General features: G+C 46.8%; 1 protein-coding gene, 1 non-coding gene and 1 pseudogene across 2 annotated transcripts; 2 read left to right on the top strand and 1 right to left on the bottom strand.

Annotated features, from left to right (window-relative positions):
- Nucleotides 1–62,348: 62,348 nt before the first annotated feature.
- On the top strand, nucleotides 62,349–109,104 carry LOC128473731 (CAP-Gly domain-containing linker protein 2-like). The gene is made up of 6 exons (XM_053455973.1): nucleotides 62,349–62,460; nucleotides 67,471–68,009; nucleotides 71,081–71,205; nucleotides 75,193–75,241; nucleotides 108,798–108,917; nucleotides 108,988–109,104. The coding sequence occupies exons 1-6, from the start codon at nucleotides 62,349–62,351 to the stop codon at nucleotides 109,102–109,104; spliced, it is 1,062 nt and encodes a 353-aa protein (XP_053311948.1).
- Nucleotides 109,105–118,064: 8,960 nt separating this feature from the next.
- On the top strand, nucleotides 118,065–135,226 carry LOC128473730 (CAP-Gly domain-containing linker protein 2-like; annotated as a pseudogene).
- Nucleotides 130,396–130,525, bottom strand: LOC128476072 (small nucleolar RNA SNORA35). Its single transcript, XR_008347098.1, has one exon. It is a non-coding gene; the product is annotated as a small nucleolar RNA SNORA35 (small nucleolar RNA).
- Nucleotides 135,227–144,179: the final 8,953 nt, after the last annotated feature.

The following is a 144,179-nucleotide window of genomic DNA, read 5'->3' as shown; positions in this document are numbered from 1 at the left end:
AACATCAGATTTTAATGATTAGTCCTATGCACTGTAGTATAAGAAATTTAGGTTAAATATGTGTAATATTAGGAAATAAAATCTAAACAATGGTTAATTAATCTGATTTATTATATTGGTCAGAACAGTCTTTGATATTGTATAGATAATGAACTGCTATTATGATTTGTGGCTGTGGATATGTAGAATGCTACCTATAGATATAGAAAACAATAGAAATATTTTGTGTTTGAATAGTTTATTCTAGATATTAAATTACGAATCTACAATTTGGTTTGAGGTTTTGCCTATGTTCTACAACAAAATATTGAAAACCCCCCAAAATCCAACAACTGAAGCAGGGCCATAACTTCCATGGGGCAAGAAGGTCAGTTGCCCTACGTGCTGAAAAGTGAGGGATGTCGGCAGCAATTCCCAGCATGCCCCTCCGCTTCCAGAAGTTCATGTAATGTCAGCATGGGATGGGGCCTCCGATTCTGCTCCAGGTGCCATAGGCTCTGAACTGAAGGAACGCATATATTTTTATAATTCTGCACATCACTCCTCATCACATATCATCATGTGATAATTCAGATCCCAAACCCTTTAACGATATCACCAATGAGCGGTTAATAGTTAACAGGAGAAGTACATCCAAAGAAGATCTATTTCAAGATTTCTGTGATTCCATATTAAACTTAGAAGTAACTAAACAAAGCAGCACATAATTAAAACATTCCTTACTACACGGTTTCGTTTATAGATGTAACCGTTAAAATAATATGTTGCACAAAAGTTGTCAATACAGATATATAAAGGATTGGCAGTGTGATATATGTTTATCATATATATATATATATATATCTATATCTATAATATATTATATATATATATTATACATATACTCACAAAGTCCATTGCACACCATTCCAAATTTCCCAAGCCTGATGCTAGTAACCAGCAGTTTCCATATAAAGCACTTTCAAAAGATGGTCAGCACTCCAGGTCTTTAAATTAACAATTTCTCTTTATTCAAAGTCAAGTCGACGTTTCAGTCATTGCTTGTCCTGAGGAAAGTCAGCAATGACTGAAACGTCGACTTGACTTTGAATAAAGAGAAATTGTTAATTTAAAGACCTGGAGTGCTGACCATCTTTTGAAAGTGCTTCATATATATATATATATATATATATATATATATATATATATATATATATATATATATATATATATATATATATATATATATATATATATATATATAATGAAAATATTTTTTGCGGGATACGGATACTAATTTATTGCAGTAACCAAACTTTTGAGCCAACATCCTTTTGCACATTCTTACACCAGTCTTCATTTACATGGCAGTCCAGTCCTTACGTGCTACAAATTAGTTTCCCTGTGGGTACTGGATCCTCTAAGGAAAGGGTCGGTCTCAGGTCAAGAGTTAGATGTTGGGTAGTTTCCTTTCTCTCTAAAAGGATCCATACTTGTCACAGCCCTGCTACATGCAGGAAAGCTTCTATAGTTTTATTTTTTCACTTGATGGTTAAAATGCCACCAAAACGGGGATTTGTGGATTTCATCCCGGGTCCACTTGGCCAACCATATATTTAATACATGTTGATATTTAAATAGTTAAATTATACCCTGTAGCAATGGCTTATCCAGGCTTAGGCATAAGGCAGCAGGCCTATTAAGGGTGGCAACAAAACCAGGGCAGATCTCTCTCTGACGATCAAGCCCTCCGATGTTTTACTTGGGAGGTGCAATTGGGCACCATATACTGGGGATATTCCTGGTTTGCCTGATGGCCTGCAAATATTTCCCTAAGTGGCGTCACATACAACAACAACTTTAATAACCATTGCAACAGATACTTCTGTGCTTGTATGGACACATTGCCTATCTCTGGGCTTCTCTTAGCCATACTGATGTAAATCTATATTATTTTGCTGCACACATTTTCACATTTAAATACGATGCTTATAGCTAGTTAGATATAATGAAGGTGTTGCTAGAATCCTGTACCTAGTTTTATTAAATAAGCCAAATTACAAGGCAGAAGCATCATGCTTTTGATGTTAAGCTCCGTGGTAAGTAACTAGGTAGAAGGACTCTTATATGGCAATAACGCTAACACTTTCATTACCATGCTGCTCTCGGATAAACCCAAATGCCTTCAGTTACTACCACGAATGTCCTCAATGAATCAGAAAAATATATAATAATTACTTTTGGACTATTAATATAGTTTCAATATATATTTGCCATTGAGAAAAAGAGGTCTTTTATCCCTCAGCACTTTTTGATGTATTTTGGATATGCGGTGACAACCACTAGATGGCACCAGTTCTATCCTGTTTCACAAATTATAGTCTATACCATACTGTGGTATAAAGAAATAACATATTTAAAGTGAAGGCATTGTGTACCAGCGTAAATTGCGGAAGAGTGGCCCACTGAATTTTGACATCACAGCTGTAACCTAATCCAAGGAGGTAATTTAATTTGCAATTTGGCCTAGGTGCTAGTCTGCAGTCCATTTATGATCATATGCGTACAGTAGTGACCAAGGTCTAGTATTGCACACGCCGACAAGTAAGTGAATTAAGCAAATATTAATGGGAATACCTCTTAAAATATTGGATTCTTGAGTTCTTAAACTTTCTTGATCCGTTGTTTGACGCTTAATCAGCATTAGTACATGTAAACAAAACATATCCCATGGTGCAGATCTCAAGAATACATAAATATTAATTAGATTAATAATATTATTATATGTGGCAATTGACTAATTAAATGCTTGCCTGGTATAGGAGCAACCCACTGCTCCTATGTTTGAGGAGCTGTGATGACTTGTCTCCATTTGTACATAGGTTCCCAACTGTGTTGCTTTGTGCAGGTTTCCCAAAAGCACCAACAAGGAGAAGAGAGAAGTTCCAGTAAAATATTATGTAATGAAAATACAATCAAAACAAGTATCCGCTTCCCCTACAGTTGAGTCAATTCCCAATACTTCACTTCCGGGTGACGTTGCAAGGTTTCACGGATGCGCACTGACATGTTGCACCAAGATCTGGCTTCTTCAAAGTGCTGTGATCGTAGATGGTTCTTGGCCAGGGGAGCATTCTCGGGTTATCTCCATGTATTCCTCGGAGTATTCCTAAGGAAACTTATCCAGGCCCTAAGGACTGCAGTGGGCCACTTCACCAGAAATGTATGTGTCCATGGGCTGCACTCATTTTGCATTGAGATAAAATATACAACATGACTCCTATTGTTATATAGTGAGCCAGACCCAGACGGTCGTACAGCATGGCTCCTATTCTATAGCAAGCATGACTCCTATGATTACATAGCAAGTCAGACACAGATGGTGGTACATCCAATGACTCCAATTTCATAAACCTCAGAAAAATGTAGATAGATTCGTGGAGAGAGAGGTGCAGAAATGCTTCTCTTTCTCAGCAAATCTTTCTTCATTATGCTGCTCTCTCGGAGTACTTTCGCAAATGGGCAGAGCCACAGGTACAGTCTCTCCCCCGTTCCCCCAATCAGGGGAGACATTGTGCTCCTCCCTTTTGTAGAAGTGCTCTATGAGGCCTGGTTCTCGGTGGAGGTGACAAAGAAAGAAGCCACGGAGGAGCTGACAAAGAAATAAGAAACAATGCAAGAGAATAAGGTGCTACAGGAAATGAGACAGGGAAGGGAGAAAGGCCATCAGAGAAGGTAGGGAGACTCACCCCATGCACCCACCTAGGCATTGCTCCAGTACTTGCATTTGGCCCATGGGCCACATGTTGGATGCAGTTGACCTAGCTGATAACCATCAGATCACCAACGATTAGAGAGGCCTTTAACTGGCTGTTTAAGGAGATGATCATGGAGGCATCCCTGAGGGATCCTATGGGCTCAACCAGGCCTGGTTCCATCAATTGGTCATGGAGCTGCCCTGATGGCTCAATGCAGCAGAGGACACACTTTGTGTTCACTTCCTCAACAGTGAAGCATAGGCAATACTGTATGGACCCTGCTATTTCTCTAATCATGGAGCCCTGTGACTCGAGGCTAACCTTGGGCATAGGATTAAACACTGTACAAATTAAACACTGTACTGTTGCAGTGTGTATGAGATTGTGGAAGAACTGAAATTATTTATTTCATTTGTAGCACATTAGTTCTTGGACAAGAATTCTGTTTCCTGACTTTGGACAAAATGTCAAAACAAAATTGGTGCAATATTTTCAATGGCTGAGGTCCCTGTCACCTTCTGGCCTCACATTTCAACAAGATTTACTTCAAGCAGCATCCTAGGGATTAGGAAGAGCCAGACTAGATTTGTTATTGTAGAATCACCAGCATTATACCAATGGATAGGCAGATCCAGCAGCATGCTACAGCATTGAATTTCAACAGAAATGACACCACTTATTCAAATTGATCCCTTAAAATATGGAAATGATAGAACAGAAACAACAGCAGTAAAGGAGCAATGAGCAGGCCATGGCAGAAAGACATACCCAAGCACATGATATGGGACTGAATTTCCCCCAAAAAATGCTCTACAGCAAGGCTGACACTGAGTTTAGTCTCTACACTGTCTATATTGCAAGAAACTTTGGTGATCTAACCCTAACCTGTTTCTGGTTGCTACTCACAAGTTAAAATTGTGTCAGCAAACATATATGACTATGGTTCTGCCTTTGCCTTGCAAATGCAGATTAGCCAGACTAATAAAGTAAAAGAAAAGCTGCTGGAAACAATTATAGCCATAACCAATAAGACTGCCCCAGGATTGTGTTGGCTACTTCTACCTTGTTCTGTACCCTCCTATACACAGTTCCTTCCCACTTTCCGCTGAACAATATTCTGAGGTTTCTTGTTCATTTAGTTTGTTTGTTTGGGGTCCCTCCTCATTTTCAGAGATTTGTACGGATGCAAGAACTATGCAAAATGTGTTAGAAAAGAAGTCCATCTGAATCTGAACACAAAAGTCTAGTGCATTTTTTTTTTTTTTTTCTTTGGAAGCCCGAGGTGCGTGCTCCTTTGGTGCCGCATTCTGTGCACAAGGCAGCAGAAGCCAGACTACGATACCGAGTTCCCTTACGGAGAACTCGGACAAATTCCAACCCCCCCCATGGGAGGGTCGGATCTTGAGTCTCACCCCGAAGAGTGAGACTCCTTGCTGGCCTTCTTGAAGAGAGGAAAGGGCCAGAAGGCTCCAATCCTCCTCCAGCAAAGTCCAGACATCACTGCCTCCTAAAAAGAAAAACAGTGTCCAAAACGTGGTTACAAATACGTGTGCCGTAGAATAGTGGGGGCCAAGCCGTGAATTTCAAGCCGTGAATCAAAAGGGAAATAAATTAATAGGCACTCGTGAAAAAACGAAGTGAATTAAATAAATTAAAGAAAAAATTAAAGAAAAAAAGTCTAGTGCATGTTGTATGTAATTGAGCTGAAAGGGCTGCTACTCAACTGTAGCTCATGGTGAAAGTACAACAAGGTAAAGCTTCACAACTTCTTTTGGTTGCAGAGTCAGTAAGAAGGACCTTAGAAGGCTGCAGTGCAAGTTACAGTCACTATTGGACCTTCAACATTGTGGGTAGGGGATGAGCTAGAGAAAACCAAAAGGATCTGAATAAGCGCTATGAGGAGAAAACCGGTCAAATCACCTTTTGTGCCAAAATGGAGAATCTTGAGAAGGGAGAGACATGCAGCACCTTCTTTAGAAAACTCCACTTCAAACAAAAGCCACTGACTCAGCTGCCAAATAGCTTAGATGTAGTAAGGCAGAGAAAAGAAGGGGTTCAAAATGTAGTCACCAACACTAACATAAACTGTACGCTGCCGCTAAATCCATCAGGAAGGGTAGTTATGGCAACCACATATATTTACCGCATTTGCTCGATTATAAGACGATCCCACAAAATCTGAATATCAATTTAGGAAAAAAAAAAAGAAAAAGCCTGAATATAAGACGACCCTATAGGAAAAAAGTTTTACTAGGCAATATTAACTCATGTAAACTATTTTTTCATATTTAAGAAAAGATATGAGAAGATAACCTGCCCCCCCAGTTATGCACACCTGCCCCCAGGCTTGCCACTCTGCCTCCTTGATATGCCACTCTGCTTACAGGAATGCCTTTTAACCCCCTATATGCCACTCTGCCTCCAGAAATACCTTACACCCCCTATATGCCACTCTGCCCTCAGAAATGCCTTATATCCCTATATGCCACTCTGGCAGCCAGGAAGATCCAGGTCTCCTGCAGCGCTGCTGGGGATCTGGATATTAGTCTCATAGTCAGACCTCTATTCAATTATAAGACGAGGCTTGTCTTATAATCGAGCAAATACAATATATTTAACTCTGTGGAACCTCCTTGGCCTGAACCTGCTGTACAATTTTTCAAGGATATTTCAAGGATATCGGGAAAGCTTTAAGTGTAAAGGTCAACTTTACCAGGATTTTCCCATGTTTATGAGGAAACACTGCTTGAGGAAGTGAAACCCGACTTGTGGTCAACTAGCTCACCTAGCCCAATAAGCGCATTACACATACTACAGACACCTGCCATAAACACACACATATACTGCCTAAATGCTGCATTTACAAATACCTGCCATAAACACACATATCCACATACACTCACCAGCTTACACACAAATACCTACACTGCTCTTACACACACCTGCCCGTACACATACACTCCACCTTCCACCCCTTTCTCCCCATCGCTTACCTTTCTCATCCTTCATCCGGTTGTGGGAGCTGTTATACTCATCCCTAGTATATATCCCGGTGCTCGGCATCAATTGCGGCGCGTAGTGATTAGGGAGTACGGAAGCCGAGGTATAAAGTGGCCGACCTTTGAGCTTCCTAATTTGCGGCCGGTTGCGGGGGGATTGTGATCTCCTAACCAGCCCTGCTCATCGGGCGGCCGCTGAGCAGGGCTGGTTGGGGTCTTGGGGAAATCGCAGAGGCTTCGGCGTGGACCTGAAGACCGGCCTAGGGGAGGCGGTCTCTCCGCTCGCCACCTCCCCTGTCGAAACGCTACTGTTTTAGGGGCTACGTCACGTGGTGAATCAGTTTCCTGGCAACAATGAACGCGTGGTCCTTGGGCAACTGACCAATGAGCCCATAGTTTTTAGATTGTACGGCGTTATTTGGCACTGCAGCTGGGGGTGCAAGGAATGAACTTGGGGGGTATAGGCGTCGCTACTACGGGGGGGGAGGTGCGTCAATTTTGGTATTTTTTCCACCTACTGTTACATTACCAAAGGCATTATATACGATGCCACTTCATTTTAAAGCAGAAATCCCATAGAAAATAAAACCCAATTTTCTATGAGTATAAAAACAAGTGCTGTATCACGTTTTAAACGTGTTTTTTTCTTTAGTAGGCACAACGTATTACAGTGACCGTTTAAAGTGGGGTCTTACTGACTAACCACTGAGTTATACAGAGGGTGGGTGGATTAAAGCGCCATCATGTTCCACAAAGCTGTTACCTTTTCAAATAATTGTTTTGGGGCCAACATAATGTGTTACATTCCTGGATAAAAGCTGCACTTTATGCAAACGTCTGGGCATTCTGGGGTAAGTGCCCTTACTTACTAGACCCAGTAACCGGCTTATTGTCTGAATCAGTTTATTTTTAATTGCCTATATTATGACCATCTTTCTCCCAACCAGTAAACTAATTACATGACATGTACTATTCTACTCAAATATAAAATCTAGCTCAGATCTTAATTTACATTATGTTTTTTGGATTGATTTAGATGATAATAGTTAAAAGAAGAATGCATCGTGAAGGTGGTTATATTGTACTAGGTGGTTGCATTGTACTGTTTGCTAAATCCATTCAAGGCATAAGCTGTTTTATTAGGTAGTGTAAAAGAAAAACAGTTCATACAGAAATATGTTTGTATTATGCCAATTTCAACTGTGAATGATATTGAAATAGGTTAAGGAATAGTGACTGAAAACAGGACAATAAACATCATGAAGGTGATAATGCTGTGATGTCACTGTGGCAAACACTGATAACTGCTGCAACGTTCCATTAACTCTCAGAAACATTTGAGGCTGCCACTGAGATTCACTTCATATCCCATCTTCAAGGCAAAAAGAGTTTTATTTGGATGTACCTGCAGTCCTGGAGCTTGAATACCAAAAATCTAACTTTGAGCTTCATCATTTTTCCATATAGAAGAAACTGAGTGCAGCTACTCCCTTTACCTTTCTTGGAGATCGGTGCTTTCACGGCAGGATTGATGAGTACCCAACCAATTTTGTTCTTAACCAGAATGTATCCTTAAATATTATCCCTTAGCAAACACCCAAATAATTGTTCTGGGGCCCAACATATTGTGTTCCATTCCTGCATAAAACCATAATTTTATGCAAAATGTATTTTGGGATAAATGCCTTTACTAGACCCATTAATCCAAGTTATAGTTGGAATCAGTCTATTTTTAATTATCTATAGTATGACCATCTTTTTATCATCTTTTTTAGTAAACTAATTACATGACGTGTACTATTCTACTCAAGTAAAAAAATTTTACTCAGGTCTTAATTTACATTATGGTTTCTGCAATGATTTAGAACAAATGAAATGGTCAAATAGAAGACTTATAATATAGAATGCATCATGAGAATGGTTAGACCTGGTATTGTATTGTTTGCAAAATCCAGTTAAGGCTTAAACAGTTTTATTTTGGAATGGGAAACAAAACAGTTCATAATGTAGATTGTGTATCGTAAGTATAGGTTAAGGAATAGTAACAGAAAATAAATCATTAAATATCATAAAGCGATAATGTTGTAATGTCACAGTGGCAAATACTGATAACTGCTGCAAAAGTCTATTTACTCCTAGAACTGCCCAAAGAATTCTGAACCCATCTCTAGGCCAAAAAGAGTCTCACTTGGATGTGTCTCCAGAGTGTGTCTACAGCTACTCCTGTACCCGGGTGTTCTTGGAGATCGATGTTTCCACAAAGGGGATGAGTGCCCTCCTTTCGCATGCTGCTTTGAGAAGGACAGAAACAAGGTGGTAATTCAAATATTGTGTTACATTCCTGGAAAAGAGCTGCACTTTATGCAAACGTCTGGTCATTCTGGGGTAAGTGCCCTTACTATACCCAGTAACCGGCTTATTTGAATTAGTTTATTTTTAAATGCTTTTTTATGACCATCTTTCTACCAACCAGTAAACTAATTACATGACATGTGTACTATCCTACGAAAATATAAAATCTAGCTCAGATCTTAATTTACATTATGGTTTTGGATTGATTTAGAACATATGATAATAGTTAAAAGAAGACTCATAATATAGAATGCATCATGAATGTGGTTACATTGTACTGGGTGGGTGTGAAGGTGGGTGGTTGCATTGTACTGTTTGCTAAATCCATTTAAGGCATAAACTGTTTTATTAGGTAGTTAGAGATATGTTTGTATTATGCCAATTTAGACAGTGAATGATATTGAAATAGGTTAAGGAATAGTGACTGAAAACAGGACACTAAACATCATGAAGGTGATAATGTTGTGATGTCACTGTGGCAAACACTGATAACTGCTGCAACATTCCGTTTACTCTCAGAAACATCTGAGGTTGTCACTGAGATTCACTTCATTTTGGATGTGCCTGCAGTCCTGGAGCTTGAATACCAAAAATCTAACTTTGAGCTTCATCATTTTTCCATATAGAAGAAACTGAGTGCAGCTACTCCCTTTACCTTTCTTGGAGATCGGTGCTTTCACGGCAGGATTGATGAGTACCCAACCAATTTTGTTGTTAACCAGAATTTATCCTTTAGCAAACACTCAAATAATTGTTCTGGGGCCCAACATATTGTGTTCCATTCCTGCATAAAAGCATAATTTTATGCAAAATGTATTTTGGGATAAATGCCTTTACTAGACCCATTAATCCAAGTTATAGTTGGAATCAGTCTATTTTTAATTATCTATATTATGCCCATCTTTTTATCATCTTTTTTAGTAAACTAATTACATGACGTGTACTATTCTACTCAAATACAAAATTTTACTCAGGTCTTAATTTACATTATGGTTTTTGCATTGATTTAGAACAAATGAAATGGCCAAATAGAAGACTTATAATATAGAATGCATCATGAGAATGGTTAGACCTGGTATTGTATTGTTTGGAAAATCCAGTTAAAGCTTAAACAGTTTTATTTGGTAGTGGTACTGATAACTGCTGCAAAAGTCTATTTACTCCTAGAACTGCCCAAAGAATTCTGATACCCATCTCTAGGCCAAAAAGAGTCTCACTTGGATGTGTCTCCAGAGTGTGTCTACAGCTACTCCTGTACCCGTTCTTGGAGATCGATGTTTCCACAAAGGGGATGAGTGCCCTCCTTTCGCATGGCGCTTTGAGAAGGACAGAAACAAGGTGGTAATTCAAATTGATTTAGAACAAATTAAATGGTCAAATAGAAGACTTATAATATAGAATACATCATGAGAATGGTTAGACCTGGCATTGTATTGTTTGCAAAATTAAGTTAAGGCTTAAACTGTTTTATTTGGTAGTGGGAAACAAAACAGTTTATATATTGAAATACATTTGTATTAAGCTAATGTGGACTGTGTATCATAAGTATAGGTTAAGGAATAGTAACCGAAAATAAATCATTAAATATCATAAAGCGATAACGTTGTGATGTCACAGTGGCAAATACTGATAACTGCTGCAAAAGTCTATTTACTCCTAGAACTGCCCAAAGAATTCCGATACCCATCTCTATGCCAAAAAGAGACTCACGTGGATGTGTCTCCAGAGTGTGTCTACGGCTACTCCTGTACCCGTTCTTGGAGATCGATGTTTCCACAAAGGGGATGAGTGTTCTCCTTTCGCATGCTGCTTTGAGAAGGACAGAAACAAGGTGGTAATTCAAATATTAAAGGTATGTTAACTTACATACTTACATATGTGTTTGCCTCTTAAAGCCCAGAGGGAGGGCAGTTCTTCATGCCATGGTCCCTCAGAGGTTTCCCCCACAGGGGGTTTTTCCTCTCCTGAGTGCTGAAGGACGACTCTTCGTGAGTCCAGAGGTAACCTTTTGACAGGACTTTAGGGAACCAGGTCAGATAGGAAACTTTGTACAAGGATAAGTTCTTACAAGCAGATGGGAGTAGACTTTGGGGGGACATACAAGTGACAGCCGACAGTGACTGGGACAGGCAACAGTAAACAGGAGAGGAACAGGTAGGCAGCAGCAGACTGGGGTCACAGGAAGATGGCAATAGACTGTGGGGAGCAGGTTGCTGGCAACAGATAATGGGGGACAGGCAAGTGGCAGCAGACTGTTGGGGGCGAGCAAGGGGGGCGGCTAGGGGGACAGGCAAGCAGGAACAGACTTGGTAGTACAGTCAAGCTGTAGCAGGGTGGCAGCAGACAGTGGAGCTACAGTCAGGGGGCAAGCAGTCATCACCAGACTGGGAAGAAGAGGAACAGGCAGGTGTCAGTAGACTATGGGGTGGGAACTGGCAGAATGCAGCAGATAGGTTAGGGAGGTAAAGGATGGTAAAGCCAGGCAGCTACAGACTGCTGAAGACTCAGGCAGAAAGGCATTAGCAGACTGGGAAGGAGAAAAGGCAGGCGGTGAGAGAATAGTGAGGAATGGGGAGATGGCAGATAACTAGGAGGTGGAATAGGCAAACTACAGATGACTAGTAGGTAAACAGGAAGGCTGGAATAGGCAGGCAAGAATCTTGGGATGAAACAGGCAAGGAGCAATGGGCATAGGGGAAACAGGCAGCTCCAGAGTGATGGGGTTTGAACAGGCAGCATAATAAGTAGATTGACTGGGAGGGGGAAATGCAGGCAGCAGAATGGGTAGGGGAACAGGCAGCAGCAGATGTTATAACAGAAAGATTGGGAAAACAAACACATGGTAGCACAGCGGTGGGGGGGGGGTGAAAACAACCTGAAGGGACATATACAGGTGGCAACAGACTAGAGGGGGAAAGCAGGCTGCATATGAAGCAGAGCAGGCAGGTAGAAGTGGAGGCAGCAGCAGGCTGGGGAGCAGGCCAAAGGCAGCAGACTGGTTGATGGAGCATCCAGGCTGTAGCCGTGGGAGGTTTGGGCAGAGGACAGCAGAGTAGAATGTAACAGGCTTGCGGTAGCATGCTAGGGGAAACAGGCATCCATCAAAAGACTGGGGTGAAAATGGGCAGGCAGCAGACAGGGAAATGGCAAGCAGCCTACAGACTAGAGGGGTCATGCAGAAGGGAATGGGCAGGCTTCTGATGGGGGAAGAAGACTGGAAGCAAAGTGAAGGAGGAGAACAAGCAGATGGTAGCAGATTGTATAGGAGAGATGTCAGCCAATAGCATATTAGGAGGAACAGACATGCGGCAGCAAACTGTAGGCAGCAGGCAGCAGACTGGAAGGGGGAAGAGGCAGCCACAGACCTGGGGATATAAGCAGGTGACATTAGACCAAGGGGGATACACAGAAAGCAGCAGACAGGGGGTTGAGAAAGGCAAGCGGTAGCAGCAGAAAGTGAGGGAACAGGCTGATGGTTCAGACTGAGAGAGGGAAGATGAAGGAAGCAGCAGACTGGGCAGGGGAACAGGCAGCCAATAAGAATGAGGAAGGACATGCAGGCAGCAGCAAACAGGCGTGAAAACATGTAGGCAGCAGACTGTGGATGACGCAGGCATCAGACATGGAAAGAGAACAGTCAGACATTAACAGACTAGGAGGGCAAAATGAAGACAGGAATATGTAGGCAGCCAGCAGACTCGAGGGGGAATATGCAGAAAGGAATAATGCTGTATAGCAGAACATAGAATAAATTGGTATGAAATGAGCCCACAAGGTCAAGAAAGTGTTTTAGAGAAAGATATTAGAAAAAAAGGCTAGCCCAAAACACAGCAACCCCAAGCTTTGTTAATCAATGGTGCATATACTATATTTATGAGCTGCTTAATCTTAAAACATCATCAAGATAAACAAGGGGAGAAGAAAAAGAGAGTGACATACAGATGCAGTAAGATAAAACAAATTTTATTATAAACCACATGTGCCAAATAGCTCACTATTAAACTAATAATCCAGATCCGAATAAATCAAGTGCTGAATCATGTTCAACAATTAATTAAAACTGAAAATAAATAAATAGAAAAATAATCAAAAACTCTGAATTATTTAAGTTTCATAGGGAGCTATTTGTGGTTTATAATAAAATTTGTACCATACTGCATCTGTATGTAATGCTCTTATTCTTCTTCCTTTGTATATCTTGTTATTGTTTGCAGCAAAATAAAAGGAGAAACTGAAACCGGAAGTAGGCAGTCAGCAGTGTTGTGGGGGCTGGCAGGCAGCATACTGAGGAGAACATGCAGTGAGGAATAGGCAGGGCGCAGCATAGTGAAGCAAGGGGAAAAGGCAGGCGATATCAGACTGGGGTAAAGCATACTTAGGTGCAACAGGCAGGTGGTAGCAACCTTGGCTGCAACAGGCATGCGTCAGCAGTCTGAAGGGGAATAAGCAGGCAGCTGCAGACTTGGAGAATGAATATGCATGCAGCAGCAGACTGGTTAGGGGTAAAATCAGGCAGCAGCAAAAGTAAGAAAAGGCAGGTGAGGGATAGACAGGTGGCAGCAGACAGGGTTGGGGCAGGAAGAATGGAATATAGAGGCTGCAGAATGATGGGGAACAAAAGGTAGGAGGGAGTGGACTGGGAGGGTAAAGAGGCAGACAACAGAGTAAAATGGAAAGACAAGGCATGTGTTTGCATAGTAAAGAGGAAAGGCAGGAAGCAAATTAGGGGCCATGAAGGCAGCAAACAAGGGGGTGAGGTGCAGGAAATAATAGTAGAAGTAGAAGAACACTTGCAGATCATCCCTGCCCAGAACAGATGGGCATAAATAGAGTAAGTGAGGGGTAATAGCCAATTAAGAAGGGGACTGGTCAGAGAGCAGCAGACCAAGAGGGCAAACAGATAGAGGGAATAGACAGTCAGTAAAGTTGTGGGTGCAGACAGACAGCAAACTGGGGAACATACGGAACATACAGAAATAGACCGGCAGCACATAGAAGGAGAAACAGACGCGTGCAGCACAGTGGAGCTGGGAGACTAAGCAAGCGGTTGCATGCTAGAGGAAAGGCATGTGGCAGTAGACTCGGGCGAAAGACACAACAGGGTAGAAGGGGAAATGGGACTGCACAGGCAGCAGAGTGGAGAGGGTGTATATATGAAGGAAAAGGCAGGCAGCAGAGGTTGGCGGGCAAGCAGTTAGCAGAGTAAAGAAGAATCCGACAGCAGACTAGGGGGGGGGAAGCAAGTGACAGTAGACTGTGTAGAACAATCAGGATAGGGCTGTAGCAATAGACCAAGATGGGGGGCGGTAGGCAGGCAGCAGCAGATTTGGGGGCAGTTGGCAGGTAGTAGCATACTTGAGGGAATAAGCATGCAGCAGCAGAAAAAATGAGTGAGGTAATAGGCAGGTTGCAGCATACTGGAAGGAGGAAGAGACAAGCTGCAGTAGATTTGGGGAGGAACAGGAAGGTGGTAGCATACCGAGTAGGAGAACAGACAGGTGGCAACAGAGAGGGTGGAATAGGCAGGCTGCAATAGACCTAGCTGGGGAACAGGCAGTTGAGGAATAAGCAGGCTGGTTAGGCGGGGACATCATGCAGTAAGGAATAGACAGGCTGTAAACTAGGGGAAACAAGCAGGCAGCAGAGTAAAGGGGGAAGTACATGCAGGCAGCAGAGTGAAGTAGGCAGAACAGACAGGACAAAAAGGCAGGACTAGGCAGGCAGTAGAGTAAAGGGGGAGGAACATACTGGTGACAGCAGAGTGGCATTGTGAAGAGGCAGGCAGCTGCTTGGGGTCAAAAAGGCATCAGACTGGGGTGAACATGTAGGAAGGAATAGACAGTAAGCAGAGTGAAGGAGGAAAATAAGTAATAGAATAGGCGGTAATAGAATAGGTATAAGAACAGGCAGGTGTTAGTTGACGGGAAGAAGAAGGCAGTAGCTGACTGAACACTCAGTGAACAGACCAGGCCAGAAATAGTCTGGCAGAAATAAACTGAGAGGGAGGAGATAGGCAAGCAGCAGCATAGTGAAGCTTAGAGAAAAGGCAGGTGGTTGCATACTATGGTGGGAAAGGCAGGCAGAAGATTAGCCGATCATGAAGGCAGCAGACTGGGGGGACATGCAGGAAGGAATAGGCAGAAAGCAGATATGTAGCAGGCAGGCATGTAGCAGCAGACTGGGAGTGTGAAGAGGAAGGCAGCAGCAGACTGCGTACAAGAACAGTTAAGTGGCATTAGGAAGAACTTAGGCAATAGTGAGGGGTTAGTGAGGCTGCAGTATACCTAGTGAAACGAAAGTTTACGGCAAACAGGGGGAACAGGCAAGTGAAGGATAGGCAGACTGCAAAAGACAAGGAAGCGGGTGGTACATGTAGGAATGAAAGACATGCGGCAGGCTAGGGAAAACAAGCAGGTAGCAGGGTAAAGGTGGAAGAACATGCAGGCCGCAGCATACTGTGAAGTAGGAAGTGGCAGGAAGCAGATTGCAAGGGGCATGAAGGCAGGAGATTGGGAGTAGGCACGCAGCTAGCAGACTCAAGGGTGGCAGCAGACAAGAGGAAATAGGGAGGACAGAAGAGCAGGCTGACTAAAGGGGGAGAACATGCAGGCAGCACATGCAGGAAGCAGAGTGAAGATGGGGAAGAGGCAAGCTGTAATAGACAGGGAAGGAAAACAATCAGGGTGGGAAAAGGCAAGCAGATATTGACCATGAGGGTGGCAGCATACAGGGTGGGACTATAGGCAGGCACCAGACTGGGAGGAGGAATACAAAGGTGGCAGCAGACTTGGGGCGAAAACAGATAAATTATGTCAGGCAGGTGGGAACTGACTGGGGGTTGGGAGAGGCAGTAGTAGAGTTGGGGAGAAAATTGGCATGGAAATAGGCAGTTGGCATATGAGGGGGACAAGCAGACAGCAGAGTGATGTATGGAAAACAGTAGTCTGGCAACAGTAGTCTAGCAGCAGAAATAGCAGGCAGCTGCAGACTTGGTAGGGTAACGGCAGGTGGCAACAGATGGGAAGAGAATATACTGGTGGGAACAGGAAGACGGAATTAGACTGGGAATGCAATAGACTGGGTGGTGATCAGGCAAGCAGCAGACTGGGGAAATGGACATGTGGCTGTAGACTTGGGAAGGGGACAAACAGGTGGCAGTGGACTGGAGGTGGAAAAGGCAGGTGGCAGCAGACTGGAGGGATTAGGCAGGTGCAAGCAGACTTAAAGGGGCAGTAGTTTGACAGCAACAGACTGTGAAAGGAACAGGAAGGATGATATGCGCAGGCAGCAAGCTTGGAGGTGGGGGGGCAGGCAGGGTGCAGTTTTGGTGTGGCATGCAGGAAGGAATGGGCAGGCAGCAGACATGAAAGAAACAGACAGCTAATAGAGTCAAAGGGGGTGGCAGGAGGCAGCAGACTTGGAGCGGGAAGGGGCAGGCTGCAGTAAACTGGTTGGTAGAACAGGTGACAGCAGGGAGTGGAAGAGACAGGCAGCAGATTGGGTAGGCAAGAAGGCAGCAGACCTTGTGGGGAATGTGCAAGGAGGAATAGATAAGAAGAATACATAGTGCTAAACTAGCAAGCAGCAGAGTAAACGGGAGAACAAATAGACAGCAGACTGGGAGGGGAAGAGGCTGGTGGCAGATGATTGGGTTAAAACAGGAAGTAATAGGCAGTAAGCAGGCAGGGTGCTAAGCAGGCAGGCAGCAAAGTGAAGAGGCAGTACAGACAGACGGCAGCAGACAGAAGTGAACAGGCAGGACTGGATAGGTAGGGAGCAGAATTAAGATGGGAGAAAAGGCAGGTGTTTGCATGGTATGGGTGAAAGGCAAGAAGCAGATTAGGAGGCATGAAGGTAGCAGACTGTGGTGGAGAGGTGCAGGAAATAATAGGTAGGATGCAAAAAAGGGGCTTAGCAGGCATGCGGCAGAGTGAAGGGGGTAAAGGCAGGAGATTGGCTGGTTAGGAGAACAACCAGAGAACAGCCCTAGGTGGAAATGAGCAGGTGGAAATAGTGTAAGGGAGAGAGTCATAGGCAGATGGCAGCAGACTGGGAGGTGTATGAGAGCAGCAAGCTAAAAGTAGAAACTGAGGGCAGAAGCAGGCTGTCAGAAATGTTGTGGTAGCAGGCAGCAGACTTTGGGGCACATCTGGGAAGAATTAGGCGGGCCGCATACAGAGGAGAAACAGGCAGGTGGCAGCATAGTAAAGTGGGGAGACAGGCAGGTGGTGACAGCCTGGGGTATCATCAGGTAGCACTAGACCAAGAAGGGAGGTAAACAAAAGGCAGCAGACTTTGGGGCAAGAGGCAGGTGGTAACATACTTGGCTGCAATATGCAAGTGACAGCAGACTGAAGGGGAATAGGCAGGCAGCAGCAAACTGGGAAGAGAAATACGGAAGCAGCAGCAGACTGGGTAGGAAAACAAGCAGGTGGCAGGAAAAAGGGAACGGGTAGGCGAGGGATAGGCAGGTGGCAGCAGACATGGGGGGTTCAGGGAGGATGGAACAAAGAGGCTAGAGAATGAAGGGGGGAACAGACAGGTGGCAGTGAACTGAGAGGACAAGAGGCAGGCAGAAGAATACCGCTGAGAGAAAAGCTATGTGTTTGCTTAATAGGGGCAAAGTTAGGAAGCAAATTGTAAGCATAAAGGTAGCGGAGTGCAGGGGGAGGTGCAGGAGGAAATAATAGGTAGGATGCATACAGGGGGCTAAGCAGCATCCAGGAGAGTAAAGGGGGAGAACTGACAGGCAACAGCAGACTTGAAGGGAACTTGCAGGAAGTGATAGTCAGGAAGCAGACGGGCATGTGAGTGATGAGCAGACAGCAGACCTGGGGGTATGGCAGGAAGGAATAGACAGGCTGCAGAGTGAAGGGGGAAGAGGCAGGAGGCAATGGACTGGGTAGGAGAATAGTCAGGCGACAACAGACAGTGGGACCAGGCAGGGCAGAATCAGCAGGCAGCAGAGTAAAGGACCAGGAACATGCAGACTGCAGCAGATTGGGAGCGGATTGGGTGGGGAAATGCAGGAAGAAATAGGAAGTAAGCAGACAGGGTGCTCAACAGGCAGGCAGCAGTAATGTAAAGGGGCAGAACAGACTGCTGGCAGCAGAAACGAGGGAACAAGCAGTACATGATAGACAGGCTGCTGAGTGAAGCTGAGAGAATAGGCAGGTGTTTGCATAGTATGAGGTAAAGGCACTAAGAAGATTAGGGGGCATTAAGCAGACTGTGGGAGAGTAGGTGCAGGAAATAATAGGTAGGAAGCAAACAGCCGAGTGAAGGGGCGGAAACAGACAATTAACAGCAGAGTAAGACCGGGAGGAAGTAAGGTGATAGTTGACTGGGTAGAACAACCAGAGAACAGCCCTAGGGGAAATGAGTAGCGGATATAGAGACAGGAAGAGGATGATAGGCAGGCGGTAGCAGAATGGGAGGTGTAAGAGAGCAGCAAACTTAAAGAAGAAACTGAGGGTAGAAGCACACCGTCAGCAATGTTGTGGGTGGCAGGCAGCAGACTAGTGGAACATATAGGAAGGAACAGGCAGGCCGCATACAGGAGGAGAAACAGGCAGACGGCAGCATCGTGAAGCATGGAGACAGGCAGGAGTTACCAGACTAGTTAAATAGGCAGGTAGCACTAGACCAAGAGGGGAGGTTGACAAGCAGCAGCAGAATTAGTGGCAACAGACAGTCGGTAGACAAGCATGTGGCAGCAGACTGGGAGGATAAATACAGCAGAGTGAAGGCGAAAACAGATATGAGGTAGCAGAGTAAGACAGGAAGAGGAAGGTGGTAGTTGACTGGGTAGGAGAACACCCAAAGAACAGAGATATAGTAAAGGAGAGGGTGATAGGCAGGCAGGCATAGACAGAGAGGGGTAATAGGCAGAGAGTGGCGGAATGAAAGTGGAAGTAAGCAGTCAGCAATGTTGTGGGGATAGGCAGGCAGCAGACTGGCAAGGATTGAAGGAAGCAGGCTGTTGAGAAATGTGCAGTAAAAGAAAGTTAGGAAGCATAAGGGGGCTAAACAGGCAGTCAACAGATTGAAGGAGGGAGGACCAAAGACACAGTATAAAGTATAAAGACGCAGACAGCAGACTGGGGGAAGGAGATTCGGGGGTGACTGACATGCAGGAAGGAATATGCAAGAAGCAGATGGGTAGGGAGGTAACCAGGTGGCATAGTGAGTCGGGGCGAACAGACAGGCAGCAGGAGACTGAAAGTGGGAAGAGGCAAACTGTAGTAGATTGGGCAGGAAAACAATCAGGGAATAGACCAAGGCGGGAAAAGGCAAGCAGAAATAGACCAGACGAGGTGGCAGCATACTGGGTGGGGCAGACTTGGTGGTGTATAAGCAGACGGCAGCAAACTGGGAGGAGGAAGAGGATGGTGGCAGCAGACTTGGAGTGGGAAGAGGAGGGCAGCAGAAGACTGGGTATAAGAACAGATAGGTAACGTCAGGCAGGTGGAAACAGACTGGAGGGTGAGAGAGGCAGCAGTAGACTTGAGGAGAAACTGGAAGACAGTGAGGGGTAATAGCCAAATAGGAAAGGGACTGGGTGGAGAGCAGCAGACCAAGAGGGCAAACAGATGGTGGGAATAGGCAGTCAGTAAAGTTGTGGGTGCAGACAGACAGCAAACTGGGGATCAGAAATAGGCAGAAATAGGCAGGCAGCACATAGAAGGAGAAACAGACGGGCGCAGCACAGTGGAGCTGCGAGACTAAGCAAGCGGTTGCATGCTAGAGGAAGGGCATGTGGCAGTAGACTCGGGCAAAAGACACAACAGGGTAGAAGGGGAAATGGGAGTACACAGGCAGCAGAGTGGAGAGGGTGCATTTATGAAGGAATAGGCAGGCAGTAGAGGTAGACTGGAAAGCAGTTAGCAGAGTAAAGAAGAATCAGACAGCATACAAGTGGGGGGCAGGTGACAGTAGACTGGGCAGAACAATCAGGCAGTAACAGGCTGGGGCATTCGGCATGTAGCAATAGACCAAGAGGGGTGGTGGTAGGCAGGCAGCAGCAGATTTGGGGCAGTAGGCCGGTAGTAGCATACTTGAGGGAATAGGCATGCAGCAGCAGAAGAAATGAGTGAGGTAATAGGCAGGTTGCAGCATACAGGAAGGAGGAAGAGACAAGCTACTGTAAATTTGGGGAGGAACAGGAAGGCGATAGCATACCGAGTAGTAGAACAGACAGTTGGCAACAGAAAGGGTGGAATAGGCAGGCTGCAATAGACCTAGCTGGGGAACAGGCAGTTGAGGAATAAGCAGGCTGGTAAGACGGGGACATCATGCAGTAAGGAACAGACAGGCTGTATACTAGGGGAAACAAGCAGGCAGCAGAGTAAAGGGGGAAAAACATGCAAGCAGCAGAATGGGACTGGGAAGAAGCAGGCAGCAGAGTGAAGTAGGCAGAACAGACAGGACAAACAGGCAGGACTAGGCAGGCAGAAGACTAAAGGGGGAGGAACATACTGGTGACAGCAGAGTGGCATTGTGAAGAGGCAAGCAGCTGATTGGGGCAAAAAGGCATCAGACTGGGTTGAACATGGAGGAAGGAATAGACAGTAAGCAGGCAGCAGAGTGAAGGAGGAGAATAAGTAGGTGTCAGGAGACTGAGAAGGGGTTGCAGGCGGTAATGGACTAGGTAGAACAACAGGCAGGTGTTAGTTGAAGGGAAGAAGAAGACAGTAGCTGACTGAATAGGAGAACACTCAGTGAACAGACCAGGCCAGGAATAGTCAGGCAGAAATAAACTGAGAGGGAGGTGATAGGCAAACAGCAGTCTGGGAGGGGCAATAGGCAGAGAGTAGCAGACTGAGAGGGGATACGGAAGGCAGGAATAGTCATCAAAGCTGACTTCTGGTGAACATGAATGATAAATTAGGCAGCAGAGAGGAAAGGAATCAGGCTAGCAGCAGCATAGCAGAGCTTAGAGAAAAGGCAGGTGGTTGCATACTATGGTAGGGAAGGCAGGCATAAGATTAACCGATCATGAAGGCAGCAGACTGGGGGGGACATGCAGGAAGGAATAGGCAGAAAGCAGATAGGCAGGTGTGAACAGACTGGGATTGGAAGAGGCTGGCGGCAGTAGACTTGAGGAGGAATTTAGGCAATAGCAGACGAGGTAGGAGAATAGGCAAGTGGGGGTTCGTGAGGCTGCAGTATACCTAGTGACAAGAAAGTTTACAGCAAACAGGGGAAACAGGCAAGGTGAAGGATAGGCAGACTGCAAAAGACAAGGAAGCGGGTGGTACATGTAGGAATGAAAGACATGCGGCAGGCTAGGGAAAACAAGCAGGTAGCAGGGTAAAGGTGGAAGAACATGCAGGCCGCAGCATACTGTGAAGTAGGAAGTGGCAGGAAGCAGATTGCAAGGGGCATGAAGGCAGGAGATTGAGAGTAGGCACGCAGCTAGCAGACTCAAGGGTGGCAGCAGACAAGAGGAAATAGGGAGGACAGAAGAGCAGGCTGACTAACGGGGGAGAACATACAGACAGCACATGCAGGAAGCAGAGTGAAGATGGGGAAGAGGCAATCTGTAATAGACTGGGTGGGAAAAGGCAAGCAGATATTGACCAAAGGGGGTAATAAGAGGGTGGCAGCAGACATGGTGGGGGTATAGGCAGGCAGCAAACTGGGAGGAGGAATACAAAGGTGGCAGCAGATTTGGGCGAAAACAGATAAATTATGTCAGGCAGGTGGGAACTGACTGGGTGGTTGGGAGAGGCAGCAGTAGACTTGGGGAGAAAATTGGCATGGAAATAGGCAGTTAGCAGATGTGGGGGACAAGCAGACAGCAGAGGGATATATGGAAAACAGTCTGGCAACAGTTGTCTGGGAGCAGAAATAGCAGGCAGCTGCAGACTTGGTAGGGTAAGGGCAAGTGGCAACAGATGGGAAGAGAATATACTGGTGGGAACAGGAAGACGGAATAAGACTGGGAATGCACAGGGAAGCAAGAATAGACTGGGTGGTGATCAGGCAAGCAGCAGACTGGAGAAATGGACATGTGGCTGTAGACTTGGGAGGGGGACAAACAGGTGGCAGTGTACTGGAGGTGGAAAAGGCAGGTGGCAGCAGACTGGAGGGATTAGGCAGGTGCAAGCAGACTTAAAGGGGCAGTAGTTTGACAACAACAGACTGTGAAAGGAACAGGAAGGCTGATATGCGCAGGCAGCAAGCTTGGAGGTGGGGGGCAGGCAGGCGGCAGCATCGTGAAGCATGGATGCATGGAGACAGGCAGGAGTTAACAGACTAGTGGGATTGTCAGGTAGCACTAGACCAAGAAAGGGAGATTGACAAGCAGCAGCAGAATTAGTGGCAACAGACAGTCGGTCAGTCGGTACACAAGCATGTGGCAGCAGACTGGGAGGATAAATATGCAGGTAGCAGCAGACTCGGTAGGGGAACAAGTATGTGCCAGGAAAAGGGGAAACAGGCAGGCGAGGAATAGACAGGTGGCAGCAGAATTGGGGGAATAAGGAGGATGTAGTAGAGATGCTGCATAATAATAAGGCAGGGCACCAGGCAGCAGAGTGAAGCTGAGGGAAAAGCCATGTACTTGCATAGTAGGGGAAAGGCAGGAAGCAGGGGAGGTGCAGAAAGTAATAAGTAGAATGCAGACAAGAGACTAAGTAGGCAGACAACAGAGTAAAGGGGAAACATATATGAGGCAGCAGAGTAAGACAGGAAGAGGAAGGTGGTAGTTGACTGTGTAGGGGAACACCCAAAGAACAGCCCTGGGAGAAGCAGGCAGAGATATAGTAAAGGAGAGGGTGATAGGCAGGCATAGGCAGAGAGTGGCAGACTAAAAGGGGAAACTAGTGGAAGTAAGCAGTCAGCAATGTTGTGGGGGTAGGCAGAGAGCAGACTGGCAAGGATTGAAGGAAACAGACTGTTGAAGAATGTGCAGTAAAAGAAAGTTAGGAAGCATAAGGGGGCTAAACAGGCAGTCAACAGATTGAAGGAGGGAGAACCAAAGACACTGTATAAAGTATAAGGACGCAGACAGCAGACTGGGGGTAGGAGATTCGGGGGCGACTGACATGCAGGAAGGAATATACAAGAAGCAGACGGGTAGGGGGTAACCAAGTAACATAGTGAATCGGGGAGAACAGACAGACAGCAAGAGACTGAAAGTGGGAAAAGGCAAGCTGTAGTAGACTGAGTAGGAAAACAATCAGGGAATTGACCGAGGCAGGAAATGGCAAGCAGAAATAGACCACAGGAGGTGGCAGCATACTGGGTGGGGCAGACTTGGTGGTGTAAAGGCAGGCGGCAGCAAACTGGGAGGAGGAATAGGAAGGTGGCAGCAGACTTGGAGTGGGAAGAAGAGGGCAGCAGCAGACTGGGTACAAGAACAGATAGGTGACGTCAGACAGGTGGCAGCAGACTGGAGGGATTAGGCAGGTGCAAGCAGACTTAAAGGGGCAGTAGTTTGACAGCAACAGACTGTGAAAGGAACAGGAAGGCTGATATGTGCAGGCAGCAAGCTTGGAGGTGGGGGGCAGGCAGTGTGCAGTTTTGGTGTGGCATGCAGGAAGGAATGGGCAGGCAGCAGACATGAAAGAAACAGACAGCTAATAGCGTGAAAGGGGGTGGCAGGAGGCAGCAGACTTGGAGCAGGAAGGGGCAGGCTGCAGTAAACTGGTTGGTAGAACAGGTGACAGCAGGGAGTGGAAGAGACAGGCATCAGATTGGGTGGGCAAGAAGGCAGCAGACCTTGTGGGGAATGTGCAAGGAGGAATAGACAAGAATAATACATAGTGCTAAACTAGCAGGCAACAGAGTAAATGGGAGAACAAATAGACAGCAGACTGGGAGGGGAAGAGGCTGGTGGCAGATGATTGGGTTAAAACAGGAAGTAATAGGCAGTAAGCAGGCAGGGTGCTAAGCAGGCAGGCAGCAAAGTGAAGAGGCAGTACAGAAAGACGGCAGCAGACAGAAGTGAACAGGCAGGACTGGATAGGTAGGGAGCAGAATTAAGATGGGAGAAAAGGCAGGTGTTTGCATGGTATGGGTGAAAGGCAAGAAGCAGATTAGGAGGCATGAAGGTAGCAGACTGTGGTGGAGAGGTGCAGGAAATACTAGGTAGGAAGCAAAAAAGGAGCTTAGCAGGCATGCGGCAGAGTGAAGGGGGGAAAGGCAGGAGATTGGCTGGTTAGGAGAACAACCAGAGAACAGCCCTAGGCGGAAATGAGCTGGTGGAAATAGAGTAAAGGAGAGAGTCATAGGCAGATGGCAGCAGACTTGGAGCTGTGTGAGAGCAGCAAACTAAAAGGAGAAACTGAAGGCAGAAGCAGGCTGTCAGAAATATTGTGGTAGCAGGCAGCAGACTAGGGGAATACCTAGGAAGAATTAGACAGGCCCATACAGAGGAGAAACAGGCAGGTGGCAGCATAGTAAAGCAGGGAGACAGGCAGGGGGTGACAGCCTGGGGTGACAGCCTGGGGTATCATCAGGTAGCACTAGACCAAGAAGGGAGGTAGACAAATGGCAGCAGGCGTTGGGGTAACAGGCAGGTGGTAGGAAAACAAGCAGGTGGCAAGAAAAATGGGAACAGGAAGGCAAGGGATAGGCAGGTGGCAGCATACATGGGGAGGTCAGGGAGGATGGACCAAAGAGGCTAGAGAATGAAGGGGGAACAGACAGGTGGCAGTGAAATGAGAGGACAAGAGACAGGCAGAAGAATAAAGCTGAGAGAAAAGCTATGTGTTTGCTTAGTAGGGGCAAAGTAAGGAAGCAAATTGTAAGCATAAAGGTAGCGGAGTGCAGGAGGAGGTGCAGGAAATAATAGGTAGCATGCAGACAGGGGGCTAAGCAGCAGGCAGGGGAGTAAAGGGGGAGAACTGACAGGCAACAGGAGACTTGAAGGGAACTTGCAGGAACTGATAGTCATGAAGCAGACGGGGCTAAACAAACAGGCAGCAGAGTGAAGGGGGAAGAGGCAGGAGGCAATGGACTGGGTAGGAAAATAGTCAGGCGACAACAGACAGTGGGACCAGGCAGGGCAGAATCAGCAGGCAGCAGAGTAAAGGACCAAGAACATGCAGACTGCAGCAGATTGGGAGTGGGAAGAAGCAGGCAGCGGATTGAGTGGGGAAATGCAGGAAGAAATAGGAAGTAAGCAGACAGGGTGCTCTACAGGCAGGCAGCAGTAATGTAAAGGGGCAGAACAGACTGCTGGCAGCAGAAACGAGGGAACAAGCAGTACATGATAGACAGGCTGATGAGTGAAGCTGAGAGAATAGGCAGGTGTTTGCATAGTATGAGGTAAAGGTACTAAGCAGATTGGCTGCAATATGCAAGTGACAGCAGACTGAAGGGGAATAGGCAGGCAGCAGCAAACTGGGAAGAGAAATACGGAAGCAGCAGCAGACTGGGTAGGAAAACAAGCAGGTGGCAGGAAAAAGGGAACGGGTAGAAGAGGGATAGGCAGGTGGCAGCAGACATGAGGGGTTCAGGGAGGATGGAACAAAGAGGCTAGAGAATGAAGGGGGGAAGAGACAGGTGGCAGTGAACTGAGAGGACAAGAGGCAGGCAGAAGAATAACGCTGAGAGAAAAGCTATGTGTTTGCTTAGTAGGGGCAAAGTTAGGAAGCAAATTGTAAGCATAAAGGTAGCGGAGTGCAGGGTGAGGTGCTGGAGGAAATAATAGGTAGGATGCATACAGGGGGCTAAGCCGCATCCAGGAGAGTAAAGGGGGAGAACTGACAGGCAACAGCAGACTTGAAGGGAACTTGCATGAAGTGATAGTCAGGAAGCAGACAGGCATGTGAGTGATGAGCAGACAGCAGACCTGGGGGTATGGCAGGAAGGAATAGACAGACCTGGCAGGGCAGAATCAGCAGGCAGCAGAGTAAAGGACCAGGAACATGCAGACTGCAGCAGATTGGGAGCGGATTGAGTGGGGAAATGCAGGAAGAAATAGGAAGTAAGCAGACAGGGTGCTCAACAGGCAGGCAGCAGTAATGTAAAGGGGCAGAACAGACTGCTGGCAGCAGAAACGAGGGAACAAGCAGTACATGATAGACAGGCTGCTGAGTGAAGCTGAGAGAATAGGCAGATGTTTGCATAGTATGAGGTAAAGGCACTAAGAAGATTAGGGGGCATTAAGCAGACTGTGGGAGAGTAGGTGCAGGAAATAATAGGTAGGAAGCAAACAGCCGAGTGAAGGGGCGGAAACAGACAATTAACAGCAGAGTAAGAGCGGGAGGAAGTAAGGTGAAACAGGCAGGCGGCAGCATCGTGAAGCATGGAGACAGGCAGGAGTTACCAGACTAGTTAACTAGGCAGGTAGCACCAGACCAAGAGGGGAGGTTGACAAGCAGCAGCAGAATTAGTGGCAACAGACAGTCGGTAGACAAGCATGTGGCAGCAGACTGGGAGGATAAATACGCAGGTAGCAGCAGACTCGGTAGGGGAACAAGTATGTGCCAGGAAAAGGGGAAACAGGCAGGCGAGGAATAGACAGGTGGCAGCAGAATTGGGGGAATAAGGAGGATGTAATAGAGATGCTGCATAATAATAAGGCAGGGCACCAGGCAGCACAGTGAAGCTGAGGGAAAAGCCATGTATTTGCATAGTAGGGGGAAAGGCAGGAAGCAGGGGAGGTGCAGAAAGTAATTGGTAGAATGCAGACAGGAGACTAAGTAGGCAGACAGCAGAGTGAAGGCGAAAACAGATATGAGGTAGCAGAGTAAGACAGGAAGAGGAAGGTGGTAGTTGACTGGGTAGGAGAACACCCAAAGAACAGAGATATAGTAAAGGAGAGGGTGATAGGCAGGCAGGCATAGACAGAGAGGGTTAATAGGCAGAGAGTGGCGGAATGAAAGTGGAAGTAAGCAGTCAGCAATGTTGTGGGGATAGGCAGGCAGCAGACTGGCAAGGATTGAAGGAAGCAGGCTGTTGAGAAATGTGCAGTAAAAGAAAGTTAGGAAGCATAAGGGGGCTAAACAGGCAGTCAACAGATTGAAGGAGGGAGGACCAAAGACACAGTATAAAGTATAAAGACGCAGACAGCAGACTGGGGGAAGGAGATTCGGGGGTGACTGACATGCAGGAAGGAATATGCAAGAAGCAGATGGGTAGGGAGGTAACCAGGTGGCATAGTGAGTCGGGGCGAACAGACAGGCAGCAGGAGACTGAAAGTGGGAAGAGGCAAACTGTAGTAGATTGGGCAGGAAAACAATCAGGGAATAGACCAAGGCGGGAAAAGGCAAGCAGAAATAGACCAGACGAGGTGGCAGCATACTGGGTGGGGCAGACTTGGTGGTGTATAAGCAGACGGCAGCAAACTGGGAGGAGGAAGAGGATGGTGGCAGCAGACTTGGAGTGGGAAGAGGAGGGCAGCAGAAGACTGGGTATAAGAACAGATAGGTAACGTCAGGCAGGTGGAAACAGACTGGAGGGTGAGAGAGGCAGCAGTAGACTTGAGGAGAAACTGGAAGACAGTGAGGGGTAATAGCCAAATAGGAAAGGGACTGGGTGGAGAGCAGCAGACCAAGAGGGCAAACAGATGGTGGGAATAGGCAGTCAGTAAAGTTGTGGGTGCAGACAGACAGCAAACTGGGGATCAGAAATAGGCAGAAATAGGCAGGCAGCACATAGAAGGAGAAACAGACGGGCGCAGCACAGTGGAGCTGCGAGACTAAGCAAGCGGTTGCATGCTAGAGGAAGGGCATGTGGCAGTAGACTCGGGCAAAAGACACAACAGGGTAGAAGGGGAAATGGGAGTACACAGGCAGCAGAGTGGAGAGGGTGCATTTATGAAGGAATAGGCAGGCAGTAGAGGTAGACTGGAAAGCAGTTAGCAGAGTAAAGAAGAATCAGACAGCATACAAGTGGGGGGCAGGTGACAGTAGACTGGGCAGAACAATCAGGCAGTAACAGGCTGGGGCATTCGGCATGTAGCAATAGACCAAGAGGGGTGGTGGTAGGCAGGCAGCAGCAGATTTGGGGCAGTAGGCCGGTAGTAGCATACTTGAGGGAATAGGCATGCAGCAGCAGAAGAAATGAGTGAGGTAATAGGCAGGTTGCAGCATACCGGAAGGAGGAAGAGACAAGCTGCAGTAGATTTGGGGAGGAACAGGAAGGCGATAGCATACCGAGTAGTAGAACAGACAGTTGGCAACAGAAAGGGTGGAATAGGCAGGCTGCAATAGACCTAGCTGGGGAACAGGCAGTTGAGGAATAAGCAGGCTGGTAAGACGGGGACATCATGCAGTAAGGAACAGACAGGCTGTATACTAGGGGAAACAAGCAGGCAGCAGAGTAAAGGGGGAAGAACATGCAAGCAGCAGAATGGGACTGGGAAGAAGCAGGCAGCAGAGTGAAGTAGGCAGAACAGACAGGACAAACAGGCAGGACTAGGCAGGCAGAAGACTAAAGGGGGAGGAACATACTGGTGACAGCAGAGTGGCATTGTGAAGAGGCAAGCAGCTGATTGGGGCAAAAAGGCATCAGACTGGGTTGAACATGGAGGAAGGAATAGACAGTAAGCAGGCAGCAGAGTGAAGGAGGAGAATAAGTAGGTGTCAGGAGACTGAGAAGGGGTTGCAGGCGGTAATGGACTAGGTAGAACAACAGGCAGGTGTTAGTTGAAGGGAAGAAGAAGACAGTAGCTGACTGAATAGGAGAACACTCACTGAACAGACCAGGCCAGGAATAGTCAGGCAGAAATAAACTGAGAGGGAGGTGATAGGCAAACAGCAGTCTGGGAGGGGCAATAGGCAGAGAGTAGCAGACTGAGAGGGGATACTGAAGGCAGGAATAGTCATCAAAGCTGACTTCTGGTGAACATGAATGATAAATTAGGCAGCAGAGAGGAAAGGAATCAGGCTAGCAGCAGCATAGCAGAGCTTAGAGAAAAGGCAGGTGGTTGCATACTATGGTAGGGAAGGCAGGCATAAGATTAACCGATCATGAAGGTAGCAGACTGGGGGGGACATGCAGGAAGGAATAGGCAGAAAGCAGATAGGCAGGTGTGAACAGACTGGGATTGGAAGAGGCTGGCGGCAGTAGACTTGAGGAGGAATTTAGGCAATAGCAGACGAGGTAGGAGAATAGGCAAGTGGGGGTTCGTGAGGCTGCAGTATACCTAGTGACAAGAAAGTTTACAGCAAACAGGGGAAACAGGCAAGGTGAAGGATAGGCAGACTGCAAAAGACAAGGAAGCGGGTGGTACATGTAGGAATGAAAGACATGCGGCAGGCTAGGGAAAACAAGCAGGTAGCAGGGTAAAGGTGGAAGAACATGCAGGCCGCAGCATACTGTGAAGTAGGAAGTGGCAGGAAGCAGATTGCAAGGGGCATGAAGGCAGGAGATTGAGAGTAGGCACGCAGCTAGCAGACTCAAGGGTGGCAGCAGACAAGAGGAAATAGGGAGGACAGAAGAGCAGGCTGACTAACGGGGGAGAACATGCAGACAGCACATGCAGGAAGCAGAGTGAAGATGGGGAAGAGGCAATCTGTAATAGACTGGGTGGGAAAAGGCAAGCAGATATTGACCAAAGGGGGTAATAAGAGGGTGGCAGCAGACATGGTGGGGGTATAGGCAGGCAGCAAACTGGGAGGAGGAATACAAAGGTGGCAGCAGACTTGGGGCGAAAACAGATAAATTATGTCAGGCAGGTGGGAACTGACTGGGTGGTTGGGAGAGGCAGCAGTAGACTTGGGGAGAAAATTGGCATGGAAATAGGCAGTTAGCAGATGTGGGGGACAAGCAGACAGCAGAGGGATATATGGAAAACAGTCTGGCAACAGTTGTCTGGGAGCAGAAATAGCAGGCAGCTGCAGACTTGGTAGGGTAAGGGCAAGTGGCAACAGATGGGAAGAGAATATACTGGTGGGAACGGGAAGACGGAATAAGACTGGGAATGCACAGGGAAGCAACAATAGACTGGGTGGTGATCAGGCAAGCAGCAGACTGGAGAAATGGACATGTGGCTGTAGACTTGGGAGGGGGACAAACAGGTGGCAGTGTACTGGAGGTGGAAAAGGCAGGTGGCAGCAGACTGGAGGGATTAGGCAGGTGCAAGCAGACTTAAAGGGGCAGTAGTTTGACAACAACAGACTGTGAAAGGAACAGGAAGGCTGATATGCGCAGGCAGCAAGCTTGGAGGTGGGGGGCAGGCAGGCGGCAGCATCGTGAAGCATGGATGCATGGAGACAGGCAGGAGTTAACAGACTAGTGGGATTGTCAGGTAGCACTAGACCAAGAAAGGGAGATTGACAAGCAGCAGCAGAATTAGTGGCAACAGACAGTCGGTCAGTCGGTACACAAGCATGTGGCAGCAGACTGGGAGGATAAATATGCAGGTAGCAGCAGACTCGGTAGGGGAACAAGTATGTGCCAGGAAAAGGGGAAACAGGCAGGCGAGGAATAGACAGGTGGCAGCAGAATTGGGGGAATAAGGAGGATGTAGTAGAGATGCTGCATAATAATAAGGCAGGGCACCAGGCAGCAGAGTGAAGCTGAGGGAAAAGCCATGTACTTGCATAGTAGGGGAAAGGCAGGAAGCAGGGGAGGTGCAGAAAGTAATAAGTAGAATGCAGACAAGAGACTAAGTAGGCAGACAACAGAGTAAAGGGGAAACATATATGAGGCAGCAGAGTAAGACAGGAAGAGGAAGGTGGTAGTTGACTGTGTAGGGGAACACCCAAAGAACAGCCCTGGGAGAAGCAGGCAGAGATATAGTAAAGGAGAGGGTGATAGGCAGGCATAGGCAGAGAGTGGCAGACTAAAAGGGGAAACTAGTGGAAGTAAGCAGTCAGCAATGTTGTGGGGGTAGGCAGAGAGCAGACTGGCAAGGATTGAAGGAAACAGACTGTTGAAGAATGTGCAGTAAAAGAAAGTTAGGACGCATAAGGGGGCTAAACAGGCAGTCAACAGATTGAAGGAGGGAGAACCAAAGACACTGTATAAAGTATAAGGACGCAGACAGCAGACTGGGGGTAGGAGATTCGGGGGCGACTGACATGCAGGAAGGAATATACAAGAAGCAGACGGGTAGGGGGTAACCAAGTAACATAGTGAATCGGGGAGAACAGACAGACAGCAAGAGACTGAAAGTGGGAAAAGGCAAGCTGTAGTAGACTGAGTAGGAAAACAATCAGGGAATTGACCGAGGCGGGAAATGGCAAGCAGAAATAGACCACAGGAGGTGGCAGCATACTGGGTGGGGCAGACTTGGTGGTGTAAAGGCAGGCGGCAGCAAACTGGGAAGAGGAATAGGAAGGTGGCAGCAGACTTGGAGTGGGAAGAAGAGGGCAGCAGCAGACTGGGTACAAGAACAGATAGGTGACGTCAGACAGGTGGCAGCAGACTGGAGGGATTAGGCAGGTGCAAGCAGACTTAAAGGGGCAGTAGTTTGACAGCAACAGACTGTGAAAAGAACAGGAAGGCTGATATGCGCAGGCAGCAAGCTTGGAGGTGGGGGGGGCAGGCAGGGTGCAGTTTTGGTGTGGCATGCAGGAAGGAATGGGCAGGCAGCAGACATGAAAGAAACAGACAGCTAATAGAGTCAAAGGGGGTGGCAGGAGGCAGCAGACTTGGAGCGGGAAGGGGCAGGCTGCAGTAAACTGGTTGGTAGAACAGGTGACAGCAGGGAGTGGAAGAGACAGGCAGCAGATTGGGTAGGCAAGAAGGCAGCAGACCTTGTGGGGAATGTGCAAGGAGGAATAGACAAGAATTTTACTAGCAGGCAGCAGAGTAAACGGGAGAACAAATAGACAGCAGACTTGGAGGGGAAGAGGCTGGTGGCAGATGATTGGGTTAAAACAGGAAGTAATAGGCAGTAAGCAGGCAGGGTGCTTAGCAGGCAGGCAGCAAAGTTAAGAGGCAGTACAGACAGACGGCAGCAGACAGAAGTGAACAGGCAGGACTGGATAGGTAGGGAGCAGAATTAAGATGGGAGATGGCAGGTGTTTGCATGGTATGGGTGAAAGGCAAGAAGCAGATTAGGAGGCATGAAGGTAGCAGACTGTGGGGGAGAGGTGCAGGAAATAATAGGTAGGAAGCAAAAAAGGGGCTTAGCAGGCATGCGGCAGAGTGAAGGGGGTAAAGGCAGGAGATTGGCTGGTTAGGAGAACAACCAGAGAACAGCCCTAGGTGGAAATGAGCAGGTGGAAATAGAGTAAGGGAGAGAGTCATAGGCAGATGGCAGCAGACTGGGAGGTGTATGAGAGCAGCAAACTAAAAGGAGAAACTGAGGGCAGAAGCAGGCCGTCAGAAATGTTGTGGTAGCAGGCAGCAGACTAGGGGAACATCTGGGAAGAATTAGGCGGGCCGCATACAGAGGAGAAACAGGCAGGTGGCAGCATAGTAAAGTGGGGAGACAGGCAGGCGGTGACAGCCTGGGGTATCATCAGGTAGCACTAGACCAAGAAGCGAGGTAAACAAAAGGCAGCAGACTTTGGGGCAACAGGCAGGTGGTAGCATACTTGGCTGCAATATGCAAGTGACAGCAGACTGAAGGGGAATAGGCAGGCAGCAGCAAACTGGGAAGAGAAATACGGAAGCAGCAGCAGACTGGGTAGGAAAACAAGCAGGTAGCAGGAAAAAAGGGAACAGGTAGGCGAGGGATAGGCAGGTGGCAGCAGACATGGGGGGTCAGGGAGGATGGAACAAAGAGGCAAGCGAATGAAGGGGGGAACAGACAGGTGGCAGTGAACTGAGAGGACAAGAGGCAGGCAGAAGAATAACGCTGAGAGAAAAGCTATGTGTTTGCTTAGTAGGGGCAAAGTAAGGAAGCAAATTGTAAGCATAAAGGTAGCGGAGTGCATGGGGAGGTGCAGGAGGAAATAATAGGTAGGATGCAGACAGGGGGCTAAGCAGCATCCAGGAGAGTAAAGAGGGAGAACTGACAGGCAACAGCAGACTTGAAGGGAACTTGCAGGAAGCGATAGTCAGGAAGCAGACGGGCATGTGAGTGATGAGCAGACAGCAGACCTGGGGGATGGCAGGAAGGAATAGACAGGCTGCAGAGTGAAGGGGGAAGAGGCAAGAGGCAATGGACTGGGTAGGAGAATAGTCAGGCGACAACAGACAGTGGGACCAGGCAGGGCAGAATCAGCAGGCAGCAGGGTAAAGGACCAGGAACAGGCTGCTGAGTGAATCTGAGAGAATAGGCAGGTGTTTGCATAGTATAAGGTAAAGGCACTAAGCAGATTAGGGGGCATTAAGCAGACTGTGGGGGAGTAGGTGCAGGAAATAATAGGTAGGAAGCAAACAGCCGAGTGAAGGGGCGGAAACAGACAATTAACAGCAGAGTAAGAGCGGGAGGAAGTAAGGTGATAGTTGACTGGATAGAACAACCAGAGAACAGCCCTAGGGGAAATGAGTAGCGGATATAGAGACAGGGAGAGGATGATAGGCAGGCGGTAGCAGAATGGGAGGTGTAAGAGAGCAGCAAACTTAAAGAAGAAACTGAGGGTAGAAGCACACAGTCAGCAATGTTGTGGGTGGCTGGCAGCAGACTAGTGGAACATCTAGGAAGAAACAGGCAGGCCGCATACATGAAGAGAAGCAGGCAGGCGGCAGCATCGTGAAGCATGGATGCACGGAGACAGGCAGGAGTTAACAGACTAGTGGGATTGTCAGGTAGCACTAGACCAAGAAAGGGAGGTTGACAAGCAGCAGCAGAATTAGTGGCAACAGACAGTCGGTAGACAAGCATGTGGCAGCAGACTGGGAGGATAAATACGCAGGTAGCAGCAGACTCGGTAGGGGAACAAGTATGTGCCAGGAAAAGGGGAAACAGGCAGGCGAGGAATAGACAGGTGGCAGCAGAATTGGGGGAATAAGGAGGATGTAGTAGAGATGCTGCATAATAATAAGGCAGGGCACCAGGCAGCAGAGTGAAGCTGAGGGAAAAGACATGTATTTGCATAGTAGGGGGAAAGGCAGGAAGCAGGGGAGGTGCAGAAAGTAATAGGTAGAATGCAGACAGGAGACTAAGTAGGCAGAGAGCAGAGTAAAGGGGAAACAGATATGAGGTAGCAGAGTAAGACAGGAAGAGGAAGGTGGTAGTTGACTGGGTAGGGGAACACCCAAAGAACAGTCGTGAGAGAAGCAGGCAGAGATATAGTAAAGGAGAGGGTGATAGGCAGGCATAGGCAGAGAGTGGCAGACTAAAAGGGGAAACTAGTGGAAGTAAGCAGTCAGCAATGTTGTGGGGGTAGGCAGGCAGCAGGCTGGCAAGGATTGAAGGAAAAAGACTGTTGAAGAATGTGCAGTAAAAGAAAGTTAGGACGCATAAGTGGGCTAAACAGGCAGTCAACAGATTGAAGGAGGGAGAGCCAAAGGCACAGTATAAAGTATAAAGACGCAGACAGCAAACTAGGGGTAGGAGATTCGGGGGCGACTGACATGCAGGAAGGAATATACAAGAAGCAGACGGGTAGGGGGTAACCAAGTAACCAAGTAAGTGAATCGGGGAGAACAGACAGACAGCAAGAGACTGAAAGTGGGAAAAGGCAAGCTGTAGTAGACTGAGTAGGAAAACAATCAGGGAATTGACCGAGGCGGGAAATGGCAAGCAGAAATAGACCAGAGGAGGTGGCAGCATACTGGGTGGGGCAGACTTGGTGGTGTAAAGGCAGGCGGCAGCAAACTGGGAGGAGGAATAGGAAGGTGGCAGCAGACTTGGAGTGGGAAGAAGAGGGAAGCAGCAGACTGGGTACAAGAACAGACAGGTGGCAGCAGACTGGAGGGATTAGGCAGGTGCAAGCAGACTTAAAGGGGCAGTAGTTTGACAGCAACAGACTGTGAAAGGAACAGGAAGGCTGATATGTGCAGGCAGCAAGCTTGGAGGTGGGGGGCAGGCAGTGTGCAGTTTTGGTGTTGTATGCAGGAAGGAATGGGCAGGCAGCAGACATGAAAGAAACAGACAGCTAATAGCGTGAAAGGGGTGGCAGGAGGCAGTAGACTTGGAGCGAGAAGGGGCAGGCTGCAGTAAACTGGTTGGTAGAACAGGTGACAGCAGGGAGTGGAAGAGACAGGCAGCAGATTGGGTAGGCAAGAAGGCAGCAGACCTTGTGGGGAATGTGCAAGGAGGAATAGACAAGAATAATACATAGTGCTAAACTAGCAGGCAACAGAGTAAATGGGAGAACAAATAGACAGCAGACTGGGAGGGGAAGTGACTGGTGGCAGATGATTGGGTTAAAACAGGAAGTAATAGACAGTAAGCAGGCAGGGTGCTAAGCAGGCAGGCAGCAAAGTGAAGAGGCAGTACAGAAAGACGGCAGCAGACAGAAGTGAACAGGCAGGACTGGATAGTTAGGGAGCAGAATTAAGATGGGAGAAAAGGCAGGTGTTTGCATGGTATGGGTGAAAGGCAAGAAGCAGATTAGGAGGCATGAAGGTAGCAGACTGTGGGGGAGAGTTGCAGGAAATAATAGGTAGGAAGCAAAAAAGGAGCTTAGCAGGCATGCGGCAGAGTGAAGGGGGGAAAGGCAGGAGATTGGCTGGTTAGGAGAACAACCAGAGAACAGCCCTAGGCGGAAATGAGCCGGTGGAAATAGAGTAAAGGAGAGAGTCATAGGCAGATGGCAGCAGACTTGGAGCTGTGTGAGAGCAGCAAACTAAAAGGAGAAACTGAGGGCAGAAGCAGGCTGTCAGAAATGTTGTGGTAGCAGGCAGCAGACTAGGGGAATACCTAGGAAGAATTAGACAGGCCCATATAGAGGAGAAACAGGCAGGTGGCAGCATAGTAAAGCAGGGAGACAGGCAGGGGGTGACAGCCTGGGGTATCATCAGGTAGCACTAGACCAAGAAGGGAGGTAGACAAATGGCAGCAGACATTGGGGCAACAGGCAGGTGGTAGGAAAACAAGCAGGTGGCAAGAAAAAGGGGAACAGGAAGGCGAGGGATAGGCAGGTGGCAGCAGACATGGGGAGGTCAGGGAGGATGGACCAAAGAGGCTAGAGAATGAAGGGGGGAACAGACAGGTGGCAGTGAACTGAGAGGACAAGAGACAGGCAGAAGAATAAAGCTGAGAGAAAAGCTATGTGTTTGCTTAGTAGGGGCAAAGTAAGGAAGCAAATTGTAAGCATAAAGGTAGCGGAGTGCAGGAGGAGGTGCAGGAAATAATAGGTAGCATGCAGACACGAGGCTAAGCAGCAGGCAGGGGAGTAAAGGGGGAGAACTGACATGCAACAGCAGACTTGAAGGGAACTTGCAGGAAGTGATAGTCATGAAGCAGACTGGGCTAAACAATCAGGCAGCAGAGTAAAGAGGGGGAAACAGGCAGCAGAGTGGGAGAGGCAGGTGGCAGCAAAAGAGGAAACAGGCATGTGAGTGATGAGCAGGCAGCAGACCTGGGGGTATGGCAGGAAGGAATAGACAGGCTGCAGAGTGAAGGGGGAAGAGGCAGGAGGCAATGGACTGGGTAGGAAAATAGTCAGGCGACAGACGGTGGGACCAGGCAGGGCAGAATCAGCAGGCAGCAGAGTAAAGGACCAAGGACATGCAGACTGCAGCAGATTGGGAGTGGGAAGAAGCAGGCAGCGGATTGAGTGGGGAAATGCAGGAAGAAATAGGAAGTAAGCAGACAGGGTGCTCAACAGGCAGGCAGCAGTAATGTAAAGGGGCAGAACAGACTGCTGGCAGCAGAAATGAGGGAACAAGCAGTACATGATAGACAGGCTGATGAGTGAAGCTGAGAGAATAGGCAGGTGTTTGCATAGTATGAGGTAAAGGCACTAAGCAGATTAGGGGGCATTAAGCAGACTGTGGGGGAGTAGCAAGTAGGAGGCAGCAGACTGGGAGTAGGAAGAGGCAGGCTACAGTAAACTGTCTGGTAGAACAGGCGACAGCAGAAAGGAAGAGACAGGCAGCAGATTTGGTTTCCAAGAAGGCAGCAGACCTAGGGAACATGCAGGAAGGAGCAGACAAGAAGAAGACAGTGATAAACAAGCAGGAGGCTAAGCAACAGGTAGTAGATTAAAGCGGTAGAACAGATCAACAGAGTAAAAAGGTGAAAGAAGTCAGCGGTAGTTGACTGGATAGGAAAACACCCAGAGAACAGCCCTGGATAGGAATAAGCAGGGGTAAATAGAGTAAGGGAGGGGGTGAGAGGTAGGCAGCAGCAATGTTGTGATAGGCAGGAAGCAGACTGAGGGGGAACATGCTGATGGCTTTATGGAACATGCAGGTGAGAGATAAGCAGGCAGCAGACTTGTGAGTCTGGCAGGAAGAAAGAGTCAGGCTGCACAGTGAAGGGGGGGAACAGGCAGGAGGCAATGGACTTGGCAGGAGAACACTCAGGTGACAGCAGACAGTGGTATCGGGCCGGATACAATCAGCAGACAACAGACGAAGAACAGCAGGTGGAAGCAGACTGGGAGTGGGAAGAGGCAGTCAGCAGATTGAGTAGGGAAAATGGAGGGAGGAATAGGCAATACACAGACATGGTGCTAAACAGGCAAGCAGCAGAGGGAATGGGCCATACAGACAGGCAGCAGACAGGAAGGAACAAGTAGGACAGGTTAGGCAGGCAGCAGAGTGAAGCTGGGAGAATAGGCAGGTGTTTGGTTAGTATGAGTGAAAGGTAGGAAGCAGATTAGAGGGCATGAAGGCCTCAAACTGCAAGGGGAAGTACAGAAAATATTAGCAAACAAGGGACAAGGCAGGCAGCAGAGTGAATGGGGGAGAACAGACAAGCAGCAGCAGAGTAAGAGGCAGGCAATAGTTGACTAGTTAGGAGATCGACTAGAGAACACAGGCAGGCAGAACACAGTAAGAGAAACAGATAGGCGCAGCATAGTGGAGTTGGGAGAACAGGCAGGGATTGCATGCTAGTGGGAAGGGCATGTGGCAGCAGACTGGGGGTGACAGATAGCAACAGACTAGTGGGGGAAACGTAAATTGGAATTAGGCAGGCAGCAAACTGGGGAAGGGTGCAAGATAAAATAAGCAGGCAGCAAACAAAGAACCAACAAGCAGTTACCAAAGTAAAAAGAAGCAGGCAGCAGACTGGGAGGGGGAAGAAGCAGGTGGCAGTAGACTGGGTAGGACAACAGTCAGGCGGTAACAGACTGGGAGATTGACAGAGGTAGACCAAGAGGGGTAGGCAAGCAGCAGCAGATTGGGGGATATCAGGCAGGTAGCATACTTGAGTGGAATAGGCATGCAGCAGCAGAAATTGGCAGAGGAATAGGGAGTTTGCAGCAGAGTGGGAGGAGAGAGAGGCAAGCTGCAGTAGGTTTGGGATGAACAGGAAGGTGGTAGCATACCAAGTAGAACGGACAGAAAGGTGCAACACGATGGGTGTAAAAGGCAGGCTGCAATAGACCTAGCCTGGGAACAGGTAGGTGGTAGGAACGGGGGAACAGGCAGGGGTGGGATAAGCAGGCTGGTTAGGTGGGGACATCATGCAGGTAGGAGTATACAGGCTATAAACTAAAAGAAAGAAACGGAATAAATGGAGAAGAACATGCAGACAGTATAATGGGACTGGGAAGAAGCAGACAGGCCGGGGGGACAGGAGGAATAGAGAGGACTAAGCGGGCGGAAGAGTAAAGTGGAAAGATCATACAGGTGACAACAGAGTGGGATTGTGAAGAGGCAGACAGCAGATTAGGGGACAAAAAGGTAGCAGACAAGGGTGAACATGGAGGAAAGAATGGACAGGAAAGGGGAGACTAGGCATTTGTCAGCAGACTGAGAGGGGAAAGAAGCAGGCGGTAATGGACTAGTTAGAAGAACAGGCATGCGGTAGTTGAAGGGAAGAGGCAGGTAGTAGTTGACCGGGTAGGAGAACACTCAATGAACAGACCAGGGCAAAAATAGTCAGGCAGTAAAAGATTGAGAAGAGGCTGATAGGCCAGAGACAGCAGACTTGGAGAGGAAAATAAGGGTGGGAATAGGCAGTCATCAACGTTGTGGGAGCAGACAGCAGACTTTGGGTGAATATGCATGTAGAAAAAGGCAGACAGCAGACAGGAAAAGAACCAGGCTGGTGTCAACATAGCAAAGCTTGGAGAATAGGCAAGTGGTTGCATATAAAGGGTTAAAAGGGCCACTGGGTATGAGAACAGTGAGGTGGCACCAGGCAGTTGGGAACAGACTGGGGATAGAAGAGGCTGGCCGCAGTAGACTTGGGGAGGAACAAAAAGGCAATAGCAGACCGGGCAGGAGAATAAGCAGGTGACAACAGAATGAGGGGATAGTGTGGCTGCAGTAGACCTAGAGAACAGCAAGGTTGAAGCAAATGGTGGAACAGACAAATAAGGGATACACAGACTGCAACAGACTGGAGGGAGTGGTATACTCAGGAAGGAAAATACATGGTTCAGACTGGGAGAAACAAGCAGGCAGTAAAGGTGGAAGAACATGCAGGCCACAGCATACTGTGTGCTGGAAGAGACAGGAAGCAAATTGAAAGGGGTGTTAAGGCAGTAGATTGGGGGTGGACATGAAGGAAGCTATAGGCAAGAAGTAACCAGAGCTAAACAGGCAGGCAGCAGATTGAAGGGGAGGGAGTCAAAGATACAATATAAAGTATAAAGACACAGCCAACAGACTGGGGGAAGGAGATTGGGGGTGATAGAAATGCAGGAAGGAATATGCAAGAAGCAAACAGGGAGGGGGTAGCCAGGTAGCAGAATGAATCTGGGAGAACAGACAGGCAGCAGCAGACTGAAAGTGGGAACAGGCAAGCTGTAGTAGACTAGGTAGAAAAACAATCAGGGAACAGACCAAGGCGGGAAAAGGCAAGCGGAAATAGACCAGAGGAGGTGGCAACAGACTGGGGGGGGAGGCAGACTTGGTGAGGTATATGCAAGCAGCAGCAAACTGGGAGGAGGAATAGGAAGATAGCAGCAGACTGGAAGTGGGAAGAGGAAGACAGCAGCAGACTGGGTATGAGAACAGATAGGTGACAGATAGGTCAGACAGGTGGAAACAGACTAGAGGGTCAGAGAGGCACCAGTAGACTTGAGGAGAAACTGGAAGACAGTAGCAGACTGGGTGGGAGAACAGGCAGGTGGTAACAGAATGGGGGATAGGCAAACTGCAATAGACCTAAGCTTGGAACAGATAGGATGCATCAAGTAACAGGCAAGTAAGGGATAGGCAGACGGCAACAGACTAGGAGGGGACATGCAGAAGAAGGAAGACAGGCTACAAACTGGGGGAAGCAAACAGGCAGCAGAGTGAAGGAGAGCTAACAGACAGGAGGCAGTAGACTGGGAGGGGGAGAAGCAGGTGTCAGTGGACTGGGTGGAAGAGCAGTCAGGTGACGGGGAACAGGGAGGACAGAATAGGCTGTGGGGGGGACAGGCAGAAGGGAAAAGATAAGTTGCATAATGGGGAGAAACAAGCAGCCAAGGTGGAAAACTGAGATGGGGAGGAGGCACGTGGTAGTGGACTGGGAAAGAGAACAGGCAAGGAATGTCAAGTAGCTCTAGACCAGAGGTAGACCCACAGTAGGGTCACAAGCAGGCAGCAAACTGGCATGGGAATAGGCAGGTAGCAGATGAGGGGGAACAAGCAGATAGCATTGTGATGAGGAAAACAGGCAGGCAACAGCAGACTGTGAGCAGAAAAAGCAAGGAACTGCAGACTTGGTAGGGGAACTGACAGGTGGTAACAGATGGGAAGGGAACATACTGGTGGGAACAGGAAGATGGAATTAGACTGGGGAGGTCTAGGAAATAAGAAGTAGGAGGCAGACAGAGGTAAGATAGCAGCAAACTGAAAGCAGAAACTGGAGGCAGAAGCAGGCATTCAGTGCAGGCAAGAATAGACTGGTTGGTGAACAGGCAAGATTGGGGAATGGACAGATGGCCGTAGACTTCGGAGGGGTACAAGTTGGTGACAGTTTGGTTGCGGAAAAGGCAGGTTGCAGCAGACTTGAAGGGGGAGCAGTTTGACAGCAACAGACTGAAAGGAACAGGCATGCATATATGTGCATGCTGCAAGCTTGGAGGGGGAGCAAGCATGTTGCTGTTTTGGTAGGGCATGCAGAAAGTAATGGGCAGGTAGGAGGCAGTAGTGAAACTGATAGCTAGCAAAGTGACAGGGGGACAGCAGACTGGGAGTGGGAAGAGGCAGGCTGCAGTAAACTGGTTGGTAGAACAGGCGAAGAGACAGGCAGCAGGTTTGGTGTGCAAGAAGGCAGCAGACCTTGGGAGAACATGCAGAGAGGAATAGACAAGAAGACAGTGAAAAACAAGCAGGATGCTAAGCAACAGGCAGTAGAGTAAAGAGGGAAAACAGATAGGCATCAGAGTAAGAGGGGGAAGAGGCCAGCGGTAGTTGAATGGATAGGAATAAGCAGGAGTAAATAGAGTAAGGGAGAGGGTGATAGGTAGGCAGCAGCAGACTGGGAGGGATAAAAGAGCAGCAAACTAAAAGGAGAAACTGAATGCAGAAGCAGGCAGTGAGCAATGTTGTGGGGGGTAGGCAGTCAGCAGACTGAGGGGAACATGCCGGTGGCCTTAGGGAACATGCAGATGAGCAGGCAGTAGACTTGGGGGTCTGGCAGGGAGAAATAGACACGCTGCACAGTGAAGGGGGGAGAATAGGCAGGAGGCAGTGGACTTGGTAGCAGAATACTCAGGCAACAGCAGACAGTGGTATCGGGCAGGATAGAATCAGTAGGCAGTAGGGTAAAAGACGAAGAACAGCAGGGGGCAGCCGATTGGGAGTGAGAAGAGGCAGTCAGCAGATTGAGTGGGAAATTGCAGGAAGGAATAGGCAATACACAGATGGTGCTATACAGGCAAGCAGCAAAATGAAGGGGCAGTACAGACAGGCGGCAGCAGAGAGGAGGGAACAAGTAGGACAGGATAGGCAGGCAGCAGAAGCTGGGAGAATAGGCAGGTGTTTGCTTAGTATGAGTGAAAGGCAGGAAGCAGGTTAGAGGGCATGAAGGCAGCAGACTGCAAGGGGAGGTGCAGGAAATATTAGGTAGGAAGCAAACAAGAGGCTAGGCAGGCAGCATACTAAATGGGGGAGAACAGACAAGCAGAGTAAGACACAGGCAATAGTTGACTAGTTAGGAGAACAACTAGAGAACACAGGCAGGCAGAACACAGGAAGAGAAACAGAAAGGCGCAGCATAGTGAGTTGGGAGAACAGGCAGAGGTTGCATGCTAGGGGGAAAGGCAGTTAGCAACAGATAGCATTAGACTAGTGGGGGAAACGTAAGTTGGAAATAGGCAGGTAGCAAACTGGGGGAGGGTGCAAGACAGAATAAGCAGGCAGCAAACACAGGACCAACAAGCAGTTAGCAGAGTGAAGAAGAAGCAGGCAGCAGACTGGGAGGGGGAAGAAGGAGGTGGCAAGAGACTGGGTTGGAGAACAGTCTGGCGGTAACAGACTGAGGGAATTGGCAGGTAGCAATAGACCAAGAAGGGGTAAGCAAGCAGCATCAGATTTGGGAGGAACAGGCAGGTAGCATACTTGAGCGGAATAGGCATGCGGCATCAGAAATTGCAGAGGAAATGGGAGGTTCCAGCAAAGTGGGTGGAGGAAGATACAAGCTGCAGTAGGAGAACAGACAGAATGGGAATAGGCAGACTGACGTAAACCTAGGTGGGGAACAGGTAGGTGAGGAATAAGCAGGCTGGTTAGGCAGGGACATCATGCAGGGAGGAATAGACAGGCTGCAAACTAGGGGAAACAAACAGACAGCAGAGAAATTGGACTGGGGAGAAGCAGGTGGGCAGCAGAGTGAAGGGGGGAGAAAAGACAGGTGAAAGCAGAGTAGGATTGTGAAGAGACAGGCAGCGGATTGGGGGGGGTGTATCAGACTGGGGTGAACATGGAGGATGGAGCAGGCAGGAACCAGGCTGCAGAGTGAAGGGGGAGAACAGACAGATGCCAGCAGACTGAGAAGGGGAAGAGCCAGGCGATAATTGACTAGTTAGAAGAACAGGCAGACGGTAGTTGAAGGGAAGAAGCAGGCAGTAGTAGAAGGGCAAAAATAGTCAGGCAGGAAAAAACCGAGAAGGGGGTGATAGGCAGGCGACAGCAGACGTGGAAAGGCAATAGGCAGAGAGCAGCAGACTGAGAGTGGATACTGAAGACTTGGGGGTGAATATGCATGTAGAAAAAAGGCAGGCAGCAGATAGAAAAAGAATCAGGCTGGTGGCAACATAGCGAAGCTTGGAGAATTGTCAAGTGGCTTCATACTAAGGGTGAAAAGGTAGGCAGAAGATTATCATGTCATGAAGGCAGACTAGGGGGACATTCAGGAAGGAATAGGCGGAAAGCAGACAAGGGAGTAAACAGGCAGGCCTGTAACAACAGACTGTAAGTGGGAAGAGGAAACCAGCAACCCACTGGGTACGAGAACAGTGTGGGAACAGACTGGGGATGGAAGAGGCTGGCCGCAGTAGACTTGGGGAGGAACAGAAAGGCAATAGCAGATTGAGTAGGAAAATAGACAGGTGACAAAAGAATGGGGGAAAATAAGGCTACAGTAGACATAGGAAACAGGAAGATCTCAGTAAATGGGGGGAAGCGCAGACTGTTACAGACGGGGGGTACATGCAGGCAGACTGAAAAGGGGAGAGCCGACAGTCGTCAGGAAACAGGAGGGAGTAGGCAGGACAGAATAGACAGACAGCAGACTGGGAGCATGAAGGCGCAGATAGCAGATTGAGTCAAAGAAGGCAGCAGATTGATGGGTAACATGCAGGAAGAAACAGCCAGACAGCAGACTGAAAGTGAGAAGAGGCAAGCTGTGGTAGACTGGGTAGGAAAGCAATCGGAAAAGACAGGGGGAGGAAGGAGAGTGGAAATAGATAGTGGGGTGTAGGTGCAGGTGGCACCAGATTGGGAGTGGGAAGAGGAAAGGGTACAAAAACAGAAAGGTGGCATCAGACAGGTGGCAACATAATTGGGGTGATAGGCAAGCTGCAATAGACCTATGCCAGAAACAGAATGGAGGAATGGGGGGGGGGACAGGCAAGCAATGGATAGGTAGATGGCAACACACTTGGGAGGGACATGCAGCATGGAAAATGCAGGCTGCAGACTGGGGAGAAACAAGCAGGCAGCAGAGTGAAGGCGGAAGAAAATGCAGGCGGCGGGAACCTGTGAGAGGGAGGAGGCAGGGGGTGGTGGGGTGTTTAGGTGAACAGGCTGGCGGCAACAGACTAAGCAGGAATATCAGTTAGCACTAGACCAAGAGGGAAGATACAAGATAGACAAGTGGCAGCAGACTTTGGGGCACAGGCAGACAGCTAATTGGCATGGGAATAGGCAGATAGTAGATGAAGGGGGCAAGTAGATAGCAGAGTAAAGAGAGGAGAACATGCAGGCAACAGAAGACTTGGAAGGGGAACTGTCAGTTGGCAACAGGTGGGAAGGAAACATACTGGAGGGAAAAGGAAGTTGACATTAGACTGGGAAGGGACAGGGAGGCAAGAATAGACTGGGTGGTGATCAGGCAAGCAGCAGACTGGGAGAATGGACAGGGGCTGAAGACTTGGCAGGGGAACAAGAAGGTGGCAGCAGACTGAGGGGGATTAGGCAGGTGCAAGCAGACGTGAAGGGGCATCAGTTTGATAGCAACAGGAAGGCAGATGTGCAGGAATGTGCAGGCAGCAAGCTTAAGTGGGGACATGCAGGATGCAGTTTTGGTGGGGCATGCAAAAAGGAGGGAAACAGACAGCTAGCAGAGTGAAAGGGGGACATCAGGCAAGACTGGGACTGGAGGGGGAAGATGCAACAGCAGAGGGAAGAGGCAGGCAGCAAAAGGGTGGGCAAGAATGTATCAGACTTTGGGGGCGTGTGCAGGGAGGAATACACAGGAAGAAGACATAGTACTAAGCAGGCATGAAGCAGAGTGGAGGGGGGAGAATGGACAGGCAGCAGCAGCCATAGGGTAAACATGCAGGAAGCAATAGTCAAGAAGCAGACAGGGGCTAAACAGCCAGACAACAGACAGAGTTGAAAGAGGCAGGCTGTAGTGGACTGGGTAGGAGAACAATAAAGGAGCAGACCGAGGCAGGAATAGGCCAGCAGAAATAGATTATTGGTGGGAGCTGGTGATAGGAAAGTGACAGCTGACTAAGATGAGAAACGGAAGGCAAGAATATGCAGACAACAAGGTTATGGGTTGCAGTAAGGCTACAGGCTGATGGGGGCATGCAGAAAGTAATAGGCAGGCAGCAGACAGGAGGAGAAACATATAGCATTATAGTGAAGCAAGGAGAATAAGCAAGCTGTAGCATACCAGGGGGGAAAATATGCGGCAGGAGTCATAGTCAGACAGCAACAGACTAGGAGACCGGCAGACAACTTGGTAGGCAGCAGCAGACTGGGAAAGGTGGAAGGTGGTAGCAGTAGAAAGGGGGGAGCAGACAGACAGCAGCAAAGTCAGGCACGGATCAGACACGGGGAACAGACAGATTGTAGTAGACTGGGGAGGGGAACAGGCAGGTAGCTTTAGACTGGGTAGTGGAAAAGGCAGGTGGCAGGAAAGAATAAGCAGGCAGTATACTGGGAGGGGGGAAGAGGCAGGCGGCAGCATGCTGGGTTGGAGAACTGGTCGCCGTCAAAAGTAGGGGGTTAATAAGCAAAATAGATAGGGGACAATAAGCAGGCGTCAGCAGACCGGATGGGATCAGGCAGGGAGAACAGTAATAATAATAAGGCAAGAACAAACTGGGTGCAGGCAGGGTAGCAGTAGGAGATTAAGGGTGTACATCCAGGCAGCAGCAAGCGGTAACCAACTGGGGAAATAGGCAGGAGGCAGCATACTAGGTGGGAAAACGGAAGGTAGGAATTGTCAGACAGCAAACTTGGAAAGGGAAGCAAGCAGCAGACTAGGGAGGGAAATGCAGATAGGCATGCAGTAGACAGGGTGGCCTGATAGGAGGCAGCAGAGTGAAGGGGAGAACAAGAAGGCAGCAGCAGACTGGGTCGGTGATCAGTTAGACGGCAGCAGGTGGGGAAACAGGCAGGAGGCAACAGACTGGGAGATAGGGAAACTGCAATAGTCCAAGGTGAAGAGGGGGATAGGCAGGCAGCTGACTAGGAAGCAGAAGTGGGAGCCAGCCGTTAACCGGGCATAAGAACAGTTAGGTGGCATCAGACGGATGACGAGACAGACTAGGGTTAAACAGCCAATCAACAGCAGACTGTGGCTGGGGGAGGAACAGGAAGGTGGGAGCAGACTGGAAGAGTTGAAGATTGGTCAGGCAACTGCAAGTGAGGGAAATCAGGCAGGCAGCATCAGACAAAGATAGGAGGTGGTGGCAGGTAGGAGCAGACTGGGGGACCAGGCAGGCAGTAACATGCTGGGGGAACTTGGCAGTAGTATGCTATGAGTCACCAGACAGGCGGTAGCAGAGTGAGGTAGAGAGATGGCAGCAGACAAGGGGCAACAGGCCGGCAGCAGTAGAGTGAGGGCAGGTAGAATGTAGCTGACTAGAGGAGAAACTTGCAGGAAGGAACGGGTAGACAGAACAGTGGTGATCAGGAAGGCAACAGACTGGGAGGGAGGACAGTCAGGCCGACACATTCAGGTATCAAAACACTGAGTGGGGAAAGATAGACGGGAATAGACCGAAGGGGGCAATAAGCAGGCGTCAGCAGACCGGATGGGATCAGGCAGGGAGAACAGTAATAATAATAATAAGGCAAGAACAAACTGGGTGCAGGCAGGGTAGCAGTAGGAGATTAAGGGTGTACATCCAGGCAGCAGCAAGTGGTAACCAACTGGGGAAATAGGCAGGAGGTAGCATACTTGGTGGGAAAACAGAAGGTAGGAATTGTCAGACAGCAAACTTGGAAAGGCAAGCAAGCAGCAGACTAGGGGGGAAATGCAGATAGGCGTGCAGTAGACAGGGTGGGCTGGCAGGAGGCAGCAGAGTGAAGGGGAGAACACGAAGGCAGCAGTAGACTGGGTAGGTGATCAGTTAGACGGCAGCAGGTGGGGGCAACAGACTGGGAGATAGGGAAACTGCAATAGTCCAAGGTGAAGAGGGGGATAGGCAGGCAATTGACTAGGAAGCAGAAGTGGGAGCCAGCCGTTAACTGGGCATAAGAACAGTTAGGTGGCATCAGACAGATGACGAGACAGACTAGGGTTAAACAGCCAATCGACAGCAGACTGGGGCTGAGGGAGGAACAGGAAGGTGGGAGCAGACTGGTAGAGTTGAAGATTGGTCAGGCAACTGCAAGTGAGGGAAATCAGGCAGGCAGCATCAGACAAAGATAGGAGGTGGTGGCAGGTAGGAGCAGACTGGGGGAGCAGGCAGGCAGTAACATGCTATGAGTCAGCAGGCAGGCGGTAGCAGAGTGAGGTAGAGAGATGGCAGCAGACAAGGGGCAACAGGCCGGCAGCAGCAGAGTGAGGGCAGGTAGAATGCAGCTGACTAGAGGAGAAACTTGCAGGAAGGAACGGGTAGACAGAACAGTGGTGATCAGGAAGGCAACAGACTGGGATGGAGGACAGTCAGGTCGACACATTCAGGCATCAAAACACTGAGTGGGGAAAGATAGACGGGAATAGACCGAAGGGGGTAATAAGCAGGCACCATCAGAACTAATGGGAACAGGCAGCAACAGAGTTGGGGGAATGGACAGGATGCAACAGACTGAGAGAAGGAACAATCCGACACTAACAGAGTAGGAGAGGTAAAGGAAGGTGAAAATAGAAAGGCAGCAAACTGCATGGGGGGAGGCAAGTATCAGACTAGGGGGAAATATGCAGGTAGGAAAAAGTAGGTGACAGCAGAGTGAAGGGGGAGAACTGGCAGGGTGTATAATAACTTACTGATACTTTGTAATATAATACTGATATTTTGTAATATAATAAAGTAATCATATACATATATATTGTCTTATGTTTTCATTTTGCTTAATATGCTGTCTGAAACAATGTCTGAAAAATGTAGGATGTTGCCTGCAAGTGGGAAATTGTGCCATTTTTGTGGTCCATATAGTGGTAGAGTGGCTATGAATTGTGTGGGCCGATTAACTCTATTAGAGAAGAATGTCTATTTATGGATGGAGAATAAATGTGTGTATGTATCTGTGTGTGATAATGTGAGTATGTTTGAATAGAGGGTAAATCTTTGATGATTTTATTGAAAAAAATGGTATTCAGAAAGCGTAGTTACTGAATATGAAGAGAAAAATCCAAGGTATAAAAGATGGAAAGACATAAGGATGAGGATGGAGTTGGGGACCACTTCCATGGAATGCAGCGCAGTATTCTGCTGTCCACACAACCAAAGTAATATGCTGTGATAGGCATGTCTCCCCAGTCAGACAGAAAAGAGTAAGAAGGAAATGTATTTTTGGCACCGAGTTATCAAGTCCAAGCTGTAGTATTTAATGATTCCCATCTGTCGCTATTACGCTGGTCTCTTGGGGAGGTCCTCACCGCAGAATTTCTTCTGCCCAAGCTACTGCTGCTGAGAGAGGAGCTCTCGGCAACAGTAGTCCAGGACTTAGATGATCCCAACAGTGAGATACCTCCCGCCAGCTGGAGATAGGCTCTGAGCAAGTGCAGCAAGGTGCAGAAAGCAGCAGGTGAGTAGAACAGGATGGCCGAGTCTTAACACAAAGCAGGTAGTCAGACGAGCCAGGGGTCAGGTACACAGTACAGGTAATCAGACGAGCCAGGGGTCAGGTAAACTAAGCGGGTAGTCAGACGAGCCGGGTCGGTAAACAGGAGTTACAGGCAAGCAAGGGTCGGTAAACAGGAGTCTCAGGCAAGCAAGGGTCAAAAACTATAAGGGACAGCAAGAGCAGCAATACCATAACAGTAAGAACCACAACAGGGTGCCTGTGAGAAGCACAACCGGCTTTTTAAATCCGGTGCCAGTTCACAAGCCCCTCCCAGACAATAACAAAAACCACGCCCCCCGGCCATCCATCAATTCCCCAGCAGCACGCAGCGTGCCAGAGAGGCAGACCCTACCTAGGATGACGATCTGGGGAATGGACTGATTCCCCAGATCGTCGTGTACCTCAGGTGGAGGGTTGTCCACTGCCCGGGGAGATGGTTTCCTGAGACCCGCGGCCAACCCTCCTCCCCCTAGCAACACATGTGCCGCGGGTGGAGGACCGGTCGTGAACCGCGGCCGGTCCTCCTCCCGGCGGCAACGGGAGCCGGAGGAGTGACACCATCATTCTGTCTAGTAGATATGTGCATGGCAAGCAGAATTCAGATTAAATTCAGATTACCTTTTCATTTTTATTTTGCCCCATTGCTTTTGAGCAACAAATTTAATTTCCTAACCCTTTAATTTGGATAAAATTCTGAGAGTTTTTTCAACAAAATTCAGGGGGAGTTTCAAGGTGGGAGGTCCCTGCACTGATCTTTAATTTACAAGAGCAGCATCTCAAGGTTTAAAAAGAAATCCAGAGTATATTTTGCATTGTAGGACCACCAACAGCATTACTGCTCCAATAGATACACACGACCACGAACACCAAGGCACTCACCACAGAAGTTCTTCTGCTCCGAAGCCCACACCAAGGGAGACCCTTAGTGACAGGGAGTGGAGACTGGGATGATTCCAACAGTGAGGAGGCCAGATGCAGGTGGATAAATTAAGGGCCGAGTTGGAGTGCAAGGTGCAGGAGCCCCGAAAGCAGGAACCAGAAGGCAAATGCAGCAGAGCCGGGGTTAACTCAGGTAACGTACTCAGGATAGCCAGGTCGGTAACAGAGCAGGTAATCAGACGAGCCAAGTCGGTAACAGAGCGGGTAATCAGACAAGGCAAAAAACTGGTAACCAGGATAAGCAGGAGAAGGTACAGAAGCGCTAGGCAAAGAATCGTCAGGCAGGCAGAGGTCAAAAACTAAAGTAACGAGCAGTAGCAATAACTCTGAATACATAGACCACAACAGGGTACAGACTAAAGCATTTCCTGGGTTTTTAAATCTGGCGCCCTTACAAGCTCCGCCCCCTGGACCTCATCATCGCAGTTCTGGGCAGTCGCCCAGAACTCCGCCTCCGGACCCGTCCAGCCGCGCCCCCATTGATACAGACAGGAGGAACGCCGCTTGACCGGGAGCAGGTAAGTACAGAATACTGGGGATCAATGCTCCGTCGGGCATCATGATGCCGGACGGCAGCAATGTCCCCAGACACCGCCTTGAAACCTCGATGCCGGTGATTGGGGACCCGACCGTCCGCATCAAGGGAGACATCCGTCACCCCCCGGTAACGGCTGCTCGCGAATGGTCCTATGCCCGCGAGCACCCGACACCGAGGGAGAGATAGTGACACACACATCCAGCAGAATGCTGAATTTCTCCAAAACAAAGGCAGGCCATTGGTACTGGACAGAATTTCCCCAGTATTCAGAATGTTAAATAATTAATCCTACCTCCAGAACAAGGAAGGTGATAGATGAGCAGCAGTTGAGCTTGGCTAGTCAGCTTTCTGATACCAATTTATTAAAGGGTCACCACTTTAGAGGCGCTGGTCTGGCTTTGGGATGGTTAGGTGGTGTGACGGACCGACCAGGGACCTCAGATTGTCCCTCTCGCCAAGAGCGACTTCTTCCTTCAGGACAATAATTCCCCGCAATCCGTAGGCAATATCCCCAAGCAAAGTAAAGGCATATCGCTAATCAGTACCCAAATAACCAGGCAAGACTAGTCTTTAGGTGCAACAAAAGGAATAACTGATTTATTTTAGACACAGGCAGCCGGATATATCCAGCAAAACACACATTAACATAAAACAAGATACTGGGATACAAACCGCCCCCATAATCTGCCTCCCAGAGACAACAGAGGCAGTAAAGGGATTAACAATACAAAAGGACACCAGCACCACCAAATCTGGGAGATACACACATTATCTTTATTAGATTATCTCTCAGACCTTAGTGTGTCGTATGCAAACTTTTACAAAATAAGGTATTAATATACGTTTCTATTAATAACACATTAAAGAGTTTCATGTCACTGGATAACATTAACTGAGGGGACTTTGGAAATCAGGGCAACAATAGCGGAGGGTAGGGTGACTTTAGGAACCGTCACAGGTGGTACTTACCAAAGAATGAAGGGCCTTTGCCCATATCGCTGCTGCTCCAGTGGATCTAGCACTGATGCTCTGCATAGCTGCAAGGGTTTGGCTATCAGTGGTACTAATGCTGCTGCTTGCACTTTCCACGTCCAGCCTCTGCATTTCTCTGCGTCATTTCCCTGTTGTGCTGCATCCCACATACCCTACAGATAAGCAAGTCCCTCCAAGTTTTAAAATTGTTTTTTAGGGACCAACTGGAGGGGTTCTTACCTGCCAACACTTTCTATATTTTCTATGCTAACTTGCCCTTAACTCTTGGGTCACAAATCATGCCCATTTAAGGCTCATTTAAGCCTGATCTGATCAGTGTTTTAACTAGACTTGGGCACCAGGGGGCTCTTCGTGTTCGTCTTCGTGCTCGTCTTCGGCAAAAAAAAAAACTTCGTATTCCGCGAATATTAGCCTGGTCCTGTCTTCTCTTCGGGCGAATATTCGCGGACATTCTTCGTGCTCGGGTTTTCTTCGTTTTCCCCGGTTAAGGGGTTAAAACGGAGTTAAAGCCGCTCTGGCGCCAGGAGTTTAAATGTCCGTATGAGCAACTCTATTGGTCGTCAGCAGGGGGCTCGTCTGCCATTGGTTGATGGCAGACGAGCCCCCTGCTGGCGACCAATAGGGTCGCTCGTACAGACTGTTATACTCCTGGTGCCGTAATTGTTCGGCAGATCCCGCTGGTCTCCCTGTTCTATCATTTATTAACTGATGGAACAGGGAGACCAGCGGGATCTGCTGGGTAAGTTGCAGCATTGGGATTTTAAAAGTCTGCACGAGCGACTCTGTTGGTCGCTCGTGCAGACTTTTAAAACCCCAATGCTACAATTTACCCGGCACATCCCACTGGTCTCCCTCCCTGTTCAATTAATTAAATGTCCGTACGAGCGACCAATAAAGTCGCTCGTACGGACATTTAACTATCTGAACAGGGAGGGAGACCAGTGGCATCGGCAGGGTAAGTTGCAGCATTGAGGTTTTAAAACCCCAATGCTGCAACTTGCCCTGCCGATGCCACTGGTCTTTAACTAATTGAACAGGGAGGGAGACCGATGCCACTGGTCTCCCTCCCTGTTCAATTAGTTAGTCCGTGCGGGGTTAAATGTCCGTACGAGCGACCAATAAAGTCGCTCGTACGGACATTTAACTCTGTACAGGGAGGGAGACCAGTGGCATCGGCAGGGTAAGTTGCAGCTGCAACTTGCCCTGCCGATGCCACTGGTCTTTAACTAATTGAACAGGGAGGGAGACCGATGCCACTGGTCTCCCTCCCTGTTCAATTAGTTAGTCCGTGCGGGGTTAAATGTCCGTACGAGCGACCAATAAAGTCGCTCGTACGGACATTTAACTCTGTACAGGGAGGGAGACCAGTGGCATCGGCAGGGTAAGTTGCAGCTGCAACTTACCCTGCCGATGCCACTGGTCTTTAACTAATTGAACAGGGAGGGAGACCGATGTCACTGGTCTCCCTCCCTGTTCAATTAGTTAGTCCGTGTCGGGTTAAATGTCCGTACGAGCGACCAATAAAGTCGCTCGTACGGACATTTAACTAATTGAACAGGGAGGGAGACCAGTGGCATCGGCACTGCCGATGCCACTGGTCTCCCTCCCTGTTCAATTAGTTAGGGGTTAACTTTTTTAAAGGGTTAAGGGGCCGTGCAAGTGAGCCTATTGGTCGCTTGCACGGCCCTTTAACCTATGGATTTCCGCTCCCGTTAACCCCTTCGATGCTGCGTTAGATAACGCAGCATCGAAGGGGTTAACGGGAGCGGAAATCCATAGGTTCGCTGTCAGGGGCTACAAAGACCGTGCGAGTGAGCCTATTGGTCACCTGCAGGGTCTTTCTCTGGCATCAACCAATTGGTTGATGCCAGAGGAGGTCCCTGTAGGCGACCAATAGGCTCATTCGCACTGCCCTGTAACCCGTGACGGCGAACCTGCGGATTTCCACTTCCGGGAACTGCCGCGAAGCCGCGAAGACAAGGTAAGATGAAGGGGGGGGAATGGTAGACGAAGACGAAGACAATCACGAAGATCTTCGTGGTGTGTGTCTTCGTCTTCGCCTACGTTTTACCGCCGCCGTCTTCTCTTCGGCGTGTCTTCGGAACGAACACGAAAACGCACTCTTCGTGTTCGTTTCCATGTTCGCCCGAAGACGAATGCACAAGTCTAGTTTTAACATCCTGGTGTAATCTGTCACCCTGTTCTGCTCTGAGGACATGGAGTGAAGATGGCTCCAGGGCCCCGGCGTTCAGGGGGACCTGCATTATTTACTCCAGCCCTCTGGGTTCCGATGGGCCCATACATCTTATCTGTCTGACGAAGTAATGTCATTAATGGGCACGCAGCACAATGAGGGAGCACAGCGCAGTGAGGGGGCTACAGACCACAAGAAACATACAGGAGGGTCCTCCACAAACAAGTAGAGGATGCAGTAGATACTGTGTATGTAAATATATGTGAAAAAAGGAGAAATGAGATAGCAGAAAAGGTGAGGAAAAGACAGTAAATGTGGTACAAAGAAGACATAGGGCAAAACAAAGAATAGAACAAAAGTAAAAAAAAGGAGAAAATAGAACAGAAGGAAGAAGACTGCAAGAGGCTGAACGCAGAGGAAAGGGAGCTTGCTAAATGTAGGTGATACAGATTACATTCCTGTGTAATTACTCCAGGGAACAAAATAACAAGCTATCCTGGGAAAAAGGTATCCACTCCTCAAGGTAGGGTATCCTATTTTTCTTTTTTTACATATGCTGTATATATAGTCTTTGGTTCCTTCTAGAGGGGCTTGTCTGTGGCAGTCCTTCATCCCTCTAATCGGTGACCCTTTGACTAGGTAACAGGTTCACCAAGAGAGCTGTAGTAACTCCCAGAGATTACCCACATGTATCCTCTTGTTGTCCCTGAAATCACTTCCAGCACCAGTCAGCATGCACACCTTGGAACCCTGCTATGTGTACCCAATAAGTAGACACAACTACCTTGAATTGAGTACAGCAGGAATGAACAGTTTATTGTTGTAAAATATGGACTTATATAGCCACAGAACTTCATTAACATAAATTAACATTGATAAACAGGTACATGTAGACAACCCAACTGTAACGGGTTCACCAAGAGAGCTGTAGTAACTCCCAGAGATCACCCACATGTATCCTCCTGTTGTCCCCGGAATCACTTCCAGCACCAGTCAGCATGCGCACCTTGGAACCCTGCTATGTGTACCCAATAAGTAGAGACAACTACCTTGAACCACTGCCAGCCACAAATTGGTACTCCCCAAAACAATTTAACAAAAGAGCATTACTCACCCAGCCGCACTCTGCTTCTCCCAAACAACGTAACTGCCGCTGGGAAGAAGGGCCAAATGTGCCTTCTCCCTGGAGTTCTCTCAGCCGCTGGGGAGAAAACAGAGAGGCTGGGGTCCCTTCCATATGGGGTTCTGGGCTGACTGCCCCGCACCTCTAGGGACTGCAGGTGGCAACCGTAGTCCAATCCACCTGCATGGTGCAAATGTTTGCATGATCCACTGCGAGGGGAGGGAAGCCACATGCATCCCCTCCTGTATACTCCATCTGCTGATGAGAGATGTCGATCTGCCTCTCTCCCATTGCCAACACTTCTGCTGGGGATACAGGATCCATAGAAAACACTGCCTCTAGGCAACATTGCGGGGGTAAAGCCAATGGAGCTGGGGTCACAGAGGGGAGCGGGCAGAGGCCAGCGGCACTTCAGCTGCATTTGTAAAATCCAGGGGCACCACCAACTCTGTGGCTGCCTGACCAGATCCTCCTTGGTTGCTGCGGTCAGGCTTGGGAACACGTGGAAGGGGTGGGCAGAGGCCAGCAGTGCTCTGCCTCGATGCCAGCAGTTCAGCTGGGGGATCTGGCTGGGACATGCAGGGGAGGTCTCGGTCAGTTTCCGGCCCATATTGCGGGGAATAGGGCAAAGTGTCTGGGGTGAGAGAAGGGAGTGGGCAGGGGCCAACTGCACTCTGCTCGGCTGTTTGTGCTTCTGGTGGGGGCACAATACTCACAAGATCCACTGGGGCACACTGCTGAGCACGGTCAAAGAGTTCTTGGTAGGCCTGCTCCAGGTTCCATTCTTGGTAAACCAAATAATCAAAATCAGCCCACAAGTCGGGCAGGTAACAGGGCACATCTGCGAGAATCCCTTCCCTGAACTCCCGGATCTCCTCGCACCGATATTTCGATGGGCTCCCAAATTCTCGGTCCTCCTGTAGGTTTCCATTTTCAATCCTGGGCCATCAAAGTCATCGCCCTCTGGCATGTAGTCATCCTTCAGTTCTGGACACCACTGCGCAGCCTGCCAATACAGGGCCCGGTATCCACAGTCATTTCAAGTGGAAGCAACTTCTCCAACCCAGCCACTAAGTCCTCTTGGGGCTGTTCTCCCAGGTACTGCATTCGCCAATCTAGTTGTAGCACGTACCATTCCTTGGAGGATGGAAGGACTATTCCCCGGACACCCTGGTCCACTCTGAGAGCCTCCATCCAGGCAATTATGTAACTCATGACTCTGCTGCGCACCAACACGTCCTGTAGTGCTGGAACCATCTTTAGCTTGCTGCTGGTATACCCAATGGTACTCCGCTGGGACGTTTGCAAGGAGGTTCCCGCCGCTGCCGCCAATGTAAAGGGTTCACCAAGAGAGCTGTAGTAACTCCCAGAGATCACCCACATGTATCCTCCTGTTGTCCCTGAAATCACTTCCAGTACCAGTCAGCATGCACACCTTGGAACCCTGCTATGTACGTGTACCCAATAAGTAGACACAACTAGGGCTGAAACAACTAATCTATAAAATCGATAATAATCTATAATTAAAATCGTTGACAACGATTTTCATTATCGATTAGTCGAATCGATTTTTATCGATTATAAAAAGAGCAAATGCTCTGAAAAACTCCTCTCCTTATATAATCCGACTTTAAACAGAGATCGGATTATAACACTAGAATCCAGACCTGGATTCCCCTCACTGTCGGCCGGTGGGTGTCCGTGCGATACGCACAGACAACTTCCGTCTCTCCCCTCCATTTCCATACACCCCTCTGACTCCTCCCCCCTCCCATACACCACTCTGCCTCTCTCCCGACTCCCTGGTGTTTTGTGAACCTCTATTGCAGACAGGCACTTTCACTGCAGCTTCATAGAAGCCTCAGCGTAAGTGAAGGTGAGTAACGGAGGCTGTCTGTGCACATCGCGCAGACTCCCACCAGCTGACAGAGAATCGAGGTCTCCTGCAGAGGATCATCCTCTCTGTGAGCTGGTGGGTGTCTGCGCAATGCGCACAGACAGCCTCCGTTACTGCCCTTCACTTACTGCCTCCTGTCAGCAACGGAGGTTCACAAAACACCAGGGAGTCGGGCTCTGGCTCCTCCCCCTCCCATACACCACTCTGCCTCTCTACCCGGCTCCCTGGTGTCTTGTGAACCTCCGTTGCTGACAGGAGGCAGAGTGGTGTATGGGAGGAGGGAGGAGGCAGAGTGGCGTATGGGAGGAGGGAGGAGGCAGAGTGGCGTATGGGAGGGGGAGGAGGCAGAGTGGCGTATGGGAGGGGGAGGAGGCAGAGTGGTGTATGGGAGGGGGGAGGAGGTAAAGTGGTGTATGGGAGGGGGAGGAGGCAGAGTGGTGTATGGGAGGGGGGAAGAGGCAAAGTGGTGTATGGGAGGGTGAGGAGCCAGAGTGGTGTATGGGAAGGGGAGGAGACAAAGTGGTGTATGGGAAGGGGAGGAGGCAGAGTGGTGTATGGGAGGGGGAGGAGGCAGAGTGGTGTATGGGAGGGGGAGGAGGCAGAGTGGTGTATGGGAGGGGGGGGCAGAGTGGTGTATGGGAGGGGGAGGAGGCAGAGTGGTGTATGGGAGGGGGGAGGAGGCAGAGTGGTGTATGGGTGGTATTATGAATTTCACGATAGCAGAGTGGTGTATGGGGGTGTAATGAATTTCAGGGAGGCAGAATGGCATATCTGGGGGAGTTAGAGTGGTGCATAGGGGGAGGTAGAGTGGTGTATGGGGGGTATAATAAATTTCAGAGTGGCATATCTGGGGGAGGCAGAGTGGTGAATCAGGGAGTATAATGAATTTCAGGGTGGTGCAGGGCATTTATGGGGGGTCGGAGTGGCATATCAGGATGCACAGTGGCATATAGGGAGGTATAAGGCATAAATGGGGGCGAGTGGCATATTGGAAGTTATAAGGCATATAGGGGTATAAGGCATATCAATATTAGGCATATCAGGGGGGCATAAGACGTATCTGGGGTAAAAGGTATATTGGGCGCTCATTTGCATATCACTGGCATATAACGAGTATAAGGCATATCGGGGGCACAGTGGCATATCAGGGGGCACAGTGGAATCTCTGGCACATAGGAGGTATAAGGCATATATGGGGGCAAAGTGGCAAGCTGGGGGTCAGATGTGCATAACTGGGGGCAGTTTGGTAAATAAAAGAAAATATAAACATGGCTTTTTTGTCATAGTTTTTATTAAATATGAAAAATAGTTAACATATTGTCACGTACAAGTAATAGGAGGCACCTTGGTCAGGTAGGACTCCAGGACAGAACAGTTCATACAAGCCGAGGTCTGGATTCCGGAGAGCAGGATAATCGATAAACGGAGCTGAGGTCAGGATTCAGGAGATCGGGATAAACAATAAACGAGCCGAGGTCAGGATACAGTAAAACAACGTAGTCAGGCAAGCCGAGGTCAAACACAGGAATCAGGAAGGTAAACGCTATCTGGGCACTAGCACAAGGCATAGACGACCATCAGAAGGCAAGGTGTAGCTGGTTTGAGAGGTTTAAATGGGGAACCACGAAGGAAGTCCGAATCTCCCATCAACCCATCATGACATCACTTCCGGTGTCCGGGAATCGCAACCATTTTGAGTGTGGCGTAGTCTCCCTTCATAAAGCCCTGCAGTTAGGGAGTTCGCCACTAGAGGGCACGCGGAAGCAGGACACCACTTCAGAGGATGACAGCGGAAGTGACCGTGCGGTGGAGGGGGGTCTCCCTCTCCTTCGTGGCGGCTGCTGCGAAGGTGGCCGTGCGGTGGAGGGGGGTCTCCCTCTCCTTCGTGGCAGCTGCTGTGGAGGTGGCCGTGCAGTGGAGGGGGGTCTCCCTCTCCTGCGCGGCGTCTGTTGCGGCAGCGTGGGAACCGGGAACAGGTGAGTAACAGTACCCCCCCTCAAAAGGACGCCCTCAGGGCGACCACTAGGACGAGAAGGATGTCTGGCGTGGAACGCACGTATCAATCGTGGTACCGAAAGACGTGGAGCTGGTACCCAGGAACGCTCCTCAGGACCGAGATCTCTTCACTGTACAAGGTATTGCAGACTGCCTTGTTGCCGCCGGGAATCGAGAATGACCTGGGGGTACGTCCCTCCAAACCCCTCCTGGAAGTCTCAGCCGTAGAGTGTTCGCCTCGGGTAAACTGATTGCAGACCAGAGGTTTCAGCAAAGAGGTGTGAAATACCAGACGAATACGAAGTGTTCTGGGTAGCGAGAGTTCGTGCGCCACCGGATTAATCCGATGCAGAACCGGAAAGGGCCCAATAAATCGTGGAGCCAGTTTCATAGAAGGAACCCGGAGTCTCAGGAACCGTGTAGACAACCAAACCCTATCGCCAGGCTGATACGAGGGATTGGGAGGCCGCTTCCTATTGGCCTGACTTTGCTGGAGCTGAGCAGCACGTTCCAGAGCGGAGTGAACAGAAGCCCAGGTGGCACGGATGGAAGCGAGTCTCTCCTCCAGATCTGGAACAGGTGAAACTGGTAATGTCCCTGGGAGAGACTGCGGGTGGAGGCTATAAAGGCAGAAAAACGGAGAGATCCTGCTAGCCTCCTGGAGCGTGTTCAGCGAACGGCATTAGATCGACCCAATTATCCTGGTGATCATTGATGAAGAGACGCAGGTATTGCTCCAAATGTTGATTAGCTCTCTCAACCAGGCCGTTCGTATGAGGGTGATATGCCGAGGAGAAAGCCAGGGTGATGCCCAGGGACTTAGTAAAGTCGCAATGAACTGGGTACCTCTATCCGACACAATCTCAGACAGCACTCCGTGGAGTCGAACAATGTCCCGAATAAAAACATCTGCCAAGGTAGAACCGTTAGGAAGCTTCTTGAGCGGAATAAAGTGAGCCATCTTAGAAAAGCGGTCAACCACCACGAGGATCACGGTATGACCCTTAGAAGGAGGCAGCTCGACGATAAAGTCCATGGCCACATGAGTCCAAGGAACCGAGGGACAGGGAAGCGGCCGCAGAAGCCCAGCAGGACGTGTGCGGCAGGACTTGTTGGCAGCGCATTTGGTGCATGATTTGGTGCAGTGGGGCCACCAAAAAGTCAGAGAAATCAGATCCTTAGTGCGCGCCACTCCAGAATGTCCCGAGGTTCTGGTGCCATGGAGCGTACGTAGTACAGGAGTACGCAAACTAGGAGGCACAAATAGTCTCCCTGGAGGTAAGGAAGCCGGAGCTTGTCCTTGAGAACGGGAAATTCGAGCCAGGAGGGGAGTGTAGCCACATAATCGAATGGCAGCGATGACTCTGGCAGAAGGAATAATAGGTTCAGGTTCCCTACTCTCCTCCTCCGGTTGTGTGTGCATGCGAGATAATGCATCTGCCTTGGTGTTCTTTGAACCCGGACGGTTTGTCAGCACGAATGGAAATCGGGAGAGGAACAAAGCCCATCTGGCCTGGCGCAGATTGAGGCATTTAGCAGATTCCATGTACTGGAGGTTCTTATGATCGGTCAAAATCAAGGTAAGTACAGAAGCTCCCTCCAGCAGGTGACACCACTCCTCCAGAGCCAGGCTGACAGCCAACAACTCCTTATTCCCGATGTCGTAGAGAAAAATACCCACATGGGTGCACCGGTGGGTGAGTACGGCTCCAACCCCAGATTCAGAAGCATCCACCTCCAGGACGAACGGTAGGTGGGGGTCGGCATGCCGTAGCACCGGGGCCGACGTGAATCTATCCTTGAGAAGGGCAAACGCTGACACCGCCTCAGGCGACCACTCTGCGACTTTGGCACCTTTCTTTGTCAAGTCCGTTAAGGGTGCAACTATCTTGGAGTAATTTCGAAGAAAACGCCGATAATAGTTGGCAAATCCAAGAAAACATTGAAGAGCCTTGAGGCTCACAGGCTGCGGCCAGTCCTTGATTGCTTGTTCCTCCATGTCGAACCCCTCAGGCGTGATAATGTATCCCAAAAACATCACTTTACGAGTCTCGAAGACGCACTTCTCTAATTTAGCAAACAGTCCGTGTTGCCGAAGACGGGACAGTACACGACGGACCTGTTCGCGATGGGAAGGCAAGTCTACAGAGTAAATCAGGATGTCGTCCAAATAGACAACGACAAACTGCTGAAGGAAATCTCGGAGACAGTCATTGATAAATTCCTGAAAAACCGCCGGGGCGTTGCATAATCCGAACGGCATAACTAGATATTCATAGTGTCCAGAACGTGTATTGAACGCAGTCCTCCACTCATGACAGGCACGGATACAGACAAGGTTATAGGCCCCACGAAGATCCAGTTTAGTAAAGATCGTCGCCCCTCGTAATCTGTCGAATAGTTCGGAGATGAGGGGAATCGGGTAGGAGTTACGTCGTGTGATCTTATTTAGCCCCCTGTAATCGATGCATGGTCTCAGCTCTCCATTCTTCTTCTTAACAAAAAAGATCCCAGCAGGAGATGTGGACCGACGGATGAAGCCACGCTTGAGATTCTCCTCGATGTAGGTCTCATAGCCTTGGTCTCAGGAACCGATAGTGGGTAGACCCGGCCTCTGGGCGGCATAGTACCCGGGAGGAGATCAATTGGACAATCATACGGTCTGTGTGGGTGCAACTTCTCTGCCTCCCTCTTGTCAAAGACATCCGCAAAATCTTGGTATTGTCTAGGAAGAACAGTAGTGGTGGTCTCAGATGCAGTAGACACACTGGCCAGCTTAACGGGTTTGACGCAATGCTCCTCACGCGTTCGACTCCATGACGTAATCTCTCTAGTCGTCCAGTCGATGGTGGGATTGTGCGTCTGTAGAGGGGGAGCAGATAACCAGGAACTGAAGTTTCTCGTTATGTATCATGCCTACGGAGAGTGTCACCGGTGAAGTAGTATGGGTAACCTGAACAGGATGCAGAGGTCTACCGTCAATGGCCTCGAGTCTTACAGGAGTGTCCTTCAGCATTGTGGGAATACACTGCTGTTCACAGAAACAGGTGTCAATAAAGTTCTCAGCAGCACCCGAATCCAAGAAGGCCTCTGTGCAAACAGATCCCGCAGGCCAAGACACCCGAATCGGCACAGTCATCCGTGTGTTGCATGTGTCAGAGGACATACCCAGCACACCCAAAGCAGGTCCCCTGAACCACTCTGGGTGCGGGCGTTTCCCGACTTCTTATGACAAGAAATCGCCCAATGTCCTGCCGTGCCGCAGTACAAGCAGAGCCCCTCTTTATGTCTCCTGGACCTCTCATGCACCGACAGACGGGCAGCACCCAGTCGCATGGACTCCTCCAAAGCGGACGGAACTGTAGACGGTGGTAAGAACTGGGTGACCGGACGCATAAAGTGACAAACTCCTCTGTCACTTGCTCTCAGGCCGCCCCGCTGTACCTGTCGCTCGCGGAGTCGAAGATCAATCTGAGTTATGTAAGATATCACAGAGTCAAGGTCAGATGGTAGATCTCGGGCAGCAATCTCGTCTTTCAAGGTCTCTGATAATCCGTTCAAAAAGGCTGCAATCAGTGCTTCACTAGTCCAGTTCACCTCAGCCATTAGGGTGCGACACTCTATAGCATAGTCCATCAGAGAGCATTCCCCTTGGCGAATATTGAAAAGCAAGGACAAAGCGGTTGAACTCCTGCCTGGAACGTCGAATACTGAGCGTAGTGCAGACACAAATTCAGGATAGGAGCAAACTACCGGCATGTCTCTCTCCCACAAAGGAGATGCCCATGCCAGAGCCTTGTCGGTGAGGAGCTAAATTACGTATCCAACCTTAGCCCGGTCTGAAGCAAAGGCATAAGGAGAAAGTTTGAAATGAATTCCGCATTGGTTAAGGAAACCACGACAGGTAGCACGATCTCCTCCATAACGTTGTGGCGACGGAAGGTTTGTAGGAGTATGAACCACAGCAACTGGAGCAGGAGGAGGAACTGGTGGAAGTTCTCCTGCTGGGGAATGCCCCTGTAATCCGGGATCAGTATGCTGAAGAAGAGTCTGGAACGCCTGGGTAAACTGATCCAGACGATGATCCATCTCGTCCAGACGAGCCTCACAGGAACCCTGAAGTCCCACCGAAGCGGGTCTCATGATGGTCAGGATACAGGAAAACAATGTAGTCAGGTAAGCCGAGGTCAAACACAGGAATCAGGAAGGTAAACGCTATCTGGGCACTAGCACAAGGCATAGACGACCATCAGAAGGCAAGGTGTAGCTGGTCTGAGAGGTTTAAATGGGGAACCGCGGAGGAAGTCCGAATCTCCCATCAACCCATCATGACATCACTTCCGGTGTCCGTGAATCGCGACCATTTTGAGTGTGGCGTAGTCTCCCTTCATAAAGCCCTGCAGTTAGGGAGTTCGCCAGAAGCAGGACGCCGTGTACCAGGAGGTCTGCCTCTCCTGCGCGGCACTTCAGAGGATGGCAGCGGAAGTGACCGTGCGGTGGAGGGGGGTCTCCCTCTCCTTCCTGGCAGCTGCTGCTGCGGAGGTGGCCATACGGTGGAGGGGGGTCTCCCTCTCCTTTGTGGCGGCTGCTGCGGAGGTGGCCGTGCGGTGGGGGGGGTTCTCCCTCTCCTTCGTGGCGGCTGCTGCGGAGGTGGCCGTGTGGTGGGGGGGTTCTCCCTCTCCTTCGTGGCGGCTGCTGCGGAGGTGGCCGTGTGGTGGAAGGGGGTTTCCCTCTCCTTCGTGGCGGCTGCTGTGGAGGTGGCCGTGCGGTGGAGGGGGGTCTCCCTTTCCTGCTCGGCGGTTGTTGCGGCAGCGTGGGAACCGGGGACAGGTGAGTAACACATATGAATTAATATTTACTAATAACTTTGTATTAAAACTTAGTTTGAGAAACACTGTGTTTGGGTTCTTGTAGCTTTTATTATTATGTCAGTAAAATAAGAAGGTGAATAGAGAGAGGCCATTGCGATAGAGATGAAAGTGTAAATTGTATGTTTTTTATTACATTATTTTAAATTTTAAAAAAAATTGCATTTTTTTATCCGATTAATCGATTAATTGAAAAAATAAATCGCCCAACTAATCGATTATTAATATAATCGTTAGTTGCAGCCCTAGACACAACTACCTTAAATTGAATACAGCAGGAATGAACAGTTTGTTGTTGTAAAACATGGACTCATATAGCCACAGAACTTCATTAACATAAATTAACATTGATAAACAGGTAGACAACCCAACCTTTAATCCCCTTTAGCTATTGAATCTCCCCCTGGCAGCAATCCTGTTAATAGGATTAGTTTACACATTGGAGTTCCTGCCTGTTTGGCAGCCAGGCTGGAGCCATCTCTGAGTACCTTGGGCCCCTGTATGACAGGTCATTCTGTCACAGTATGTTTTACAGTGAAGAACTGCTATATTTTCTCTTGTTTGTAGGGGTTCTGTCACAATAAGGAAAAATGTATCAAGATCCAAAAAGAAGTCTGAAATGGCTCTTTAATCTCTAGGTATTTGCAATATTTTGTGCTTTTCTGGTAGGATTACAATATGTCACACACACATTGACTAGGTACACCTTTTCACTAATTTGCACCCAGTGCATTATTTGTTTCCTGGATGAAAAAGATATTGTTAGACAATTACCGAAAGTTTTCCTCCCCAGATACATTGTATAATATGGTAAAGCCATGCCTGTCACTGCTTGACTGGAAATCAGTGAAAGACCAGCATGCTGTAAAATCCATCAACGTTATCATAGCTAATGCCATTTCTTTTTTTTTCCACTATGTGAATATAGCTGGGGCAACAACTTTCTTCTCTTGCATATTGTGTCATTATTCTTCTCTACTAATCAACCCCTTCGCCTTTACAGTAGCTGATTTCTCGTATCAGTTCTAGAATGGAGGCAATAAGAATGAACATAAGGAATATAACTGGTTGTATAGTTTTTGCACCATCTGTTAATTAGCTCTGACTGGGTGAAATAATCCCTTCAAAGGGACGACCTAGCCATCTTATGCATCTTAATTCATATAATAGCTAAGTGTCCCTCTAAATAAATGTTTCCCCCTTGCAAATACATGCAGGACTCCATCAGAATGTGCCTTATTTCTCTGCTCCTCAGTTCCGTAGTTTCTGATGAATGAATGATTGAATGTATAAGTGTTTTGGGGCAGGCTGTTAAGGGGGCAGAGATGAAACAGGTAGGCTTTTGGGGGCACAGACAAGCAGTTTTGGGACAAAGATGGAACCGACAAGCTGTTTGGGGCATGGGAGGCACTGTCGTACATGTTGCATGTGAAGGTGTGGTTTCTAGTTATGCCCCTGGTGTTTTTTTTATTCTCAGTGTTGTCATGTGAAAAGATATAATAAAATATTTACAAAAATGTGAGCTGAGCAGGGCTGGTTGGGGAGATCACAATCTTGCAGCTGCCTCGGCCTTAAAGACCGGCCTCTCCACTCGCCCCCTCCCCTGTAGATACGCTACTGTTTTAGAGGGTTTGTGGTGAATCACTTTGCTGGCAGCAATGTGATTCACCACATGTCCCTAGAACAGGAAGCCCTTGGGCAACTGCCCATTGTGCCCTTACGTTTAGATGGCACTGTGCCATTTGGTACTGCAGCTGGAGGGGGGGTTCCAAATTTGGTGGGGGGAAAAAGGGGGGAAATGAATAATCTAGGGGGGGCAATTGCCCCACTGCCTCCCCCCCGTAGCAACGCCTATGGAGAGGAGGAATAACCCCCACACCACATTTCATCTGATCCCCTCAATCCTTTGGACATTTGTGATATTTCTTTTCCTATCCCTACTTCCTTTTCCACAGGTACCATTCCTACCATAATCCCAACATTTTTGTGCCCCTGTGACTGTTTACATGTTTTGTCATGACAGCTATTGCTTCTTTCTAATATTATTTCACATGAATGTATAAATGATTGTTGGTGCCGTGCTGCAACATAGTAGAGTTTCATGGTGTACAGTTTTTAGTATTACTGACACTACTCATGTTATGTCTGCATATTGTCACAAACTGGGTCCATACAGACGAGTGTAATGACCCAGAGCGCCCAAAGATGGAGTGCAGGAGTTATTGCGCAGTAGCGGAGTAGGACAGGGCCTGATGCCCGAGTGGGCATCTAGGGTTTTACAGCCACATACCAGCGTCCTGATATAGCATCTGATGTTAACCAGAATTTGGAGATATCCTGCAGGCACCTGCAGGCTGGGAGTATGGAAAGCTAAGCAGAGTACAGGAGAAACATAGCAAGCAAGGGGAACAGAGAAAGAAGCAAGGGACAGTGAGACCAAGCAAGAAACATAACCAGACAAGATATACATAATACAGGGTACCACAGGGAACAAGACAAGGAATACTCAAGATCTGACATGAACAGGACACCCCTCTACTGGGGATACAGGACACCCCTCTACAGGGGATACACGTTACATAACAGACTGACACACATAAATACAGGAACTAGCCTAGGACTGTATGACAACTATTGGAAAATCTGTCACATCTTATGGCCATAGTATGCTTAGCCCACCACTATGCCAACGTACTCCAATGAGGGTGGGTCCTAACGCTAAACCCTGCTTACTGAATCACTAATAAACTGAAACCAAACATTGAATCTAAACCTTTAGACTGATGACTGAGACAAACAGAACACGTGGGTGGGGTACACCTTATAAAGGGAACAGAGCTAAAGCAAAGAGCAAGACTGGAATCAAGGAATCAGAGGTACAGGACAGAGCATAGGAAAATCCAGGAATGGATTACGGCAAAGAGAGAACTGTAGCAAGGACTAGGGAAACTAAAGACATACAGCATTGTTTTTTTTTAATAAACACAAACAAGCCTATACTGACCCCTTTAGAATAACATGGACTGAGTGGGCACTCACTGGTTTCACTGGTCACCCTTCCCCATAGCATAATGCCAAGCATCAACTGGATTTATGTAGGATAAACTACTCCCTAAAAAAACTATATCACTTTGCTACAGCAGTGAGTAGCAACAAAGTTCTACTGGGACCCTGGAAGAAAAAGCGCAACCTGGCAACCCTGTTTTCCATCACACGTGCATTCTATATATCAAATCATCGCCCCCTCAGCCATAAGGCGAGAGGACCACATGTTCCCATTCTCACAGGTATTCACTTGATTTTATCTAAAAGGCTGAGAGACTCAGTTTGTCCCCAACTCACTAAAATCTCACTCGGTTCTGCATTCCTGATAACAGTATGTGTGATCAGCTGTCAGTGGGTTACCAGAGACCCCAGCAGGGTCTGTGCAGAGTGTGCAGAGTGTCTAATGCAGGCGCCAGCATTCACACCACCTAAACACTTATTCTGGGAAGGAGCTAGGCTGTCATAGAATGCAAAAGCTCAGGATGTCCTATTAAATCCTTGTGGTAGTGTGTTCATGTTTTACAGGACACAACACTAAGTCCTAAAGTCATAAAGGAGTAATCAAACACTGGCAATGACAAATGGGCCCTGTAGGGTCACTTGTGTATCCAACAGTCCACATACATTTGGTTATATAGTGGAGCTAGAGGGCAAGAAGAACACCACAAAAGTCTAAAGTGCATATGATGGCTGGAGTGTCCCTTTACAAGGACATGGCAAATATCATATGCAATTTAATACATATGACAACTGAGTGTCCACTTTAAATTAATGTGTTTTTCTTACCCCTTGCAAATGCATGGAGTGATTCATTAGAGCTGCCCCTATACACTTGCTCTCTTTTTCTGAACTCTACCTCTGTGGCTTGCATAAGATGCATTTGACCAAACACATCTCTTACTTACCAGTGCACAGCCAAAGGTGGTGGTAAAAACTGATGGAGTTATGGGCAGTATGCTGCAGTGTTTTAACAAGACAAATTATTTTTATTTGTTTATTTATAGGTAAAACATGCATTAGATAGTAAAAAGCTGTGAATGGAGATATATGAGACATTAAACTATTTCCTTAATCTTAATCAATGTATCCTTCTGATTTCTAAAAAACCTGTCTGGCACCATAGTTTAACTTAAACCCCAATTATCACAGGATAATTGTAACTTCCACATAAAGGCTACAGGATTGATAAGCATGCCTATAAATGTTTGTTTGTTTGTTAATATTGCCTTGCTTGTTGCACACAGGTTCTCCATTGCATAAACAGGGATCTACCTCTTCAGTTGGTGCAGAAAAATCAAGTTCAAAGATCACTGAGGTTGGAGATGAGTTCTTGGGAGACTTTGTGGTTGGTGAACGTGTATGGGTCAATGGAGTAAAGTCTGGAGTGGTACAATACTTGGGAGAAACCCAATTTGCCCCAGGACAGTGGGCAGGAGTTGTTCTGGATGACCCAGTAGGAAAGAATGATGGATCGGTTGGTGGAGTTCGCTATTTTGAATGTCAACCATTACAGGGGATTTTTACTCGTCCATCCAAGTTGACTCGCCAGCCTGTGGCAGATGGTGCAGGAAGTGATTCTCATTCTGTGGAATCATTGACTACACAAAACTTGTCCCTGCATTCTGGAACTGCCACCCCACCTCTAACTACACGCATCGTTCCACTTCGAGAAAGTGTGCTAAACAACACTATAAAAACAGGAAATGAATCGGGATCAAATCTTTCAGACAGTGGGTCAGTTAAAAAAGGTGACAAAGATTTACGGATTGGAGATCGTGTTTTGGTGAGTCAAGATTTCCAGAAATATGTCATTTAGTGGAATGAATATATGTTCCATAGTGTCAATATGATTTCATTGAGGAATATTATGAATAAGTACCTGGGAGGCTTTTATTGAAATGAGATATTTTGCATATGATTTAAACAATGACACATTGACCTCAGACTCCTGGAGTAATGTACATTTAACCTGTATTTTATTCAAAAGCATAGGCTTGAAGAGTCGATTCTGCTACTGATATTCTAATAATGTTGTACTGTAGTCATTCTTAAATTTTGGTCCATTGACCTTTGCAAGGTGGTCCTTATGATGATTTAGGGATTGTTACAGAGTTTGAAAGTTTATGTGCACATAATCCAAAGTGAGAACAATATTTTGAAGACAGAAGATTTTAGGTACTCACAGGCACCCACAAAGGCAAGAGGCCAAAGACCGGTCATGGGTATTCATAAGTTAGCATCTAGGTAACATATATACAAGATATTTCTTAAAACCTCTATGGATATAGGGTGTTCGGTCAGGTCTCTTTAAATGGGCCTGGGTAAGCCTTAAGAGTCTTTTGTTTCACTTATCTTTTGAACCGAGATATTGGTGTATCTACTGTAGCACCATTGCCCCTCACTTTAACTACCATTATATTTATTTTACATTAAAAAATATAATGGTTATCTCAAATTGTGCCTATGTGGTACAAAATGCAAACAATAAATGATATGCCTCAGATTGGGATTGTTTTACTTGAATAAAACGCATACAAAATATCATGATACCTTTCTATCTGCTCTTTGGATGACCAGATTTGACTTTTCTGGTAATAATAGTACCAGTAATCATTCATAAAGCACATTTAAAGCGTAATATGTGCTGGTTTGCCGTTATTAGCCTATAGCTAATATAGGCCAAATTCTTAGTGTTCTTTTTTAGGTTCACAGTTACTATTTGGCTCACAAATCCCTTTGTCTCTCATCCTATCCTTGATGTCTCTCTTTCCTAGGAGCTCAGAATATTTGATGGATATGAGTGTATCACATTGTTCTACAACCCTTAAAGTTACAACGTGTAAAGAAATGTGTTCACAAACTAAATTATAAATCAAATCCAGTGTTTATATTAGTCAGTAGGTCACAGTCACATAAATAGCATTAGTAAAGATTTGCTCCTTTTCCCTCTATCCATACCCCTAAAGCAAGTGTCTTTCTTTGGTCATTTTGAATGTAAGGGGGTATTTTTTTCAAACATTGAACAGCTTATAACTAGTCCTTTGGAGGGAGGGGGTCTTTTCAGTCTGCTGTATTCTTTAACAAATTATAGCTCTATTTGTGTGATAATACATTAGGAGTGGGAAATAATAAGTGAATGTGGAAATGTTGCTGTACCTGGGCCTGTGGCTGGTAGGACTGGATTCTTAACTATGGTACTGCCCCAGCAGCATACCTGGTCCTGTGGTGTGTGGTCAATGGATGGATACGTGCGGCTGCTCACGGTCTTAGTAGAAAAACGTGTGCCCTAAAGTGCCAAGGCCGCTAGGTCATCCCCAGTCTGGCCCTGAACGTGGCATTTATGTCAATATATAAAATAAGACTTGGGGACACACTGGCACCAGAAGCCATACTCTGAAGCCATGTCAATAATATCATGAGAAAATGGGAAATGATCTAGACTTACACTGAACGGATTAAACATTATTACCTTTATGCACTCATTTTAATGATAGAAATACAATGAATTAGCAGTTTCAGCATGTGTTGCAAGCACATTGTCTTTGTTTCCTCTTAGCTGTAAGGACAGTCCTTTTTTAAACGATCCAGCTGAACAATGTGCGGCAAGGCATCCACATTTATTTAATTTTAATGCGGTATCCTCTTACTCTTAGCTGAGAGCAAATCATCCTAACACTATGGTCTCATTAGCCACATCAAAAAGGTATTGAGAATTAAACTGTTAGCAGATTCTGTCACTTCTTAACTTTGAAACTGTACAAAGCGGAGACTGTCAATCTGTGCGCATAATCTCTGCAAGACGTTACTGTGCTTTTGTGTTGGTGTGATAATAGTACAGACAGCAATTATAATGCCTTTGTCTCCAGCCTGCTAAAGTATTTGTAGTTCTACCTAAGAGTCAACCAAAATCTTAAAGTTTATCTAAAATTCTGAGTAGGTAATTACAATTTTTCTCCAACCTTCTTACTATAATTAGCAAAAGGAACGGAAATGTATTGTTTAAGCTCCTTCAGTGTTTCCTTCATATATACATATCCCAAATGTCCCTCTTTTGGACCCAAGCCAACAGCCATGCTTCAGACCATACCCGCTAAATCAAAAGTGTCCCTCTTTGGCATTAGTGGAAAAGATATATAGTTAAGCTATACATTGACAATGTAACTGGCAAGGTGGATGTACAGGTCCACAAGACTGATGAAAGTTGGTAAGGGGTAAGCATGAATATGTAACTCATTACAAGGTCTGAGTCAATAATCCACGTGATTATTTGGAAATAATTATTTGAAAGTGTTTGGAAAATGCACTGTATGTGTAAATGAAAAAACAAATTGTTTAGCGCTTTGCATCATACATCATTGTTTAGTAAATCACATTTGACACAGAAAGGCACCTGGTTGGAAGTTTAAATTCACAATTTGATACCTTTTTAAGGGTTTTTTGTGACTGACTGTAATGTGTGTTTTATACACAAGAATTGACTTTGTTGTATTCTAAAAAGTTTCAGTATATTTCCTTTTGTCGTGTACAATAAAATGACAAATAAAACCAACATGATTCTCTACATACTACTACACACTGCTTTTGCTAACGTTTACTGTGTGTTATTAATATTAAACTAAATGGCTGCGTACAAGATATTTTAATGAACATCTTAGTTTCTTTACTTACAGTCACAGCATATGTAGTTAAAAATAATGAGATTCATCAATTTTAAGAACACGTTTGACTTGAATTAGCTACTTTCTATATGTGTTTTGTGTCTGATTTATCCAACTCTCTCATTATTATAATGCCAATTTTATTTAATATTCAATGGTATTAACGCTGTTAATTTCCCTTAATCATGGCTTGCAGGTTGGTGGTACAAAGACCGGAGTGGTTCGCTACGTGGGAGAGACGGATTTTGCAAAGGGCGAATGGTGTGGAGTTGAGTTAGATGAGCCTTTGGGCAAGAACGACGGTGCAGTGGCAGGAACCAGGTATGCCGGGAACATAGTAAATCATTCTCACCAGGTTTTTCACATATCACACGTACACTTGTTTGCACAGGTATGTTGTCTGGTCAAAAACTAAACATAATATAATTTCTATTAATGCATTTATAATTGTTAAGCAAGCATACACTGCAAAATGGGTCTAGATTTTAAAAATCTACTTGCATAAATGCGTTGGCTTAATTAAGAAGAAGTACAAATCCAAGCCAGGAACATATCTAAGTAATAAGGAATGAATATACCAGGGAACAATACAGAGGAAAAGTAAATAAACATCCTTTGAATTAAAAAAAAAATAGGTCAGGCTGTCTTCTCCCTTAAGCGGTTAAGTGCAACAACCGAAGTAAATACCAGGCTGTATATCAAGAGACTTTAATTGAGTGGGTTGGGCCAAAGCTTTCATGTTTTTTTACATCAAAAATCTGACCCTGCCATCTGAATGTCGCAGCTGGAATCGAGACTCATCAGACCAGGCAACGTTCTTCCACTCTTCCATTGTCCAATTTTGGTGAGCCTGTGTGAATTGTAGCCTCAGTTTCCTGTTCTTAGCCGACAGGAATGACACCTGGTGTGGTCTTCTGCTGCTGTGGCTCATCTGCTTCAAGGTTCGACGTGTTGTGCATTCAGAGATGGTATTCTGCATTCCTTGGTTGTAACGAGTGGTTATTTGAGTTACTGTTGCCTTTCTGTCATCTCGAACCTGTCTGCCCATTCTCCTCTGACCTCTGACATCAACAAGGCATTCTCGTCCACACAACTGCTGCTCACTGGATATTTTCTCTTTTCTGGACCATTCTCTGTGAACACTAGAGATGGTTGTGCTTGTAAATCCCAGTAGATCAGGAGTTTCTGAAATACCCAGACCAGCCCGTCTGGCACCAACAACCATGCCACGTTCAAAGTCACTTAAATCCCCTTTCTTCCCCATTCTGAGTTATTATGGAACTATATTGATAAAGCTGCCTTTTCAGGCTGAAATTGTAGTTAGAAGTGTTTTTTGGTTACACGTAAAAGAGAAATTGCCCTGATGAAGAAGAAGAAGAAGAGGTTATTGTAGGAGGTTGCGCTGCCAGACATGATTGCACTTAGTCTGATAATGACCTGTAGTGTAGCAGAATAGAGTAGCGCAAAATGAATTTGCTAGACCCAGTTAAGGGTAATGTTCATGCTATACCATACAAAGACATTTAAGACAATTGTATGCTTTCAACTTTGTGGCGCCAGTTTGGGGATGGCCTTTTCTTGTTCCAGCATCACTGTGTCCCTTTCATGGATTCACAAACTTAGTCAATTAACCCCATTGAACATCTTTGGGGTGAATTTGAACACCGATTGTGAGCCAGGACTTCTTGTCCAACATCAATGCTAAATGCTCTTTTGATTAAATGGACACAAATTCCCACAGACACACTCCAAAACCTTTTGGACAGCCTTCTCATTGCATTTGGGAAACAGCCAATACAGACGAGATGTACTTTGAGAAAAAAATATTAAGCTGATGGTCGAGATGCGTGTTTTAAGATCAGAGAAGCCCAACACAAATAAGTTCATGGGTAATTTTGTATTCAGTGGCGTGACATTTTCCATGCAGATGGACATTACATGGTGACAGAATAATACTATTTGCTTTAAGTGGAAAAGATTCCTTCGTGGAGAAACACTGCATATGTTGTAATGGGTGGGTATCCTAAAACAGCTTGTTTATGTCTTTTGGCAGTCTTTGATATACAGCCTGTACTCACTGGAACTTTATTTTCCGTAAACATACCGTATATATAAGGGACTAAGGTACTAAATGTATTTAAAATACTTCCCACTGGCAGATCACATGCTCTATGAGTAGTCATCCTCTATTCTGAGTCATCACTAGTTTTGTTAATATATAATGAAAATTCAACTAAAAGCTCAAAGGAGGATACCAGAGAACACACAACTCACTATTATATAAGAATTAAAGCATTTATGATGTTTGATCTTTTTTACTTGACTGAAGATGTCATCAGTTGTTGGCAAATATCCAAAGGGAATGAAGTGTAAACATGGAGTACACTTATGCTTACTATATATTTAACTTTAAAGATGATGGGAGTTATAGCCTTCAAATAGACATTGCTATTTCATATAGGACTCTGGGACTTGGTTACTTTTGGTTATAGTATGCCTCCATGACAGCAGTTGTGTATAATTTGATGGAATAGTTTTGTAGCGTGCTTACTGTCTAGACCAGTGATGGGCAACCTTTTTGGCGTGGTGTGTCAAAAATCGGCAAAAAATCGAGCATAACTCGCGTGGTGTGTCAATTCGACAAAAAAACATAATTTTGCGCAATTTATAGTATAAACTATCTCCCAGCTCTGCCACTGTATGGAACAGTATAGAGTGATGGGAGTTATGATGTACTTTAGAGCATAATTATATAATGAAAAATACATTGGAAATGGTACAGCATAACACCCATCACTCTCACACACTTACCAATCCACACGTATATACCAATCCACACGTATATACCAATCCACACATATATACCAATCCACACATATATACCAATCCACACACATACCAATCCACACACATATACCAATCCCCACATACCAATCCACACACATACACCAATCCACACACATACACCAATCCACACACATACCAATCCACACACATACCAATCCACACACATACCAATCCACACACATACACCAATCCACACACATACACCAATCCACACACATACACCAATCCACACACATACACCAATCCACACACATACACCAATCCACTCTCACTGTATGCTTTCCTACCTTTCCTCTTTTCTCCTTACAGCTCCTTTTCCTGCTCTTCGCTCCTCTTCTTCTTCAGTTCTTCTGTCTTCTTCCGAGGGCACAGGGTTCAGAGGGCACGGACAGCGGTGGGCGCGGCTTCAGTGTTGTGCGCCGGGATCTGACAACAAACCCCGGCGCACAACAGCTGTTGCCGCGCGGATCGCAAGGGAGCGGTATCGGAGGTCTTTAACAGACCTCCGGCTCCCTTGAGTGATTTTAAGCCGGGTTCAAGGGAGATCCTTGAACCGGCTTAAAATCACTCAAGGGAGCCGGAGGTCTGTTAAAGACCTCCGATACCGCTCCCTTGCGAGCCTGCTCCTCATTACTGTCCGTCTCTGGAGGGGTGCCGGGTGCCGGCAAGTTGGCACCCCCCTGATAAGCGGCACCCCGTGCGGACCGCCCCCCGCTAGGTACGCTACTGCACGTGGCGCCCCCCCCGTTCCTCCAGCACAGATTCTTTCATCCTCGGCGGCCGTGCAGGAGCCGAGGATGAATCGCATGAAATCCTGCGCGTGTCACCCCAAATGGCTACGCGTGTCAGCACTGACACGTGTGTCATAGGTTCATCATCACTGGTCTAGACAATATTTTATAGTGGATAATATGGTGAGAGTATTGCAGAGTTAATTGAAAATGCAATACTGTCAGGTTGTTACAGTCTCAGCTCAGCTTGAGATGCCGCATGCCTAATTTGTAGAGTTCCTTACAAGTTATCAGTCATCTCCTGAGGGAACCATCCTTCCAGAATCTAGGATTCTATATCCACAGACCTTATGAGCCTTCTACGTGTGGAGCGGCTCTGCTTGGCAGTATGCTCAAATGTAAAAAGCATCTTAATAAAGCCAAAGAGTATTGACTACTATTAGCTAGCATTGTATGGAACTTCGGTAGCTATTGTGGCTGTTTTCAAGGCAGCTGCATATTAGCCATTGGTATGTTGTTTTTTCTAGCCCAAACTACACCATATCATAGAATTGCCAAAGTGGTGGTGATTGAGAGGCAAAGCCATCCAAAACTTCCCCTTTAAAATGAAGTAACTGTAATGGTGAATGCAATGGTAGCTATAATGTTTTCCCAGCTCTTGCTTGGTAAACCTATTCTCACTCTGCAAGTGAATGTATAGCAATGATGACTTTACTTTTACATTTTCCAGGTACTTTCAATGTCCACCAAAATTTGGCCTTTTTGCTCCCATTCACAAGGTGATCCGTATTGGGTTCCCATCAACAAGAAAAGCAAGAGGATGGCAATGGGTGTGTCGGCACTGACACATAGCCCTAGCAGCTCTTCCATCAGTTCTGTAAGCTCGGTGGCATCATCCGTAGGTGGCAGACCAAGCAGAAGTGGCCTAGTAAGTAATCTGTCCTGTTCTTAAGTTTCTACCTACTAGTTATACATTTTTGTATTGCCCACAAAATATGTGGAAAAGTGAGTTTCAGTTTGTACCCTGGAACCTGGAAAAATACTGCATTATATGTTTTTTCTTTTTTAATAATTGTTTTATGTACCGTATTTGCTCGATTATAAGACGACCCCCCAAAATCTGAATATTAACTTAGGAAAAAAAGAAAAAGCCTGAATATAAGACGACCCCAAAGGAAAAAAGTTTTACCAGTAAATGTTAATTCATGTAAACTATTTTTTTTAATAAAAGCTATGATTGAGAAAAATATTTTTTTTGTGTTTATTTCTTGTATTTTCCAACCTGTCCCCCAGTTACGCACATCTGCCCCCAGGCTTGCCACTCCAATATGGCACTGTGGCCCATGATATGCCTTTTAACCCTCTATATGCCACTGTGCCCCATGGTATGCCTTTCGACCCCCTATGTGCCACTCTGCCTCCAGAAATGCCTTATACCCCTATATCCCATTCTGGCATTTAGGGGGTTAAAATGCATATTATGGGGCAGAGTGGCATATAGGGAGGTATAAGGCATTTCAGGAGGCAGAGTGCTCTATTAAATGCCCCCTTAACGCCACTCCAGAAATGCCCTATGCCCCCATTTAACACACACACACACCCTATACCCCCATTTAACTAACACACACACACACACACACTCTCTCTCTCTCTCACCCCTCTCTTACCGGTGCTTCCAGCCGGGGCAGCGGGTTGATGTCGGCTTCCGCTGCAGCCGGAATGAGGTGGAGTTGGCAGCGGGGGGTTTGTTTGCGTCCGTCGCGTATACTTTCCCCGGCTGTCAGAGATCAGAGTTCCCCGCACCGGTGCGGGGAGCTCTGATCTCTGACAGTCGGGGAAGGTTTACGCGACGGACGCAGACAACCCCCGCTGCTAGCCACACCTCCTTCCGGCTGCAGCGGACGTTGTCTACGCGGATCGCGTAGACGTCAACCCGCTGCCCCGGCAACACAGCAGGAAGCACCGGTAAGTGTGTGTATGATGGGGGGCGTGAGACAGGAGGATCCAGGTCCCCTGCAGCGGTGCGGGGGATCTGGATCTTAGTCTCCTAATCAGACCTCTATTTGAGGTCTGATTAGAAGACGACCCCGATTAGAAGACGAGGGGTATTTTTCAGAGCATTTGCTCTGAAAAAAACCTTGTCTTATAATCGAGCAAATACGGTATTTAAAGTGAAGGCATTGTGTACCAGCGTAAATTGCGGAAGAGTGGCCCATTGAATTTTGACATCACAGCTGTAACCTAATCCAAGGAGGTAATTTAATTTGCAATTTGGCCTAGGTGCTAGTCTGCAGTCCATTTATGATCATATGCGTACAGTAGTGACCAAGGTCTAGTATTGCACACGACAAGTAAGTGAATTAAGCAAATATTAATGGGAATACCTCAATATTAAAATATTGGATTCTTGAGTTCTTAAACTTTATTGATCCTTTGTTTGACGCTTAATCAGCGTTAGTACATGTAAACAAAACATATCCCATGGTGCAGATCTCAAGAATACATATATATTAATTAGATTAATAATATTATTATATGTGGCAATTGACTAATTAAATGCTTGCCTGGTATAGGAGCAACCCACTGCTCCTATGTTTGAGGAGCAACCCGAATGCTGTGATGACTTATCTCCATTTGCACATAGGTTCCCAACTGTGTTGCTTTGTGCAGGTTTCCCAAAAGCACCAACAAGGAGAAGAGAGAAGTTCCAGTAAAATATTATGTAATGAAAATACAATCAAAACAAGTATCCACTTGTATTAGAAGTCTAAAAAACACACACCTCACTGCTGCGTTTTATGGATCAAGCCGGGTCAGTCTTCCCCTACAGTTGAGTCAATTCCCAATACTTCACTTCCGGGTGACGTTGCAAGGTTTCACGGATGCGCACTGACATGTTGCACCAAGATCTGGCTTCTTCAAAGTGCTGTGATCGTAGATGGTTCTTGGCCAGTGGAGCATTCTCGGGTTATCTCCATGTATTCCTCGCTTAAAAAGGAAACTTATCCAGGCCCTAAGGACTGCAGTGGGCCACTTCACCAGAAATGTATGTGTCCATGGGCTGCACTCATTTTGCATTGAGATAAAATATACAACATGACTCCTATTGTTATATAGTGAGCCAGACCCAGACGGTCGTACAGCATGGCTCCTATTCTATAGCAAGCATGACTCCTATGATTACATAGCAAGTCAGACACAGATGGTGGTACATCCAATGACTCCAATTTCATAAACCTCAGAAAAATGTAGATAGATTCGTGGAGAGAGAGGTGCAGAAATGCTTCTCTTTCTCAGCAAATCTTTCTTCATTATGCTGCTCTCTCGGAGTACTTTCGCAAATGGGCAGAGCCACAGGTACAGTCTCTCCCCGTTCCTCCAATCAGGGGAGACGTTGTGCTCCTCCCTTTTGTAGAAGTGCTCTATGAGGCCTGGTTCTCGGTGGAGGTGACAAAGAAAGAAGCCACGGAGGAGCTGACAAAGAAATAAGAAACAAGGCAAGAGAAGAAGGAGCTACAGGAAATGAGACAGGAAAGGGAGAAAGGCCATCAGAGAAGGTAGGGAGACTCACCCCATGCACCCACCTAGGCATTGCTCCAGTACTTACATTTGGCCCATGGGCCACATGTTGGATGCAGTTGACCTAGCTGATAACCACCAGATCACCAACGATTAGAGAGGCCTTTAACTGGCCGTTTAAGGAGATGATCATGGAGGCATCCCTGAGGGATCCTATGGGCTCAACCAGGGCTGGTTCCATCAATTGGTCATGGAGCTGCCCTGATGGCTCAATGCAGCAGAGGACACACTTTGTGTTCACTTCCTCAACAGTGAAGCATAGGCAATACTGTATGGACCCTGCTATTTCTCTAATCATGGAGCCCTGTGACTCGAGGCTAACCTTGGGCATAGGATTCATCCTAAGCCTAGTTCCTACAAGTTAAACACTGTACTGTTGCAGTGTTTATGATATTGTGGAAGAACTGAAATTATTTCTTTCATTTGTAGCCCATTAGTTCTTGGACAAGAATTCTGTTTCCTGACTTTGGACAAAATGTCAAAACAAAATTGGTGCAATATTTTCAATGGCTGAGGTCCCTGTCACCTTCTGGCCTCACATTTCAACAAGATTTACTTCAAGCAGCATCCTATGGATTAGGAAGAGCCAGACTAGATTTCTTATTGTAGAATCACCAGCATTATACCAATGGATAGGCAGATCCAGCAGCATGCTACAGCATTGAATTTCAACAGAAATGACACCACATATTCAAATTGATCCCTCAAAATATGGAAATGATAGAACAGAAACAACAGCAGTAAAGGAGCAATGGGCAGGCCATGGCAGAAAGACATACCCAAGCACATGATATGGGACTGAATTTCCCCCAAAAAATGCTCTACAGCAAGGCTGACACTGAGTTTAGTCTCTACACTGTCTATATTGCAAGAAACTTTGGTGATCTAACCCTAACCTGTTTCTGGTTGCTACTCACAAGTTAAAATTGTGTCAGCAATATCCACATACACTCATATGACTATGGTTATGCCTTTGCCTTGCAAATGCAGATTAGCCAGAATGATAAAGTAAACAAGAAAAGCTTCTGGAAATAATTATAGCCATAACCAATAAGACTGCCCCAGGATAACTTGTTGTACCCTCCTATACACAGTTCCTTCCCACTTTTCGCTGAACAATATTCTGAGGTTTCTTGTTCATTTAGTTTGTTTGTTTGGGGTCCCTCCTCATTTTCAGAGATTTGTACGGATGCAAGAACTATGCAAAATGTGTTAGAAAAGAAGTCCATCTGAATCTGAACACAAAAGTCTAGTGCATGTTGTATGTAATTGAGCTGAAACGGCTGCTACTCAACTGTAGCTCATGGTGAAAGTACAACAAGGTAAAGCTTCACAACTTCTTTTGGTTGCAGAGTCAGTAAGAAGGACCTTTAGAAGGCTGCAGTGCAAGTTACAGTCACTATTGGACCTTCAACATTGTGGGTAGGGGATGAGCTAGAGAAAACCAAAAGGATCTGAATAAGCGCTTTGAGGAGAAAACCGGTCAAATCACCTTTTGTGCCAAAATGGAGAATCTTGAGAAGGGAGAGACATGCAGCACCTTCTTTAGAAAACTCCACTTCAAACAAAAGCCACTGACTCAGCTGCCAAATAGCTTAGATGTAGTAAGGCAGAGAAAAGAGGTTCAAAATGTAGTCACCAACACTAACATAAACTGTACGCTGCCGCTAAATCCATCAGGAAGGGTAGTTATGGCAACCACATATATTTACCGCATTTGCTCGATTATAAGACGATCAGACAAAATCTGAATATCAATTTAGGAAAAAAAGAAAAAGCCTGAATATAAGACGACCCTATAGGAAAAAAGTTTTACTAGGAAATATTAACTCATGTAAACTATTTTTTCATATTTAAGAAAAGATATGATAAGATAACCTGCCCCCCCCAGTTATGCACACCTGCCCCCAGGTTTGCCACTCTGCCTCCTTGATATGCCTTATACCCTCCTTTATGCCACTCTGCTTACAGGAATGCCTTTTAACCCCCTATATGCCACTCTGCCTCCAAAAATACCTCACACCCCCTATATGCCACTCTGCCTTCAGAAATGCCTTATAGCCCTATATGCCACTCTGGCAGCCAGGAGGATCCAGGTCTCCTGCAGCGCTGCTGGGGATCTGGATATTAGTCTTAGTCAGACCTCTATTCAATTATAAGACGAGGCTTGTCTTATAATCGATCAAATACAATATATTTAACTCTGTGGAACCTCCTTGGCCTGAACCTGCTGTACAAAGAGGTGGCGATGGAAGGTAAGATGTGACAATTTTTGCAAGGATACAAAAATATAATGGAAATTTTTCAAGGATATTTCAAGGATATCGGGAAAGCTTTAAGTGTAAAGGTCAACTTTACCAGGATTTTGCCATGTTTATGAGGAAACACTGCTTGAGGAAGTGAAACCCGACTTGCGGTCAACTAGCTCACCTAGCCCAATAAGCGCATTACACATACTACAGACACCTGCCATAAACACACACATACACTGCCTAAATGCTCCATTTACAAATACCTGCCATAAACACACATATCCACATACACTCACCAGCTTACACACAAATACCTACACTGCTCTTACACACACCAGCCCGTACACATACACTCCACCTTACACCCATTTCTCCCCATCTCTTACCTTTCTCATCCTTCATCCGGTTGTGGGAGCTGTTATACTCACTAATCATTACGCGCCGGCTATTGATGCAAAGGTCCGGTATAAGACGTCATATCCCGGTTCTCGGCATCAATTGCGGCGCGTAGTGATTAGGGAGTACGGAAGCCGAGGTATAAAGTGGCCGACCTTTGAGCTTCCTAATTTGCGGCCGGTTGCGGGGGGATTGTGATCTCCTAACCAGCCCTGCTCATCGGGCGGCCGCTGAGCAGTGATGGTTGGGGCCTTGGGGAAATCGCAGAGGCTTCGGCGCGGACCTGAAGACCGGCCCAGGGGAGGCGGTCTCTCCGCTCGCCACCTCCCCTGTCGAAACGCTACTGTTTTAGGGGCTACGTGGTGAATCAGTTTCCTGGCAACAATGAACGCGGGGTCCTTGGGCAACTGACCAATGAGCCCATAGTTTTTAGATTGTACGGTGTTATTTGGCACTGCAGCTGGGGGTGCAAGGAATAAACTTGGGGGGGGGGATAGGCGTCGCTACTACAGGGGGGGGTGCGTCAATTTTGGTATTTTTTCCACCTACTGTTACATTACCAAAGGCATTATATACGATGCCACTTCATTTTAAAGCAGAAATCCCATAGAAAATAAAACCCATTTTTCTATGAGTATAAAAACAAGTGCTGTATCACGTTTTAAACGTGTTTTTTTTCTTTAGTAGGCACAACGTATTACAGTGACCGTTTAAAGTGAGGTCTTACTGACTAACCACTGAGTTATACGGAGGGTGGGTGGATTGAAGCGCCATCATGTTCCACAAAGCTGTTACCTTTTCAAATAATTGTTTTGGGGCCAACATAATGTGTTACATTCCTGGATAAAAGCTGCACTTTATGCAAACGTCTGGGCATTCTGGGGTAAGTGCCCTTACTTACTAGACCCAGTAACCGGCTTATTGTCTGAATCAGTTTATTTTTAATTGCCTATATTATGACCATCTTTCTCCCAACCAGTAAACTAATTACATGACATGTACTATTCTACTCAAATATAAAATCTAGCTCAGATCTTAATTTACATTATGGTTTTTGGATTGATTTAGATGATAATAGTTAAAAGAAGAATGCATCGTGAAGGTGGTTATATTGTACTAGGTGGTTGCATTGTACTGTTTGCTAAATCCATTCAAGGCATAAGCTGTTTTATTAGGTAGTGTAAAAGAAAAACAGTTCATACAGAAATATGTTTGTATTATGCCAATTTCATTGTGAATGATATTGAAATAGGTTAAGGAATAGTGAGTGAAAACAGGACAATAAACATCATGAAGGTGATAATGCTGTGATGTCACTGTGGCAAACACTGATAACTGCTGCAACGTTCCATTAACTCGCAGAAACATTTGAGGCTGCCACTGAGATTCACTTCATACCCCATCTTCAAGGCAAAAAGAGTTTTATTTGGATGTGCCTGCAGTCCTGGAGCTTGAATACCAAAAATCTAACTTTGAGCTTCATCATTTTTCCATATAGAAGAAACTGAGTGCAGCTACTCCCTTTACCTTTCTTGAAGATCGGTGCTTTCACGGCAGGATTGATGAGTACCCAACCAATTTTGTTGTTAACCAGATTGTATCCTTAAATTTTATCCCTTAGCAAACACTCAAATAATTGTTCTGGGGCCCAACATATTGTGTTCCATTCCTGCATAAAAGCATAATTTTATGCAAAATGTATTTTGGGATAAATGCCTTTACTAGACCCATTAATCCAAGTTATAGTTGGAATCAGTCTATTTTTAATTATCAATATTATGACCATCTTTTTATCATCTTTTTTAGTAAACTAATTACATGACATGTGTACTATTCTACTCAAGTAAAACAATTTTTACTCAGGTCTTAATTTACATTATGGTTTCTGCATTGATTTAGAACAAATGAAATGGTCAAATATAAGACTTATAATATAGAATGCATCATGAGAATGGTTAGACCTGGTATTGTATTGTTTGCAAAATCCAGTTAAGGCTTAAACAGTTTTATTTTGGTATGGGAAACAAAACAGTTCATAATGTAGATTGTGTATCGTAAGTATAGGTTAAGGAATAGTAACAGAAAATAAATCATTAAATATCATGAAGCGATAATGTTGTGATGTCACAGTGGCAAATACTGATAACTGCTGCAAAAGTCTATTTACTCCTAGAACTGCCCAAAGAATTCTGAACCCATCTCTAGGCCAAAAAGAGTCTCACTTGGATGTGTCTCCAGAGTGTGTCTACAGCTACTCCTGTACCTGGGTGTTCTTGGAGATCGATGTTTCCACAAAGGGGATCAGTGCCCTCCTTTCGCATGCTGCTTTGAGAAGGACAGAAACAAGGTGGTAATTCAAATATTGTGTTACATTCCTGGAAAAGAGCTGCACTTTATGCAAACGTCTGGTCATTCTGGGGTAAGTGCCCTTACTATACCCAGTAACCGGCTTATTTGAATTGGTTTATTTTTAAATGCTTTTTTATGACCATCTTTCTACCAACCAGTAAACTAATTTCATGACGTGTACTATCCTACGAAAATATAAAATCTAGCTCAGATCTTAATTTACATTATGGTTTTGGATTGATTTAGAACATATGATAATAGTTAAAAGAAGACTCATAATATAGAATGCATCGTGAAGGTGGTTACATTGTACTGGGTGGGTGTGAAGGTGGGTGGTTGCATTGTACTGTTTGCTAAATCCATTTAAGGCATAAACTGTTTTATTAGGTAGTTAGAGATATGTTTGTATTATGTCAATTTAGACAGTGAATGATATTGAAATAGGTTAAGGAATAGTGACTGTAAACAGGACACTAAACATCATGAAGGTGATAATGTTGTGATGTCACTGTGGCAAACACTGATAACTGCTGCAACATTCCGTTTACTCTCAGAAACATCTGAGGTTGTCACTGAGATTCACTTCATTTTGGATGTGCCTGCAGTCCTGGAGCTTGAATACCAAAAATCTAACTTTGAGCTTCATCATTTTTCCATATAGAAGAAACTGAGTGCAGCTACTCCCTTTACCTTTCTTGGAGATCGGTGCTTTCACGGCAGGATTGATGAGTACCCAACCAATTTTGTTGTTAACCAGAATTTATCCTTTAGCAAACACTCAAATAATTGTTCTGGGGCCCAACATATTGTGTTCCATTCCTGCATAAAAGCATAATTTTATGCAAAATGTATTTTGGGATAAATGCCTTTACTAGACCCATTAATCCAAGTTATAGTTGGAATCAGTCTATTTTTAATTATCTATATTATGACCATCTTTTTATCATCTTTTTTAGTAAACTAATTACATGACGTGTACTGTTCTACTCAAATACAAAATTTTACTCAGGTCTTAATTTACATTATGGTTTTTGCATTGATTTAGAACAAATGAAATGGCCAAATAGAAGACTTATAATATAGAATGCATCATGAGAATGGTTAGACCTGGTATTGTATTGTTTGCAAAATCCAGTTAAAGCTTAAACAGTTTTATTTGGTAGTGGTACTGATAACTGCTGCAAAAGTCTATTTACTCCTAGAACTGCCCAAAGAATTCTGATACCCATCTCTAGGCCAAAAAGAGTCTCACTTGGATGTGTCTCCAGAGTGTGTCTACAGCTACTCCTGTACCCGTTCTTGGAGATCGATGTTTCCACAAAGGGGATGAGTGCCCTCCTTTCGCATGGCGCTTTGAGAAGGACAGAAACAAGGTGGTAATTCAAATTGATTTAGAACAAATTAAATGGTCAAATAGAAGACTTATAATATAGAATACATCATGAGAATGGTTAGACCTGGCATTGTATTGTTTGCAAAATCCAGTTAAGGCTTAAACTGTTTTATTTGGTAGTGGGAAACAAAACAGTTTATATATTGAAATACATTTGTATTAAGCTAATGTGGACTGTGTATCATAAGTATAGGTTAAGGAATAGTAACCGAAAATAAATCATTAAATATCATAAAGCGATAACGTTGTGATGTTACAGTGGCAAATACTGATAACTGCTGCAAAAGTCTATTTACTCCTAGAACTGCCCAAAGAATTCCGATACCCATCTCTATGCCAAAAAGAGACTCACGTGGATATGTCTCCAGAGTGTGTCTACGGCTACTCCTGTACCCGTTCTTGGAGATCGATGTTTCCACAAAGGGGATGAGTGTCCTCCTTTCGCATCCTGCTTTGAGAAGGACAGAAACAAGGTGGTAATTCAAATATTAAAGGTATGTTAACTTACATACTTACACATGTGTTTGCCTCTTAAAGCCCAGAGGGAGGGCAGTTCTTCATGCCATGGTCCCTCAGAGGTTTCCCCCACAGGGGGTTTTTCCTCTCCTGAGTGCTGAAGGACGACTCTTCGTGAGTCCAGAGGTAACCTTTTGTCAGGACTTTAGGGAACCAGGTCAGATAGGAAACTTTGTACAAGGATAAGTTCTTACAAGCAGATGGGAGTAGACTTTGGGGGGACAGACAAGTGACAGCCGACAGTGACTGGGACAGGCAACAGTAAACAGGAGAGGAACAGGTAGGCAGCAGCAGACTGGGGTCACAGGAAGATGGCAATAGACTGTGGGGAGCAGGTTGCTGGCAACAGATAATGGGGGACAGGCAAGTGGCAGCAGACTGTTGGGGGCAAGCAAGCAGACAGCAGTAGGCTAGGGGGACAGGCAAGCAGGAACAGACTTGGTAGTACAGGCAAGCTGTAGCAGGGTGGCAGCAGACAGTGGAGCTACAGTCAGGGGGCAAGCAGTCATCACCAGACTGGGAAGAAGAGGAACAGGCAGGTGTCAGTAGACTATGGGGTGGGAACTGGCAGAATGCAGCAGATAGGTTAGGGGAGTAAAGGATGGTTAAGCCAGGCAGCTACAGACTGCTGAAGACTCAGGCAGAAAGGCATTAGCAGACTGGGAAGGAGAAAAGGCAGGCGGTGAGAGAATAGTGAGGAATGGGGAGATGGCAGATAACTAGGAGGTGGAATAGGCAAACTACAGATGACTAGTAGGTAAACAGGAAGGCTGGAATAGGCAGGCAAGAAACTTGGGATGAAACAGGCAAGGAGCAATAGGCATAGGGGAAACAGGCAGCTCCAGAGTGATGGGGTTTGAACAGGCAGCATAATAAGTAGATTGACTGGGAGGGGGAAATGCAGGCAGCAGAATGGGTAGGGGAACAGGCAGCAGCAGATGGTATAACAGAAAGATTGGGAAAACAAACACATGGTAGCACAGCGGTGGGGTGTGTGTGAAAACAACCTGAAGGGACATATACAGGTGGAAACAGACTAGAGGGGGAAAGCAGGCTGCATATGAAGCAGAGCAGGGAGGTAGAAGTGGAGGCAGCAGCAGGCTGGGGAGCAGGCAAAAGGCAGCAGACTGGGTGATGGAGCATCCAGGCTGTAGCCGTGGGAGGTTTGGGCAGAGGACAGCAGAGTAGAATATAACAGGCTTGCGGTAGCATGCTAGGGGAAACAGGCATCCATCAAAAGACTGGGGTGAAAATGGGCAGGCAGCAGGTAGCATGCTAGGGGAAACAGGCATCCATCAAAAGACTGGGGTGAAAATGGGCAGGCAGCAGACAGGGAAATGGCAAGCAGCCTACAGACTAGAGGGGTCATGCAGAAGGGAATGGGCAGGCTTCGGATGGGGGAAGAAGACTGGAAGCAAAGTGAAGGAGAAGAACAAGCAGATGGTAGCAGATTGTATAGGAGAGATGTCAGCCAATAGCATATTAGGAGGAACAGACATGCGGCAGCAAACTGTAGGCAGCAGGCAGCAGACTGGGGATATAAGCAGGTGACATTAGACCAAGGGGGGTACACAGAAAGCAGCAGACAGGGGGTTGAGAAAGGCAGGCGGTAGCAGCAGAAAGTGAGGGAACAGGCTGATGGTTCAGACTGAGAGAGGGAAGATGAAGGAAGCAGCAGACTGGGCAGGGGAACAGGCAGCCAATAAGAATGAGGAAGGACATGCAGGCAGCAGCAAACAGGGGTGAAAACATGTGGGCAGCAGACTGTGGATGACGCAGGCATCAGACATGGAAAGAGAACAGTCAGACATTAACAGACTAGGAGGGCAAAATGAAGACAGGAATATGTAGGCAGCCAGCAGACTCGAGGGGGAATATGCAGAAAGGAATAATGCTGTATAGCAGAACATAGAATAAATTGGTATGAAATGAGCCCACAAAGTCAAGAAAGTGTTTTAGAGAAAGATATTAGAAAAAAAGGCTAGCCCAAAACACAGCAACCCCAAGCTTTGTTAATCAATGGTGCATATACTATATTTATGAGCTGCTTAATCTTAAAACATCATCAAGATAAACAAGGGGAGAAGAAAAAGAGAGTGACATACAGATGCAGTAAGATAAAACAAATTTTATTATAAACCACATGTGCCAAATAGCTCACTATTAAACTAATAATCCAGATCCGAATAAATCAAGTGCTGAATCATGTTCAACAATTAATTAAAACTGAAAATAAATAAATAGAAAAATAATCAAAAAATCTGAATTATTTAAGTTTCATAGGGAGCTATTTGTGGTTTATAATAAAATTTGTACCATACTGCATCTGTATGTAATGCTCTTATTCTTCTTCCTTTGTATATCTTGTTATTGTTTGCAGCAAAATAAAAGGAGAAACTGAAACCGGAAGTAGGCAGTCAGCAGTGTTGTGGGGGCTGGCAGGCAGCATACTGAGGAGAACATGCAGTGAGGAATAGGCAGGGCGCAGCATAGTGAAGCAAGGGGAAAAGGCAGGCGATATCAGACTGGGGTAAAGCATACTTAGGTGCAACAGGCAGGTGGTAGCAACCTTGGCTGCAACAGGCATGCGTCAGCAGTCTGAAGGGGAATAAGCAGGCAGCTGCAGACTAGGAGAATGAATATGCATGCAGCAGCAGACTGGTTAGGGGTAAAATCAGGCAGCAGCAAAAGTAAGAAAAGGCAGGTGAGGGATAGACAGGTGGCAGCAGACAGGGTTGGGGCAGGAAGAATGAAATATAGAGGCTGCAGAATGATGGGGAACAAAAGGTAGGAGGGAGTGGACTGGGAGGGTAAAGAGGCAGACAACAGAGTAAAATGGAAAGACAAGGCATGTGTTTGCATAGTAAAGAGGAAAGGCAGGAAGCAAATTAGGGGCCATGAAGGCAGCAAACAAGGGGGTGAGGTGCAGGAAATAATAGTAGAAGTAGAAGAACACTTGGAGATCATCCCTGCCCAGAACAGATGGGCATAAATAGAGTAAGTGAGGGGTAATAGCCAATTAAGAAGGGGACTGGTCAGAGAGCAGCAGACCAAGAGGGCAAACAGATAGAGGGAATAGACAGTCAGTAAAGTTGTGGGTGCAGACAGACAGGAAACTGGGGAACATACGGAACATACAGAAATAGACAGGCAGCACATAGAAGGAGAAACAGACGCGTGCAGCACGGTGGACCTGGGAGACTAAGCAAGCGGTTGCATTCTAGAGGAAAGGCATGTGGCAGTAGACTCGGGCGAAAGACACAACAGGGTAAAAGGGGAAATGGGACTGCACAGGCAGCAGAGTGGAGAGGGTGTATATATGAAGGAAAAGGCAGGCAGCAGAGGTAGGCGGGCAAGCAGTTAGCAGAGTAAAGAAGAATCCGACAGCAGACTAGGGGGGGGGGAGCAAGTGACAGTAGACTGTGTAGAACAATCAGGATAGGGCTGTAGCAATAGACCAAGATGGGGGGCGGTAGGCAGGCAGCAGCAGATTTGGGGGCAGTTGGCAGGTAGTAGCATACTTGAGGGAATAAGCATGCAGCAGCAGAAAAAAAAAGTGAGGTAATAGGCAGGTTGCAGCATACTGGAAGGAGGAAGAGACAAGCTGCAGTAGATTTGGGGAGGAACAGGAAGGCGGTAGCATACCGAGTAGGAGAACGGACAGGTGGCAACAGAGAGGGTGGAATAGGCAGGCTGCAATAGACCTAGCTGGGGAACAGGCAGTTGAGGAATAAGCAGGCTGGTTAGGCGGGGACATCATGCAGTAAGGAATAGACAGGCTGTAAACTAGGGGAAACAAGCAGGCAGCAGAGTAAAGGGGGAAGTACATGCAGGCAGCAGAGTGAAGTAGGCAGAACAGACAGGACAAACAGGCAGGACTAGGCAGGCAGTAGAGTAAAGGGGGAGGAACATACTGGTGACAGCAGAGTGGCATTGTGAAGAGGCAGGCAGCTGATTGGGGTCAAAAAGGCATCAGACTGGGGTGAACATGGAGGAAGGAATAGAGAGTAAGCAGAGTGAAGGAGGAGAATAAGTAGGTGGCAGGAGACTAAGAAGAGGTTGCAGGCGGTAATAGAATAGGTATAAGAACAGGCAGGTGTTAGTTGACGGGGAGAAGAAGGCAGTAGCTGACCAGGCCAGAAATAGTCAGGCAGAAATAAACTGAGAGGGAGGAGATAGGCAAGCAGCAGCATAGTGAAGCTTAGAGAAAAGACAGATGGTTGCATACTATGGTGGGAAAGGCAGGCAGAAGATTAGCCGATCATGAAGGCAGCAGACTGGGGGGACATGCAGGAAGGAATAGGCAGAAAGCAGATATGTAGCAGGCAGACATGTAGCAGCAGACTGGGAGTGTGAAGAGGAAGGCAGCAGCAGACTGCGTACAAGAACAGTTAAGTGGCATTAGGAAGAACTTAGGCAATAGTGAGGGGTTAGTGAGGCTGCAGTATACCTAGTGAAACGAAAGGTTACGGCAAACAGGGGGAACAGGCAAGTGAAGGATAGGCAGACTGCAAAAGACAAGGAAGCGGGTGGTACATGTAGGAATGAAAGACATGCGGCAGGCTAGGGAAAACAAGCAGGTAGCAGGGTAAAGGTGGAAGAACATGCAGGCTGCAGCATACTGTGAAGTAGGAAGTGGCAGGAAGCAGATTGCAAGGGGCATGAAGGCAGGAGATTGGGAGTAGGCACGCAGCTAGCAGACTCAAGGGTGGCAGCAGACAAGAGGAAATAGGGAGGACAGAAGAGCAGGCTGACTAAAGGGGGAGAACATGCAGGCAGCACATGCAGGAAGCAGAGTGAAGATGGGGAAGAGGCAAGCTGTAATAGACAGGGAAGTAAAACAATCAGGGTGGGAAAAGGCAAGCAGATATTGACCATGAGGGTGGCAGCATACAGGGTGGGACTATAGGCAGGCACCAGACTGGGAGGAGGAATACAAAGGTGGCAGCAGACTTGGGGCGAAAACAGATAAATTATGTCAGGCAGGTGGGAACTGACTGGGGGTTGGGAGAGGCAGTAGTAGAGTTGGGGAGAAAATTGGCATGGAAATATGCAGTTAGCATATGAGGGGGACAAGCAGACAGCAGAGTGATGTATGGAAAACAGTCTGGCAACAGTAGTCTGGCAGCAGAAATAGCAGGCAGCTGCAGACTTGGTAGGGTAACGGCAGGTGGCAACAGATGGGAAGAGAATATACTAGTGGGAACAGGAAGACGGAATTAGACTGGGAATGCAATAGACTGGGTGGTGATCAGGCAAGCAGCAGACTGGGGAAATGGACATGTGGCTGTAGACTTGGGAGGGGGACAAACAGGTGGCAGTGGACTGGAGGTGGAAAAGGCAGGTGGCAGCAGACTGGAGGGATTAGGCAGGTGCAAGCAGACTTAAAGGGGCAGTAGTTTGACAGCAACAGACTGAGAAAGGAACAGGAAGGATGATATGCGCAGGCAGCAAGCTTGGAGGTGGGGGGCAGGCAGGGTGCAGTTTTGGTGTGGCATGCAGGAAGGAATGGGCAGGCAGCAGACATGAAAGAAACAGACAGCTAATAGAGTCAAAGGGGGTGGCAGGAGGCAGCAGACTTGGAGCGGGAAAGGGCAGGCTGCAGTAAACTGGTTGGTAGAACAGGTGACAGCAGGGAGTGGAAGAGACAGGCAGCAGATTGGGTAGGCAAGAAGGCAGCAGACCTTGTGGGGAATGTGCAAGGAGGAATAGATAAGAAGAATACATAGTGCTAAACTAGCAAGCAGCAGAGTAAACGGGAGAACAAATAGACAGCAGACTGGGAGGGGAAGAGGCTGGTGGCAGATGATTGGGTTAAAACAGGAAGTAATAGGCAGTAAGCCGGCAGGGTGCTAAGCAGGCAGGCAGCAAAGTGAAGAGGCAGTACAGAAAGACGGCAGCAGACAGAAGTGAACAGGCAGGACTGGATAGTTAGGGAGCAGAATTAAGATGGGAGAAAAGGCAGGTGTTTGCATGGTATGGGTGAAAGGCAAGAAGCAGATTAGGAGGCATGAAGGTAGCAGACTGTGGGGGAGAGGTGCAGGAAATAATAGGTAGGAAGCAAAAAAGGAGCTTAGCAGGCATGCAGCAGAGTGAAGGGGGGAAAGGCAGGAGATTGGCTGGTTAGGAGAACAACCAGAGAACAGCCCTAGACGGAAATGAGCCGGTGGAAATAGAGTAAAGGAGAGAGTCATAGGCAGATGGCAGCAGACTTGGAGCTGTGTGAGAGCAGCAAACTAAAAGGAGAAACTGAGGGCAGAAGGAGGCTGTCAGAAATGTTGTTGTAGCAGGCAGCAGACTAGGGGAATACCTAGGAATAATTAGACAGGCCCATACAGAGTAGAAACAGGCAAGTGGCAGCATAGTAAAGCAGGGAGACAGGCAGGGGGTGACAGCCTGGGGTATCATCAGGTAGCACTAGACCAAGAAGGGAGGTAGACAAATGGCAGCAGACATTGGGGCAACAGGCAGGTGGTAGGAAAACAAGCAGGTGGCAAGAAAAAGGGGAACAGGAAGGCGAGGGATAGGCAGGTGGCAGCAGACATGGGGAGGTCAGGGAGGATGGACCAAAGAGGCTAGAGAATGAAGGGGGGAACAGACAGGTGGCAGTGAACTGAGAGGACAAGAGACAGGCAGAAGAATAAAGCTGAGAGAAAAGCTATGTGTTTGCTTAGTAGGGGCAAAGTAAGGAAGCAAATTGTAAGCATAAAGGTAGCGGAGTGCAGGAGGAGGTGCAGGAAATAATAGGTAGCATGCAGACACGAGGCTAAGCAGCAGGCAGGGGAGTAAAGGCGGAGAATTGACAGGCAACAGCAGACTTGAAGGGAACTTGCAGGAAGTGATAGTCATGAAGCAGACGGGGCTAAACAATCAGGCAGCAGAGTAAAGAGGGGGAAACAGGCAGCAGAGTGGGAGAGGCAGGTGGCAGCAAAAGAGGAAACAGGCATGTTAGTGATGAGCAGGCAGCAGACCTGGGGGTATGGCAGGAAGGAATAGACAGGCTGCAGAGTGAAGGGGGAAGAGGCAGGAGGCAATGGACTGGGTAGGAAAATAGTCAGGCGACAACAGACGGTGGGACCAGGCAGGGCAGAATCAGCAGGCAGAGATTAGAGTAAAGGACCAAGAACATGCAGACTGCAGCAGATTGGGAGTGGGAAGAAGCAGGCAGCGGATTGAGTCGGGAAATGCAGGAAGAAATAGGAAGTAAGCAGGCAGGGTGCTCAACAGGCAGGCAGCAGTAATGTAAAGGGGCAGAACAGACTGCTGGCAGCAGAAACGAGGGAACAAGCAGTACATGATAGACAGGCTGATGAGTGAAGCTGAGAGAATAGGCAGGTGTTTGCATAGTATGAGGTAAAGGCACTAAGCAGATTAGGGGGCATTAAGCAGACTGTGGGGGAGTAGGTGCAGGAAATAATAGGTAGGAAACAAACAGGCGAGTGAAGGGGGGAAACAGACAATTAACAGCAGAGTAAGAGCGGGAGGAACTAAGGTGATAGTTGACTGGATAGAACAACCAGAGAACAGCCCTTGTGGAAACGAGTAGCGGATATAGAGACAGGGAGAGGATGATAGGCAGGCGGTAGCAGAATGGGAGGTGTAAGAGAGCAGCAAAGTTAAAGAAGAATCTGAGGGTAGAAGCAGACAGTGAGCAATGTTGTGGGTGGCAGGCAGCAGACTAGTGGAACATCTAAGAAGGAACAGGCAGGCCGCATTCAGGAGGAGAAACAGGCAGGCGGCAGCAGCATCGTGAAGCATGGGGACAGGCAGGAGTTAACAGACTAGTTAACTAGTCAGGTAGCACTAGACCAAGAAGGGAGGTTGACAAGCAGCAGCAGAATTAGTGGCAACAGACAGTCGGTCAGTCGGTAGACAAGCATGTGGCAGCAGACTGGGAGGATAAATACGCAGGTAGCAGTAGACTCGGTAGGGGAACAAGTATGTGCCAGGAAAAGGGGAAACAGGCAGGCGAGGAATAGACAGGTGGCAGAAGAATTGGGGGAATAGGGAGGATGTAATAGAGATGCTGCATAATAATAAGGCAGGATACCAGGCAACAGAGTGAAGCTGAGGGAAAAGCCATGTATTTGCATAGTAGGGGAAAATAGGTAGAATGCAGACAGGAGACTAAGTAGGCAGAAAGCAGAGTAAAGTGGGAAACGTGGGATATGAGGCAGCAGAGTAAGACAGGAAGAGGAAGGTGGTAGTTGACTGGGTAGGAGAACACCCAAAGGCAGAGATATAGTAAAGGAGAGGGTAATAGGCAGGCAGGCATAGACAGAGAGGGGTAATTGGCAGAGAATGGCAGACTAAAAGGGGAAACTAGTGGAAGTAAGCACACAACAATGTTGTGGGGGTAGGCAGGCAGCAGACTGGCAAGGATTGAAGGAAACAGACTGTTGAAGAATGTGCAGTAAAAGAAAGTTAGACGCATAAGGGAGCTAAACAGGCAGTCAACAGATTGAAGGAGGGAGAACCAAAGACACAGTATAAAAGATAAAGACGCAGACTGGGGGTAGGATATTCGGTGGCGACTGACATGCAGGAAGGAATATGCAGGAAGCAGACGGGTAGGGGGTAACCAGGTAGTAGAGTGAATCGATGAGAGAGCCAACAGTAGACTTGACGAGAAACTGGAAGATAGTAGCAGACTGGGTGGGACAACAGGCAGGTGGCAAGCTAGGCTTGGTAGAGATAGGATGCAACAAACGGGAGTAACAGGCAAGTAAGGAATAGGCAGACAGCAATAGACTTGGAGAGGCGATGCAGAAAGAAGAAGACAGGCTGGGGGAAGCAACAGGCAGCAGAGTGAAGGGGAGAGAATAGGCAGGAGGCAGTAGACTGGGAGGGGGACAAAGCAGATGTCAGTGGACTGGGTGAAGGAGAAGTCAGGCAACAGGAAACAGGGAGGACCGAACAGGCTGTGGGGGGAACAGGCAGAAAGGAAAAGACAGGTTTCAGAATGGTGAGAAATAAGCAGCCAAGGTGGAAGAACATGCAAGCGGCAGCAGACTGAGATGTGGAGGAGGCAAATGGTAGTGGACTGGGAAAGAGAACAGGCAGGGAATGTCAGGTAGCTCTAGACCAGCGGTTGACATAGCAGACGTAGGGTCACAAGCAGGCAGCAAATTGAGAAACTGAAGGCAGAAGCATGCATGTTTTGGGGGCAGGTAAGAATAGACTGGGTAGTGAACAGCAGACTGGGGGAATGGAGAGATGGCCGACTTGGGAGGGGGACAAGCAAGTGGCAGAGGAATGGTGGTGAAAAAGGCAAGCTTGGAGAGGTAGCAGGCAGGTTGCCGTTTTACTAGGGCATGCAGGAAGGAATGGGCAGGCAGCAGACTGTAGTGAAATTGGCAGCTAGCAAAGTGAAAGGGAGGCAGCAGACTGGGAGTAGGAAGAGGCAGGCTACAGTAAACTGTCTGGTAGAACAGGCGACAGCAGAAGGGAAGAGACAGGCAGCAGATTTGGTTTCCAAGAAGGCAGCAGACCTAGGGAACATGCAGGAAGGAGCAGACAAGAAGAAGACAGTGATAAACAAGCAGGAGGCTAAGCAACAGGTAGTAGATTAAAGCGGTAGAACAGATCAACAGAGTAAAAAGGTTAAAGAAGTCAGCGGTAGTTGACTGGATAGGAAAACACCCAGAGAACAGCCCTGGATAGGAATAAGCAGGGGTAAATAGAGTAAGGGAGGGGGTGAGAGGTAGGCAGCAGCAATGTTGTGATAGGCAGGAAGCAGACTGAGGGGGAACATGCTGATGGCTTTATGGAACATGCAGGTGAGAGATAAGCAGGCAGCAGACTTGTGAGTCTGGCAGGAAGAAAGAGTCAGGCTGCACAGTGAAGGGGGGGAACAGGCAGGAGGCAATGGACTTGGCAGGAGAACACTCAGGTGACAGCAGACAGTGGTATCGGGCCAGATAGAATCAGCAGACAACAGACGAAGAACAGCAGGTGGAAGCAGTCTGGGAGTGGGAAGAGGCAGTCAGCAGATTGAGTAGGGAAAATGGAGGGAGGAATAGGCAATACACAGACATGGTGCTAAACAGGCAAGCAGCAGAGGGAATGGGCCATACAGACAGGCAGCAGACAGGAAGGAACAAGTAGGACAGGCTAGGCAGGCAGCAGAGTGAAGCTGGGCATGAAGGCCTCAAACTGCAAGGGGAAGTACAGAAAATATTAGCAAACAAGGGACAAGGCAGGCAGCAGAGTGAATGGGGGAGAACAGACAAGCAGCAGCAGAGTAAGAGGCAGGCAATAGTTGACTAGTTAGGAGATCGACTAGAGAACACAGGCAGGCAGAACACAGTAAGAGAAACAGATAGGCGCAGCATAGTGGAGTTGGGAGAACAGACAGGGATTGCATGCTGGTGGGAAGGGCATGTGGCAGCAGACTGGGGGTGACAGATAGCAACAGACTAGTGGGGGAAACGTAAATTGGAATTAGGCAGGCAGCAAACTGGGGAAGGGTGCAAGATAAAATAAGCAGGCAGCAAACAAAGGACCAACAAGCAGTTACCAGAGTGAAAAGAAGCAGGCAGCAGACTGGGAGGGGGAAGAAGCAGGTGGCAGTAGACTGGGTAGGACAACAGTCAGGCGGTAACAGACTGGGAGATTGACAGAGGTAGACCAAGAGGGGTAGGCAAGCAGCAGCAGATTTGGGGATATCAGGCAGGTAGCATACTTGAGTGGAATAGGCATGCAGCAGCAGAAATTGGCAGAGGAATAGGGAGTTTGCAGCAGAGTGGGAGGAGGGAGAGGCAAGCTGCAGTAGGTTTGGGATGAACAGGAAGGTGGTAGCATACCAAGTAGAACGGACAGAAAGGTGCAACACGATGGGTGTAAAAGGCAGGCTGCAATAGACCTAGGCTGGGAACAGGTAGGTGGTAGGAACGGGGGAACAGGCAGGGGTGGGATAAGCAGGCTGGTTAGGTGGGGACATCATGCAGGTAGGAGTATACAGGCTATAAACTAAAAGAAAGAAACGGAATAAAGGGAGAAGAACATGCAGACAGTATAATGGGACTGGGAAGAAGCAGACAGGCCGGGGGGAGAACAGACAGGAGGAATAGAGAGGACTAAGCGGGCGGAAGAGTAAAGTGGAAAGATCATACAGGTGACAACAGAGTGGGATTGTGAAGAGGCAGACAGCAGATTAGGGGACAAAAAGGTAGCAGACAAGGGTGAACATGGAGGAAAGAATGGACAGGAAAGGGGAGACTAGGCATTTGTCAGCAGACTGAGAGGGGAAAGAAGCAGGCGGGAATGGACTAGTTAGAAGAACAGGCATGCGGTAGTTGAAGGGAAGAGGCAGGTAGTAGTTGACTGGGTAGGAGAACACTCAATGAACAGACCAGGGCAAAAATAGTCAGGCAGGAAAAGATTGAGAAGAGGCTGATAGGCCAGAGACAGCAGACTTGGAGAGGAAAATAAAGGTGGGAATAGGCAGTCATCAACGTTGTGGGAGCAGACAGCAGACTTTGGGTGAATATGCATGTAGAAAAAGGCAGACAGCAGACAGGAAAAGAACCAGGCTGGTGTCAACATAGCAAAGCTTGGAGAATAGGCAAGTGGTTGCATATAAAGGGTTAAAAGGGCCACTGGGTATGAGAACAGTGAGGTGGCACCAGGCAGTTGGGAACAGACTGGGGATAGAAGAGGCTGGCCGCAGTAGACTTGGGGAGGAACAAAAAGGCAATAGCAGACCGGGCAGGAGAATAAGCAGGTGACAACAGAATGAGGGGATAGTGTGGCTGCAGTAGACCTAGAGAACAGCAAGGTTGAAGCAAATGGTGGAACAGACAAATAAGGGATACACAGACTGCAACAGACTGGAGGGAGTGGTATACTCAGGAAGGAAAATACATGGTTCAGACTGGGAGAAACAAGCAGGCAGTAAAGGTGGAAGAACATGCAGGCCACAGCATACTGTGTGCTGGAAGAGACAGGAAGCAAATTGAAAGGGGTGTTAAGGCAGTAGATTGGGGGTGGACATGAAGGAAGCTATAGGCAAGAAGTAACCAGAGCTAAACAGGCAGGCAGCAGATTGAAGGGGAGGGAGTCAAAGATACAATATAAAGTATAAAGACACAGCCAACAGACTGGGGGAAGGAGATTGGGGGTGATAGAAATGCAGGAAGGAATATGCAAGAAGCAAACAGGGAGGGGGTAGCCAGGTAGCAGAATGAATCTGGGAGAACAGACAGGCAGCAGCAGACTGAAAGTGGGAACAGGCAAGCTGTAGTAGACTAGGTAGAAAAAACAATCAGGAAACAGACCAAGGCGGGAAAAGGCAAGCGGAAATAGACCAGAGGAGGTGGCAACAGACTGGGGGGGGAGGCAGACTTGGTGAGGTATATGCAAGCGGCAGCAAACTGGGAGGAGGAATAGGAAGATAGCAGCAGACTGGGAGTGGGAAGAGGAAGACAGCAGCAGACTGGGTATGAGAACAGATAGGTGACAGATAGGTCAGACAGGTGGAAACAGACTGGAGGGTCAGAGAGGCACCAGTAGACTTGAGGAGAAACTGGAAGACAGTAGCAGACTGGGTGGGAGAACAGGCAGGTGGTAACAGAATGGGGGATAGGCAAACTGCAATAGACCTAGGCTTGGAACAGATAGGATGCATCAAGTAACAGGCAAGTAAGGGATAGGCAGACGGCAACAGACTAGGAGGGGACATGCAGAAGAAGGAAGACAGGCTACAAACTGGGGGAAGCAAACGGGCAGCAGAGTGAAGGAGAGCTAACAGACAGGAGGCAGTAGACTGGGAGGGGGAGAAGCGGGTGTCAGTGGACTGGGTGGAAGAGCAGTCAGGCGACGGGGAACAGGGAGGACAGAATAGGCTGTGGGGGGAACAGGCAGAAGGGAAAAGACAAGTTGCATAATGGGGAGAAACAAGCAGCCAAGGTGGAAAACTGAGATGGGGAGGAGGCACGTGGTAGTGGACTGGGAAAGAGAACAGGCAAGGAATGTCAAGTAGCTCTAGACCAGAGGTAGACCCACAGTAGGGTCACAAGCAGGCAGCAAACTGGCATGGGAATAGGCAGGTAGCAGATGAGGGGGAACAAGCAGATAGCATTGTGATGAGGAAAACAGGCAGGCAACAGCAGACTGTGAGCAGAAAAAGCAAGGAACTGCAGACTTGGTAGGGGAACTGACAGGTGGTAACAGATGGGAAGGGAACATACTGGTGGGAACAGGAAGATGGAATTAGACTGGGGAGGTCTAGGAAATAAGAAGTAGGAGGCAGACAGAGGTAAGATAGCAGCAAACTGAAAGCAGAAACTGGAGGCAGAAGCAGGCATTCAGTGCAGGCAAGAATAGACTGGTTGGTGAACAGGCAAGATTGGGGAATGGACAGATGGCCGTAGACTTCGGAGGGGTACAAGTTGGTGACAGTTTGGTTGCGGAAAAGGCAGGTTGCAGCAGACTTGAAGGGGGAGCAGTTTGACAGCAACAGACTGAAAGGAACAGGCATGCATATATGTGCATGCTGCAAGAGGGGGAGCAAGCATGTTGCTGTTTTGGTAGGGCATGCAGAAAGTAATGGGCAGGTAGGAAGCAGTAGTGAAACTGATAGCTAGCAAAGTGACAGGGGGACAGCAGACTGGGAGTGGGAAGAGGCAGGCTGCAGTAAACTGGTTGGTAGAACAGGCGAAGAGACAGGCAGCAGGTTTGGTGTGCAAGAAGGCAGCAGACCTTGGGAGAACATGCAGAGAGGAATATACAAGAAGACATAGTGAAAAACAAGCAGGATGCTAAGCAACAGGCAGTAGAGTAAAGAGGGAAAACAGATAGGCATCAGAGTAAGAGGGGGAAGAGGCCAGCGGTAGTTGAATGGATAGGAATAAGCAGGAGTAAATAGAGTAAGGGAGAGGGTGATAGGTAGGCAGCAGCAGACTGGGAGGGATAAAAGAGCAGCAAACTAAAAGGAGAAACTGAATGCAGAAGCAGGCAGTGAGCAATGTTGTGGGGGGTAGGCAGTCAGCAGACTGAGGGGAACATGCGGGTGGCCTTAGGGAACATGCAGATGAGCAGGCAGTAGACTTGGGGGTCTGACAGGGAGAAATAGACACGCTGCACAGTGAAGGGGGGAGAATAGGAAGGAGGCAGTGGACTTGGTAGCAGAATACTCAGGCAACAGCAGACAGTGGTATCGGGCAGGATAGAATCAGTAGGCAGTAGAGTAAAAGACGAAGAACAGCAGGGGGCAGCCGATTGGGAGTGAGAAGAGGCAGTCAGCAGATTGAGTGGGAAATTGCAGGAAGGAATAGGCAATACGCAGATGGTGCTATACAGGCAAGCGGCAAAATGAAGGGGCAGTACAGACAGGCGGCAGCAGACAGGAGGGAACAAGTAGGACAGGATAGGCAGGCAGCAGAAGCTGGGAGAATAGGCAGGTGTTTGCTTAGTATGAGTGAAAGGCAGGAAGCAGGTTAGAGGGCATGAAGGCAGCAGACTGCAAGGGGAGGTGCAGGAAATATTAGGTAGGTAGGAAGCAAACAAGAGGCTAGGCAGGCAGCATACTAAATGGGGGAGAACAGACAAGCAGAGTAAGACACAGGCAATAGTTGACTAGTTAGGAGAACAACTAGAGAACACAGGCAGGCAGAACACAGGAAGAGAAACAGATAGGCGCAGCATAGTGAGTTGGGAGAACAGGCAGAGGTTGCATGCTAGGGGGAACGGCAGTTAGCAACAGATAGCATTAGACTAGTGGGGGAAACGTAAGTTGGAAATAGGCAGGTAGCAAACTGGGGGAGGGTGCAAGACAGAATAAGCAGGCAGCAAACACAGGACCAACAAGCAGTTAGCAGAGTGAAGAAGAAGCAGGCAGCAGACTGGGAGGGGGAAGAAGGAGGTGGCCGTAGACTGGGTTGGAGAACAGTCTGGCGGTAACAGACTGAGGGAATTGGCAGGTAGCAATAGACCAAGAAGGGGTAAGCAAGCAGCATCAGATTTGGGAGGAACAGGCAGGTAGCATACTTGAGCGGAATAGGCATGCGGCATCAGAAATTGCAGAGGAAATGGGAGGTTCCAGCAAAGTGGGAGGAGGAAGATACAAGCTGCAGTAGGAGAACAGACAGAATGGGAATAGGCAGACTGACGTAAACCTAGGTGGGGAACAGGTAGGTGAGGAATAGGCAGGCTGGTTAGGCAGGGACATCATGCAGGGAGGAATAGACAGGCTGCAAACTAGGGGAAACAGACAGCAGAGAAATTGGACTGGGAAGAAGCAGGTGGGCAGCAGAGTGAAGGGGGGAGAAAAGACAGGTGAAAGCAGAGTAGGATTGTGAAGAGACAGGCAGCGGATTGGGGGGGGTGTATCAGACTGGGGTGAACATGGAGGATGGAGCAGGCAGGAACCAGGCTGCAGAGTGAAGGGGGAGAACAGACAGATGCCAGCAGACTGAGAAGGGGAAGAGCCAGGGGATAATTGACTAGTTAGAAGAACAGGCAGACGGTAGTTGAAGGGAAGAAGCAGGCAGTAGTAGAAGGGCAAAAATAGTCAGGCAGGAAAAAACTGAGAAGGGGGTGATAGGCAGGCGACAGCAGATGTGGAAAGGCAATAGGCAGAGAGCAGCAGACTGAGAGTGGATACTGAAGGTCGGAATAGGCAGTCATCAAAATTTTGGGTCTCACAGCAGACTTGGGGGTGAATATGCATGTAGAAAAAGGCAGGCAGCAGATAGAAAAAGAATCAGGCTGGTGGCAAAATAGCGAAGCTTGGAGAATTGTCAAGTGGCTTCATACTAAGGGTGAAAAGGTAGGCAGAAGATTATCATGTCATGAAGGCAGACTAGGGAGACATTCAGGAAAGAATAGGCGGAAAGCAGACAAGGGAGTAAACAGGCAGGCCTGTAACAACAGCCTGTAAGTGGGAAGAGGAAACCAGCAGCCCACGGGGTACGAGAACAGTGTGGGAACAGACTGGGGATGGAAGAGGCTGGCCGCAGTAGACTTGGGGAGGAACAGAAAGGCAATAGCAGATTGAGTAGGAAAATAGACAGGTGACAAAAGAATGGGGGAAAATAAGGCTACAGTAGACATAGGAAACAGGAAGATCTCAGTAAATGGGGGGAAGCGCAGACTGTTACAGACGGGGGGTACATGCAGGCAGACTGAAAAGGGGAGAGCCGACAGTCGTCAGGAAACAGGAGGGAATAGGTAGGACAGAATAGACAGACAGCAGACTGGGAGTATGAAGGCGCAGATAGCAGATTGAGGCAAAGAAGGCAGCAGAATGATGGGTAACATGCAGGAAGAAACAGCCAGACAGCAGACTGAAAGTGAGAAGAGGCAAGCTGTGGTAGACTGGGTAGGAAAGCAATCGGAAAAGACAGGGGAGGAAGGAGAGTGGAAATAGATAGTGGGGTGTAGGTGCAGGTGGCACCAGATTGGGAGTGGGAAGAGGAAAGGGTACAAAAACAGAAAGGTGGCATCAGACAGGTGGCAACATAATTGGGGTGATAGGCAAGGTGCAATAGACCTATGCCAGAAACAGAATGGAGGAATGGGGGGGGGGAACAGGCAAGCAATGGATAGGCAGATGGCAACACACTTGGGAGGGACATGCAGCATGGAAAATGCAGGCTGCAGACTGGGGAGAAACAAGCAGGCAGCAGAGTGAAGGTGGAAGAAAATGCAGGCGGCGGGAACCTGTGAGAGGGAGGAGGCAGGGGGTGGTGGGGTGTTTAGGTAAACAGGCTGGCGGCAACAGACTAAGCAGGAATATCAGTTAGCACTAGACCAAGAGGGAAGATACAAGATAGACAAGTGGCAGCAGACTTTGGGGCACAGGCAGACAGCTAATTGGCATGGGAATAGGCAGATAGCAGATGAAGGGGGCAAGTAGATAGCAGAGTAAAGAGAGGAGAACATACAGGCAACAGAAGACTTGGAAGGGGAACTGTCAGTTGGCAACAGGTGGGAAGGAAACATACTGGAGGGAAAAGGAAGGTGACATTAGACTGGGAAGGGACAGGGAGGCAAGAATAGACTGGGTGGTGATCAGGCAAGCAGCAGACTGGGGGAATGGACAGGGGCTGAAGACTTGGCAGGGGAACAAGAAGGTGCCAGCAGACTGAGGGGGATTAGGCAGGTGCAAGCAGACGTGAAGGGGCATCAGTTTGATAGCAACAGGAAGGCAGATGTGCAGGAATGTGCAGGCAGCAAGCTTAAGTGGGGACATGCAGGATGCAGTTTTGGTGTGGCATGCAAAAAGGAGGGAAACAGACAGCTAGCAGAGTGAAAGGGGGACATCAGGCAAGACTGGGACTGGAGGGGGAAGATGCAACAGCAGAGGGAAGAGGCAGGCAGCAAAAGGGTGGGCAAGAATGTATCAGACTTTGGGGGCGTGTGCAGGGAGGAATACACAGGAAGAAGACATAGTACTAAGCAGGTATGAAGCAGAGTGGAGGGGGGAGAATGGACAGGCAGCAGCAGCCATAGGGTAAACATGCAGGAAGCAATAGTCAAGAAGCAGACAGGGGCTAAACAGCCAGACAACAGACAGAGTTGAAAGAGGCAGGCTGTAGTGGACTGGGTAGGAGAACAATAAAGGAGCAGACCGAGGCAGGAATAGGCCAGCATTAATAGATTATTGGTGGGAGCTGGTGATAGGAAAGTGACAGCTGACTAAGATGAGAAACGGAGGGCAAGAATATGCAGACAACAAGGTTATGGGTTGCAGTAAGGCTACAGGCTGATGGGGGCATGCAGAAAGTAATAGGCAGGCAGCAGACAGGAGGAGAAACATATAGCATTATAGTGAAGCAAGGAGAATAAGCAAGCTGTAGCATAACAGGGGGGAAAATATGCGGCAGGAGTCATAGTCAGACAGCAACAGACTAGGAGACCGGCAGACAACTTGGTAGGCAGCAGCAGACTGGGAAAGGTGGAAGGTGGTAGCAGTAGAAAGGGGGGAGCAGACAGACAGCAGCAAAGTCAGGCAAGGATCAGACACGGGGAACAGACAGATTGCAGTAGACTGGGGAGGGGAACAGGCAGGTAGCTTTAGACTGGGTAGTGGAAAAGGCAGGTGGCAGGAAAGAATAAGCAGGCAGTATACTGGGAGGGGGGAAGAGGCAGGCGGCAGCATGCTGGGTTGGAGAACTGGTCGCCGTCAAAAGTAGGGGGTCAATAAGCAAAATAGATAGGGGACAATAAGCAGGCGTCAGCAGACCGGATGGGATCAGGCAGGGAGAACAGTAATAATAATAAGGCAAGAACAAACTGGGTGCAGGCAGGGTAGCAGTAGGAGATTAAGGGTGTACATCCAGGCAGCAGCAAGCGGTAACCAACTGGGGAAATAGGCAGGAGGCAGCATACTAGGTGGGAAAACGGAAGGTAGGAATTGTCAGACAGCAAACTTGGAAAGGGAAGCAAGCAGCAGACTAGGGAGGGAAATGCAGATAGGCATGCAGTAGACAGGGTGAAGGGGAGAACAAGAAGGCAGCAGCAGACTGGGTTGGTGATCAGTTAGACGGCAGCAGGTGGGGAAACAGGCAGGAGGCAACAGACTGGGAGATAGGGAAACTGCAATAGTCCAAGGTGAAGAGGGGGATAGGCAGGCAGCTGACTAGGAAGCAGAAGTGGGAGCCAGCCGTTAACCGGGCATAAGAACAGTTAGGTGGCATCAGACGGATGACGAGACAGACTAGGGTTAAACAGCCAATCAACAGCAGACTGTGGCTGGGGGAGGAACAGGAAGGTGGGAGCAGACTGGAAGAGTTGAAGATTGGTCAGGCAACTGCAAGTGAGGGAAATCAGGCAGGCAGCATCAGACAAAGATAGGAGGTGGTGGCAGGTAGGAGCAGACTGGGGGAGCAGGCAGGCAGTAACATCCTGGGGGAACTTGGCAGTAGTATGCTATGAGTCACCAGTCAGGCGGTAGCAGAGTGAGGTAGAGAGATGGCAGCAGACAAGGGGCAACAGGCCGGCAGCAGTAGAGTGAGGGCAGGTAGAATGTAGCTGACTAGAGGAGAAACTTGCAGGAAGGAACGGGTAGACAGAACAGTGGTGATCAGGAAGGCAACAGACTGGGAGGGAGGACAGTCAGGCCGACACATTCAGGTATCAAAACACTGAGTGGGGAAAGATAGACGGGAATTGACCGAAGGGGGCAATAAGCAGGCGTCAGCAGACCGGATGGGATCAGGCAGGGAGAACAGTCATAATAATAATAATAAGGCAAGAACAAACTGGATGCAGGCAGGGTAGCAGTAGGAGATTAAGGGTGTACATCCACGCAGCAGCAAGTGGTAACCAACTGGGGAAATAGGCAGGAGGTAGCATACTTGGTGGGAAAACAGAAGGTAGGAATTGTCAGACAGCAAACTTGGAAAGGCAAGCAAGCAGCAGACTAGGGGGGAAATGCAGATAGGCGTGCAGTAGACAGGGTGGGCTGGCAGGAGGCAGCAGAGTGAAGGGGAGAACACGAAGGCAGCAGTAGACTGGGTAGGTGATCAGTTAGACGGCAGCAGGTGGGGGCAACAGACTGGGAGATAGGGAAACTGCAATAGTCCAAGGTGAAGAGGGGGATAGGCAGGTAATTGACTAGGAAGCAGAAGTGGGAGCCAGCCGTTAACTGGGCATAAGAACAGTTAGGTGGCATCATACAGATGACGAGACAGACTAGGGTTAAACAGCCAATCGACAGCAGACTGGGGCTGGGGGAGGAACAGGAAGGTGGGAGCAGACTGGTAGAGTTGAAGATTGGTCAGGCAACTGCAAGTGAGGGAAATCAGGCAGGCAGCATCAGACAAAGATAGGAGGTGGTGGCAGGTAGGAGCAGACTGGGGGAGCAGGCAGGCATTAACATGCTATAAGTCAGCAGGCAGGCGGTAGCAGAGTGAGGTAGAGAGATGGCAGCAGACAAGGGGCAACAGGCCGGCAGCAGCAGAGTGAGGGCAGGTAGAATGCAGCTGACTAGAGGAGAAACTTGCAGGAAGGAACGGGTAGACAGAACAGTGGTGATCAGGAAGGCAACAGACTGGGATGGAGGACAGTCAGGTCGACACATTCAGGCGTCAAAACACTGAGTGGGGAAAGATAGACGGGAATAGACCGAAAGGGGCAATAAGCAGGCACCATCAGAACTAATGGGAACAGGCAGCAACAGAGTTTGGGGAATGGACAGGATGCAACAGACTGAGAGAAGGAACAATCCGACACTAACAGAGTAGGAGAGGTAAAGGAAGGTGAAAATAGAAAGGCAGCAAACTGCATGGGGGGGGCAAGTAGCAGACTAGGGGGAAATATGCAGGTAGGAAAAAGTAGGTGACAGCAGAGTGAAGGGGGAGAACTGGCAGGGATCAACAGACTAGGGAATAGGGACGCTGCAATAGTCCAAGGTTGTGGGGATAGATAAGGGGAGCAGTCGTGGACCAGCAGACTGGGAGAGGGAACAAATGGCAAGAGGCTATGATAGGAAATGGAGAGTAGGAATAGGTAGGCAGCAGAACGGTGAGGGACATGTAGGAAGAAATAGGCACAAGAGTATAAGGAGGTGACTGGAAGGGGGCTGGACATGCAGCAGACTTAAGGAAGGAACAGGTTTGGTGTATAATAACTTTACTGATATTTTGTAATATAATAAAGTAATCATATACATATATATTGTCTTATGTTTTCATTTTGCTTAATATGCTGTCTGAAACAATGTCTGAAAAATGTAGGATGTTGCCTGCAAGTGGGAAATTGTGCCATTTTTGTGGTCCATATAGTGGTAGAGTGGCTATGAATTGTGTGGGCCGATTAACTCTATTAGAGAAGAATGTCTATTTATGGATGGAGAATAAATGTGCGTATGTATCTGTGTGTGATAATGTGAGTATGTTTGAATAGAGGGTAAATCTTTGATGATTTTATTGAAGAAAATGGTATTCAGAAAGCGTAGTTACTGAATATGAAGAGAAAAATGCAAAGTATAAAAGATGGAAAGACATAAGGATGAGGATGGAGTTGGGGACCACTTCTATGGAATGCAGCGCAGTATTCTGCTGTCCACACAACCAAAGTACCGTATTTGCTCGATTATAAGACGAGGTTTTTTCCAGAGAAAATGCTCTGAAAAATACCCCTCGTCTTATAATCGGGGTCGTCTTCTCAGACCCCCCAAAAATGTCTGCTGGGGCCATGCTGCTTACCGGTCGCGAGCAGCGTCTCTTCTGTTAGAAGCAGGAGGACAGGAAGCTTGCAGCGTCCTCACAGAGCTCTATCTCCCCCTCCCTCCTCTGGGGGGGGGCCAGAGAAGTTGCTCTACAGCCGGTCCCCTGCAGAAGTCTTCGAGTGAGAGATCTGCAGTTCAGGTAAGGGGGTGGGGGAGGGTTTTTGGGTAAGTATGTGTGATTAATGTGTGTTTAATGTGTGAAGTATGTGTGATTAATGGAATGAATGAGTATTTAAATGTGTTTGTGTGTGATAGCATGGATGTGTAAGGGGGGTGGGGGTTGTAGCATGGCATAGGGAGGCTGTAATCCCACTACTATCATCCCCAGGTTCCAGCATGTACTGGCTGCCTTGGCTTGATAGGAGTGTGATTGCTGTTAGCAGTTTGATATAGATATATATATATATATATATATATATATATATCTATATCAAACTGCTAACAGCAATCACACTCCTATCAAGCCAAGGCAGCCAGTACATGCTGGGTTAAAAGGCATATCATGGGGCTGAGTGGCATATAGGAGGTTAAAATGCATTTCTGGACCTCCAGAAATGCATTTTAACCCCCTATATGCCACTCAGCCCCATGATATGCCTATATAACTCCAGAAATGCATTTTAACCCCCTATATGCCATTCAGCCCCATGATATGCCTTTTAACCCCCTATATGCCAGAGTGGCATATAGGGGTATAAGGCATATCATGGGGCAGAGTGGCAAATAGGGGGGTATAAAGCATTTCTGGGGGCAGAGTGGCATAACTGGGGGGAGGCAGGTTGGCAAATAAAAGGAAATTTAAAAAATATATTTTTCTCAATCATAGCTTTTATTAAACATGAAAAAATAATTTACATGAATTAATATTTACTGGTAAAACTTTTTTCCTATAGGGTCGTCTTATATTCAGGCTTTTTGTTTTTTTCCTAAATTAATATTTTGATTTTGGGGGGTCGTCTTATAATCGGGGTCGTCTTATAATCGAGCAAATACGGTAATATGCTGTGATAGGCATGTCTCCCCAGTCAGACAGAAGAGAGTAAGAAGGAAATGTATTTTTGGCACCGAGTTATCAAGTCCAAGCTGTAGTATTTAATGATTCCCATCTGTCGCTATTACGCTGGTCTCTTGGGGAGGTCCTCACCGCAGAATTTCTTCTGCCCAAGCTACTGCTGCTGAGAGAGGAGCTCTCGGCAACACTAGTCCAGGACTTAGATGATCCCAACAGTGAGATACCTCCCGCCAGCTGGAGATAGGCTCTGAGCAAGTGCATCAAGGCGCAGAAAGCAGCAGGTGAGTAGAACAGGATGGCCGAGTCTTAACACAAAGCAGGTAGTCAGACGAGCCAGGGGTCAGGTACACAGTACAGGTAATCAGACGAGCCAGGGGTCAGGTAAACTAAGCGGGTAGTCAGACGAGCCGGGTCGGTAAACAGGAGTTACAGGCAAGCAAGGGTCGGTAAACAGGAGTCTCAGGCAAGCAAGGGTCAAAAACTATAAGGAACAGCAAGAGCAGCAATACCATAACAGTAAGGACCACAACAGGGTGCCTGTGAGAAGCACAACCGGCTTTTTAAATCCGGTGCCAGTTCACAAGCCCCCCCCAGACAATAACAAAAACCACGCCCCCCGGCCGTCCATCAATTCCCCAGCAGCACGCAGCGTGCCAGAGAGGCAGACCCTTCCTAGGATGACGATCTGGGGAACAGACCGATTCCCCAGATCGTTGTGTATCTCGGGTGGAGGGTTGTCCGCTGCCCGGGGAGATGGTTTCCTGAGACCCGCGGCCAACCCTCCTCCCCCTAGTAACACATGTGCCGCGGGTGGAGGACCGGTCGTGAACCGCGGCCGGTCCTCCTCCCGGCGGCAACGGGAGCCGGAGGAGTGACACCATCATTCTGTCTAGTAGACATGTGCATGGCAAGCAGAATTCAGATTAAATTCAGATTACCTTTTCATTTTTATTTTGCCCCATTGCTTTTGAGCAACAAATTTAATTTCCCAACCCTTTAATTTGGATAAAATTCTGAGAGTTTTTTCAACAAAATTCAGGGGGAGTTTCAAGGTGGGAGGTCCCTGCACTGATCTTTAACTTACAAGAGCAGCATCTCAAGGTTTAAAAAGAAATCCAGAGTAGATTTTGCATTGTAGGACCACCAACAGCATTACTGCTCCAATAGATACACACTGTCACGACCACGAACACCAAGGCACTCACCACAGAAGTTCTTCTGCTCCGAAGCCCACACCAAGGGAGACCCTTAGTGACAGGGAGTGGAGACTGGGATGATTCCAACAGTGAGGAGGCCAGATGCAGGTGGATAAATTAAGGGCCGAGTTGGAGTGCAAGGTGTAGGAGCCCCGACAGCAGGAACCAGAAGACAAATGTAACAGAGCCGGGGTTAACTCAGGTAACGTACTCAGGATAGCCGGGTCGGTAACAGAGCGGGTAATCAGACGAGCCAAGTTGGTAACAGAGCGGGTAATCAGACAAGGCAAAAAACTGGTAACCAGGATAAGCAGGAGAAGGTACAGAAGCGCTAGGCAAAGAATCGTCAGGCAGGCAGAGGTCAAAAACTAAAGTAACGAGCAGTAGCAATAACTCTGAATACATAGACCACAACAGGGTACAGACTAAAGCATTTCCTGGGTTTTTAAATCTGGCGCCCTTACAAGCTTCGCCCCCTGGACCTCATCAACGCAGTTCTGAGCAGTCGCCCAGAACTCCGCCTCCGGACCCGTCCAGACGCGCCCCTATTGATACAGACAGGAGGAACGCCGCTGGACCGGGAGCGGGTAAGTACAGAATACTGGGGATCAATCCTCCGTCGGGCATCATGTCCCCAGACACCGCCTTGAAACCTAGATGCCGGTGATTGGGGACCTGACCGTCCGCATCAAGGGAGACATCCGTCACCCCCCGGTAACGGCTGCTCGCGAACGGTCCTCTGCCCGCGAGCACCCGACACCGAGGGAGAGATAGTGACACATACATCCAGCAGAATGCTGAATTTCTCCAAAAGAAAGGCAGGCCATTGGTACTGGACAGAATTTCCCCAGGATTCAGAATGTAAAATAATTAATCCTACCTCCAGAACAAGGAAGGTGATAGATGAGCAGCAGCTGAGCTTGGCTAGTCAGCTTTCTGATACCAATTTATTAAAGGGTCACCACTTTAGGGCGCTGGTCTGGCTTTGGGATGGTTAGGTGGTGTGACGGACCGACCAGGGACCTCAGATTGTCCCTCTCGCCAAGAGCGACTTCTCCCTTCAGGACAATAATTCCCCGCAATCCGTAGGCAATATCCCCAAGCAAAGTAAAGGCATATCGCTAATCAGTACCCAAATAACCAGGCAAGACAAGTCTTTAGGTACAACAAAAGGAATAACTGATTTATTTTAGACACAGGCGGACGGATATATCCAGCAAAACACACATTAACATAAAACAAGATACTGGGATACAAACCGCCCCCATAATCTGCCTCCCAGAGACAACAGAGGCAGTAAAGGGATTAACAATACAAAAGGACACCAGCACCACCAAATCTGGGAGATACACACATTATCTTTATTAGATTATCTCTCAGACCTTAGTGTGTCTTGTGCAAACTTTTACAAAATAAGGTATTAATATACGTTTCTATTAATAACACATTAAAGAGTTTCATGTCACTGGATAACATTAACGGAGGGGACTTTGGAAATCAGGGCAACAATAGCGGAGGGGTAGGGTGACTTTAGGAACCGTCACAGGTGGTACTTACCAAAGAATGAAGGGCCTTTGCCCATATCGCTGCTGCTCCAGTGGATCTAGCACTGATGCTGCAAGGGTTTGGGTATCAGTGGTACTAATGCTGCTGCTTGCACTTTCCACGTCCAGCCTCTGCATTTCTCTGCGTCATTTCCCTTTTGTGCTGCATCCCACATACCCTACAGATAAGCAAGCCCCTCCAAGTTTTAAAATTGTTTTTTAGGGACCAACTGGAGGGGTTCTTACCTGCCAACACTTTCTATATTATCTATGCTAACTTGCCCTTAACTCTTGGGTCACAAATCATGCCCATTTAAGGCTCATTTAAACCTGATCTGATCAGTGTTTTAACATCCTGGTGTAATCTGTCACCCTGTTCTGCTCTGAGGACATGGAGTGAAGATGGCTCCAGGGCCCCGGCGTTCTGAGGGGTCCTGCATTATTTACTCCAGCCCTCTGGGTTCCGATGGGCCCATACATCTTATCTGTCTGACGAAGTAATGTCATTAATGGGCACGCAGCACAATGAGGGAGCACAGCACAGTGAGGGGGCTACAGACCACAAGAAACATACAGGAGGGTCCTCCACAAACAAGTAGAGGATGCAGTAGATACTGTGTATGTAAATATATGTGAAAAAAGGAGAAATGAGATAGCAGAAAAGGTGAGGAAAAGACAGTAAATGTGGTACAAAGAAGACATAGGGCAAAACAAAGAATAGAACAAAAGTAAAAAAAAATGAGAAAATAGAACAGAAGGAAGAAGACTGCAAGAGGCTGAACGCAGAGGAAAGGGAGCTTGCTAAATGTAGGTGATACAGATTACAGATTCCTGTGTAATTACTCCAGAGATCAAAGGTCCTTAAACTTGCCTCAGTCCTGACGTAAATGATGCTGGCGTATACCTCTTCCCCTCCATATGTACATATGTTTCCTTTAAATAAAATGGAGGAAAAGAAGGGAACTGTATCCCAGAACACGCTGAACAAAATAACAAGCTATCCTGGGAAAAAGGTATCCACTCCTCAAGGTAGGGTATTCTATTTTTCTTTTTTTACATATGCTGTATATATAGTCTTTGGTTCCTTCTAGAGGGGCTTGTCTGTGGCAGTCCTGCATCTGTGACCCTTTGAATAGGTATGTGTAACGGGTTCACCAAGAGAGCTGTAGTAACTCCCAGAGATCACCCACATGTATCCTCTTGTTGTCCCCGAAATCACTTCCAGCACCAAACAGCATGCACACCTTGGAACCCTGCTATGTGTACCCAATAAGTAGACACAACTACCTTGAATTGAGTACAGCAGGAATGAACAGTTTATTGTTGTAAAACATGGATTTATATAGCCACAGAACTTCATTAACATAAATTAACATTGATAAACAGGTACATGTAGACAACCCAACTGTAACGGGTTCACCAAGAGAGCTGTAGTAACTCCCAGAGATCACCCACATGTATCCTCCTGTTGTCCCCGGAATCACTTCCAGCACCAGTCAGCATGCGCACCTTGGAACCCTGCTATGTGTACCCAATAAGTAGAGACAACTACCTTGAACTAAGTACAGCAGGAATGAACAGTTTATTGTAGTAAAACATAGACTCATATAGCCACAGAACTTCATTAACATAAATTAACAGATACATGTATTCAACCCAACCTTTAATCCCCAATCAGCAATCCTATTGATGGGATTAGTTTATGCAATGGGGTTCCTGCCTCTTTGGCAGCCAGGCTGGAGCCATCTCTGAGTACCTTGGGACCCTGTATGACAGGTCATTCTGTCACACATCTTCCCTTTTAAAAAGAAGACTGAACTGGGGCCAGATCCCAACCGGGTCTGCAACCAGTTCAGTCGGGGAGCACAGCTCCGTCGCTCCTAGAGTTGTGGATGCATGGGGTTGGCAAAAGGCACCTGTCCCACTAACCCGTACCGGGGTGCACTCAATGACTGGGGAGTCTGGGTCCCAGACGAGGACAACAGTCCCACTCGCCATGGCAGGGAGGCAGGGTCCATAATCTGTGGGTAGCAGGCCTGCTTTCAGTCCTCTCCAGGGGCCCCAGTGATGGACCATTCCGTCACACACTCCATCACATATCTCCTTTTTTCTGGGGGAGACTGACGTCTGATAAGACCCCACACGGTTTGACTCCGAAGTCAGTCTGTAACCACCACTGCCAGCCACAAATCGGTACTCCCCAAAACAATTTAACAAAAGAGCATTACTCACCCAGCCGCACTCTGCTTCTCCCAAACAACGTAACTGCCGCTGGGAAGAAGGGCCAAATGTGCCTTCTCCCTGGAGTTCTCTCAGCCGCTGGGGAGGAAACAGAGAGGCTGGGGTCCCTTCCATATGGGGTTCTGGGCTGACTGCCCGGCACCTCTAGGGACTGCAGGTGGCAACCGTAGTCCAATCCACCTGCATGGTACAAATGTTTGCATGATCCACTGCGAGGGGAGGGAAGCCACATGCATCCCCTCCTGTATACTCCATCTGCTGATGAGAGATGTCGATCTGCCTCTCCCCCATTGCCAACACTTCTGCTGGGGATACAGGATCCATAGAAAACACTGCCTCTGGGCAACATTGCGGGGGTAAAGCCAATGGAGCTGGGGTCACAGAGAGGAGCGGGCAGAGGCCAGCGGCACTTCAGCTGCATTTGTAAAATCCAGGGGCACCACCAACTCTGTGGCTGCCTGACCAGATCCTCCTTGGTTGCTGCGGTCAGGCTTGGGAACAAGTGGAAGGGGTGGGCAGAGGCCAGCAGTGCTCTGCCTCGATGCCAGCAGTTCAGCTGGGGGATCTGGCTGGGACATGCAGGGGAGGTTTCGGTCAGTTTCCGGGCCATATTGCGGGGAATAGGGCAAAGTGTCTGGGGTGAGAGAAGGGAGTGGGCAGGGGCCAATTGCGCTCTGCTCGGCTGTTTGTGCTTCTGGTAGGGGCACAATACTCACAGGATCCACTGGGGCACACTGCTGAGCACGGTCAAAGAGTTCTTGGTAGGCCTGCTCCAGGTTCCATTCCTGGTAAACCAAATAATCGAAATCAGCCCACAAGTCGGACAGGTAACAGGGCACATCTGCGAGAATCCCTTCCCTGAACTCCCGGATCTCCTCGTACCGATATTTCGATGGGCTCCCAAATTCTCGGTCCTCCTGTAGGTTTCCATTTTCAATCCTGGGCCACCAAAGTCATCGCCCTCTGGCATGTAGTCATCCTTCAGCTCTGGACACCACTGCACGGCCTGCCAATACAGGGCCCGGTATCCACAGTCATTTCAAGTGGAAGCAACTTCTCCAACCCAGCCACTAAGTCCTCTTGGGGCTGTTCTCCCAGGTACTGCATTCGCCAATCTAGTTGAAGCACGTACCATTCCTTGGAGGATGGAAGGACTATTCCTCGGACACCCTGGTCCACTCTGAGAGCCTCCATCCAGGCATTTATGTAACTCATGACTCTGCTGCGCACCAACACGTCCTGTTGTGCTGGAACCATCTTTAGCTTGCTGCTGGTATACCCGATGGTACTCCGCTGGGACGTTTGCAAGGAGGTTCAAGCCGCTGCCGCCAATGTAACGGGTTCACCAAGAGAGCTGTAGTAACTCCCAAAGATCACCCACATGTATCCTCCTGTTGTCCCCGAAATCACTTCCAGTACCAGTCAGCATGCACACCTTGGAACCCTGCTATGTACATGTACCCAATAAGTAGACACAACTAGGGCTGAAACAACTAATCGATAAAAATCGATAATTAAAATCGTTGACAACGATTTTCATTATCGATTAGTCGAATCGATTTTTATCGATTATAAAAAGAGCAAATGCTCTGAAAAACTCCTCTCCTAATATAATCCGACCTTAAACAGAGATCGGATTATAACACTAGAATCCAGACCTGGATTCCCCTCACTGTCGGCCGGTGGATGTCCGTGCGATACGCACAGACAACTTCCGTCTCTCCCCTCCACTTCCATACACCCCTCTGACTCCTTCCCCCTCCCATACACCACTCTGCCTCTCTCCCGGCTCCCTGGTGTTTTGTGAACCTCCGTTGCAGACAGGCACTTTCACTGCAGCTTCATAGAAGCCTCAGCGTAAGTGAAGGTGAGTAACGGAGGCTGTCTGTGCACATCACGCAGACTCCCACCAGCTGACAGAGAATTGAGGTCTCCTGCAGAGGATCATCCTCTCTGTGAGCTGGTGGGTGTCTGCGCAATGCGCACAGACAGCCTCCGTTAATGCCCTTCACTTACTCTGAGGCTTCTATGAGGCTGCAGTGAAAGTGCCTGTCAGCAACGGAGGTTCACAAAACACCAGGGAGTCGGGAGAGAGGCAGAGTGGTGTATAAGAGGGGGGAGGAGTCAGAGGGGTGTATGGGAGCCAAGCTTCCATACACCACTCTGGCTCCTCCCCCTCCCATACACCACTCTGCCTCTCTACCCGGCTCCCTGGTGTCTTGTGAACCTCCGTTGCTGACAGGAGGCAGAGTGGTGTATGGGAGGGGGCAGAGTGGCGTATGGGAGGGGGAGGAGGCAGAGTGGCGTATGGGAGGGGGAGGAGGCAGAGTGGTGTATGGGAGGGGGGAGGAGGTAAAGTGGTGTATGGGAGGGGGAGGAGGCAGAGTGGTGTATAGGAGAGGGGAAGAGGCAAAGTGGTGTATGGGAGGGTGAGGAGCCAGAGTGGTGTATGGGAAGGGGAGGAGACAAAGTGGTTATGGGAGGGGGAGGAGGCAGAGTGGAGTATGAGAGGGGGAGAAGGCAGAGTGGTGTATGGGAGGGGGGAGGAGGCAGAGTGGTATATGGGAGGGAGAGGAGGCAGAGTGGTGTATGGGAGGGGGAGGAGGCAGAGTGATGAATGAGAGGGGGGGAGGAGGCAGAGTGGTGTATGGGAGGGGGAGGAGGCAGAGTGGTGTATGGGAGGGGGGAGGAGGCAGAGTGGTGTATGGGTGGTATTATTAATTTCACGATAGCAGAGTGGTGTATGGGGGTGTAATGAATTTCAGGGAGGCAGAATGGCATATCTGGGGGAGTTAGAGTGGTGTATAGGGGGAGGTAGAGTGGTGTATGGGGGGGTATAATAAATTTCAGAGTGGCATATCTGGGGGAGGCAGAGTGGTGAATCAGGGAGTATAATGAATTTCAGGGTGGTGCATGGCATTTATGGGGGTCGGAGTGGCATATCAGGGTGCACAGTGGCATATAGGGAGGTATAAGGCATAAATGGGGGCAAGTGGCATATTGGAAGTTATAAGACATATAAGGCATATCAATATTAGGCATATCAGGGGGGCATAAGACGTATCTGGGGGTAAAAGGCATATTGGGCGCTCATTTGCATATCACTGGCATATAACGAGTATAAGGCATATCGGGGGCACAGTGGCATATCAGGGGGCACAGTGGAATCTGGCACATAGGAGGTATAAGGCATATATGGGGGCAGAGTGGCAAGCTGGGGGTCAGTTGTGCATAACTGAGGGCAGTTTGGTAAATAAAAGAAAATATAAATAAGGCTTTTTTTGTCATAGTTTTTATTAAATATGAAAAATAGTTAACATATTGTCACGTACAAGTAATAGGAGGCACCGTGGTCAGGTTGGACTCCAGGACAGAACAGTTCATACGAGCCGAGGTCTGGATTCCGGAGAGCAGGATAATCGATAAACGGAGCCGAGGTCAGGATTCAGGAGATGGGGATAAACAATAAACGAGCCGAGGTCAGGATACAGTAAAACAACGTAGTCAGGCAAGCCGAGGTCAAACACAGGAATCAGGAAGGTAAACGCTATCTGGGCACTAGCACAAGGCATAGATGACCATCAGAAGGCAAGGTGTAGCTGGTCTGAGAGGTTTAAATGGGGAACCGCGGAGGAAGTCCGAATCTCCCATCAACCCATCATGACATCACTTCCGGTGTCCGGGAATCTCAACCATTTTGAGTGTGGCGTAGCCTCCCTTCATAAAGCCCTGCAGTTAGGGAGTTCGCCACTAGAGGGCGGAAGCAGGACACCACTTCAGAGGATGACAGCGGAAGTGACCGTGCGGTGGAGGGGGGTCTCCCTCTCCTTCCTGGCGGCTGCTGCGGAGGTGGCCGTGCGGTGGAGGGGGGTCTCCCTCTCCTTCGTGGCGGCTGCTGTGGAGGTGGCCGTGCAGTGGAGGGGGGTCTCCCTCTCCTGCGCGGCGTCTGTTGCGGCAGCGTGGGAACCGGGGACAGGTGAGTAACAGTACCCCCCCTCAAAAGGACGCCCTCAGGGCGACCACTAGGACGAGAAGGATGTCTTGCGTGGAACGCACGTATCAATCGTGGTACCGAAAGCCGTGCCGCTGGTACCCAGGAACGCTCCTCGGGACCGAGACCTCTCCACTGTACAAGGTATTGCAGACTGCCTTGTTGCCGCCGGGAATCGAGAATGACCTGGGGGGTACGTCCCTCCAAACCCCTCCTGGAAGTCTCAGCTGTAGAGTGTTCGCCTCGGGTAAACTGATTGCAGACCAGAGGTTTCAGCAAGGAGGTGTGAAATACCCGAGGAATACGAAGTGTTCTGGGTAGCGAGAGTTCGTACGCCACCGGATTAATCCGACGCAGAACCGGAAAGGGCCCAATAAATCGCGGAGCCAGTTTCATAGAAGGAACCCGGAGTCTCAGGAACCGTGTAGACAACCAAACCCTATCGCCAGGCTGATACGAGGGATTGGGAGGCCGCTTCCTATTGGCCTGACTTTGCTGGAGCTGAGCAGCACGTTCCAGAGCGGAGTGAACAGAAGCCCAGGTGGCACGGATGGAAGCGAGTCTCTCCTCCAGATCTGGAACAGGTGAAACTGGTAATGTCCCTGGGAGAGACTGCGGGAGTCGAACAATGTCCCGAATAAAAACATCTGCCAAGGTAGAACCGTTAGGAAGCTTCTTGAGCGGAATAAAGTGAGCCATCTTAGAAAAGCGGTCAACCACCACAAGGATCACGGTATGACCCTTAGAAGGAGGCAGCTCGACGATAAAGTCCATGGCCACATGAGTCCAAGGAACCGAGGGACAGGGAAGCGGCCGCAGAAGCCCAGCAGGACGTGTGCGGCAGGACTTGTTGGCAGCGCATTTGGTGCATGATTTGGTGCAGTGGGGCCACCAAAAAGTCAGAGAAATCAGATCCTTAGTGCGCGCCACTCCAGAATGTCCCGAGGTTCTGGTGCCATGGAGCGTACGTAGTACAGGAGTACGCAAACTAGGAGACACAAATAGTCTCCCTGGAGGTAAGGAAGCCAGAGCTTGTCCTTGAGAACGGGAAATGCGATCCAGGAGGGGAGTGTAGCCACATAATCGAATGGCATCGATGACTTTGGCAGAAGGAATAATAGGTTCAGGTTCCCTACTCTCCTCCTCCGGTTGTGTGTGCATGCGAGATAATGCATCTGCCTTGGTGTTCTTTGAACCCGGACGGTTTGTCAGCACGAATGGAAATCGGGATAGGAACAAAGCCCATCTGGCCTGACGCAGATTGAGGCATTTAGCAGATTCCATGTACTGGAGGTTCTTATGATCGGTCAAAATCAAGTACAGAAGCTCCCTCCAGCAGGTGACGCCACTCCTCCAGAGCCAGGCTGACACCCACATGGGTGCACCGGTCCACTGTACGATGCTCGTTGAGAGAGTACAGCTCCAACCCCAGATTCAGAAGCATCCACCTCCAGGACGAACGGTAGGTGGGGGTTGGGATGCCGTAGCACCGGGGCCGACGTGAATCTATCCTTGAGAAGGGCAAACGCTGACACCGCCTCAGGCGACCACTCTGCGACTTTGGCACCTTTCTTTGTCAAGTCTGTTAAGGGTGCAACAATCTTGGAGTAATTTCGAAGAAAAAGCCGATAATAGTTGGCAAATCCAAGAAAACGTTGAAGAGCCTTGAGGCTCACAGGCTGCGGCCAGTCCTTGATTGCTTGTACCTTTGATGGGTCCATCATGTCGAACCCCTCAGGCGTGATAATGTATCCCAAAAACATCACTTTACGAGTCTCGAAGACGCACTTCTCTAATTTAGCAAACAGTCCGTGTTGCCGAACACAGGAATCAGGAAGGTAAACGCTATCTGGGCACTAGCACAAGGCATAGACGACCATCAGAAGGCAAGGTGTAGCTGGTCTGAGAGGTTTAAATGGGGAACCGCGGAGGAAGTCCTAATCTCCCATCATCCCATCATGACATCACTTCCGGTGTCCGTGAATCGCGACCATTTTGAGTGTGGCGTTGTCTCCCTTCATAAAGCCCTGCAGTTAGGGAGTTCGCCAGAAGCAGGACGCCGTGTACGAGGAGGTCTGCCTCTCCTGCGCGGCACTTCAGAGGATGGCAGCAGAAGTGACCGTGCGGTGGAGGGGGGTCTCCCTCTCCTTCCTGGCAGCTGCTGCTGCGGAGGTGGCCGTACGGTGGAGGGGGGTCTCCTTCTCCTTTGTGGCGGCTGCTGCGGAGGTGGCCGTGCGGTGGGGGGGTTCTCCCTCTCCTTCGTGGCGGCTGCTGCGGAGGTGGCCGTGTGGTGGGGGGGTTCTCCCTCTCCTTCGTGGCGGCTGCTGCGGAGGTGGCCGTGTGGTGGAGGGGGGTCTCCCTCTCCTTCGTGGCGGCTGCTGTGGAGGTGGCCGTGCGGTGGAGGAGGGTCTCCCTATCCTGCTCGGCGGCTGTTGCGGCAGCGTGGGAACCGGGGACAGGTGAGTAACACATATGAATTAATATTTACTAATAACTTTGTATTAAAACTTAGTTTGAGAAACACTGTGTTTGGGTTCTTGTAGCTTTTATTATTATGTCAGTAAAATAAGAAGGTGAATAGAGAGAGGCCATTGCGATAAAGAGATGAAAGTGTAAATTGTACGTTTTTTATTACATTATTTAAAATTTTAAAAAAATTGCATTTTTTTATCCAATTAATCGAAAAAATAAATCGCCCAACTAATCGATTATTAATATAATCGTTAGTTGCAGCCCTAGACACAACTACCTTAAATTGAATACAGCAGGAATGAACAGTTTATTGTTGTAAAACATGGACTCATATAGCCACAGAACTTAATTAACATAAATTAACAATGATAAACAGGTACATGTAGACAACCCAACCTTTAATCCCCTTTAGCTACTGAATCTCGTCCTGGCAGCAATCCTGTTAATAGGATTAGTTTACACAATGGAGTTCCTGCCTGTTTGGCAGCCAGGCTGGAGCCATCTCTGAGTACCTTGGGCCCCTGTATGACAGGTCATTCTGTCACAGTATGTTTTACAGTGAAGAACTGCTATATTTTCTCTTTTTGGGTTTTCCAATGTAGGGGTTCTGTCACAATAAGGGAAAATGTATCAAGATCCAAAAAGAAGTCTGAAATGGCTCTTTAACCTCTAGGTATTTGCAATATTTTGTGCTTTTCTTGTAGGATTACAATATGTCACACACACATTGACTAGGTACACCTTTTCACTAATTTGCACCCAGTGCATTATTTGTTTCCTGGATGAAAAAGATATTGTTAGACAATTACCGAAAGTTTTCCTCCCCAGATACATTGTATAATATGGTAAAGCCATGCCTGTCACTGCTTGACTGGAAATCAGTGAAAGACCAGCATGCTGTAAAATCCATCAACGTTATCATAGCTAATGCCATTTCTTTTTTTTTTCACTATGTGAATATAGCTGGGGCAACAACTTTCTTCTCTTGCATATTGTGTCATTATTCTTCTCTACTCAAATTTGGTGGGGGGGCAAAAGGGGGGAAATGAATAATCTAGGGGGGGCAATTGCCCCACTGCCTCCCCCCCTGTAGCGACGCCTATGGAGAGGAGGACTAACCCCCACACCACATTTCATCTGATCCCCTCAATCCTTTGGATATTTGTGATATTTCTTTTCCTATCCCTACTTCCTTTTCCACAGGTACCATTCCTACCATAATACCAACATTTTTGTGCCCCTGTGACTGTTTACATGTTTTGTCATGACAGCTATTGCTTCTTTCTAATATTATTTCACATGAATGTATAAATGATTGTTGGTGCCGTGCTGCAACACAGTAGAGTACTTTCATGGTGTACAGTTTTTAGTATTACTGACACTACACATGTTATGTCTGCATATTGTCACAAACTGGGTCCATACAGACGAGTGTAATGACCCAGAGTGCCCAAAGATGGAGTGCAGGAGTTATTGCGCAGTAGCGGAGTAGGACAGGGCCTGATGCCCGAGTGGGCATCTAGGGTTTTACAGCCACATACCAGCGTCCTGATATAGCATCTGATGTTAACCAGAATTTGGAGATATCCTGCAGGCACCTGCAGGCTGGGAGTATGGAAAGCTAAGCAGAGTACAGGAGAAACATAGCAAGCAAGGGGAACAGAGAAAGAAGCAAGGGACAGCGAGACCAAGCAAGAAACATAACCAGACAAGATATACATAATACAGGGTACCACAGGGAACAAGACAAGGAATACTCAAGATCTGACATGAACAGGACACCCCTCTACTGGGGATACAGGACAGGACACCCCTCTACAGGGGATACACGTTACATAACAGACTGACACACATAAATACAGGAACTAGCCTAGGACTGTATGACAACTATTGGAAAATCTGTCACATCTTATGGCCATAGTATGCTTAGCCCACCACTACGCCAACGTACTCCAATGAGGGTGGGTCCTAACGCTAAACCCTGCTTACTGAATCACTAATAAACTGAAACCAAACATTGAATCTAAACCTTTAGACTGATGACTGAGACAAACAGAACACGTGGGTGGGGTACACCTTATAAAGGGAACAGAGCTAAAGCAAAGAGCAAGACTGGAATCAAGGAATCAGAAGTACAGGACAGAGCATAGGAAAATCCAGGAATGGATTACGGCAAAGAGAGAACTGTAGCAAGGACTAGGGAAACTAAAGACATACAGCACTGCAGCCTGGATGAGGCCTGACACATATACTTGGTATGGCTGTTGATGTTTGCCCTTGAGCTACAATAAAGTGTTTTAGCTCTATGTATTGTTTTTTTTAATAAACACAATCAAGCCTATACTGACCCCTTTAGAATAACATGGACTGAGTGGGCACTCACTGGTTTCACTGGTCACCCTTCCCCATAGCATAATGCCAAGCATCAACTGGATTTATGTAGGATAAACTACTCCCTAAAAAAACTATATCACTTTGCTACAGCAGTGAGTAGCAACAAAGTTCTACTGGGACCCTGGAAGAAAAAGCGCAACCTGGCAACCCGGTTTTCCATCACACGTGCATTCTATATATCAAATCATCGCCCCCTCAGCCATAAGGCGAGAGGACCACATGTTCCCATTCTCACAGGTATTCGCTTGATTTTATCTAAAAGGCTGAGAGACTCCGTTTGTCCCCAACTCACTAAAATCTCACTCTAGAACACAGTGATGCAGAAACTCGGTTCTGCATTCCTGATAACAGTATGTGTGATCAGCTGTCAGTGGGTTACCAGAGACCCCAGCAGGGTCTGTGCAGAGTGTGCAGAGTGTCTAATGCAGGCGCCAGCATTCACACCACCTAAACACTTATTCTGGGAAGGAGCTAGGCTGTCATAGAATGCAAAAGCTCAGGATGTCCTATTAAATCCTTGTGGTAGTGTGTTCATGTTTTACAGGACACAACACTAACTCCTAAAGTCATAAAGGAGTAATCAAACACTGGCAATGACATATGGGCCCTGTAGGGTCACTTGTGTATCCAACAGTCCACATACATTTGGTTATATAGTGGAGCTAGAGGGCAAGAAGAACACCACAAAAGTCTAAAGTGCATATGATGGCTGGAGTGTCCCTTTACAAGGACATGGCAAATATCATATGCAATTTAATACATATGACAACTGAGTGTCCACTTTAAATTAATGTGTTTTTCTTACCCCTTGCAAATACATGGAGTGATTCATTAGAGCTGCCCCTATACATTTGCTCTCTTTTTCTGAACTCTACCTCTGTGGCTTGCATAAGATGCATTTGACCAAACACATCTCTTACTTACCAGTGCACAGCCAAAGGTGGTGGTAAAAACTGATGGAGTTATGGGCAGTTTGCTGCAGTGTTTTTACAAGACAAATTATTTTTATTTGTTTATTTATAGGTAAAACATGCATTAGATAGTAAAAAGCTGTGAATGGAGATATATGAGACATTAAACTATTTCCTTAATCTTAATCAATGTATCCTTCTGATTTCTAAAAAACCTGTCTGGCACCATAGTTTAACTTAAACCCCAATTATCACAGGATAATTGTAACTTCCACATAAAGGCTACAGGATTGATAAGCATGCCTATAAATGTTTGTTTGTTTGTTAATATTGCCTTGCTTGTTGCACACAGGTTCTCCATTGCATAAACAGGGATCTACCTCTTCAGTTGGTGCAGAAAAATCAAGTTCAAAGATCACTGAGGTTGGAGATGAGTTCTTGGGAGACTTTGTGGTTGGTGAACGTGTATGGGTCAATGGAGTAAAGTCTGGAGTGGTACAATACTTGGGAGAAACCCAATTTGCCCCAGGACAGTGGGCAGGAGTTGTTCTGGATGACCCAGTAGGAAAGAATGATGGATCGGTTGGTGGAGTTCGCTATTTTGAATGTCAACCATTACAGGGGATTTTTACTCGTCCATCCAAGTTGACTCGCCAGCCTGTGGCAGATGGTGCAGGAAGTGATTCTCATTCTGTGGAATCATTGACTACACAAAACTTGTCCCTGCATTCTGGAACTGCCACCCCACCTCTAACTACACGCATCGTTCCACTCCGAGAAAGTGTGCTAAACAACACTATAAAAACAGGAAATGAATAGGGATCAAATCTTTCAGACAGTGGGTCAGTTAAAAAAGGTGACAAAGATTTACGGATTGGAGATCGTGTTTTGGTGAGTCAAGATTTCCAGAAATATGTCATTTAGTGGAATGAATATATGTTCCATAGTGTCAATATGATTTCATTGAGGAATATTATGAATAAGTATCTGGGAGGCTTTTATTGAAATGAGATATTTTGCATATGATTTAAACAATGACACATTGACCTCAGACTCCTGGAGTAATGTACATTTAACCTGTATTTTATTCAAAAGCATAGGCTTGAAGAGTCGATTCTGCTACTGATATTCTAATAATGTTGTACTGTAGTCATTCTTAAATTTTGGTCCATTGACCTTTGCAAGGTGGTCCTTATGATGATTTAGGGATTGTTACAGAGTTTGAAAGTTTATGTGCACATAATCCAAAGTGAGAACAATATTTTAAAGACAGAAGATTTTAGGTACTCACAGGCACCCACAAAGGCAAGAGGCCAAAGACCGGTCATGGGTATTCATAAGTTAGCATCTAGGTAACATATATACAAGATATTTCTTAAAACCTCTATGGATATAGGGTGTTCGGTCAGGTCTCTTTAAATGGGCCTGGGTAAGCCTTAAGAGTCTTTTGTTTCACTTATCTTTTGAACCGAGATATTGGTGTATCTACTGTAGCACCATTGCCCCTCACTTTAACTACCATTATATTTATTTTACATTAAAAAATATAATGGTTATCTCAAATTGTGCCTATGTGGTACAAAATGCAAACAATAAATGATATGCCTCAGATTGGGATTGTTTTACTTGAATAAAACGCATACAAAATATCATGATACCTTTCTATCTGCTCTTTGGATGACCAGATTTGACTTTTCTGGTAATAATAGTACCAGTAATCATTCATAAAGCACATTTAAAGCGTAATATGTGCTGGTTTGCCGTTATTAGCCTATAGCTAATATAGGCCAAATTCTTAGTGTTCTTTTTTAGGTTCACAGTTACTATTTGGCTCACAAATCCCTTTGTCTCTCATCCTATCCTTGATGTCTCTCTTTCCTAGGAGCTCAGAATATTTGATGGATATGAGTGTATCACATTGTTCTACAACCCTTAAAGTTACAACGTGTAAAGAAATGTGTTCACAAACTAAATTATAAATCAAATCCAGTGTTTATATTAGTCAGTAGGTCACAGTCACATAAATAGCATTAGTAAAGATTTGCTCCTTTTCCCTCTATCCATACCCCTAAAGCAAGTGTCTTTCTTTGGTCATTTTGAATGTAAGGGGGTATTTTTTTCAAACATTGAACAGCTTATAACTAGTCCTTTGGAGGGAGGGGGTCTTTTCAGTCTGCTGTATTCTTTAACAAATTATAGCTCTATTTGTGTGATAATACATTAGGAGTGGGAAATAATAAGTGAATGTGGAAATGTTGCTGTACCTGGGCCTGTGGCTGGTAGGACTGGATTCTTAACTATGGTACTGCCCCAGCAGCATACCTGGTCCTGTGGTGTGTGGTCAATGGATGGATACGTGGGGCTGCTCTCGGTCTTAGTAGAAAAACGTGTGCCCTAAAGTGCCAAGGCCGCTAGGTCATCCCCAGTCTGGCCCTGAACGTGGCATTTATGTCAATATATAAAATAAGACTTGGGGACACACTGGCACCAGAAGCCATACTCTGAAGCCATGTCAATAATATCATGAGAAAATGGGAAATGATCTAGACTTACACTGAACGGATTAAACATTATTACCTTTATGCACTCATTTTAATGATAGAAATACAATGAATTAGCAGTTTCAGCATGTGTTGCAAGCACATTGTCTTTGTTTCCTCTTAGCTGTAAGGACAGTCCTTTTTTAAACGATCCAGCTGAACAATGTGCGGCAAGGCATCCACATTTATTTAATTTTAATGCGGTATCCTCTTACTCTTAGCTGAGAGCAAATCATCCTAACACTATGGTCTCATTAGCCACATCAAAAAGGTATTGAGAATTAAACTGTTAGCAGATTCTGTCACTTCTTAACTTTGAAACTGTACAAAGCCGAGACTGTCAATCTGTGCGCATAATCTCTGCAAGACGTTACTGTGCTTTTGTGTTGGTGTGATAATAGTACAGACAGCAATTATAATGCCTTTGTCTCCAGCCTGCTAAAGTATTTGTAGTTCTACCTAAGAGTCAACCAAAATCTTAAAGTTTATCTAAAATTCTGAGTAGGTAATTACAATTTTTCTCCAACCTTCTTACTATAATTAGCAAAAGGAACGGAAATGTATTGTTTAAGCTCCTTCAGTGTTTCCTTCATATATACATATCCCAAATGTCCCTCTTTTGGACCCAAGCCAACAGCCATGCTTCAGACCATACCCGCTAAATCGAAAGTGTCCCTCTTTGGCTTTAGTGGAAAAGATATATAGTTAAGCTATACATTGACAATGTAACTGGCAAGGTGGATGTACAGGTCCACAAGACTGATGAAAGTTGGTAAGGGGTAAGCATGAATATGTAACTCATTACAAGGTCTGAGTCAATAATCCACGTGATTATTTGGAAATAATTATTTGAAAGTGTTTGGAACATGCACTGTATGTGTAAATGAAAAAACAAATTGTTTAGCGCTTTGCATCATACATCATTGTTTAGTAAATCACATTTGACACAGAAAGGCACCTGGTTGGAAGTTTAAATTCACAATTTGATACCTTTTTTAAGGGTTTTTTGTGACTGACTGTAATGTGTGTTTTATACACAAGAATTGACTTTGTTGTATTCTAAAAAGTTTCAGTATATTTCCTTTTGTCGTGTACAATAAAATGACAAATAAAACCAACATGATTCTCTACATACTACTACACACTGCTTTTGCTAAAGTTTACTGTGTGTTATTAATATTAAACTAAATGGCTGCGTACAAGATATTTTAATGAACATCTTAGTTTCAATTTTAAGAACACGTTTGACTTGAATTAGCTACTTTCTATATGTGTTTTGTGTCTGATTTATCCAACTCTCTCATTATTATAATGCCAATTTTATTTAATATTCAATGGCATTAAAGCTGTTAATTTCCCTTAATCATGGCTTGCAGGTTGGTGGTACAAAGACCGGAGTGGTTCGCTACGTGGGAGAGACGGATTTTGCAAAGGGTGAATGGTGTGGAGTTGAGTTAGATGAGCCTTTGGGCAAGAACGACGGTGCAGTGGCAGGAACCAGGTATGCCGGGAACATAGTAAATCATTCTCACCAGGTTTTTCACATATCACACGTACACTTGTTTGCACAGGTATGTTGTCTGGTCAAAAACTAAACATAATATAATTTCTATTAATGCATTTATAATTGTTAAGCAAGCATACACTGCAAAATGGGTCTAGATTTTAAAAATCTACTTGCATAAATGCGTTGGCTTAATTAAGAAGAAGTACAAATCCAAGCCAGGAACATATCTAAGTAATAAGGAATGAATATACCAGGGAACAATACAGAGGAAAAGTAAATAAACATCCTTTGAATTAAAAAAAAAATAGGTCAGGCTGTCTTCTCCCTTAAGCGGTTAAGTGCAACAACCGAAGTAAATACCAGGCTGTATATCAAAAGAGACTTTAATTGAGTGGGTTGGGCCAAAGCTTTCATGTTTTTTACATCAAAAATTTGACCCTGCCATCTGAATGTCGCAGCTGGAATCGAGACTCATCAGACCAGGCAACGTTCTTCCACTCTTCCATTGTCCAATTTTGGTGAGCCTGTGTGAATTGTAGCCTCAGTTTCCTGTTCTTAGCCGACAGGAATGACACCTGGTGTGGTCTTCTGCTGCTGTGGCTCATCTGCTTCAAGGTTCGACGTGTTGTGCATTCAGAGATGGTATTCTGCATACCTTGGTTGTAACGAGTGGTTATTTGAGTTACTGTTGCCTTTCTGTCATCTCGAACCTGTCTGCCCATTCTCCTCTGACCTCTGACATCAACAAGGCATTCTCGTCCACACAACTGCTGCTCACTGGATATTTTCTCTTTTCTGGACCATTCTCTGTGAACACTAGAGATGGTTGTGCTTGTAAATCCCAGTAGATCAGGAGTTTCTGAAATACCCAGACCAGCCCGTCTGGCACCAACAACCATGCCACGTTCAAAGTCAGTTAAATCCCCTTTCTTCCCCATTCTGAGTTATTATGGAACTATATTGATAAAGCTGCCTTTTCAGGCTGAAATTGTAGTTAGAAGTGTTTTTTGGTTACACGTAAAAGAGAAATTGCCCTGATGAAGAAGAAGAAGAGGTTATTGTAGGAGGTTGCGCTGCCAGACATGATTGCACTTAGTCTGATAATGACCTGTAGTGTAGCAGAATAGAGTAGCGCAAAATGAATTTCCTAGACCCAGTTAAGGGTAATGTTCATGCTATACCATACAAAGACATTTAAGACAATTGTATGCTTTCAACTTTGTGGCGCCAGTTTGGGGATGGCCTTTTCTTGTTCCAGCATCACTGTGTCCCTTTCATGGATTCACAAACTTAGTCAATTAACCCCATTGAACATCTTTGGGGTGAATTTGAACACCGATTGTGAGCCAGGACTTCTTGTCCAACATCAATGCTAAATGCTCTTTTGATTAAATGGACACAAATTCCCACAGACACACTCCAAAACCTTTTGGACAGGCTTCTCATTGCATTTGGGAAACAGCCAATACAGACGAGATGTACCGTATTTGCTCGATTATAAGACGAGGTTTTTTTCAGAGCAAATGCTCTGAAAAATACCCCTCGTCTTATAATCGGGGTCGTCTTCTAATCAGACCTCAAATAGAGGTCTGATTAGGAGACTAAGATCCAGATCCCCCGCACCGCTGCAGGGGACCTGGATCCTCCTGTCGTCGCCCCCCCACACACACACACTTACCGGTGCTTCCGGAGGTGAAGTTGGCAGCGGGGGTTTGTATGCGTCCGTCGCAAATACCTTCCCCGACTGTCAGAGATCAGAGTTCAAGAGTTCCTGATCTCTGACAGCCGGGGAAGGTATTTGCGACGGACGCATACAAACCCCCGCTGCCAACTCCACCTCCTTCCGGCTGCCGCGGAATGAGACGTCAACCCGCTGGCCCGGCAATACAGCAGGAAATTGGAAGCACCGGTAAGTGTGTGTGTGTGTGTGTGTGTGTGTGTGTGTGTGTGTGTGTGTGTGTGTGTGTGTGTGTGTGTGTGTGTAGGGCATTTCTGGAATGCTTTACACCCCTATATGCCACTCTGGCACTTAGGGGGTTAAAAGGCATATTATGGGGCAGAGTGGCATATAGGGAGGTATAAGGCATTTCAGGAGGCAGAGTGGCGTTAAGGGGGCATTTAATAGTGCACTCTGCCTCCTGAAATGCCTTATACCTCCCTATATGCCACTCTGCCCCATAATATGCCTTTTAATCCCCTAAATGCCAGAGTGGCATATAGGGGTATAAGGCATTTCTGGAGGCAGAGTGCTCTATATAATGCCTTTTAACTCCCTTAATGCCACTCTGCCTCCTGGAATGCTTTATACCTCCCTATATGCCACTCTGCCCCATAATATGCATTTTAACCCCCTAAATGCCAGAATGGGATATAGGGGTATAAGGCATTTCTGGAGGCAGGGTGGCACATAGGGGGTCAAAAGGCATACCATGGGGCACAGTGGCATATAGAGGGTTAAAAGGCATATCATGGGCCACAGTGCCATATTGGTGTGGCAAGCCTGGGGGCAGATGTGCGTAACTGGGGGACAGGTTGGAAAATACAAGAAATAAAAACAAAAAAAAAATATTTTTCTCAATCATAGCTTTTATTAAAAAAAATAGTTTACATGAATTAACATTTCCTGGTAAAACTTTTTTCCTTTAGGGTCGTCTTATATTCAGGCTTTTTCTTTTTTTCCTAAGTTAATATTCAGATTTTGGGGGGTCGTCTTATAATCAGGGTCGTCTTATAATCGAGCAAATACGGTACTTTGAGAAAAAAATATTAAGCTGATGGTCGAGATGCGTGTTTTAACATCAGAGAAGCCCAACACAAAGAAGTTCATGGGTAATTTTGTATTCAGTGGCGTGACATTTTCCATGCAGATGGACATTACATGGTGACAGAATAATACTATTTGCTTTAAGTGGAAAAGATTCCTTCGTGGAGAAACACTGCATATGTTGTAATGGGTGGGTATCCTAAAACAGCTTGTTTATGTCTTTTGGCAGTCTTTGATATACAGCCTGTACTCACTGGAACTTTATTTTCCATAAACATACCGTATATATAAGGGACTAAGGTACTAAATGTATTTAAAATACTTCCCACTGGCAGATCACATGCTCTATTATGAGTAGTCATCCTCTATTCTGAGTCATCACTAGTTTTGTTAATATATAATGAAAATTCAACTAAAAGCTCAAAGGAGGATACCAGAGAACACACAACTCACTATTATATAAGAATTAAAGCATTTATGATGTTTGATCTTTTTTACTTGACTGAAGATGTCATCAGTTGTTGGCAAATATCCAAAGGGAATGAAGTGTAAACATGGAGTACACTTATGCTTACTATATATTTAACTTTAAAGATGATGGGAGTTATAGCCTTCAAATAGACATTGCTATTTCATATAGGACTCTGGGACTTGGTTACTTTTGGTTATAGTATGCCTCCATGACAGCAGTTGTGTATAATTTGATGGAATAGTTTTGTAGCGTGCTTACTGTCTAGACCAGTGATGGGCAACCTTTTTGGCGTGGTGTGTCAAAAATCGGCAAAAAATCAAGCATAACTCGCGTGGTGTGTCACTTCGACAAAAAAACATAATTTTGCGCAATTTATAGTTTAACCCCTTCGTGACAAAGGCTGATTTTACTTTTTGTACCCTTTGTGACAATGGCTGTTTTATCGTTTCTGCGGTGTTTGTGTTTAGCTGTAATTTTCTCTTAACCCATTTACTAAACCCACACAAGTTATATATTGTTTTTTTCAGGACAAGAAGGGCTTTCTTCAGACACCAAAATTTTTTTCATATGATGTAATTTCCTATAATAAAAATAATAAAATATGACGAAAAATTGAAAAAAAACCACATTTTCTCACTTTTATTTGAAAAATCTTTTATTCATCATAAAAAACTACTGAAAAAACCTGCTAAATAGATTCTACTATTTGTCCCGAGTTTAGAAATACCCAATGTTTTTATGTTTTTTTGCTTTCTTCTACACGTTATGGGGCAATAAGTACAAGTAGCGTTTTGCTAATTCAAAACCATTTTTCTCTGAATCTGGTAATTCTGTCTCTATGTGGTATTTGGGGCATCTTTGAAGCCAGCAAATTAAATTTACCCCACCAAACCATATATTTTTGAAAACTAGACACCCCAGGGTATTTTAGATGCTGATAGTTTAACCCTTTCCATGCACTAATCCTACCACCAACCCTTGTCAAAGTTTGGGATAGTAATTGTTTTTGGTGTTTTTTTTCCACATACTTTGTACTTCAGGTGTGAAATTACAGCTCCTGGTATATGTTGCTGTCACACAACACCCCGATATGTGTCCAGCAACATCTCCTGAGTACATTGATACCCCACATGCATGGGTTTGTCAGATTGTTTGGGGGCAAAAGGGCCACATTTGGAACATGAGCAATTCAAGTTCAGTAGGAATTTTACATCTGGGTAAAGAAAAATGCTTGTACCCAACTATCAGTAGGGACAGGTTACAAGAAAGCCTGGCCTATCTCCAAGAAGGGATTTGATCTAGCACCTTAAGTGGTCCCTCATGCCACGGAATGGACACAGGGTTCACTTGACAGTGCAAATAAAAACGCTTAAAAATGGTGGAGCAAATAAAAGCTAAAAAACAGTAAATGTAACAAAAAATAAAAAAAAAATACAAAAATGGAGCAGGAACAAAAAAAAAATTAAAAATGGGAAACTGTGTGATACAGCTTGAAGCAGTCACCGACACAGAGTGCAGGTTTTCCAGGGCAATCTGGACAGTAAAATGTGGTGTCCTTTCTTTGCCCCCTGCTGTAGCATACCCTGCATCTCTTTTGGGGATTCTGCTTCTTTGCTGTAGGGGGGATTTTAAAAATAAAATGGGTAGCCCCAATTCTGTTGGTTCCCATCACTACTTGGGGACCAGGTGCATCACGGTACAAGATACCTGAAATTACTTCGAGCTGAAACTGCAAAAAAGACAGCTTCAGCCCAGTGTCTGCTTTTTTGTGCAGCAAAAAAGCGTTATAGGTTGCAATTTGCATTAGATAAATTGCAACCTTCTTGTACCAGGCCTTTGTCTTCCTCATAATGAGGTAGGGCTGTAGGAGTTGATCTGACAGATCAACTCCACCCATGTGCTTGTTATAGGCCCTGATGCACACTGGCTTTCTAGTGACCCCAGCTCTGCCACGGACAGAAACCTCCACGGTTCTTTCATCGTGGATGGTGCTCAGCATGCACACCTCTTTTCTGTCCTTGAACTTCAATGCCAAAAGCTCCTCTTGGCGTAGAGCTGAGGTCTCCCCCTTTCCTAGCCGGGTTCGTACCAGGCGTTGTGGGAAACCCAAGCGGTTCTTTTTTATAGAACCGCAAGCTACCGTATCGAAACAATACAGCAGCTTGAACAAAGGGACGCTTGTATAGAAGTTATCTACATACAAGTGGTAGCCTTTGTTCATAAGGGGGAATATTAGGTCCCAAACAATCTTGGCACTGGTGCCCAGATGATCTGGGCAACCTGGAGGGTCAAGGTAGCTATCCTTACCCTCGTATACCCGGAAGGCATGAGTATATCCTGTCTCGCTCTCGCAGAGCTTATACACCTTCACTCCATACCTGGAGCGCTTGGAAGGAATATACTGCTTGAATCCCAACCTTCCTTTATATTTCATTAGGGATTCATCCACGCAGATATTCTTTCCAGGTGTATAAACCTCTGGAAACCTGGCAGCGAGATGGGTAATCAGGGGGCGGATTTTGTACAGCCTATCAAACTGGGGGTCCTCCTTAGGGGGGCACAGGCTGTTGTCGCTAAAATGCATGAAACGAAGAATCATTTCATACCTTTGCCTAGTTATAGTTTGGGCAAAAATGGGGGTACTAAAGATGGGGCTGGTGCTCCAGTAGGAGCGGATGGAGGGCTTTTTTATAATGCCCATTAACATTGTGAGTGCCCAGAATTTAAGAAATTCTGGCACGTCAATGGGAGTCCATGGCTGTTTTGCCCAAAAAGAATTAGGGCTAGCAGCACGGTGCTGCTGGGCATAAATGTTTGTTTGTGTGACAATGTCTCCCAAGACATCGTCTCCCAAAAAAACCTGCACAAATTGCAGTGGAGTGAATCCTGTAACATCAATATTGATGCCAGGAATTCCAGAAAAAGGAGGGATAGCTGGCTTGTACCTATTAGGCGCTACCCATGCCTCTGGTGCACTGCCACGACTACGTGTGGCAGGCGTCCTAACAGCCACAGATACATCACTAGATGTATCTGTGAACTGACCAACGTCAAAATCTGACGCTGTATCAGTGGCCTCAGAATCTGTGGCCAAAAAGGCATACGCCTCCTCAGCCGTATACCGCTGCATGGTAAGAATTGCAGCAAAAATAGTGGGGAAGGAAAGGGTTAATGGCTATAATAAAAAAAAAAAAAAAAACTAAAAAAAAGTAAAAAAACCTAAAAAAAAAGTTAAAAAAAATGTAAAAAAAAAAAAAACCCCAAAAACAATTGCCACTATGCAAGATCACTGTTTATGCAGTGATCAATGGCAATGAAGGGGTTAATATTATATGGGTGGCTCTTATAAGAGCCTTTGGATCAATATATATATATTTTTATTAGGGAATACCTGAAATACCAGAACACACCGATCTGTCTCTCTCCCTCACTAGAAGCAAGTGAAGGAGGGGGGCAGATCCAATACTGATCAAAGGCAATGTTTAGAAAACATTGCCTTTGATTTATCAAATCATGATCACTCTTATGTCCATGACATCCAGCAACACCCCCCCCGATGATGTCATCAGGCTCCGCCCCCCGGCTTGATGGGCGCCGCCATCTTGAAACACCGCGTGTGTTTCGAAGACACCGGCACCGGGAAGGTAAGTTGAGCATTTAGGAAGCGATCGCGAGTCGCTTCCTTTGCTAAACAGGTGTTGCAAAGATGCCTCGATACTGAGGCATCTTAGCAACACCAGCTAAGCAAAGGAAGCGACTCGCGATCGCTTCCTAAACCCGTTTTTCGGCGGCGGGTGCCGCCATGTTTGAAAGACGTGCAGTCTTTCAAACATGTTTTTTTTTTGCTCCTAGGAGCGATCGGGGGGGGGGGCGGGAATGTTTTTTTGGTGTTGCTCAATGCCTCGATGTCGAGGCATTAGAGCAACACCGTTTGAGTGAAAAAATCGATCACGGATCGATTTTTTCACCCGTTTAAAGACGTGCCGGTCCTGGCACGTCAATTGTCATAATCGTCACGATTTTCAGTGACGTGCCCGGACCGGCAATTGTCACGAAGGGGTTAAACTATCTCCCAGCTCTGCCACTGTATGGAACAGTATAGAGTGATGGGAGTTATGATGTACTTTAGAGCATAATTATATAATGAAAAATACATTGGAAATGGTACAGCATAACACCCATCACTCTCACACACTTACCAATCCACACGTATATACCAATCCACACGTATATACCAATCCACACGCATACCAATCCACACATATATACCAATCCACACACATATACTAATCCACACACATACCAATCCCAACATACCAATCCACACACATACACCAATCCACACACATACACCAATCCACACACATACACCAATCCACACACATACACCAATCCACACACATACACCAATCCACACACACACCAATCCACACAGATACCCCAATCCACACACATACCAATCCACACAGATACCCCAATCCACACAGATACCCCAATCCACACACATACCAATCCACACACATACACCAATCCACACACATACACCAATCCACACACATACACCAATCCACACACATACACCAATCCACACACATACACCAATCCACACACATACACCAATCCACTCTCACTGTATGCTTTCCTACCTTTCCTCTTTTCTCCTTACAGCTCCTTTTCCTGCTCTTCGCTCCTCTTCTTCTTCAGTTCTTCTGTCTTCTTCCGAGGGCACGGGGTTCAGAGGGCACGGACAGCGGTGGGCGCGGCTTCAGTGTTGTGCGCCGGGATCTGACAACAAACCCCGGCGCACAACAGCTGTTGCCGCGCGGATCGCAAGGGAGCGGTATCGGAGGTCTTTAACAGACCTCCGGCTCCCTTGAGTGATTTTAAGCCGGGTTCAAGGGAGATCCTTGAACCGGCTTAAAATCACTCAAGGGAGCCGGAGGTCTGTTAAAGACCTCCGATACCGCTCCCTTGCGAGCCTGCTCCTCATTACTGTCCGTCTCTGGAGGGGTGCCGGGTGCCGGCAAGTTGGCACCCCCCTGATAAGCGGCACCCGGTGCGGACCGCCCCCCGCTAGGTACGCTACTGCACGTGGCGCCCCCCCCCCGTTCCTCCAGCACAGATTCTTTCATCCTCGGCGGCCGTGCAGGAGCCGAGGATGAATCGCATGAAATCCTGCGCGTGTCACCCCAAATGGCTACGCGTGTCAGCACTGACACGTGTGTCATAGGTTCATTATCACTGGTCTAGACAATATTTTATAGTGGATAATATGGTGAGAGTATTGCAGAGTTAATTGAAAATGCAATACTGTCAGGTTGTTACAGTCTCAGCTCAGCTTGAGATGCCGCATGCCTAATTTGTAGAGTTCCTTAGAAGTTATCAGTCATCTCCTGAGGGAACCATCCTTCCAGAATCTAGGATTCTATATCCACAGACCTTATGAGCCTTCTACGTGTGGAGCGGCTCTGCTTGGCAGTATGCTCAAATGTAAAAAGCATCTTAATAAAGCCAAAGAGTATTGACTACTATTAGCTAGCATTGTATGGAACTTCGGTAGCTATTGTGGCTGTTTTCAAGGCAGCTGCATATTAGCCATTGGTATGTTGTTTTTTCTAGCCCAAACTACACCATATCATAGAATTGCCAAAGTGGTGGTGGTTGAGAGGCAAAGCCATCCAAAACTTCCCCTTTAAAATGAAGTAACTGTAATGGTGAATGCAATGGTAGCTATAATGTTTTCCCAGCTCTTGCTTGGTAAACCTATTCTCACTCTGCAAGTGAATGTATAGCAATGATGACTTTACTTTTACATTTTCCAGGTACTTTCAATGTCCACCAAAATTTGGCCTTTTTGCTCCTATTCACAAGGTGATCCGTATTGGGTTCCCATCAACAAGTCCTGCCAAGGCCAAGAAAAGCAAGAGGATGGCAATGGGTGTGTCGGCACTGACACATAGCCCTAGCAGCTCTTCCATCAGTTCTGTAAGCTCGGTGGCATCATCCGTAGGTGGCAGACCAAGCAGAAGTGGCCTAGTAAGTAATCTGTCCTGTTCTTAAGTTTCTACCTACTAGTTATACATTTTTGTATTGCCCACAAAATATGTGGAAAAGTGAGTTTCAGTTTGTACCCTGGAACCTGGAAAAATACTGCATTATATGTTTTTTCTTTTTTAATAATTGTTTTATGTACCGTATTTGCTCGATTATAAGACGACCCCCCAAAATCTGAATATTAACTTAGGAAAAAAAGAAAAAGCCTGAATATAAGACGACCCCAAAGGAAAAAAGTTTTACCAGTAAATGTTAATTCATGTAAACTATTTTTTTTAATAAAAGCTATGATTGAGAAAAATATTTTTTTTGTTTTTATTTCTTGTATTTTCCAACCTGTCCCCCAGTTACGCACATCTGCCCCCAGGCTTGCCACTCCAATATGGCACTGTGGCCCATGATATGCCTTTTAACCCTCTATATGCCACTGTGCCCCATGGTATGCCTTTCGACCCCCTATGTGCCACTCTGCCTCCAGAAATGCCTTATACCCCTATATCCCATTCTGGCATTTAGGGGGTTAAAATGCATATTATGGGGCAGAGTGGCATATAGGGAGGTATAAGGCATTTCAGGAGGCAGAGTGCTCTATTAAATGCCCCCTTAACGCCACTCCAGAAATGCCCTATGCCCCCATTTAACACACACACACACCCTATACCCCCATTTAACTAACACACACACACACACACACACACTCTCTCTCTCTCACCCCTCTCTTACCGGCGCTTCCAGCCGGGGCAGCGGGTTGACGTCGGCTTCCGCTGCAGCCGGAATGAGGTGGAGTTGGCAGCGGGGGGTTTGTTTGCGTCCGTCGCGTATACTTTCCCCGGCTGTCAGAGATCAGAGTTCCCCGCACCGGTGCGGGGAGCTCTGATCTCTGACAGTCGGGGAAGGTTTACGCGACGGACGCAGACAACCCCCGCTGCTAGCCACACCTCCTTCCGGCTGCAGCGGACGTTGTCTACGCGGATCGCGTAGACGTCAACCCGCTGCCCCGGCAACACAGCAGGAAGCACCGGTAAGTGTGTGTATGATGGGGGGCGTGAGACAGGAGGATCCAGGTCCCCTGCAGCGGTGCGGGGGATCTGGATCTTAGTCTCCTAATCAGACCTCTATTTGAGGTCTGATTAGAAGACGACCCCGATTAGAAGACGAGGGGTATTTTTCAGAGCATTTGCTCTGAAAAAAACCTTGTCTTATAATCGAGCAAATACGGTATTTAAAGTGAAGGCATTGTGTACCAGCGTAAATTGCGGAAGAGTGGCCCATTGAATTTTGACATCACAGCTGTAACCTAATCCAAGGAGGTAATTTAATTTGCAATTTGGCCTAGGTGCTAGTCTGCAGTCCATTTATGATCATATGCGTACAGTAGTGACCAAGGTCTAGTATTGCACACGACAAGTAAGTGAATTAAGCAAATATTAATGGGAATACCTCAATATTAAAATATTGGATTCTTGAGTTCTTAAACTTTCTTGATCCTTTGTTTGACGCTTAATCAGCGTTAGTACATGTAAACAAAACATATCCCATGGTGCAGATCTCAAGAATACATATATATTAATTAGATTAATAATATTATTATATGTGGCAATTGACTAATTAAATGCTTGCCTGGTATAGGAGCAACCCACTGCTCCTATGTTTGAGGAGCAACCCGAATGCTGTGATGACTTATCTCCATTTGCACATAGGTTCCCAACTGTGTTGCTTTGTGCAGGTTTCCCAAAAGCACCAACAAGGAGAAGAGAGAAGTTCCAGTAAAATATTATGTAATGAAAATACAATCAAAACAAGTATCCACTTGTATTAGAAGTCTAAAAAACACACACCTCACTGCTGCGTTTTATGGATCAAGCCGGCTCAGTCTTCCCCTACAGTTGAGTCAATTCCCAATACTTCACTTCCGGGTGACGTTGCAAGGTTTCACGGATGCGCACTGACATGTTGCACCAAGATCTGGCTTCTTCAAAGTGCTGTGATCGTAGATGGTTCTTGGCCAGGGGAGCATTCTCGGGTTATCTCCATGTATTCCTCGCTTAAAAAGGAAACTTATCCAGGCCCTAAGGACTGCAGTGGGCCACTTCACCAGAAATGTATGTGTCCATGGGCTGCACTCATTTTGCATTGAGATAAAATATACAACATGACTCCTATTGTTATATAGTGAGCCAGACCCAGACGGTCGTACAGCATGGCTCCTATTCTATAGCAAGCATGACTCCTAGGATTACATAGCAAGTCAGACACAGATGGTGGTACATCCAATGACTCCAATTTCATAAACCTCAGAAAAATGTAGATAGATTCGTGGAGAGAGAGGTGCAGAAATGCTTCTCTTTCTCAGCAAATCTTTCTTCATTATGCTGCTCTCTCGGAGTACTTTCGCAAATGGGCAGAGCCACAGGTACAGTCTCTCCCCGTTCCTCCAATCAGGGGAGACGTTGTGCTCCTCCCTTTTGTAGAAGTGCTCTATGAGGCCTGGTTCTCGGTGGAGGTGACAAAGAAAGAAGCCACGGAGGAGCTGACAAAGAAATAAGAAACAAGGCAAGAGAAGAAGGAGCTACAGGAAATGAGACAGGAAAGGGAGAAAGGCCATCAGAGAAGGTAGGGAGACTCACCCCATGCACCCACCTAGGCATTGCTCCAGTACTTACATTTGGCCCATGGGCCACATGTTGGATGCAGTTGACCTAGCTGATAACCACCAGATCACCAACGATTAGAGAGGCCTTTAACTGGCCGTTTAAGGAGATGATCATGGAGGCATCCCTGAGGGATCCTATGGGCTCAACCAGGGCTGGTTCCATCAATTGGTCATGGAGCTGCCCTGATGGCTCAATGCAGCAGAGGACACACTTTGTGTTCACTTCCTCAACAGTGAAGCATAGGCAATACTGTATGGACCCTGCTATTTCTCTAATCATGGAGCCCTGTGACTCGAGGCTAACCTTGGGCATAGGATTCATCCTAAGCCTAGTTCCTACAAGTTAAACACTGTACTGTTTTAGTGTTTATGATATTGTGGAAGAACTGAAATTATTTCTTTCATTTGTAGCGCATTAGTTCTTGGACAAGAATTCTGTTTCCTGACTTTGGACAAAATGTCAAAACAAAATTGGTGCAATATTTTCAATGGCTGAGGTCCCTGTCACCTTCTGGCCTCACATTTCAACAAGATTTACTTCAAGCAGCATCCTATGGATTAGGAAGAGCCAGACTAGATTTCTTATTGTAGAATCACCAGCATTATACCAATGGATAGGCAGGTCCAGCAGCATGCTACAGCATTGAATTTCAACAGAAATGACACCACTTATTCAAATTGATCCCTCAAAATATGGAAATGATAGAACAGAAACAACAGCAGTAAAGGAGCAATGGGCAGGCCATGGCAGAAAGACATACCCAAGCACATGATATGGGACTGAATTTCCCCCAAAAAATGCTCTACAGCAAGGCTGACACTGAGTTTAGTCTCTACACTGTCTATATTGCAAGAAACTTTGGTGATCTAACCCTAACCTGTTTCTGGTTGCTACTCACAGGTTAAAATTGTGTCAGCAAACATATATGACTATGGTTATGCCTTTGCCTTGCAAATGCAGATTAGCCAGAATGATAAAGTAAACAAGAAAAGCTTCTGGAAATAATTATAGCCATAACCAATAAGACTGCCCCAGGATAACTTGTTGTACCCTCCTATACACAGTTCCTTCCCACTTTTCGCTGAACAATATTCTGAGGTTTCTTGTTCATTTAGTTTGTTTGTTTGGGGTCCCTCCTCATTTTCAGAGATTTGTACGGATGCAAGAACTATGCAAAATGTGTTAGAAAAGAAGTCCATCTGAATCTGAACACAAAAGTCTAGTGCATGTTGTATGTAATTGAGCTGAAACGGCTGCTACTCAACTGTAGCTCATGGTGAAAGTACAACAAGGTAAAGCTTCACAACTTCTTTTGGTTGCAGAGTCAGTAAGAAGGACCTTAGAAGGCTGCAGTGCAAGTTACAGTCACTATTGGACTATTGGATCCTTAAGGATCTGAATAAGCGCTTTGAGGAGAAAACCGGTCAAATCACCTTTTGTGCCAAAATGGAGAATCTTGAGAAGGGAGAGACATGCAGCACCTTCTTTAGAAAACTCCACTTCAAACAAAAGCCACTGACTCAGCTGCCAAATAGCTTAGATGTAGTAAGGCAGAGAAAAGAGGTTCAAAATGTAGTCACCAACACTAACATAAACTGTACGCTGCCGCTAAATCCATCAGGAAGGGTAGTTATGGCAACCACATATATTTACCGCATTTGCTCGATTATAAGACGATCAGACAAAATCTGAATATCAATTTAGGAAAAAAAGAAAAAGCCTGAATATAAGACGACCCTATAGGAAAAAAGTTTTACTAGGAAATATTAACTCATGTAAACTATTTTTTCATATTTAAGAAAAGATATGATAAGATAACCTGCCCCCCCCAGTTATGCACACCTGCCCCCAGGTTTGCCACTCTGCCTCCTTGATATGCCTTATACCCTCCTTTATGCCACTCTGCTTACAGGAATGCCTTTTAACCCCCTATATGCCACTCTGCCTCCAAAAATACCTCACACCCCCTATATGCCACTCTGCCTTCAGAAATGCCTTATAGCCCTATATGCCACTCTGGCAGCCAGGAGGATCCAGGTCTCCTGCAGCGCTGCTGGGGATCTGGATATTAGTCTCATAGTCAGACCTCTATTCAATTATAAGACGAGGCTTGTCTTATAATCGAGCAAATACAATATATTTAACTCTGTGGAACCTCCTTGGCCTGAACCTGCTGTACAAAGAGGTGGCGATGGAAGGTAAGATGTGACAATTTTTGCAAGGATACAAAAATATAATGGAAATTTTTCAAGGATATTTCAAGGATATCGGGAAAGCTTTAAGTGTAAAGGTCAACTTTACCAGGATTTTGCCATGTTTATGAGGAAACACTGCTTGAGGAAGTGAAACCCGACTTGCGGTCAACTAGCTCACCTAGCCCAATAAGCGCATTACACATACTACAGACACCTGCCATAAACACACACATACACTGCCTAAATGCTGCATTTACAAATACCTGCCATAAACACACATATCCACATACACTCACCAGCTTACACACAAATACCTACACTGCTCTTACACACACCAGCCCGTACACATACACTCCACCTTACACCCATTTCTCTTACCTTTCTCATCCTTCATCCGGTTGTGGGAGCTGTTATACTCACTAATCATTACGCGCCGGCTATTGATGCAAAGGTCCGGTATAAGACGTCATATCCCGGTTCTCGGCATCAATTGCGGCGCGTAGTGATTAGGGAGTACGGAAGCCGAGGTATAAAGTGGCCGACCTTTGAGCTTCCTAATTTGCGGCCGGTTGCGGGGGTATTGTGATCTCCTAACCAGCCCTGCTCATCGGGCGGCCGCTGAGCAGTGATGGTTGGGGCCTTGGGGAAATCGCAGAGGCTTCGGCGCGGACCTGAAGACCGGCCTAGGGGAGGCGGTCTCTCCGCTCGCCACCTCCCCTGTCGAAACGCTACTGTTTTAGGGGCTACGTCACGTGGTGAATCAGTTTCCTGGCAACAATGAACGCGGGGTCCTTGGGCAACTGACCAATGAGCCCATAGTTTTTAGATTGTACGGTGTTATTTGGCACTGCAGCTGGGGGTGCAAGGAATAAACTTGGGGGGGGTAGGCGTCGCTACTACAGGGGGGGGGGTGCGTCAATTTTGGTATTTTTTCCACCTACTGTTACATTACCAAAGGCATTATATACGATGCCACTTCATTTTAAAGCAGAAATCCCATAGAAAATAAAACCCATTTTTCTATGAGTATAAAAACAAGTGCTGTATCACGTTTTAAACGTTTTTTTTTCTTTAGTAGGCACAACGTATTACAGTGACCGTTTAAAGTGAGGTCTTACTGACTAACCACTGAGTTATACAGAGGGTGGGTGGATTAAAGCGCCATCATGTTCCACAAAGCTGTTACCTTTTCAAATAATTGTTTTGGGGCCAACATAATGTGTTACATTCCTGGATAAAAGCTGCACTTTATGCAAACGTCTGGGCATTCTGGGGTAAGTGCCCTTACTTACTAGTAACCGGCTTATTGTTTGAATCAGTTTATTTTTAATTGCCTATATTATGACCATCTTTCTCCCAACCAGTAAACTACAGTAAATTACATGACATGTGTACTATTCTACTCAAATATAAAATCTAGCTCAGATCTTAATTTACATTATGGTTTTTGGATTGATTTAGATGATAATAGTTAAAAGAAGAATGCATCGTGAAGGTGGTTATATTGTACTAGGTGGTTGCATTGTACTGTTTGCTAAATCCATTCAAGGCATAAGCTGTTTTATTAGGTAGTGTAAAAGAAAAACAGTTCATACAGAAATATGTTTGTATTATGCCAATTTCAACTGTGAATGATATTGAAATAGGTTAAGGAATAGTGAGTGAAAACAGGACAATAAACATCATGAAGGTGATAATGCTGTGATGTCACTGTGGCAAACACTGATAACTGCTGCAACGTTCCATTAACTCTCAGAAACATTTGAGGCTGCCACTGAGATTCACTTCATACCCCATCTTCAAGGCAAAAAGAGTTTTATTTGGATGTGCCTGCAGTCCTGGAGCTTGAATACCAAAAATCTAACTTTGAGCTTCATCATTTTTCCATATGGAAGAAACTGAGTGCAGCTACTCCCTTTACCTTTCTTGGAGATCGGTGCTTTCACGGCAGGATTGATGAGTACCCAACCAATTTTGTTGTTAACCAGAATGTATCCTTAAATATTATCCCTTAGCAAACACTCAAATAATTGTTCTGGGGCCCAACATATTGTGTTCCATTCCTGCATAAAAGCATAATTTTATGCAAAATGTATTTTGGGATAAATGCCTTTACTAGACCCATTAATCCAAGTTATAGTTGGAATCAGTCTATTTTTAATTATCTATATTATGACCATCTTTTTATCATCTTTTTTAGTAAACTAATTACATGACGTGTACTATTCTATTCAAGTAAAAAAAATTTACTCAGGTCTTAATTTACATTATGGTTTTTGCATTGATTTAGAACAAATGAAATGGCCAAATAGAAGACTTATAATATAGAATGCATCATGAGAATGGTTAGACCTGGTATTGTATTGTTTGCAAAATCCAGTTAAGGCTTAAACAGTTTTATTTTGGAATGGGAAACAAAACAGTTCATAATGTAGATTGTGTATCGTAAGTATAGGTTAAGGAATAGTAACAGAAAATAAATCATTAAATATCATAAAGCGATAATGTTGTGATGTCACAGTGGCAAATACTGATAACTGCTGCAAAAGTCTATTTACTCCTAGCACTGCCCAAAGAATTCTGAACCCATCTCTAGGCCAAAAAGAGTCTCACTTGGATGTGTCTCCAGAGTGTGTCTACAGCTACTCCTGTACCCGGGTGTTCTTGGAGATCGATGTTTCCACAAAGGGGATGAGTGCCCTCCTTTCGCATGCTGCTTTGAGAAGGACAGAAACAAGGTGGTAATTCAAATATTGTGTTACATTCCTGGAAAAGAGCTGCACTTTATGCAAACGTCTGGTCATTCTGGGGTAAGTGCCCTTACTATACCCAGTAACCGGCTTATTTGAATTAGTTTATTTTTAAATGCTTTTTTATGACCATCTTTCTACCAACCAGTAAACTAATTACATGACATGTGTACTATCCTCCGAAAATATAAAATCTAGCTCAGATCTTAATTTACATTATGGTTTTGGATTGATTTAGAACATATGATAATAGTTAAAAGAAGACTCATAATATAGAATGCATCATGAATGTGGTTACATTGTACTGGGTGGGTGTGAAGGTGGGTGGTTGCATTGTACTGTTTGCTAAATCCATTTAAGGCATAAACTGTTTTATTAGGTAGTTAGAGATATGTTTGTATTATGCCAATTTAGACAGTGAATGATATTGAAATAGGTTAAGGAATAGTGACTGAAAACAGGACACTAAACATCATGAAGGTGATAATGTTGTGATGTCACTGTGGCAAACACTGATAACTGCTGCAACATTCCGTTTACTCTCAGAAACATCTGAGGTTGTCACTGAGATTCACTTAATTTTGGATGTCCCTGCAGTCCTGGAGCTTGAATACCAAAAATCTAACTTTGAGCTTCATCATTTTTCCATATAGAAGAAACTGAGTGCAGCTACTCCCTTTACCTTTCTTGGAGATCGGTGCTTTCACGGCAGGATTGATGAGTACCCAACCAATTTTGTTGTTAACCAGAATTTATCCTTTAGCAAACACTCAAATAATTGTTCTGGGGCCCAACATATTGTGTTCCATTCCTGCATAAAAGCATAATTTTATGCAAAATGTATTTTGGGATAAATGCCTTTACTAGACCCATTAATCCAAGTTATAGTTGGAATCAGTCTATTTTTAATTATCTATATTATGACCATCTTTTTATCATCTTTTTTAGTAAACTAATTACATGACGTGTACTATTCTACTCAAATACAAAATTTTACTCAGGTCTTAATTTACATTATGTTTTTGCATTGATTTAGAACAAATGAAATGGCCAAATAGAAGACTTATAATATAGAATGCATCATGAGAATGGTTAGACCTGGTATTGTATTGTTTGCAAAATCCAGTTAAAGCTTAAACAGTTTTATTTGGTAGTGGTACTGATAACTGCTGCAAAAGTCTATTTACTCCTAGAACTGCCCAAAGAATTCTGATACCCATCTCTAGGCCAAAAAGAGTCTCACTTGGATGTGTCTCCAGAGTGTGTCTACAGCTACTCCTGTACCTGTTCTTGGAGATCGATGTTTCCACAAAAGGGATGAGTGCCCTCCTTTCGCATGGCGCTTTGAGAAGGACAGAAA

This window comes from Spea bombifrons, chromosome 2 (genome assembly GCF_027358695.1).
Source record: "Spea bombifrons isolate aSpeBom1 chromosome 2, aSpeBom1.2.pri, whole genome shotgun sequence".
Taxonomy (NCBI): domain Eukaryota; kingdom Metazoa; phylum Chordata; class Amphibia; order Anura; family Pelobatidae; genus Spea; species Spea bombifrons.
Note: the sequence above shows the minus strand (reverse complement) of the source record. Positions and strands in the feature narration are given on the sequence as shown.

Bases quoted from the DNA above. Each gene is read 5' to 3' on its own strand.
- LOC128473731 (XM_053455973.1), top strand. From the start codon at position 62,349: ATGCTGAAGAAGAGTCTGGAACGCCTGGGTAAACTGATCCAGACGATG. The intron at 62,461-67,470 runs GTCAGGATACAG...TGTTGCACACAG, and splicing joins CCGAAGCGGGTCTCATGATG to GTTCTCCATTGCATAAACAG. The intron at 108,918-108,987 runs GTAAGTACAGAA...CTTGAAACCTAG, and splicing joins CGCCGCTGGACCGGGAGCGG to ATGCCGGTGATTGGGGACCT.